This window comes from Nannobrachium achirus (assembly GCF_963921795.1).
Source record: "Nannobrachium achirus genome assembly, chromosome: 5".
In the NCBI taxonomy this organism is placed as follows: domain Eukaryota; kingdom Metazoa; phylum Chordata; class Actinopteri; order Myctophiformes; family Myctophidae; genus Nannobrachium; species Nannobrachium achirus.
Window position 1 is genome coordinate 53,369,482 of NC_137814.1, and position 126,469 is coordinate 53,495,950.

Below are 126,469 nucleotides of genomic sequence, written 5' to 3' on the forward strand. Positions count from 1 at the left end.
AAACACTTAGCCTATCAAGTAAAATTCTTTCTAATAGTTTAGACAGTACGCTGGCTAGGGCGATGGGTCTATAATTATCCATACTTCCTACCTTACCAGCCTTGTCCTTAATGACAGATAGGGTAACTGTGAGCATAGAGTCTGGCAAGATACCATGCGTCATCAGTCCTGTAAGGCAGATGGACAGCAGTGTAGCGACTCTTGGGCTGGCTAACTTAAGGTGCTCTGCTGTAATATTATCCAAGCCACATGCTTTGTTATCAGCTAATTGCCTTATAGCTTGATAAATCTCATTAGGTCTGAAAAGCACTCCTTCCTCATCAATATTGCCTATACAAAAGGGTTCACCTTTTACACAGTTAAATAGGGCATCATAATGCTTTCTCCATAATTCAGTTATATTGTCTCCACCAGACACACCATCACTGTTGCACGGCAGTACTGCTTTAGACCTGTTTATATTTTTGACCTCTTTCCAAAACCCATTGGCATTATTGCCTAGCAGTTTCCCAGCCATAGAATCAGCTCTCAGGGTTTGCTCATTCTTTCCCACAAATCGCACAGCATGTTTATATCTGGCATTCATTGACTTTTTGTACTCTAGATCAGGTCCTTGTCTCGGTTTCCCAGCCGTAACCCAGGCCCTATGGGCTTCCTTAGCTACTTCAAGGGCCTACACCATGCTTTTAAAACTATATTTTTTGTATAAATATATGCTCAAAATTGAGTCTTAGACAGGTTTTAACCCTCAACAAACACTCTGACCATTCTTTTTGTTTGTTTTAGCTCTACTATAATGAGGCTCTCCAGCTGCAATACCAAAACGGCCTCTGTTTGCTCAGGGGCGCATCTAGTGGGGTTTTTCCAGAAAAAAAAGACGTTTTTTGAAAAAGAAAAAGTTTTTTGAAAAAGAAAAAGTTTTTTGAAAAAAAAAAAAGTTTTTTGAAAAAAAAGTTTTTGAAAAAAAAGTTTTTTGAAAAAAGTTTTGAAAAAAGAAAGTTTTGAAAAAAAAAGTTTTTGAAAAAAAAAAGTTTTTTGAAAAAAAAAAATTTTTTTTTGAAAAAAAAGTTTTTTGAAAAAAAATGTTTTTTGAAAAAGATTTTTTTTTTAAGTTTTGAAAAAAAATCTTTTTTTTTTACTCTGCATTGCATTTTTTTTGAAAAAAAAAAGTTTTGAAAAAAAAATTTTTTTTTGATTTTTTTTTTTTTTTTACTCTGAAAAAAAAACGGGAAACGAGAGTGACGTCACTCTCGTCAACTCTCAGAACAGCACTGTTCTGAGAACCCGTGGAAAGCTTTTCATCTCTGTCTGCCCAAAACCAGAGAAAGACACAACGGTCAGAAATAGGACTTTGTGAGGATAGAAGGTGCCAGTGGGACCCCAAAAAAAGGTTTTAAAATAGAAAAAGTGAAAATTCATGGTGTAGGTCCTTTCATGGTGACCAGCTACATACTTATTCCAGCCCGGCTTGACTTTATTTGGCCCTCTAAATTGAGTGAACAGAGGTTTGCTGGCCACAGAAAGAGCATCCACTATGCCCCTATACATAGCACAACGTTCATTTCTGTGATTGGCATTTTCACAATTGACACCACATACTAAGGCATCAATAGGCAATTGAACTTCACTTAAAAGAGTGTCTGTTCTCCCACTGTACAGTAAAACATCCTCAGCGGAGAGCTTTGCCCAGTCTATCTTGGCCACACCCTCCCCACCATTATCTTTAGCCAACTCTGGTATCTTGCCAGTAACAATAGTCATCTCCACAGGAAAATGATCAGTAGTAGTAGCCTCATAATTTATTTTCATAGACCCAAGCGCAGCATGTGCGTCTGCAGTACAAACTAGAAGCAGTGCTCTTCCGAGCACAGGTCTCCACCAGGCCAGGCGTCCTGGTGGTGCTACTGTATAATAGGCCAATGTAAAAAGGCTAGCATATGTTCTTCACCTTAGACCTTTCATGGCAATCGGACGCTGCATGCATGATTTGAGGCATTGTGTTCCAAAAATGTGTTTTGCTAAAGTCTACCTGCTGGAGGCGCTATAACAGGCCAACGTGAAAAGGCTAGCATTTGTTCCTTGACATAGTGGGAATATCTGTGGCAAATTTCACGGTAATCGCAAGCTGCGTTGATGATTTGAAGCATTTTGTTCAAAAACTGAGCAATCCTGCAAACTTTGGAAGCCAATATTAGACAATTAGGATGGAATATGAAATATCAGATGGATCGGACTTGATCACCTGACTATAGAGATACTGTGTACCGATTTGCATGATTTTTGGATAAAATCTCAAGGAATAATCGGAAAAATTGTGTTTTACATAAGTCAGCCTCCTGGTGGCGCTATAAAAGGCTTTTGTGAAAAATGCAGAGAAAGGGTTTTTCCTTCGCCTCTAGGGAGTGCGCTTACAAAGTTTGAAACTGATCGGTGGAGTTATAGGTAAAACTACAAATCGGCCTGTTATAGCGCCACCATGAGGCTGATTTCAAAAATTTGAAGTGGCATTTCTTCCTCGACCTAATGGGAACGTGTGATTTCATGATAATTGCACTTTGCGTTTGGGATTTGAGGTATTTTGTTCAAAACGGCTCAATCCTACAAACTTTGGAAGCCAATCTTAGCCAATCAGGATGGAATATGCAAAAACGGACAGATCCGTGTCGATCACATGACTGTCGAGATATTGCTTACCGATTTGTAGGATTTTTGGACAAAATCTGTAAGAGTAGTGCACAGAAATGTGTTTTGCGAACATCGGCCACTAGGTGGCGCTAGAAAAGGCCCATTTGAAAAATTTAGGGCAGAGGTTCTAGATTGGCATCCAGGGAATGTGTGTGCTCACTTTGGCAGCGACCGGGCGAACGGCGACTGAGATTAGGTGCACACAAACTGCGAGGACACACGCACGCACGGACGGACGGACGGACGGACGGACGGACACACGGACGGACGAAGGGGAAAACATACTCTCCCCCATGCCTTCGGCTGGTGGAGACAATAACATGATCCAGCCAGCTAGTAGTGCTGTGGGCTTCACTATAATATGTATAGCTGACAGCTGGCAGAAGCTAGCTCTTGACTGGATAACACAAGATTATTATCATTACAAAACCTAACCAAATGCTTTGCAAAATGGGAATCGTTATCAGAAATGCAAATGTCAGAATTCATGTCCCCCATAACATAGATGCAGGCACACTGGTGATCAGAAATAAAGGAGCTAATAAAAGCAAGTCTATTCACATATTCATCATCATTTTGTCTTGACTCATAGGTGTATACATGTTGGAAGAACCTCTCTCCAAACGAGAAGAACAAGGCTCGAGGCCCGAGCCTCTCTACTCCGCCTAAGTTGCACTAAAACTTCAGAAGGTGAGGTTATGCGTAGAACAGAAATGAGTATGAATGTGCCAGTAAAATCAATACTAAAAACAGGAGACTTTTATTTAAAATAATAGCAGTTAACTTTATTATATCAATACCGTTTGCACAAATGGGCTATTCTAAGTTCTAAGTAAAATCTATGTAAGGAGACAAAAGAGAAAATAATCCAAGTACCGGTACCAAGAGGTTCGTTCAGTAAAGTACACAACAGCAAGCTGTAGTGTTCTCGTAGAGACGGACGCAAAATGAAAGTAACAAGAGTCTTTATAGTATTTCGCAGGTCTTCAGCAGGGGAGGTGAGACTTTCTGATTGGTTCGTGGGAGGAGTCCCGGGCTGGACTCTATTGGCTGTTTCTTCAGCTGAGCAGGCATGATTGGGCCACACACTCAGAGGGGCAAGGCTGTCTGCCTCCGCCCCATCACCACGTGATCTTCACTCCTCCTTCCCCCGCCCCTGGGCTGTGCCAGGAATCGTTAGGTTTCTCTTTACAGATAACAGAGAAATGTAGCTTTTCCAAGGCGGCTGAGACCCCGCAAGTGCGTGGGTGCGAGTATCTGCACGTACAGGCTGACTTGTACAAAACAGGTGCAAAACATCATTCACAGAAGATAACAGAGAAATGTAGCTTTTTCAAGGCGGCTGAGGAGTATCGGTGCGCACAAGCTAACTCATGCAAAACAACATTCACAGAGCATGCACTACTATATCATTGGTGACATGAGGTGAGCATGAGCTGACCATGCTCTAGGTGCATGCTGGCGTGCGTGTGAGACAGGTCTGTGCGTGAGTGGATGAACTTTAAAATGAACTCTAGTAACCTGACTGTGGGACAATACTGTAAAACATTGGCTTTTGGTACTTAGATATAATATAAAAATATAGATTTACTTAAATCAGCTTAGATCAGATATTTAGCAAACGTTTTGGCACAAAAAGCATTTACAATGTCATCACATCATATCATCAAACAATGTCATCACATCATATCATCAAATCCCCCTTTGATCTGCCTCCAGGGCAGATCACTAACTAGTGATGTGATACTTGGCACATTTTCAGAAAAGTTTAAACTCCCCCTTTGGACTTCTTTTAAGAAGTCCACCTAAACTGGGTAACGTTTCTGAAAAATATGGTGAGCGGGGGTCAACAGAATCAACACTTGTTTTTAATAACTTAGAAACAATAAATGGCACCCCCTTTGGGATGCAACTAACACATAAACAATGGCACAGGATTCTATGTTTCTGATGACATCTATTTCATACTTGTCCGTTTCTATCTTTTGACCATAAGGTCAACTTGGTCCCTGAATCCAGAGTTTTCACTTGGTTGGACAGACCACAGTTTTTAGCCACTGACTTGTCAGTCTATAGTGGGGTATTGTTGATCAGATTCCCTAACTTTTTCTGTTACAATTGTGATCAACGTACCCCTGTCATTCCTGTGTGACTGTCCAACTTCACTTTTTTTGGTTGTAAGACAACATCCATAAGATGACATCAGAAAACATGAATTGATATGAGACCCCCTTCGGGGTAAAACCGAAATCAGTGCAGAAAATACCTAAAACTATATCACCTAGTCCTTTGGGGATGCTAGGGATTCACACAAGCAGGGAAAAACAATTTCTTATAGAAAACAACGGGTTCAATGTGTAAGTAGACTGGAGGCTGGTCTATGCGTGGGTGGATTAAACCATCAGTATGTATAAAAACAAAAGCTCACTCAAATGCCTCCTCGTAAACAGGAGGTGGACGGACCTGGTCCGTAACAAGATCCAGGAGAGGTTGGTGGACCTCTCCTTCGGTCAGTTGGGCTAGTTGGAAGTCAGTAGAAGGGTAAACAGTGCGGACAGCTTTGTTAATCATGCATTTCAACATTGGTATGGCTACGAAAATGATGAGCCCTACGATCAACAGGACTGGGAGAATGGTGGTGACAAACCAGTTGCTAAAGCCCCCTAGTAAGCTAAAGTCAAACCAAGTGTTTGGAATCTGGGGCTGTGGGATGGTAGCTATGGCATCACGAGAATGGGAGATGAGGGAAGAAATGTTAGCATGATTATTAGGGATTAAGAAACAACATTTTCCACCTAGCATTTTGCACACACCACCTTCCTTAGCCGTCATCCAGTCCAGGGCAGCACGATTTCTGAGGACTACTGTCCTGATTTGGGACTGTTCGTTGGTTAGGAGCTGACCTGCCAGCTGGAGGTCAGAGAGGGAGTCATGTAACATTAGCAGCTCGGCAGCTAGAGTGTTAATCTTTTTCAGGGTGAACTCTTCAGTCACACCAGAGGTGATAAAGGTGGTGGCACCTAGGCCATAGGCCATTTGGGAGTCTGAGTCAGTCCATGGGTCCTTGAATGTGTAACCTGGGTACTTGGCCCTAATGTATTCTAAGTTAGTCTGAGTCTGGTCTGGAGTGGCCCAGGCAGTGGTGGGTGTTAGGCTCCTCTTAACTCTATTGTGGGCATTGTCATCTTCTGGGGGAACAACAGGGTAAATTATAACACTGGTAAAAATATAACCCGGGTGGCAGCAGCCGTTCCATTTGGGTGGGAGAAAATGTCTTGCGGCTCTGCCGCAAGTCCACACAGCTGCATAGCTGAGGTGAGAAACGGATACATTAAACCATGGACATGAGACATTTAGCAGGGTGCCATCTAGAGCCACAGAGGTGCAATAACCGTCATTAAGATGGATATTGCGTTCGCACAGAGATATACCTAACGCTACAGTGCCTGGGGAGGTGTCGTGGGAACACAAACATACGGGGGCCTTGATGGGTTTGACAGGTAGAACGTGAGTACGTTGGGTCATTGATTGGGCTGGTTCAATACACTTCAGGGTACCATCTAGGGAGGAGTTGGTAATGGTTATGTTCCTGTCTATTAAATGGGACATTGCTAGTAGCTGGAGCATGTCACGGGGAGAGGTGCAGTTTTCAGTGGAGCTATCATGGTCAGTGAGAGAAATGGGGGTTACCCTAAGATCAGGACGGTGATGGACACAGACCCAACAGTCAGCGTCCTGCATTGCATGGTGGGCGGCAATCGCTGCCTTAACACATGCAGTATTACCTTCGCACCTCTCCAGGTATCCGTGGACACGATGTTTGGTGATGTCTGGCAGTTCAGAGTTGAGGTCTCTAGTAAGCCATTCATCGAGCTCCTCCTCATCATTGATTTCTTCTTCATAAATGATGCGTTCAGGAAGTTTAGCTGTGGCGTTAGGTTTGGGAGAAACGTCAATAAATAGTTTGGCATAAGAGTCTCGTCCTGACAGAGACACACTTAACCATATTTGACCTGTGTCGCTGAGTTGCGGGTTTCTTATTTTTACGATCACGTAAGGACCAGCTGTGGCCAGAGTTAACCTTCCGTTAGCTCTCCCAGTTGAGTCACCTTCAAAGGATCCCCATTGTTCCCTTTGGGCTCTGCAGTCTCCGTCATGGCGAATTGGGAGTCTGCCGGCTGAGTTTGCAATAATCTGGCAATTTCTCTGACAGTTCCCTATGCATGCGTCTACATGGTAACCAGCGCCGTAGTAAGTATACCAATCCCCTCTCACGTGGGTGAAACAATCCACCCCTTCAGTACAGAACATGTGATGATGATAATAATCTGATGCTTGATAACCTCCGGATATGCGGTTTGCACTTTGGACAGGAGTTAGCAAGTGTACAAACACCCATATTTTAAGGAGTGTAAGTACAGTCAAGAGCATGGCATACTTCCTACGGCTGGGCATAGTGTTCCTATATATCCTAATATCACTCTCTGACTTACTATATGTTTTCAGATCTTTCTTTTAAATCTGGGCGTAGTCAACTTCTAATTTATGTGTAAGTGTAGATACTTATCTAAACGCCCAGATTTTTCAGTTATCCTTTCTGGTGTCAGAGGTGGTGTTCATGTAGTTATCAATAGATGATTTCTGTGGAGACATAGAACAACAGACATCAGTACATGACATTACAACAATTAACGGACTTACTATCATTCGAGAGCTACATAGAGCAATATGGTACTCTAGAGAAGGACAAGGAACGCTAAGTCTAACGTTTGTCCTCAACAACCTTGGTCTTGCTCCCATTCCATATCTACTGGTAAGGGGCACTGCTTATTTCTTTTTGCTGCCTGTTCCTCTTCTTGGTTAAGCTGAGTTAGATCTTCCTGAATCTGATCTACACTCCTAGTGCTATCTCCTTCTGGCATTACCTTAACGTGCACTTTGTGGTACCAAACATGTTGACCTTCAACCTTGACTGCAAATTCTGTTGCGTCTGTTACCTTGAATGGACCTGACCATCTTACCATGTTCCACTTTCTCTTGAACCTTTTGACATAGACCATCTGGCCTATGGGGATGTACTTGGGCTTGAAAGTTTTAGGATCTCCTGATTTGTCCTGACTCAACCTATGGGCATGCATTTCACTTATTAGAGAGGTTAGCTCTCGGTGCCAGGTGGCTCTCTGCCTGTCTGTGTAGGCAGGTGGAGTGGAAGAATGGTTCAGGTTAAGACTAGCTGGGCCCTGCATCTCATACCCATGTACCATACGGTATGGGGAGATTGTTAGAGTGCTGTTGGTATTACACCTAAGGGCATAAAGGGCGATTGGTAATGCCTGGATCCAGTTTAGTTTTTTCTTGGGATCTGAGTCTTCCATGATTTTGCTTATTTTAGCCTTAATCTGCTTGTTGGCATTTTCACAAGAACCTTGACTTTCTGGCCTATAGACGCTTCCAAACTTATGTTGTAGTCCCATAGCAGACTCTACCTCAGCTAGGTGTTTGTTGCTGAAATGGCTGCCGTTGTCACTACGGATAAAACGTGGTGGACCATGAAGTGGGAGGTGATGGTTGATTAGCCATTTGACCACTGACTTCGCATCTTCTTTCTTACAGGGAATGGCATCTATCCATTTGGAGAATTCACAGACTGCAACTAAAAGGTACCTAAAACCATTTACTTGATCTATCATGTCTGTGAAATCTATGGTTATGGTTTCAAACGGAGCTGAAGGCAGGGGACGAGCCCCTGTGGGCATTCTGAGTCCCCCTTGGCTATTCATTTTAAGACAGATTGGACAAGCTTTACAGTAGAGATTTACCAAGGCATTAAGTTCAGGATGGTACCAATTGATTTTGATACGTTCTAAGACTGCTCTGGCATGGAGATGAGAAGGACCATGAGTTTCTATGATTAGGAGTTGCATGAGATTCTGAGAGCAGCATATGCCTTCTTCTTTTGAACGCCACACGCCTGTGTCGTCCTTTTTGCAGCCCTTCGCTAACCATTGAGTTTTTTCTTCTGGGCTACATTGCTCCTGGTCCTTTTTAAGCCATGCTAGGTTGTACTCTGGTTTGTACGTGGGTGGGTCAGGTGGGACTAGAGAGACAGATACTTGTCTGGTTACCATTTCAAGAGTGGGTTCTACATAGCCACAGGCCTTTTTAGCTGCTTGATCAGCTTGAGCGTTGCCTCTTGCAGTGAAGGTTTTAGCTAGACTATGGCCTTGAACTTTTAGTACAGCTATTCTTTTTGGTTCCATAAGGGCTAAGGCTAACCTTTCCATTAGGGCCTTGTGTAGCACATATTTGCCTGTGGAGTTTATCCATTGGTTTCTAATCCAGCTGGCTAGGTTATAATGGACAGCCTGGTGTGCATAGGCCGAGTCAGTATAGATGTTAACTGATTGATCCTTAGCTAGTTCACATGCTCTTATTAGGGCCATCATTTCTGCCTTCTGAGCTGATCGCGTACCTGTGGCTAATTCTTCTGCCTCTTTTAGTTCCCACATCTCTAATGGCACCCCCTTTACTCTGCCCTCTACCACTGAGTAACCTGCTCTGATCCCCTTAGTGGGATCTCTCCACGAGGAGCCGTCTACAAAGAAGTGTTTTACTAGTGGCTCATCGAACTCGTCTTCAATCTCCATGGTGGATAGATCCTGTCTAACTTTGGCATCTTGTGCTGCTCTTTCTTCACATATGTGTACCTCTTCTGGGGTGGTTGGAAGTGCGTGCAGTTTGTGGGCAATATTTGGAGTCTCGCTGATGTACGAGATGTGTGGTGCAGTCAGGCATTCAGTAACTTTATCTCTTCGATCTAGGGTGACTGCAAAAGTTTGGCTCCTAAGGAAGGCTCTGATGCTATGGTTGGTGTTGACAACAAGTGGATGGAACATAATGATGTGTGACAGACTCTCCACCGCTAGTTTTAAGCCTAAAACATAACGGGCACATGGGAGTTGGGCTTTCTCATAAGGTGGCAAAGTTTTCGAATAGTATGCTATGACACTACGTTCCCCTCCATCCCCCTTATGTTTCTGATATAGGACTGCATTAAAAATGCCGTCTTTCTCAGAAACATCTAAGATAAAAGGTTTGTTGGCCTCTTGGGTGTAGTCCGGCACAGCCCTGGTGGTTGCCTGCCTACAGAACACTTTCATCTGGTGAAATTGGGCTCTAGCCTCTCGGGTCCAGTCGAACTTAAGGTGACCGTTTAAGGAGCCATATTGCTTGACAATTGCTCGCAGCGCAGAGATGTTAGTCTCATAGTTGGGGATAAAGGACCTGCTATAACTGGTCAGACCAATGAAAGACATGAGGTCTGCTATGGTCATGGGCAGCCTGTGCTCTAGAATGGAAGACTGGTGGGAGTGGCTGATGTTGAGGGAGCCTTCTTTAAGGATCCTACCTAGGAAGTTAACCTGAGCCCTTGCTATCTGGAGTTTTTTCCTGGACACTTTGTATCCTTCCTCTGCAAGCAGGAGGAGGAGGTCCTTAGTGGCCTGGAGACAGTCCTGGGCGTTCTCTGACGCCACCAGGATGTCGTCTACGTAATGGAGGATGACAGTACCCTTGGGAGGAATGAGACGGTTGAGCTGACTTTTCAGTGCTTTGTTAAACAACCCTGGACTAAGTTTCATCCCTTGGGGCAAAACTGTGTACTGCCATTTCTGATCACTTCCTGGTGGAAAAGTGAACGCAAAGTATTCCCTAGATGCCTCAGCTAAAGCTATGCTAAAGAAAGCGTTTTTCAAGTCCACGCAGCTGAAATAGCAGTGTGCTGGTGTAAGGCAGTTGAGCAAGACAGATGGGTCTGGGACTGTTATGTCTGCTGTGGACAAGTGATTATTAACTTCCCTAAAGTCTTGAACCATACGATAGTTCGAGGAACCTGGTTTCCTGACAGCCATAATGGCTGTGTTCCAAGGTGAGGTGGAGGGCTCTATGACACCTTTAGACTGGTGGCTCCTAATGGTGGCATCTATATCTGGATAAGCTTCTGTTTTAATAGGGTACTGCCTTTTATTCACGACTGGTGCATCTTTAGTGAAGGAGACAGTCTGGGGTGGGATGTTATGGCAATGGCCCACATCCTGGTCGTCGTCAGGCCACAGGGTGGGTGGCAAAGAGTCCAGCAACTGAGGTGCTGCTTCATGGTCAGTTTGTTCCCGACCGTGGAACCTAGTCATAACAGTATGTTCCCATCTAACTGTTTCTGAGGTGTTAATTGGGCCTATCCTCACAGCACTAGATTGAGGATGCACAACATATTGGGAATGCTCGGTCCTTTCCCATTCATTTTCAGGCAGTGCTGCCAACCTTTTACACATGGGCCCGAGAGCTCTTGCTTCTTGTCCTGCGGTCAGAAATAATGAGATGTGAGGCACAGCTGTTCTCCCTAGCATATACAGGTTGGAGGTGTCATCTGAGAGCTGGACAGAAACTGCCACTCCCTCTTCCCCTGCATATACATAAAGGGCCTGAATGGTCGTAGTCTTATCTTCAGTGTGCTCTGACCATGCTTCCTGATAAGCAGTGTCAGTTTCAGTCTGGGTCCTGGTATAATTTAAAGTGACATGAGGTGGGTCTTTCAAGTCATGATAAGGTCTGAGGTCAAGGATAGTGGTCTTCCATTCACTGAGAAACTGCATGAGTGAGTTGAGTGGGTGAAGGTTGGGCTGAAGCAGGCCCCAAAAGATGTCAGCTTGCCCCTTAATGGGTTCTAGATGGTGAAACAGAGTGGGTACTTGTCCTATTTGAGCCATTACTCTAGTGATTTCTTTGTCATCAAAACCTGACATATTGTACATCAGACCTGAGCCTGGTAGGGTCATTAACATGCCTGACTGCGTGCAGTGTATGGTAGGATTTATTTTGATGAGAATGTCTCTTCCTAACAGATTGACTGGACATTTTGGAGCGAACAGGAATTTGTGGTTAAACACTTGTCTACCCATTTGAGTGCGTAGTGGCTGAGTAAATGGTTGGCTTTCTAATTTCCCAGAGAATCCTATTACACTAATTCTGCTGCTTGAGAGGAGAGGTTTGCCTTCGTTAAGTGTAGAATAACGTGCTCCCGTGTCACACATGAACATGTATGTTTTGTCATTGATTATGAGTGGGATCATTGGTTCCTCTGCTGCAGCTAAGGTTTCTCTTGGGCAGCCCTAGTAGCCTTCCTGGTTGTAGTCCTGATTTTGGGTGTGATAATCTGATATCACAGCTTGAACTGCTGGATGATCTTGTGGGGCTGTGTTGGGGACTGGATATGGGTACTGGGATGGGGCACGGTCGTGGTTGCCGTTAGGGGGTGGGTGGAACTGCTGCTGGGCCTGTCCCCTTGGTGCAAAGTTACCTCTTCCCCCTCTGTATCCCCCTCCCCTGTTACCCCTGTATCCTCCCCCTTGGTTCTGCCCATATCCCTGTTGCTGCTGCTGTTGGTTTTGTGGGTGTGGACAATCTCTGGCCCAGTGATCAGGTGCCCCACAGTTGAAGCACTGGAACCCATTAACTCCTGGCCCATATCCTGTTCCTCCTCCCCTGTTATATCCTCCCCCTCTATTGTACCCTCCCCTGTTACCCCTATACCCTCCCCATTGTTGCTGTCCTCTGTATGGGGTGTTAGGGTAGGAAGCGGCTGGGGTGTACATGCCATTGATTGGGACTGGTGCGTATGTCAGGACATTTGGATTGGGACTGTCTACATCTGGGAGGCAGGACATTTGATACTGCATGAGGGGCAGTATGGGAGTGGGAGTGACTGGTTTAGCCTCGGTCTGAGTCATGTTTTTGGCTGCAGTAGCCTTGTCTTTTGTTGCTTTGGTTAGCTCTTTGAGGTTGGCTTCAGCTATTTTAAGCTGTGTTTTGAGCAGGTCATTGGTCATTTGCTGTTGTTGTTGTTTGGAAACATCAGTGGTGCTTTTGTGTGCATTTATGTAATGTGCTATGGTGTCGGACCAAGCATCGAATGGCATGTTCATGGGGTTGACAACCATTTTGAGTGACTCTTTTACCGGGGCTGGTAGTGCTTCGACTACTTGTCCCCTGAACAGAACCTGTAAGGCTGCATCTCGGCTGGGATGGGTGGCTGTGATGTCAGTCCATGCTTTGCATGCCTGTGTGAGAAACTGGACACCTGTTTGGTCTGGGGAGTAGGAGATGAGTTTACCTTCTGGGATTTTTAGGGGCCATTTGCGTGCAGCCTCAGTATTAAAAGCACGGGAGATTAAACGCCATTCCTCGTTGTGAGGTTGGCCGACTGAGTTAATGGCTGTTTCTATTTGGTTGAGCTCGTACTCTGAGGTGGCCATAGCTACTAGAGCTCTGATGTCACCAATGGCTATGGTGCGTCCTGAAAAGTGGGGTCTGAGTTCGTCATAGAACTTTCTCCAGCCAACATCAGATGGCTTTGGGAGCTTGGCAAGAACGCCCTCCATCTCTCCTGTTGAGAGTGGGTTGTACATGGGCAGGGGTGCACCGCCATTAGGCTGAGGTTTGTACAGAAGTGGGGCCTGGAAAACAGGGGCTTGAGTAAAGGTTTTCTCTTTACATTCAGCCGTGTGGCGCCTATCTGGTTCTGGTATGCCACAGTGGGGACAGTAATTAAGGATGTTAGCTGCAGACACACCAGCTCCCCATGGAGCGGTGGCGGGATTTGTTCTCGGCGGGAAGGTGGATGTATACCCTGTGCCTAGTGGGGAGGTGGGCGTATATCCCGTGGCTTCAGCTTGCTGCTGGCCTAGTGGGGCGGACATAGAGGTGGAGATTGTGAAGGTCTGTATGCCCTGTGAAAGACCTTCTATTCCTGGGGAAGGGTGACCCGGATAGGGTGGTGGGCCATTTGGACCGGTCGGAGGTGGCCCCTGTTCATTTGGCTGAGATGGAGGAAAACCATAACCTTCTCTTCTCCTTTCCTCAGCCCTCTCTGCTTGCTCCCGCCATTCTGACAACTTTTCCCTTTCCAACTCTAACTTCCTCATCTCTTCCTGTATCTCACTGTTTGTCATGAGTGTACTGTCCCCTGCTGGGTACCTGTCTCTGGCCCTTGCTCTAGCCTCATCTATCCGATCCCGCTCTGAGCCCTCAGATGAGTGAGCATTTTCACTCATCCTTGGCCTCGTCTCGAAGCTTCTCTTTTGCTTACTTCTCCTGTCTCTGCTCTCATCCTCACTGGAGGATGTACTACTATCCATACTTACAGTTCTCCTTCTTCTCGCATGCTTTTCCCTTTTCTTACTTCTACCTTGTCTCCTATACTCTCCAGTCTCAGTATTATGAGCAGGGGATCCCCCAGCAAGTGGGGTGGAATGGGATGGGTCGCCTGGGAGTGCACGTTGGAGTTGTTCTATTTTTTCCATTTCTCTTTCTATCTCATCCTTAGCAATGAGATCGGCTACCATGATTTCAGTGGAGTTAGTGCAGGGCTGCAATTGGAGGAAGCCAGTGACTTTGAGGACTTCTCCTTCATCCCCACTGCCTCCTACTAGTGGCATTTGCATGGGTGGTCTTTCTTTGGGTTTTGTGGACGGGGCTGTGGACGAGCCTCCAGTGGCAGGTGTGTATGGTGGAGGCTGTGTTTGTGTTTGTTGTGCTGGAGGGGCACTAGCTAGGGCCCTGGGTGGTTCTAAAGTGGACTCATACTCGCCAGGGTCTGGATACAAGTCAGAGTCAGGTTGTGGTGAAATCACCATTTGTTTTGCGTCAGAATATCTGCTTTTGAAATGAGCCCTACCAGACGTGTCCAGTTGGAGGTGCCTGGATCGGACTCTGATGATTTCTTTGAGAATCTCTAGCCTACTTTGATAACCAGCTATTTTTCTGGCTTTTGCATCTGCCCCCCATAGGGTGGTAGATTTTTGAGTGGCTTCTTCGAACTTCTTTTCCAGCTTGTGGATTAATGCATGGATTCTGGTGACATATTCTGGCTGGAGAATGCCTTTGGGGTCTACTACTATTGGCTCATTATTTTGTGGGAGTGATTTGTCCTTTTGCCACTCCACTAAGTAGTGTGCGGCGTCCGCTAACAAGGACTGCCTAGAGAAGGCATTCTGGGGAAAGAGGCGGGATGCTGTCTTCTCCACCAAGAAGGCCCAAGCGGCCTCGAACTTCTGGGGTGGTTCTGTGCTCATATCTGACTCTAAAGGATCTCTATATATCAGTGGTGTGTGTTTGTGTCACTTACCTTGACTTAAACTAAATACACAGAGAGTGTACCAAAATGACAGCAATACTCCAAAATGCAATGAATATCACAATAATATGTTCAACTTTTATTTGAGTAATGCTATTTGATCTGCACGGATTTCTCCGTTGTTTTACTTCTAGGGTTTAGTCCTGGTGCTACCTTTTTTATAGTTTTAATACATCTCATCCAGTTATTTATTCACTTAAAAATTGTTCTATTTGCTTTAAAAGGTGTTTAGCCTAGTTATTTTATCTCAAGATGTATTTTATTTACTTTTATTAGGTTTATTCTAATGATTTAAACCTATTTTAGGATTTTCATCTAACCCGTCTAATGCTCAGGAGCTCCTTGAGTCTTTCTAATTTTTGTACTCTTCGAGTCCGTCAAAATTGGTTTTTATTCTAAAATGTGTAAAAATGATTTTAATTCAAAAATGTTATGCTCAGAAGGAACGCTGGGATGTATTCTATCTACTAAAATTATTTAGAGAGCTTACAAAATTGTTTAACTATTTTTAAAACAGTCCGTTATACATTGAGTTCATTCAAATCATCAATCATTCACTTTATTCCATTCGCTCTCACAATTTCTCACAGTCCCTCTTGTCCTCCAGAGACACTGTTTAAACATTCACAACACGGCGGAGACACCGTAACAGCCCCCCTTGTACTCCAGAGACACTGTTATTATTTACAATACGGCGGATACACCGTTGTGTTATTGGGAAATGCACTCCCCTCACACTTTTACACATAGGCAACTTCTTTATACTGCGCTCCTTACAGTAGGCAACTTCTTTATACTGCGCTCCTTACAGTAGGCAACTTCTTTATACTGCGCTCCTTACAGTAGGCAACTACTTTATACTGCGTTCCTTACAGTAGGCAACTACTTTATACTGCGTTCCTTACAGTAGGCAACTACTTTATACTGCGTTCCTTACAGTAGGCAACTACTTTATACTGCGCTCCTTACAGTGTTTGTCCCACAGATTTTACTGTAATATTCCTATCGAACTAGAATGTTTGACAGTTCATACAACAGCACAACTAAATTTAGAACCTATGCCAATGTGCACAATTTCAGTGTAAGAGGTTTGTGCTTACCTTGTTAGATGTTGTAGGTGGCCACCTGTTGTACTGGTTGGAACTGGAACACTCAGGGAAAGCAACAACGCGTTTTTTCCGAAAATGTTGAATCTCGAAAATTGTTAAAAAGGCACAAAACTCATCACGTCGGGGTCACCAGGATTTTGGAAGAACCTCTCTCCAAACGAGAAGAACAAGGCTCGAGGCCCGAGCCTCTCTACTCCGCCTAAGTTGCACTAAAACTTCAGAAGGTGAGGTTATGCGTAGAACAGAAATGAGTATGAATGTGCCAGTAAAATCAATACTAAAAACAGGAGACTTTTATTTAAAATAATAGCAGTTAACTTTATTATATCAATACCGTTTGCACAAATGGGCTATTCTAAGTTCTAAGTAAAATCTATGTAAGGAGACAAAAGAGAAAATAATCCAAGTACCGGTACCAAGAGGTTCGTTCAGTAAAGTACACAACAGCAAGCTGTAGTGTTCTCGTAGAGACGGACGCAAAATGAAAGTAACAAGAGTCTTTATAGTATTTCGCAGGTCTTCAGCAGGGGAGGTGAGACTTTCTGATTGGTTCGTGGGAGGAGTCCCGGGCTGGACTCTATTGGCTGTTTCTTCAGCTGAGCAGGCATGATTGGGCCACACACTCAGAGGGGCAAGGCTGTCTGCCTCCGCCCCATCACCACGTGATCTTCACTCCTCCTTCCCCCGCCCCTGGGCTGTGCCAGGAATCGTTAGGTTTCTCTTTACAGATAACAGAGAAATGTAGCTTTTCCAAGGCGGCTGAGACCCCGCAAGTGCGTGGGTGCGAGTATCTGCACGTACAGGCTGACTTGTACAAAACAGGTGCAAAACATCATTCACAGAAGATAACAGAGAAATGTAGCTTTTTCAAGGCGGCTGAGGAGTATCGGTGCGCACAAGCTAACTCATGCAAAACAACATTCACAGAGCATGCACTACTATATCATTGGTGACATGAGGTGAGCATGAGCTGACCATGCTCTAGGTGCATGCTGGCGTGCGTGTGAGACAGGTCTGTGCGTGAGTGGATGAACTTTAAAATGAACTCTAGTAACCTGACTGTGGGACAATACTGTAAAACATTGGCTTTTGGTACTTAGATATAATATAAAAATATAGATTTACTTAAATCAGCTTAGATCAGATATTTAGCAAACGTTTTGGCACAAAAAGCATTTACAATGTCATCACATCATATCATCAAACAATGTCATCACATCAATGTTCAGAATAATAAACTCCCTGTTATTCATTTGTAACTGTACCCCAATACACCAGTCTACTTCAAGACGGATAATACTGATTACAGAGTCAAGCTTTTTGTGCCACAGGATGGCCACGCCCCCCGGAATTCTCCCTCTCACAATGCCATGAGAGAGATCAGTTGTAGACTCTCCCGTGCCGTGAAAGTTTTCGTGCACAGAGTTTAACCCCCCCAGATCCTGTCTGGAGAGGAATGTCTCCTGCAGACATAAGACATCACATGTTTTTAACAGGTTATCCACCTTGCTACGTCGGGCTCTGTCCCCCATGCTGTTACCTAGGCGCAGTCCTCGACAGTTGTCACCAGCATTATAGATCGGCATTATTCTCTGCGTGTATCAGCTGTCAGCTCCTCACTCCCCACTAGTACATTGCTAGGAGAGGCTCTGTGAGCACGGGGCTCGTAGTAACGCCGCACAAAAACACCCTCTGGCCATATCTGTGGACTGAACATGTCAGCCACTTCTTTGCAGTCCCCCGTGACATGAAAGGAACTAAATCGACTGCTGGTCGTTTCGATCTTTCTACATGTCACCGAAGCATTGTCCAACTTGTCAGTCAGATAGTTCTGCAGAGTAGCAGCATCCACATCAGGGGAGAACATTTCACCATGTTAAACATGTAACCGTAACTCATAAGGAACCATGCATTACATAACATTGTGCTCTGCCCTCCAAGAGGTAAAGAGAAGGAACCACTTTCTGTGTGTTTTAAGTCCACAGGCCATGACAAGGGTTTTACGATCTCATATCAGCAAAGTTACAGTACATCCATAAAAGTTAATAAAGGATATACAGTCTATCTACTGCTGTACCAACACCTTTGCCAGTGAAGGAGCACACACTTTAAACACACTTCTCTCAGGTAGTTTCTTCTCTGTGGCTTGGTAGAGAAGTGTAGGCCTAGTCAGTCTTCATAATGACAAAACTAATTATACATACTGTGCAATATCATAACTATATTATAGTAAAGCCAGAGAGCTACGTCCCTGTTTTCAGGTATTTGCTGTTCTTTAGCTTGCAGGGCAGCGATATCGGTCTGTTGTATGAATATTATTAAATTATATCTTGCCCAATCCTGTACCACTGACACTAGGATAGTATTATCCTCAGAATTACAATAGCATTATAGATAGATAGATAAGATAGATACCTTTATTATCCCAAGGGGGAAATTTAGTTGTCCAGTAGTAGCACAGCAGTATACAGTTATTTACAAAGTTACAGAGACGTAAGAAAGATAGATAAGAGGGAAAAATTATGGAAAAATTATTATGGATTTTTCTATTATGGATTTTCAATAATGTCCTGAATATTACAATAACCATAATCATTAATCTGTCAATCATGAATCAATGTATTGGTCCATTAATTAAGCAGTTATACTACTCTATAGCTATAGCTCTATAACCTGAATTCATCTTCCTGTACTTATGTTATGTTATGTTATGTTATGTTATGTTATGTTATGTTATGTTATGTTATGTTTTTATTTATTTGACATGGACATCACAATCACATTGGACGAACCAGATGCATTGATGTAAGTGATTATAACACAAATGCTAATTCTCATCACCTGTCCACAGGAGGCTTTTCTATTTTACACCCAATCAAGTACAATAAACATTAATACTAATCTAAAACCCATCAAGTACAAAAAACAATAATACTATTCTAAAACCCTGTCAGGTACAAACAATTATAATATGTGTTTACTAATAAGAACTAACAACAACGAACCACAATCTGACCCATCAGCTTGTGGGACATACAACATCATAAATAGCCATAATCAATCAATTCACACAGCAGGTAAATAACAGAAACTATATTCATGTGAACACAGTTGATTTGATTTCAACCATAACTTGAGTCCTCTGTAAAAGACATTACCATCCGTGTCTAGTTTTAAAACGGTAGGCCAGGAGTTCCAAAGGTCTACCCCCTTAACTGAGAAGGCAGAACGTCCAAATGAGTTACTGCAGGTGGGAACAATACAGTCACCATTTGTTGAAGCTTGTGTTGCTCTACCAGAGCTTGGACGTCTCTGTATCAGTCCAGAGAACAGAGAACTTTGCAGTATGTTTTGCATGTAAACATACTATAGTGAGCGATCCCATCCAGAACATGTATGTAACACGACCACCAAACCTTACAATGTACAGATGATCTTTATTTATGTAAGGAATGATTATCACTGTTTAAAATGCAAACATTTAAATGATATTTTAGCAATTAAAATCAAATGTTTGATGTGTGGTGTTTGGATCTTTTTGTTTAACTTACAAATGTATTATTGTAGTTTATTACACTAATCTGTATATTAACCTACATAGGCTACTGTAACCTTATTGTAAGGACACACAGACCGACACAGAATAATATGATGACGCTTGCGCACGTGGTTGCACGCGTGCTTGCGTGCGTGGCAGCAGGTGTGGCTAGAAACCTTTGACCACACAACACCAGTTATGGGTGCACTGGTCCAACCTTTTCATAACCGAGTAGACCCACAATGGAAAGTCCCCAGGACTGTTATCCTTTTCAGCTTCAGTGTCTGTTTACATTTTTGACTAAAAAAAGTATTCAATGAATGAACATTTTCTTTTATCCCTTCTTTTAGGTTTTATCGCTTGCATCGTTTACATTTTAGTTATGAAGTTATGAAGTAGCATAAACATATCCTAAAATTACACTAATCCTCATATTCCATATGGTCTAGCAGTTAACAACGAAGCAGCCAATTATGCTCCCGTCCCTCTGGGTTATGTGCATGATGTTCTTTGAAAGTTGTTTTTACTGGTGAAAGTGGCAACATGCTACAGTACATGTACTGTACAGTGCATAAATAACCAACATTTTAGACACAAATAGGGAAAAGATGGTAGTATTTTAGCCTGGTAACGGCTCCAGTCTAAGTTTGGGCTCCCTGAATCATCCAGGGTTTCCTCCCACCTTTCCACCCTGCCTCTAATTTAGGCCTACTTCAGGAATATGACTTGATACACCGAGACTTAATAACCATTGACACCAAACACACTGATCCTTAGAAGGCGTAGACTTGTTTTAGTTTGTGTGGTTTCATTTAACCAGAAACGAAACCGACACCTCTGTGTGTTTTAGAAAAAATGTACAGTGGATAGAAAGACATTCTCACTTTAGGCCATTATTCAAATATTATGTGATGCTCTTGCGGCTGCTGAGTAAACATTTTCATATCAGATCAATGGTGGAAATTCAGCGCACTTTAACCTGCTGTTTATACATTATTTATCGATGTGTGTGTAAAGTGGACTGGGACACGGTAGATCAGTCAGTGGTTCTCAACCTGTAGGTCGAGACCCCCATTAGTTTTTTTGTGGGGTTCCCACCCAGTTGAAGTGACTTTTAAGACCTTTTTAATACCTAAAAAAGAGAGAGAGGAAGAAAAGATTAAGACCAATACTGCATCAAAAGTAATCAACAAACTATTCTATGTATAACTATGCATTGGCCAAATTGTCAGTTAGTATAATAAAACATTTTGTGAGATTGTAGATCTTGCTATTTTACAATATTATACAATATTTATCTGTGGAACTAAGTCAACAAAATATAATGCCTCAACTCCTACGATTTCGAAGTGCTCACGGGGTCAGTTCAAATAATTATTTTGAGGGGTCACAGCATATAAAGGTTGAGAACCCCTGCTGTAGAGTGTACAGTGAGTAAAAGAGGGTTTATGATGAACTAAGGATTTTAAGTTAATCTGATATTTCAATATTGTTATCACAGTTAAAATAATAGCAATTAAAACAACAACTACACGTTTGACATTGATTGGGGTTTTAAGTGAAGTGTATTTGATCCATTCAACACCACTGACTCCAACAAGGTGAATACAGTATATTTCCTACCAATGAATATAGTGAATAGACTCAATAAATATAGTGAACAGACACTTTCACTTTAAATACACTCCTCCTATAACCTACACACACACACACACACACACACACACACACACACACACACACACACACACACACACACACACACACACACACACACACGCAGGCAGAGAAGCAGGCAGGCACGAACGCACACACAATTTTCAGTCAATTCGAAGGGTTTTATTGGCATGAGAAAACACGTTTACATTGCCAAAGCAGAAGTGTTCAGTCTGTTCACAATACAGTTTTCATGTATCAAGGTTACATGCAGGCAGTGCAGGGATATCATGATTAATAATCTTTAAGGTGGTTGTGTTCCTTTTCATATCCTTCTCCTATCACAGCAGCTCACAAATCTTGCTGCTGTATTTGCACATTGTTGTACTTCACCCAGCAGATAAGGGATTTTGTTTTTTGTTAATCATTGTTAACATTGTTTTTTAACCATGTTATCAAACTCTCCTTGGGTGGTTATGATCTGTGGGATCTGTGTCTCTGATGTCACACACACACTCCCATGTCATGTGATTTCTGGGTAAATTACGCCACACTGCACTCTGTTTTTCAGTCAGTCAGTCAGTCAGTCAGTCAGTCATCGGGCAGTCATGGCACAGCAAGCAGTTCAACTGGACCAGGAACAGTTGTTCTATCTGTCTGGATCTACTGAAGGATCCAGTGAGTGTTCCCTGTGGACACAGCTACTGTATGGGCTGTATTAAAGGCTTCTGGGATCAGGATGAGCAGAAGGGACTCTACAGCTGTCCACAGTGCAGGGAAACCTTTAACCCAAGACCTGTTCTGAAGAAAAACAACATGTTGGCTGAGGTGGTGGAGAGCATGAAGAAGACAGGACTCCAAGCTATTCCTCCTGATCATGGCTATGCTGGACCTGGAGATGTGGTCTGTGATGTCTGCACAGGGGAAAAACTGAAAGCTGTGAAGACCTGTCTTCAGTGTATGGTGTCTTACTGTGACACTCACCTCCAGCCTCACTATGAATTTCCTGCTTTCAAGAAACACAAGCTGGTCAAAGCCTCCAACAAGCTTCAGGAAAACATCTGCTCTCTTCACGACGAGGTGAAGAAGGTTTTCTGTCGTACTGATCAGCAGTGTATCTGTTATCTGTGCTGCATGGAAGAACACAAAGGTCACGATACGATCTCAGCTGCAGTAGAAAGAACTGAGAGACAGAAAGATGTTGAAACGAATCAGCAGAACATCCAGCAAAGAATCCATGAGAGAGAGAAAGACGTGAAGGTGCTTCACCAACAGGTGGAGTCCATCAATCACTGTGCTGATAGAGCAGTGGAGGACAGTGACACCATCTTTATTGAGCTCATCTCCTCCATTGAGAGAAAACGATCTGAGGTCAGAGAGCAGATCAGAGACCAGCAGAAACATGAAGTGAGTCGTGTTGAAGAACAGAGGCAGAGTGTGGAGCAGGAGGTTTCTGAACTGAGGAGCAGACAGGCTGAGCTGGAGCAGATCTCACACACAGAGGATCACATCCAGTTTCTACACAGTTACACTTCCCTCTCAAAGATCAGTGAATCTACACACCCAGTCAGCAGCAGTGTCTGTCACTTTGAAGATGTGACTGTGTCTGTGTCAAAGATGCGGGACAATCTAGAGGACATTCTTAAAGAGGAAGGGACAAACGTCTCAGAGACAGAGAATACAGTGGATGTTTTACTATCAACACCAGAACCTGAATCTAAATCAGAATTAGAACCAGAACCAGCACCCAAGACATTGGCTGATTTCTTAAAATATTCATGTCCAATCACACTGGATCCAAACACAGCTCATGAACGTCTGTCTCTGTCTAAAGGAAACAGAAAAGTAACAAGGATGAACAACCAACGCCCAAAGAGATTCACTGACTGTTATCAGGTTCTGAGTGTAGAGGGTCTGACTGGACGCAGTTACTGGGAGGTAGAGTGGAATGGAAACAAGGTTGATATAGGAGTCGCAGAGGAAGATTGCAGCAGAACAGGGACCTATAAGGAAAGTGGATTTGGAATGAATGCTGAATCTTTTTCTTTACAGTGTCAGGCAGGAGGTTATAACATAAAATACAAAGGTGAAGTAGTAAAAGAATACCCAGGTCCTGTGTCCTCCAGAGTAGGAGTGTACCTGGATCCCAGTCCAGGTGATGTGTCTGTGATCTTCTTCAGCATCACTGCCACCATGATGACTCAAATCTGCTCGTACAGGATCCGTAACGCATTCACCAAGACCCTCTATACCGGGTTTTGGACTGCTGCTGAAAGCACTGCTGAGTTGTGTGACCCCAAGTAGACCTGACGTGTTTGTCTCTCAAATCATGTTTATTGAAAATGATGTTGTATAATGTGTTAATAATCTGTCTATCTTGCATTCATACAGTAGGCCTACAATGTATCTCATATACTGTAGGACTTTGGGCTTTTTAAATGTTATTGTCTAATTGTTTTGTGGGTTGATATGAAATAACAAAATAACCATGGCAAATTAATCCAAAGATATGTTGTAATTAAATGATGATATTGAATGTAATAAAAAAGTAACCAAAAATAATAAATACTAGTATTATTATTCTTTTATGACTTTAACCTTCTATCCTATGTTTTTTATAGCGTTCAGTGTCAAGTGGACTGGGAGTTTAAAATACAGTATACACATTTAAAAGAGAGATTAGCCTTTTTTCCTGAGTGTGAAATATATTGAATTTCATATTGTATTTTCGACAAGAGCCTTTGAACAACACACTTTATCTGATTGTGTAAAAAGAGTACTGTCCTCTGGGCCTACAGGGCCCTTTTGGTGGTCATGAACAATAATTGTGTTGCGACAAAACATTTGTGCAACTCCCAAGCCACACCTTATATCTAATCTGAATGAACACACACATACACTATCAACAAACTGCCTGGCATGAGTATTTGTGCCAAGCCTACCAGATGTTCTTGTTTTATCATGACAAATACAGTAAAATGTATTCATATCATCGTTATAACAGAGATGTATCAAAGAAGATTGCATTGGTAGTACACTGATACTGATCATGTTGCTCTATCATCACTAGAGGCCTACTGTATATGTTAAGCATGTAACCATTACTATAGCCCTACAGTATATGTTAAGCTTGTAACCATAACTCATAATGAAGTAAATTAACCAACCGCATTACATGCTTGTGCTCTGCCATCAGACAGAAGGTAAATAGCGGGAACCATTTATCATGTTGGTTACTTTTTATTGCGCTAAATTGAATAGTTTTAGAATCAGTCAGGTATGCAATTTTAAACTAGTCCTTACCCGTTTGGACATATACCTGTATGGTTGCCTTATTTTTTGCTGGATAGCCAAAATGTCATGTGAGATTTTTAAAATATCTTTGATTGCAAAATGTACATATTTAACATTTCATGTTGACTTTTTACATCTTTGCAATTGTTTTTTTTACACACCCAGTGTGAAACAAAGATACGCATTTTCACAAACAGAACAAAACAAAACAAAACAAAACAAATGATTCTAATACTAACAATATTATACTATTGATACTACAAATAATCGAAACATTAACACAATAAAAGAGAAAAAAACGTGAGGCTTGACCAATCTTCAAGCTTGCATATGGGCGCTCACTTCACACTGCAGACAGTCAGATATATGGTAGATTAATAGTTAAGATGTGTATTCAAATCTGTGAACGCATGAAGGATAATGTTTATTCTGATTTATCGGGAATAATCTTTTGTTGATCTAACCCCCAAGTGCCACGCAGAGAGGGAGGCATGAAATAGTCGTGTTTTTACAGTCTTTGGTAAACTATATGACCCGGCTGGGGATTGAACCCCGACCTCTCAGTCCCAGGGCGGACGCTGTCTAACCACAAGGCCACTGTGCAGGCTGTGAAGGAGACGGTAAAGAAAACTGTCCAGAGTAAAAATTTACTCTGCCCAGAAGGGGGCGCTAAATCATTTCTAACAAATGGACATGGTGGGGCTACAGCTACCCAGCTAACAAGGCTCCGCCGCTGATGACATGACGCTGGTATTTTAAGAGCGGGTCCACGCCGTGCGGGAAACGCCGACGCTCAGCTCTCCTCACGCCGATCAATCCCGCTATCTAGAATTCCTTAGCGTGACGATTTTGAGTGGCGTATAGCAATAGTGTAACGACGACCTCACGTCCTCACGCAACGCCACCCTTAAAGCCATAGGATATTCTCTCTCTCTATCTCTCTCATTGTACAGCACTTTTGTAATTTCTTTATTTTTTGCCATTATTATGCCAATATTATTATATTGGTGTTATTTACTGTTTCAAACAAAACAAGATGACTTCGGTAATAATACTGATTCAATTCCAATGAAAACTGTCTTCTAAATAAAGTTATTTTATTTTTATTTATTTATGTTTTTCCTTATTTATTTATTTTTTCATTATTGTGCTGTTGCTATTTTATTTATTCATTAGGCTTGCATTGTCAAATTGTATTTTGTAGGGTTTTAATGTTTACAACTTTTTTATTCATCACGGAATCCACAGACCGGAAGTGGTCACCGTGCTATCGGTGCCTTTCCGTGTCGTATCTTTTCTTCTCGGTCAAAGAGAAAACGCGAGTATGGGACCACAGGACCATGCATTGGAGAGATACATGTTGAATTTTATACTTAATTCTTCTACTCCTGGAAATGTAATTCATTTGAAACGGTGAGTGTATATGTGGGGAAGTGTGGTCTGTGTAGTAAAGTCTAAATGTCTGTGTGTGAGACCTTCCTTTGTTTGCCTATTTGTAGCTTGTTAGCTACATAGCATGGTAGCCTCGTCGTAAACATTCTCTTATTTTCATTTGCGGTATTATTGCGTCGTGGTGCAGTGCTTGAAATCATACCCATTCAGTCATAACATACTAATGTTTGTTTGATAGATTGGTAAACAGATCTACGTTTTGTATATATATATATATTTTGTGAGAGAGAGAGAGAGTGTGTGTGTGTGTGTGTGTGTGTGTGTGTGTGTGGCTAATGGGCTAATGTTAGCAATGTTTGCGTCAAGCACTAGGAGCCATCCCTTTGTTGTTGTTTTGTTTTTGTTTTTTTGTCAGCAGACAAAAAGGCTGCTTATTTTATTAATGATTCCCTATTTATGTGTGTATTCATATCTGACCTGCACATGTAAAGATAGCCAGTGGTTCTCAAAGCAGATTACAGGGACCCTTAGGGTTCATTTGGTTCCATTTACACTGGCAGACCACAAATCATCTCTGTGTGTAGGTAAACCTCTATCTGTAGCCTTAAAATGTCTTGTCTAATGTTCCCCATCTGGCTATTTTTGCTTTTCAATTTATTTTTTAAATGTGTTGAGTATGAGAGTGTAAAATTCCACCACCAAGCCCAAATACTCTATTTTTATTAAATCATTTACCCAAACAGAAGACCTACAAGCTCTGCAGATGGGCTATTTTCACTACTTATGGATGGACCCTAACATGTCTGTAACTCTGAGAGTGTACAAATGGAACCAAATTGACCCTTACAAGTCTGTAACTCAGAGTGTACTTATGAAACCAAATGTACCTTTACAGGTCTGTAACAATGAAAACTATAGAAATCATGAAATAGAATCTTTAAAAAGTGTATAGCCTACTGTACTGTACCATGTTCATCATCATCATAAGAGTGCTTGATTACACCATAGACAGACACAGTGCGTGTGGAAATATATAGTGGTCCTCTCATCAAAGTTGCCCACCCCTAACTAATAGCGTAGCGGGCCGGCAGAGGGGGCACAGAGACAAATAGAGAGAGAAGGGGAAGAGATTCACTGCCCTTTGTCTTTATTATATGTTCATCAAGATATATTTGATCATTTCAGCAGAAGAGGAAAACTGGGGACTCATATTTCAATATATTTCATTTCAATAAATCACAGTGAAGAAGGGGTAGGTTCTTTATTGTCTAATATTGTTTTAGAGAAGTAGTTCTCAAACATTTTCATGCCAAGAGCAAGGACCCCCAACTTTTACAAAATATGTTAAAGAATGGATCAGTGCAGTCACACTAAAATAGGACTATTCTTGATTCTGCTTCTACAGAAATGTGCTATTAACCAAGTAAACAGAAAGTTATTCACACAATTTTAATCATAATTCAAATAATATAGCTATGTCCTTTTACTTTATTTCTTTTTTATGTTATGATATATTCTATATTAGGCTATATGTTTTTTACAGGGTAGGCCTGGCCCGCCTACATTGAAGTAGACACAACCTCTGCAAGACATCACAGGACAGCTCCCAGTGTGTGGGTGAGACCACAGGGGAACTCAGTGACAAATCACAAAGTCAAGGCCAGTTTGATAGCAACATCAGCTATGTTATGTCGAAGTAAGAAGCTCCACCAAGCCAAGTTAAACACTCCTCCTATGTCATGTGATCTCTGAGGTAATGTAACCAAAGAAGTAGGTTAACTCTGGTTAACTGCTAGACCATACAGAATATATATGAGGATTCGTATCATTTACGATATGTTTATGCTACTTAACTGATACAACTAAAATGAAAGTGATAAAACCCAAAATAAGTGACACATGGTACAGTCACTGTCAGTCAGACAGACACTGAAGCTTAAAGGATAACAATGGAAAGTCTCATGCAGGACTTTCCATTGTGGTTCTACTCAGTTATGAAAAGGTTGGACCAGTGCACCCATAACTGGTTTCTATGCGCACCTGCAGCCACGCACGCAAGCACACATGCACAATCATGCATGCAATCGCACGCGTGCGCGCAAGCATCATCATATTATTGTGAGTTCTTACAATACATTTATTGTATAACACAATACAGACTGATTCTTTAGGGAGTATTTTAGTTTGTGTGGTTTCATTTACTCAGAAATGAAACCAACACCTCTGGCTGTTTTTGAAGAGGCTGGACAGTGAATAGAAAGTCATTCTCACTTTATAACCTATGTGATGCACTTCGTTGCTGTGTAAAACATTTTCATATCAGGTCAAAGGTGGAAAATCAATGGAAACTGAATTGTAATTTCTATTTTTTATACTTTTATGACTGCACTTTAACCTGCTCTTTTATACATTCTTTATTGATATCTGTGTAAAGTTGACTGGGACACTGTAGATCAGTGGTTCTCAACCTGTGGGTCGGGACCCCCAGGGTGTCCCCACATTAGTTATTTTTTATGGTCCAAAAGAATTGGACCATAACTGCATCAAAAGCAACTTAAGCCCCTTTTCGACTGACATGGCCCAACACCACACCACTCCACACCGCCCACTTGTGCCAGGGGGCTTTAGTTTAATAGTAACTAAACTAAACTAAACAAAAATGTATATGCTACAAACTTGTCAAACCTTGGACAAATTGTCTGGAACTTAGTCAAACTAATGCCTCAACTCCTACGATTTCAACTGCTCGTGGGGGGTCCCCAGTTCATGGGGGGGGGGGCATGGGGGGGGGGGGGGGGGGTCGCAGCCTGAAAAAGATTGAGACCACTGTGTAAGTTAAGGAGTGTTTATGATGATCTAAGGATGAGAAGTTAAACTGAAGTACACATTTGATATTGATCGGGGTTTTAATTGAACTGTACACTGTTACACTGTAAGGTTTTTGTTGTTTTGGGTTGTCTTGGGTGACTTGTTGTTGTCTTGTTGTTTTGGGTTGTCTCGTGTGTGTAATAAGGCTGAGAGTGCTCCTGGCACAAGCATTTCATTGTATATCTGTACCTGTATGGATATGCGTGTGACAAATAAACCTGAACCTGAACCTGAAGTTTATTTGATCCATTCAACATAAGAGCAACATCACTGACTCATATTTCAATAAGGAGAATATATTTCCTACCAATGAATAGGGCTATAGTGAATAGACACTACCAGACACACACACACACACACACACACACACACACACACACACACACACACACACACACACACACACACAGAGAGAGAGAGAGAGAGAGAGAGAGAGAGAGAGAGAGAGAGAGAGAGAGAGAGAGAGAGAGAGAGAGAGAGAGAGAGAGAGCCAGGAAGAACCTCCCATGATTGCTGATTAAATAAAACTGCACTGTTTCTCAGCCTGTCAGTCAGACAGTCAGTTGGAAAATGGCACAGCAAGGAGTTCAACTGGACCAGGAACAGTTGTGCTGTTCTATCTGTCTGGATCTACTGAAGGATCCAGTGAGTGTTCCCTGTGGACACAGCTACTGTATGGGCTGTATTACAGGCTTCTGGGATCAGGATGACCAGAAGGGACTCTACAGCTGTCCACAGTGCAGGGAAACCTTTAACCCAAGACCTGTTCTGAAGAAAAACAACATACTGGCTGAGGTGGTGGAGAGCATGAAGAAGACAGGACTCCAAGCTGTTCCTCCTGATCTCTGCTATGCTGGACCTGGAGATGTGACCTGTGATGTCTGCACTGGGAAGAGACTGAAAGCTGTGAAGACCTGTCTTCAGTGTCTGGTGTCTTACTGTGACACTCACCTCCAGCCTCACTATGAATCTCCTGCTTTTAAGAAACACAAGCTGGTCAAAGCCTCCAACAAGCTTCAGGAGAACATCTGCTCTCTTCACGACGAGTTGAAGAAGGTTTTCTGCCGTACTGATCAGCAGTGTATCTGTTATCTGTGCTGCATGGAAGAACACAAAGGTCACGATACGATCTCAGCTGCAGTAGAAAGAACTGAGAGACAGAAAGAGCTTGATACGAGTCAGCAGAACAGAGAATCCACAAGAGAGAGAAAGACGTGAAGGTTCTTCACCAGATGGTTAAGTCCATCAATCACTGTGCTGATAGAGCAGCGGAGGACAGTGACACCATCTTTACTGATCTCATCTCTTCCATTGAGAGAAAACGATCTGAGGTCAGAGAGCAGATCAGAGACCAGCAGAAATGTGAAGTGAGTCGTGTTGAAGAACAGAGGCAGAGTGTGGAGCAGGAGGTTTCTGAACTGAGGAGCAGACATGCTGAGCTGGAGCAGATCTCACACACAGAGGATCACATCCAGTTTCTGCACAGTTACACCTCACTCTCAAAGATCAGTGAATCTACACACCCAGTCAGTAGAAATGTCCGTTCTCTGGGATACTTTGAAGATGTAACTATGGCTGTGTCAAAGATAAGGGACAAACTAGGTCACATTCTTAAAGAGAAGCTGACAAATGTCTCAGAGACAGTGAATAGAGTGCATGGTTTAATGCCAATACCACCAGAACCCAAGACCAGAGCTGAGTTCTTACATTATTTATGTCCATCAATAACACTGGATCCAAACACAGCGCATGAACGCTTGTCTCTGTCTAAAGGGAACAGAAAGGTTACGAACATGATACAACGATCTTGTCCTCGTCACCCAGAGAGATTCACCGAATGCTGGCAAGTTCTGAGTAGGGAGGTTCTGAGTAGGGAGGCTCTATCTGGACGTAGTTACTGCGAGGTAGAGTGGGGTGGACTCAGTGTTTATATAGCAGTCTCATATAAAGACATCAGCAGGACAGGGATAAGTAATAAAAGTGGATTTGGGTACAATGTAAAATCTTGGTGTTTACAGTGTTGGATAGGGGGTTATATTTTCAGACACAGAAACATTGAAACTCATATCCCAGGTCGTGTGTCGTCCAGAATAGGCGTGTACCTGGATCACAGTGCAGGTTCTCTGTCCTTTTACAGCATCTCTGATGCCATGACTCTCCTCCACAGAGTCAAGACCACGTTCACCCAGCCTCTCTATGCTGGGTTTTGGCTTTCTGATGGAGCCACTGTTGAGATGGGTCTTTGACCCCTCAGAAAACAATTGTGTTAATTCTAAGTGTTGTTGTCCCTTGAACCACATCTTTATTTTATTTGTCGACTGAGTATATTCACAATTTGTTAATCGTGTATTTTACTATTTTGTTCTTCTATTTTATTAATATAATTTATATTATTGGTGAATTGGGGTTTTCTCTTTAGATGTTTTTTCTTTTAATCTACTGTAGTTATGAAGTCATCATTATTTTGTGGGTTTCATATTCCAATTAAGTTCATATAACTGACTGATTTTAAATTATTCCGTTTAATGTAACCAACATGATGAATAGTATTAGTTGAATAAATGTTTGCGTATTGCATTTGTAGTATTTTGCATTATTTATGACTGTACTGTACTTTAACCTATAGTTCAGTATTGTTGTCATTGTTGGACACTGTTAATCTACAATTATCTACACAACACTAATCTACACTACATTATGTAATAAACAAGTCCACCCACATTGAGGTAGCATAGACATATCTAAAATTATACTGCTCAATCATTATGGTTTTTGCCCTATAAGCAAACTTAGACCCAAACTGAAAGCTTGTACACAGTATGTTTTATCAGGTTATCATAAGGTTTTGTACAATTGCTGTCAACAATTGTACAAAATAAAAGCTGTATACTAGAAAAAACAAGCTTATTTCGCTAGTCATGATAACTAAAGTGTAGTCATGATAACTAATAACTAATAACTATCATAAATTTTAAATGTCCATCTATATCCATCTTCTCAGGTATTTGATGTTCTTTGGCTTACAGGGCAGCGGTATCTGTCTGTTGTATGAACATTGTAAAATTATATCCTGTCCAATCCTGTACCACTGACACTAGGATAGGACATCAACTATGAGGACAAGACAATATCCTCACTCAGTATTACAATAACATTATGGATTTTCAACAATATCCTGAATATTACGATAACATACCGGTAGGCGTTCAATCATGAATCTGTCAATCATGAATCAATGTATTGGTCCATTCATTAAGCAGTTACTACTCTATAGCTATAGCTCTAGCCTGAATTCATCTTCCTGTACTTTGCAGTATGTTTTGCTTGTAAACATACTGTAGTGAGTTTAGTGTGTAAACATGACCACTAAACCTTATGTACAGATTAACTTTTTTTTATGTAAGGGATGATTATCGCTGTTTAAAATTCAAACATTAAAATGATATTTAGTAATTAAAAGAATTGGATTTTTTAGTTTAACTTACAAATGTGTTATACCTACATACTGTAAACGTATTTTAAGGACACACAATAATATGTTGATGCTTGCGCGCATGATTGCATGATTGCATGATTGCATGCGTGCATGCGTGCTTGCATGTGTGGCTGCAGGTGCCGCTAGAAACCTTTGGTTACACAAAACCAGTTATGGGTACAACAACTTTATCACGCGCGCAAGCATCATCATATTATTGTGTCCTTACAATAAGTTTACAGTATGTAGGTATAACACATTTGTAAGTTAAACAAAAAGATCCAGAGTGACTTTGTGCTCTTTACATTTTTGAATAAAAAAGTATTAAATGAACGAACATTTTATCTTTTTCTTTTATCACTTCTTTTAGGTTTTATTACTTGCATCGTTTGCAATTTAGTTTTATACAGTTATGAAGCAGCATATAACATCTTACAATAAATGCGAGAAATCTCTGTGAGTATGTGAGTATGTGCGCAGCATATCTCGAGAACCGTTCATCTCACCGTTTTCAAATTCTGCACGCACGTTCCCCTGCCGCAGTGCGGAGTGCAGTGCCCGGCCTTGACCCGACCCGATACGCTGTTTTCCGGAACCGATCTCGACCCGACCCGAACCGGTGCGAAAGGTTCAGAATCTCCGTATGCGGAGCTGATGTCTGACATCAGGGTTTTCCGATACAGAGATCTCGATATATGGGCATAAAATGGACACAGACAGACAGATATCTCCATAGGTAGGCTATATGGGCATACATGGACACAGGCAAACAGATGGTCAAAACGGGTCCTATGACAACAGGTATAATGGGGTTTGCATTAAAGGGCGGGACATTCATTCCCTATTTACATCGTTCCCGGGTAGTCCGGTCCCCAACTAGACGCTCAGCCAAGCTTCTAGTATCCTGCAATTATACCACTCATCATATTCCATATGGTCTATAGTTAACAACAAAGCAGCCAATTACAATGCACCCGTCCCTCTGGGTCATGGGCACGATGTTCTTTGAATGTGGTGAATGCTACAGTACATACAGTACAACCAACATTTTAGACACAAATAGGGAAAAAAGTAGGTACCCTAAATGTGTGTAGATGGTAATATGCTAGAGCCTGGTATATGTACATGTACAGTAGGCCTCCGGTCCAGGTCTGGGCTCCGTGAATCATTCAGGGTTTCTTCCTGCCTTCCCACCCTGCCTTTAATGTACTTCAGGAATCTGCCTGATACACTGTTAGACTGAGTGACTTAATAATAACCATGAACACCAAACAGACTGATCCTTAGTAGACTTACTGGTATTTTAGTTTGTGTGGTTTCATTTACTCAGAAACGAAACCAACACCTCTGACTGTTTTAGAAGAGGCTGGACAGTGGATAGAAAGTCATTCTCACTTTATAACCTATATGTGATGTGCTTCGCTGTTGTGTAAAAAAAATCATATCAGGTCCAAGGTGGAAATGGAAACTGAAATGTATTTTTTATTTTTTTATAATTTTATGACTGCACTTTAACCTGCTGTTGTATACATTCTGTGGACTGGGACACTGTAGATCAGTGGTTCTCAACCTGTGGGTCGGGAGCCCCAGGGGGTACCCGCATTTTTTTGGTCCAAAATAATTGGACCATAACTGCATCAAAAGTAACTTAGTTTAGTAGTAACTAAACTAAACAAACACAAATATACTAAAAACTTGGAGCCTGAAAAGGTTGAGAACCACTGCTGTAAGTGAAGGAGTGTTTATGATGAACTAAGGATGAGAAGTTAAACTGATGTTTCAATATTCCTAAAATAGTAGCAATTAAAACAATAACTACACATTTGATATTGATCAGGGTTTTAATTGAAGTTTATTTGATCCATTCAACATAAGAGGAACATCACTGACTCATATTTCAACAAACCAATGAATATCCTACCAATGAATAGACACTACCACTTTAAATACACTCCTCCTATAAACACACACACACACACACACACACACACACACACACACACACACACACACACACACACACACACACACACACACACACACACACACACACACACACACACACACAGAGAGAGAGAGTGAGAGAGTGAGAGAGAGAGAGAGAGAGAGAGAGAGAGAGAGAGAGAGAGAGAGAGAGAGAGAGAGAGAGCCAGGAGGAACCTCCAATGTCATGTGATTTCTGAGTAAATGAAACTACACTGCATTCAGTCTGTTCCCCAAAGCCGGTCAGACAGTCGGTTGAGTGTAGAGTGCCTGAATTTCATATAATTTGTGAAGGAGGGCTTATGATTATCTAAAGGCAGAGAAGTTGTACGGTAAATAGAAGAGTAAATATTCCCCTGAAACTGTCACAATTAAAAGAATCGGGTTGTGTTCCAGTTTATCTTGTTATTAAATATTGATCAGGGTTTAAATGTATGTTTATTTGATCAATTCAACAAAATGACAAAATTACCCAGCAAGCCAAATGACGTCATGATGACGTTATGATGGCGTCCTCCGGTGACTCTGGTGACGTTCAGAACTAGGCCAGATCACAGCCCATATGGGGATGATCTTGATGTCATTACCAGAACGTCATATTATGGACTTTTTGTTTGACAGGATTATTGTTAGTGTTTGTAATGTTAGTTGAAATATGAGCACATAAGGTTATATTGTGGGACATAGCCTATATGACTAGTTATGATATTTATCTGGCCTCTATCGGACCCTCTCTGATTAATCCAGGATGTCTGTTTTTGTGGGCAGGATTTATGTTAAACACACACGCACGCACGCACACACACACGCATGCACGCACACACAGAGGAAGAACCTCCCATGTCATGTGATTTCTGAGTAAATGAAACTGCACTGCACTCAGTCTGTTTCTCAGCCTGTGAGGCAGCCAGTTGTAAAATGGCACAGCAAGGAGTTCAACTGGACCAGGAACAGTTGTGCTGTTCTATCTGTCTGGATCTACTGAAGGATCCAGTGAGTGTTCCCTGTGGACACAGCTACTGTATGGGCTGTATTAAAGGCTTCTGGGATCAGGATGACCAGAAGGGACTCTACAGCTGTCCACAGTGCAGGGAAACCTTTAACCCAAGACCTGTTCTGAAGAAAAACAACATCCTGGCTGAGGTGGTGGAGAGCATGAAGAAGACAGGACTCCAAGCTGTTCCTCCTGATCTCTGCTATGCTGGACCTGGAGATGTGGCCTGTGATGTCTGCACTGGGAGAAAACTGAAAGCTGTGAAGACGTGTCTTCAGTGTCTGGTGTCTTACTGCGACACTCACCTCCAGCCTCACTATGAATCTCCTGCCTTTAAGAAACACAAGCTGGTCAAAGCCTCCAGCGAGCTTCAGGAGAACATCTGCTCTCTTCATGACGAAGTGAAGAAGGTTTTTTGCCGCACTGATCAGCAGTGTATCTGTTACCTGTGCTGCATGGAAGAACACAAAGGTCACGATACGATCTCAGCTGCAGTAGAAAGAACTGAGAGACAGAAAGATCTTGATATGAATCAGCAGAACATCCAGCAGAGAATCCAGGACAGAGAGAAAGACGTGAAGGTTCTTCACCAACAGGTGGAGTCCATCAATCACTGTGCTGATAGAGCAGTGGAGGACAGTGACACCATCTTTACTGAGCTCATTTCTTCCATTGAGAGAAAACGATCTGAGGTGAGAGAGAAGATCAGAGACCAGCAGAAACGTGAAGTGAGTCGTGTTGAAGAACAGAGGCAGTATGTGGAGCAGGAGGTTTCTGAACTGAGGAGCAGAAATGCTGAACTGGAGCAGATCTCACATACAGAGGATAACATCCAGTTTCTACAAAGTTACACCTCACTCTCAAAGATCAGTGAATCTACACACCCAGTCAGCAGCAGTGTCTGTCACTTTGAAGATGTGACAGTGTCTGTGTCAAAGATGAGGGACAAACTAGAGGACATTCTTAGAGAGGAAGGGACAAACGTCTCAGAGACAGAGAATACAATGGATGTTTTAGTGTCAACACCAGAACCTGAATCTAAATCAGAATTAGAACCAGAACCACAACCCAAGACAAGGGCTGAGTTCTTAAAATATTCATGTCCAATCACACTGGATCCAAACACAGCTCATGAACGCCTGTCTCTGTCTAAAGGAAACAGAAAAGTAACAAGGATGAATAAAGAACGCCCAAAGAGGTTCACTGACTGCTATCAGGTTCTGAGTGTAGAGGGTCTGACTGGACGACGTTACTGGGAGGTAGAGTGGAGTGGGAACAAGGTTGATATAGCAGTCGCAGAGGAAGATTGCAGCAGAACAGGGACCTATGAGGAAAGTGGATTTGGAATGAATGCTGAATCTTTTTCTTTACATTGTCAGGCAGGAGGTTATAACATAAAATACAAAGGTGAAGTAGTAAAAGAATACCCAGGTCCTGTGTCCTCCAGAGTAGGAGTGTACCTGGATCCCAGTGCAAGTATTCTGTCCTTCTACAGCATCACTGACACCATGACTCAAATCTGCTCGTACAGTATCCTTAAAGTATTCACCAAGAACCTCTATGCTGGGTTTTGGACTGCTGCTGAAAGCACTGCTGAGTTGTGTGACCCCAAGTAGACCTGACTTTGTTTGTCTCTCAAATCATGTTTATTTTGTTTATAGAAAGTTATGTTGTATAATCTGTTTTACAATTTTGTTATCTTGCATTCATACAGTAGAATTACAATGTATCTCATAGAGGACTTTGGGCTTTTTAAACTTTATTGTCTAATTGTTTTGTGGGTTGATATTAAATATGAAATAACATGAATAAGCATGGCAAATTAATCAGCATATATGTTGTAATTAAATGATCATATTGAATGTAATAAAAAAAGTAACCAAAAATAATAAATACTAGTATTATTATTATTTTATGACTGTACTTAAACCTTCTATGATATGTTCTTTATAGCGCTTAGTGTCAAGTGGACTGGTAGTTTAAAATACATATATTATATAAAATACATATACATTTAAAAGAGAGATTAGCCTTTTTTCCTGAGTGTGAAATATATTGAATTTCATGTTCTATTTTGGACAAGAGCCTTCGAACAATAAACGTTGTCTGATTGTGTAAAGGTACAGTACTGTCCTCTGGGCTTATAGGGCTCTTTTGATGGTCATGAACAATAATTTAGTTGTGGCAAAACATTTGCAACTCCCAAGCCACACCTTCTTCAATCTGAATGAACACACACATGCACTATCAACAAACTGCCAGGCGTGAATATTTGTGCCCAGCCTATCAGATCTTCCTATTTTATCATGACAATACAGTAAAATGTATTCATATCATCGTTATAACAGAGATGTATCAAAGAAGATTGCATTGGTAGTTCACTGATACTGTACAGTATGTCATGAAATCTCCAATGTTGCTCTATCAGAACTAAACTGTACATGTTACAAGCATGTAACCATAACTCATAATGAACCAACTGTATTACATGTTTGTGCTCTGCCATCTGAAGGTAAATAGCAGGAACCATTTATCATGTTCGTTACTTTTTATTGCGCTAAATCAAATAGTTTTAGGTTCATTCAGGTATGCAAAGTAAATTTAAACTAGTCCTTACCCATTCGGACATATACCTGTATGGTTGCCTATTTTTAGCTGGATAGCCAAAATGTCATGTGACGCTTTTTTTTTTTAAATAGTTTTCTTTTCTATTTGATTTTTATATACACCCAGTGTGTTCACACTTCAGACAGTCAGATATACGGTAGATTAATAGTTAAGATGTTTATTAAAATCTGTGAACCCATGAAGGATAATGTTTATTCTGATTTATTGGGAATCATTTTTTGTTGATCTAACCCCCAAGTGCCAAGCAGGGAGGCATGAATTGGTCCCATTTTTACAGTCTTTGGTAGCCTATGACCCGGCCGGCCGGGGATTGAACACCGACCTCCCAGTCCCAGGGCTGAGCAGGTGAGGGCTGTGAAGGAGCTGCTGACACTGACACAGGACATAGTAAACAAAACTGTCCAGTAAAACTTTACTGTACCCAGAAGGGGGCGCTAAAACATTTCTAACAAATGGACATGGTGGGGCTACAGCTACAATGAAACTATACAAATCATGAAATACAATCTTTAGTGCAGTCACACTAAAATAGGACTATTCTTGATTCTGCTTCTACAGAAATGTGTGCTATTAACCAAGTAAACAGAAAGTAATTCACACAATTTTAATCTTAATATTTCATAAAATAATATAGCTATAGGCCTATGCTTTTTCTTTCATTTTTTCCCCCATTTCTTTTACACGTTATATTCTATTATATGTTTTTTTTTTACAGGGTAGGCCCTACATTGAAGTAGACACAACCTTTACAAGACATCACAGGACAGCTCCCAGTGCGTGGGTGAGACCAAGGGGGAACTCAGTCACAAATCACAAAGTCAAGGTCGACGGCCAGTTTGATAGCAACATCAGCTATGTTATATGATGATCTCTGAGGTAATGTAACCAAAGAAGTACGCTGGTTGTTAACTGCTATATGAGCCAGGATTCGTATAATTTAGGATATGTTCATGCTACTTAACTGAAACAACTAAAATACAAAAGATGCAAGTGATAAAACCTAAAAGAAGTGATAAAAGAAAAAAACATAATTTAAAATGTTTGTTCATTTAATAGCCTACTTGTTTTGTCAAAAATGTAAACAGCACATGGTACAGTCACTGTCAGTCAGACACTAAAGCTAAAATGATAACAATGGAAAGTCCCATGCAGGACTTTCGCAAGCACACGTGCAATCATGCAATCATGCATGCAATCACGCGCTCAAGCATCATCATATTATTGTGTCCTTACCATAAGTTTACAGTACTAGTAAGACACCTCAGGGTGACTTGCGACCTCAGGGTGACATGCCAATTCTTGGCCATCTGGCCAGTGATGTATATGGGACCAGTTAATCATAATATGGAGACCCCTTCATGATAGTTATGTTATGTCAAAACATGCCCATATATGGACATTACCAAATATGGGCATTCCCATATATGTCCTTAATATTGATAACATAATATCCTTAATAATGTCCTTAATATTGACAATATAGGAATCTCCATATATGGGCATAAAACGTATGTTAATTAGTAATGCCAAGCAGGGCCTTGGTGAGTTAGGGCCTTGGTTTGATGCCTGTGGATCTCCATATATGGGCGTAATGGGGTACCCTAACATTCTCATTTCCAGCCTGGGATTTATGACATCAGAAATCTCCATGTATGGGCATAAAATGTTTTTTCTTTTTCTGGGAATGACCATATATGGACTTTTATAACCTGAGATATCTCATAGCTTGTCTGACTGTCAGTACAGGAAGTGACGTCACGTGACTTTTTGTGACCGAAAGCTTGTCTGACTGTCAGTACAGGAAGTGATGTGACATGACATCCTTTTTATGCCCATATATGAGTTATTCTGTACAACATCACTGTGACTCACTGACATCACATACCATCACTTCCTGTACAGACAGCAAGTCAGACAGACAAGCTACGAGATTTCTCAGGGCAAATGCGACCTTACAGACTGATCCTTTATATTAGGGAGTAGCCTATTAGTTTGTGTGGTTTCATTTACTCAGAAACGAACACAACAGGTGTTTTAGAATAGGCTGGACAGTGGATAGAAAGACATTCTCACTTTGACTTCTACCATCTGTTCCCTCCCCACCAAGTAAGAGTGCATCCATCTCACTGCTGTGCTGTCAAGACCGATAGCTTTAAGTTTATCAATCAGAATAGAGTGATCGACGGTGTCAAATACCTTCTGGAGGTCCAGCATGACCATGCCGCAATATTTGCCAACGCGAATTGCACATTTGATGTAATCAATCAAATAGATGAGGCATGTGTCTGTCTCTGAAGCCAGATTGGAACTCGTAAATCATTTGTTCTCTTCAAGATATCTAGCCACCTGTTTGAAGACAATTTTTTCCATTACCTTAGAGATGGAACTCTGAATGATCTAAGGATGATAAGTTAAACTGATGTTTCAATATTCCTATTATGAAACTGTCACAGTAAAGTACAGGAAGTGACGTCACGTGACTTTTTGTGACCGAAAGCTTGTCTGACTGTCAGTACAGGAAGTGATGTCACATGACATCCTTTTTATGCCCATATATGAGTTATTCTGTACAACATCACTGTGACTCACTGACATCACATGACATCACTTCCTGTACAGACAGCAAGTCAGACAGACAAGCTACGAGATTTCTCAGGGCAAATGCGACCTTACAGACTGATCCTTTATATTAGGGAGTAGCCTATTAGTTTGTGTGGTTTCATTTACTCAGAAACGAACACAACAGGTGTTTTAGAATAGGCTGGACAGTGGATAGAAAGACATTCTCACTTTGACTTCTACCATCTGTTCCCTCCCCACCAAGTAAGAGTGCATCCATCTCACTGCTGTGCTGTCAAGACCGATAGCTTTAAGTTTATCAATCAGAATAGAGTGATCGACGGTGTCAAATACCTTCTGGAGGTCCAGCATGACCATGCCGCAATATTTGCCATCGCGAATTGCACATTTGATGTAATCAATCAAATAGATGAGGCATGTGTCTGTCTCTGAAGCCAGATTGGAACTCGTAAATCTTTTTTTCTCTTCAAGATATCTAGCCACCTGTTTGAAGACAATTCTTTCCATTACCTTAGAGATGGAACTCTGAATGATCTAAGGATGATAAGTTAAACTGATGTTTCAATATTCCTATTATGAAACTGTCACAGTAAAGTACAGGAAGTGACGTCACGTGACTTTTTGTGACCGAAAGCTTGTCTGACTGTCAGTACAGGAAGTGATGTCACATGACATCCTTTTTATGCCCATATATGAGTTATTCTGTACAACATCACTGTGACTCACTGACATCACATGACATCACTTCCTGTACAGACAGCAAGTCAGACAGACAAGCTACGAGATTTCTCAGGGCAAATGCGACCTTACAGACTGATCCTTTATATTAGGGAGTAGCCTATTAGTTTGTGTGGTTTCATTTACTCAGAAACGAACACAACAGGTGTTTTAGAATAGGCTGGACAGTGGATAGAAAGACATTCTCACTTTGACTTCTACCATCTGTTCCCTCCCCACCAAGTAAGAGTGCATCCATCTCACTGCTGTGCTGTCAAGACCGATAGCTTTAAGTTTATCAATCAGAATAGAGTGATCGACGGTGTCAAATACCTTCTGGAGGTCCAGCATGACCATGCCGCAATATTTGCCATCGCGAATTGCACATTTGATGTAATCAATCAAATAGATGAGGCATGTGTCTGTCTCTGAAGCCAGATTGGAACTCGTAAATCATTTTTTCTCTTCAAGATATCTAGCCACCTGTTTGAAGACATTTTTTTCCATTACCTTAGAGATGGAACTCTGAATGATCTAAGGATGATAAGTTAAACTGATGTTTCAATATTCCTATTATGAAACTGTCACAGTAAAGTACAGGAAGTGACGTCATGTGACTTTTTGTGACCGAAAGCTTGTCTGACTGTCAGTACAGGAAGTGATGTCACATGACATCCTTTTTATGCCCATATATGAGTTATTCTGTACAACATCACTGTGACTCACTGACATCACATGACATCACTTCCTGCACAGACAGCAAGTCAAACAGACAAGCTACGAGATTTCTCAGGGCAAATGCGACCTTACAGACTGATCCTTTATATTAGGGAGTAGCCTATTAGTTTGTGTGGTTTCATTTACTCAGAAACGAACACAACAGGTGTTTTAGAATAGGCTGGACAGTGGATAGAAAGACATTCTCACTTTGACTTCTACCATCTGTTCCCTCCCCACCAAGTAAGAGTGCATCCATCTCACTGCTGTGCTGTCAAGACCGATAGCTTTAAGTTTATCAATCAGAATAGAGTGATCGACGGTGTCAAATACCTTCTGGAGGTCCAGCATGACCATGCCGCAATATTTGCCATCGCGAATTGCACATTTGATGTAATCAATCAAATAGATGAGGCATGTGTCTGTCTCTGAAGCCAGATTGGAACTCGTAAATCTTTTTTTCTCTTCAAGATATCTAGCCACCTGTTTGAAGACAATTTTTTCCATTACCTTAGAGATGGAACTCTGAATGATCTAAGGATGATAAGTTAAACTGATGTTTCAATATTCCTATTATGAAACTGTCACAGTAAAGTACAGGAAGTGACGTCACGTGACTTTTTGTGACCGAAAGCTTGTCTGACTGTCAGTACAGGAAGTGATGTCACATGACATCCTTTTTATGCCCATATATGAGTTATTCTGTACAACATCACTGTGACTCACTGACATCACATGACATCACTTCCTGTACAGACAGCAAGTCAGACAGACAAGCTACGAGATTTCTCAGGGCAAATGCGACCTTACAGACTGATCCTTTATATTAGGGAGTAGCCTATTAGTTTGTGTGGTTTCATTTACTCAGAAACGAACACAACAGGTGTTTTAGAATAGGCTGGACAGTGGATAGAAAGACATTCTCACTTTGACTTCTACCATCTGTTCCCTCCCCACCAAGTAAGAGTGCATCCATCTCACTGCTGTGCTGTCAAGACCGATAGCTTTAAGTTTATCAATCAGAATAGAGTGATCGACGGTGTCAAATACCTTCTGGAGGTCCAGCATGACCATGCCGCAATATTTGCCATCGCGAATTGCACATTTGATGTAATCAATCAAATAGATGAGGCATGTGTCTGTCTCTGAAGCCAGATTTGAACTCGTAAATCATTTTTTCTCTTCAAGATATCTAGCCACCTGTTTGAAGACATTTTTTTCCATTACCTTAGAGATGGAACTCTGAATGATCTAAGGATGATAAGTTAAACTGATGTTTCAATATTCCTATTATGAAACTGTCACAGTAAAGTACAGGAAGTGACGTCATGTGACTTTTTGTGACCGAAAGCTTGTCTGACTGTCAGTACAGGAAGTGATGTCACATGACATCCTTTTTATGCCCATATATGAGTTATTCTGTACAACATCACTGTGACTCACTGACATCACATGACATCACTTCCTGCACAGACAGCAAGGCAAACAGACAAGCTACGAGATTTCTCAGGGCAAATGCGACCTTACAGACTGATCCTTTATATTAGGGAGTAGCCTTTTAGTTTGTGTGGTTTCATTTACTCAGAAACGAACACAACAGGTGTTTTAGAATAGGCTGGACAGTGGATAGAAAGACATTCTCACTTTGACTTCTACCATCTGTTCCCTCCCCACAGTAAGAGTGCATCCATCTCACTGCTGTGCTGTCAAGACCGATAGCTTTAAGTTTATCAATCAGAATAGAGTGATCGACGGTGTCAAATACCTTCTGGAGGTCCAGCATGACCATGCCGCAATATTTGCCATCGCGAATTGCACATTTGATGTAATCAATGAAATAGATGAGGCATGTGTCTGTCTCTGAAGCCAGATTGGAACTCGTAAATCATTTTTTTCTCTTCAAGATATCTAGCCACCTGTTTGAAGACAATTTTTTCCATTACCTTAGAGATGGAACTCTGAATGATCTAAGGATGATAAGTTAAACTGATGTTTCAATATTCCTATTATGAAACTGTCACAGTAAAAATAGTAGCAATTAAAACAATACTACACATTGGATATTGATCAGGGTTTTTTAATTTAAGTTTATTTGATCCATTCAACATAAGACTGAGGAACATCACTGACTCATATTTCAACAAGAAGAATATATTTCCTACCGATGAATAAAGTGAATAGACACTAGCACTTTAAATACGCTCCTCCTATAAACACACACACACACGCACGAACGCACGCACGCACGCACGCGCGCACACACGCACACGCACGCACGCACGCACAGGCAGGCATGGGCAGGCATGTACTACAGTAGGTGAAGGGAAAATCTTGATATTCCGAGGTCCCATTAGTCCGAGTAAGGTTAGGGTTAGGTTTAGGTTTAGGGTTAGGTTTAGATTCAGGGTTAGGGTGAGGGTTAGGTTTAGGGGTAGCATTCACCAGGTTAGCATTCACCAGCGTCAGCAGGTTAGCATTCACCAGCGTCGGCAAATTTGCATTCACCAGCGTCGGCAGGTTAGCCTCAGACTACTGGGACCTCAGAGCAGCGCTAAGCGCCCACAATAGGAATGTGGGCAAACAGGACTGTTCTGAACCACCCACGTCATGTGATTTTTGAGTAAATGAAACCATGCACACAAGATAAAGTCAGTCAGTCAGTCATCAGACAGTCAGTTGTAAAATGGCACAGCAAGCAGTTCAACTGGACCAGGAACAGTTGTGCTGTTCTATCTGTCTGGATCTACTGAAGGAACCGGTGAGTGTTCCCTGTGGACACAGCTACTGCAGTAGGTGTATTGAGGGATACTGGGATCAAGATGATCAAAGAGGGAGATTCAGCTGTCCAAAGTGCAGAGAGACGTTCAACCCAAGACCTGTTCTGAAGAAAAACACCATGCTGGCTGAGGTGGTGGAGAGCATGAAGAAGACAGGACTCCAAGCTGTTCCTCCTGATCTCTGCTATGCTGGACCTGGAGATGTGGTCTGTGATGTCTGCACTGGGAGAAAACTGAAAGCTGTGAAGACGTGTCTTCAGTGTCTGGTGTCTTACTGCGACACTCACCTCCAGCCTCACTATGAATCTCTTGCCTTTAAGAAACACAAGCTGGTCAAAGCCTCCAACAAGCTTCAGGAAAACATCTGCTCTCTTCACGACGAGGTGAAGAAGGTTTTCTGCCGTACTGATCAGCAGTGTATCTGTTATCTGTGCTGCATGGAAGAACACAAAGGTCACGATACGATCTCAGCTACAGTAGAAAGAACTGAGAGACAGAAAGATCTTGAAACGAATCAGCAGAACATCCAGCAGAAAATCCAGGAGAGAGAGGAAAACGTGAAGGTTCTTCACCAACAGGTGGAGTCCATCAATCACTGTGCTGACAGAGCAGTGGAGGACAGTGACACCATCTTTACTGAGCTCATCTCTTCCATTGAGAGAAAACGATCTGAGGTCAGAGAGCAGATCAGAGACCGACAGAAACGTGAAGTTGGTCCTGTTGAAGAACAGAAGAAGTGTGAGGAGCAGGAGGTTTCTGAACTGATGAGCAGACAGGCTGAGCTGGAGCAAATCTCACATACAGAGGATCACATCCAGTTTCTACACAGTTACACTTCACTCTCAAAGATCAGTGAATCTACACACCCAGTCATCAGCAGTGTCTGTCACTTTGAAGATGTGACTGTGTCTGTGTCAAAGATGAGGGACAAACTAGAGGACATTCTTAAAGAGGAAGGGACAAACATCTCAGAGACAGAGAATACAATGGATGTTTTAGTGTCAACACCAGAACCTGAATCTAAATCAGAATTAGAACCAGAACCACAACCCAAGACAAGGGCTGAGTTCTTAAAATATTCATGTCCAATCACACTGGATCCAAACACAGCGCATGAACGCCTGTCTCTGTCTAAAGGAAACAGAAAAGTAACAAGGATGAACAACCAACGCCCAAAGAGATTCACTGACTGCTATCAGGTTCTGAGTGTAGAGGGTCTGACTGGACGCAGTTACTGGGAGGTAGAGTGGAATGGAAACAAGGTTGATATAGCAGTCGCAGAGGATGATTGCAGCAGAACAGGGACCTATAAGGAAAGTGGATTTGGAATGAATGCTGAATCTTTCTCTTTACAGTGTCAGGCAGGAGGTTATAACATAAAATACAAAGGTGAAGTAGTAAAAGAATACCCAGGTCCTGTGTCCTCCAGAGTAGGAGTGTACCTGGATCCCAGTGCAAGTATTCTGTCCTTCTACAGCATCACTGACACCATGACTCAAATCTGCTCGTACAGTATCCTTAAAGTATTCACCAAGAACCTCTATGCTGGGTTTTGGACTGCTGCTGAAAGCACTGCTGAGTTGTGTGACCCCAAGTAGACCTGACTTTGTTTGTCTCTCAAATCATGTTTATTTTGTTTATAGAAAGTTATGTTGTATAATCTGTTTTACAATTTTGTTATCTTGCATTCATACAGTAGAATTACAATGTATCTCATAGAGGACTTTGGGCTTTTTAAACTTTATTGTCTAATTGTTTTGTGGGTTGATATTAAATATGAAATAACATGAATAAGCATGGCAAATTAATCAGCATATATGTTGTAATTAAATGATCATATTGAATGTAATAAAAAAGTAACCAAAAATAATAAATACTAGTATTATTATTATTTTATGACTGTACTTAACCTATATCTATGATATGTTCTTTATAGCGCTTAGTGTCAAGTGGACTGGGAGTTTAAAATACATATATTATATAAAATACATATACATTTAACAGAGAGATTAGCCTTTTTTCTTGAGTGTGAAATATATTGAATTTCATGTTCTATTTTGGACAAGAGCCTTCGAACAATAAACGTTATCTGATTGTGTAAAGGTACAGTACTGTCCTCTGGGCCTATAGGGCCCTTTTGATGGACATGAACAATAATTTAGTTGTGGCAAAACATTTGCAACTCCCAAGCCACACCTTCTTAAATCTGAATGAACACACACATGCACTATCAACAAACTGCCTGGCGTGAATATTTGTGCCCAGCCCAGCCTATCAGATCTTCCTATTTTATCATGACAAATAGAGTAAAATGTATTCATATCATCGTTATAACAGAGATGTATCAAAGAAGATTGCATTGGTAGTTCACTGATACTGTACAGTATGTCATGAAATCTCCAATGTTGCTCTATCAGAACTAAACTGTACATGTTACAAGCATGTAACCATAACTCATAATGAACCAACTGTATTACATGTTTGTGCTCTGCCATCTGAAGGTAAATAGCGGGAACCATTTATCATGTTTGTTACTTTTTATTGCGCTAAATCAAATAGTTTTAGGTTCATTCAGGTATGCAAAGTAATTTTAAACTAGTCCACTCCTTACCCATTCGGACATATACCTGTATGGTTGCCTATTTTTAGCTGGATAGCCAAAATGTCATGTGACGCTTTTTTTAAAATAGTTTTCTTTTCTATTTGATTTTTATATACACCCAGTGTGTTCACACTTCAGACAGTCAGATATACGGTAGATTCATAGTTAAGATGTTTATTAAAATCTGTGAACCCATGAAGGATAATGATTATTCTGATTTATTGGGAATCATTTTTTGTTGATCTAACCCCCAAGTGCCAAGCAGGGAGGCATGAATTGGTCCCATTTTTACAGTCTTTGGTAGCCTATGACCCGGCCGGCCGGGGATTGAACACCGACCTCCCAGTCCCAGGGCTGAGCAGGTGAAGGCTGTGAAGGAGCTGCTGACACTGACACAGGACATAGTAAACAAAACTGTCCAGTAAAACTTTACTGTATCCAGAAGGGGGCGCTAAAACATTTCTAACAAATGGACATGGTGGGGCTACAGCTACAATGAAACTATACAAATCATGAAATACAATCTTTAAAAAGTGTATACTGTACTGTACCATGTTCATCATCATCATCAGAGTGCTTGATTACACCATAGACAGACAGACACAGTGCGTGTGGAAATATATATATAGTGGCCCTCTATATCATCAAAGTTGCCCACCCCTAACCTATAGTGCGGAGGGCGGCAGGCAGAGGGGGCACAGAGACAAATAGAGAGAGAAGGGGACGAGATTCACTGCCCTTTGTCTTTATATGTTCATCAAGGTTTATTTGATCATTTCAAAAGAAGAGGAAAACTGGGGACTCATATTTCAATATATTTCATTTCAATAAATCATTCACCATGCAGCCCTGTAACCTGCTACGGAATTGCTGTGTCACAGTGAAGGGGTAGGTTCTTTATTGTCTAATATTGTTTTAGAGCAGTGGTTCTCAAACATTTTCATGCCAAGAGCAAGGACCCCCAATTTTTACAAAATCTGTTTAGAAAACAAAATACACTTATAATACGGTAAACTGATTTGGCAACACTGGCCAGAATGGATCAGTCAGTCACACTAAAATAGGACTATTCTTGATTCTGCTTCCACAGAAATGTGTGCTATTAACCAAGTAAACAGAAAGTAATTCACGCAATTTTAATCTTAATATTTCATAAAATAATATAGCTATATAGGCCTATGCTTTTTCTTTCATTTTTTCCCCCATTTTTTTTACACGTTATATTCTATTATATGTTTTTTACAGGATAGGCCCTACATTGAAGTAGACACAACCTTTACAAGACATCACAGGACAGCTCCCAGTGCGTGGGTGAGACAGGGGAACTCAGTTACAAATCACAAAGTCAAGGTCGACGGCCTGTTTGATAGCAACATCAGCTATGTTATGTGATGATCTCTGAGGTAATGTAACCAAAGACGTACGCTGGTTGTTAACTGCTATATATGAGGATTCGTATAATTTAGGATATGTTTATGCTACTTAAAGGGGCACTCCACCACTTTTCAACCTATCTTCACATATTAGGTCCTCACTAATGTTCATGATAAAATATCACCATTTTTTTCTACTCAGTTTGGGTCTCATAGGAGAGCTGTGGGTGGGTCAAATCCTTCCTACCGGTGACATCATCAATGGGAAATGCAAGCTAATAGAAACTGCAGGCTTTCTATTCCTGAAAAAGTTGCAATGTTAAAGTGGAAGCCATTGTTCTCGTGATAATAAAAATCTTTTTTTTTTTCAAAAATATATATATTTTTTTTTGTCAAACGACGATGTCACCGGTAGGAAAGATTTGACAGCTCTCCTATGAGACCCAGACTGAATAGAAAAAAAATTGTGCTATTTTATTATGAACATTAGTGAGGACCTATTATATGAAGACAGGTTGAAAAGTGGTGAACTACTCCTTTAACTGAAACAACTTACAGTTTTTTTCGATTGCTAAAACACATTTTTCAAAACTGTACGTTTGTTTCAAAACTGCACACACAAAACTCCAAACATCAAACACAAATTGCTAAACCCTGGCATCCCTTTGCAAAACAACTCTTTGCCATCAAATCTCTTAACATGTTCACAAAATGGAACTCGTGTTTTCATTTGGTAAACACAGCCATATTTTCACATGACACACACATGCATTCATTGAATAAACACAACTAGCTTTTGGCTGAACACTACCAAGCATGATCAGAACACTGAAGAGCAAAATTGAAAACACAATTGTCGAAATGGAACACACTGAATGAATGTCAATTACTCTGGTAAATGAACCAATTCCCTTTTTGTAAAATGACCCAGTGTATGCCCACTAATCTCATAGACAAACATAAAACAGCACACAAATATGCAGACAAAACATTTTATTGACTGTAGGTCCAAACGTTTACCCCCAAACACTCCAAACACACAACGCCTCGCATCGCGAGGCGTTGTGTGCTTGTAGATCGGCTGTTTTCAATAGTTTTGTGGGACAGTCTTGTATGATGTAGCAGGGCTTTGCTTTACCAAAAGACGTACACATTTGAAACTTGGAGATACAAGTTTTCTGCCCGAGAGTGACAATATTTTAGTGATTACAGTATGTTGCGAGGAAAACGTTGAGATAATAGCCATTTTGGTTAGAACTGACTGAAAATAACTTTGTACTTCAAGTTTAAAATTATACTAAATAATATTTTTTCAAGTGTCCAAATAAATTCCAAATATTATCAAATGATCTCGCGGCACCCCTGGACTGCCGTTGTGGCACCCCAGCCCACATCTCCACAAGCCTCCTCCATGGCCTGAAGCAGTGGGACCTGGCTCTGAATTGCTCGCCTGACCTGAAAGTTTAGAGATTTGAATATTTGTGTGTTGTGGATTGATGCTTTGAGATTTTATGTGAGAAGTGTGTGCAAACCTGAAAAGTGTGTCTTGTGTTTTGACAACAAGGTGATGTGAAATTTACATCAGAGTGTAAAGAAGGATAGTCAGAGTCTAATATGATAAAGAAATCTAAAGTAGTAACAAATTGAGTCAAGCGATTGGGGACAGAAGTAAAGGTTGTGAAAATTGTGCCAAATTTTTGAAAAATGTGTTTTAGCAATCGAAAAAAACTGTAAATGCAAAAGATGCAAGTGATAAAACCTAAAAGAAGTGATAAAAGAAGGGGAAAAAAACATAATTTTAAATGTTTGTTCATTTAATAGCCTACTTGTTTAGTCAAAAATGTAAACAGCACTATTTTGTCCAATATTGTCCAACAAGCTTCAGGAAAACATCTGCTCTCTTCACGACGAGGTGAAGAAGGTTTTCTGTCGTACTGATCAGCAGTGTATCTGTTATCTGTGCTGCATGGAAGAACACAAAGGTCACGATACGATCTCAGCTACAGTAGAAAGAACTGAGAGACAGAAAGATCTTGATACGAGTCAACAAAACATCCAGCAGAGAATCCATGAGAGAGAGAAAGACGTGAAGGTTCTTCACCAACAGGTGGAGTCCATCAATCAATGTGCTGATAGAGCAGTGGAGAACAGTGACACCATCTTTACTGAGCTCATTTCCTCCATTGAGAGAAAACGATCTGAGGTCAGAGAGCAGATCAGAGACCAGCAGAAACATGAAGTGAGTCGTGTTGAAGAACAGAGGCAGAGTGTGGAGCAGGAGGTTTCTGAAATGAGGAGCAGACATGCTGAACTGGAGCAGATCTCACATACAGAGGATCACATCCAGTTTCTACACAGTTACACCTCACTCTCAAAGATCAATGAATCTAAACAACCAGACATCAGCAGTGTCCGTCACTTTGAAGATGTGACTGTGTCTGTGTCAAAGATGAGGGACAAACTAGAGGACATTCTTAAAGAGGAAGGGACAAACGTCTCAGAGACAGAGAATACAGTGGATGTTTTACTGTCAACACCCAAGACAAGGGCTGAGTTCTTAAAATTTTCATGTCCAATCACACTGGATCCAAACACAGCACACCAACGCCTGTCTCTGTCTAAAGGAAACAGGAAAGTAACCAGGATGTACAACCAACGCCCAGAGAGATTCACTGACTGCTATCAGGTTCTGAGCGCAGAGGGTCTGACTGGACGCCGTTATTGGGAGGTAGAGTGGAGTGGAAACAAGGTTGATATAGCAGTAGTGTTTAATGATTTCTGCAGAACAGGGACCCAGAATGAAAGTGGATTTGGAATGAATGATACATCTTTTTCCCTACAGTGTCAGGCAGGTGGTTTTAATTTCAGATATAACGGCAAAGTACAAAAATGCAAAGATCAAGTTCCTGTTTCCTCCAGAGTAGGGGTGTACCTGGATCACAGTGCAGGTAAATTGACTTTCTACAGTATCTCTGACACCATGACTGCCATCGTCACAACCGCAACCACAACCACATTCACCCAGCCCCTATATGCTGGATTTTGGACTGCTGCTGAAAGCACTGCTGAGTTTTGTGACCTCAAGCAGATCTGACTTTGTTTGTTTGTCTCTCAGGACTCTACAAGAAGCTCTGTCACTGAAATCATGTTTATTTGATCTATTGTAAAGATTATTTGCTAATAAACTGTTTTACAATTTTGTTCTCTCACATTCATACAGCACAACTTATATTGTAGAGGAATCTAAGCAATGTCTTGTGTCATTATGTAGTGGGTTTGATATGTGAAATAACATTCAACGATATTTTCTATGTGAATAGACATTTCAAATTAATTCACCAATGTTAGAATTAAAAGATTATATTATTTCTTAATTGTGTTCGGTGTCAGGTGGACTGGAAGACCGCGATATTGAATTTTATTTTGCATTTTGGACAAGAGCCTTACAATACACTTTATCTGACTGTGTACCTACCTGTTTTGTTAAATTGTTATTTTATTTTTTATCTTTTATTTTATTTTTTCAAAACAGCTATATTCTATTTATAAAAAATACAACAACCCAACTTCTCTCAGGTAGTTTCTGCTCTGTGGCTTGTTAGGTTGTCATCATAATGACAAAACTAACTAACTGACTGACTGACTGACTGACTGACTGACTGACTGACTGACTGACTGACTGACTGATTGATTGATTGAAGACTGTATTAGAAGTTTGCATAGGAAAAAGTACAGTTTCATGACGGCACAGTTCACTGGTACAAGGTCAACTAAAAGGAGATCCTAGAAAGCACTTGGCTTATTTGTACAGGAAACCATTAAAGTATTTCATATAACAATTGTTGTCAAAAATTGTACAAAAAAAGCTGTGTACAACTGTAGAAAAAACACACTTCTCTCAGGTAGTTGTTCTGTGACTTAGTAGGGAAGAGTAGTCATGATAATGACTAACTAATAACCATAACATGCAATATAATAACTTTGGTTATAATTTAAACTGTCCAGATATCTCCAACTACTCGGTTATTAAGTAGCATAAACATATCCTAAAATTACACTAATCCTCATATTCCATATGGTCTAGCAGTTAACAACCAAGCAGCCAATTACAATGCTCCCGTCCCTCTGGGTTATGTGCATGATGTTCTTTGAAAGTTGTTTTTACTGGTGAAAGTGGCAACATGCTACAGTACATGTACTGTACATACAGTGCATAAATAACCAACATTTTAGACACAAATAGGGAAAAGATGGTAGTATTTTAGCCTGGTAATACATGTACAGTACGGCTCCGGTCTAGGTTTGAGCTCCCTGAATCATCCAGGGTTTCCTCCCACCTTTCCACCCTGCCTCTAATTTAGGCCTACTTCAGGAATATGACTTGATACACAGAGACTTAATAACCATTGATACCAAACAGACTGATCCTTAGAGGGTGTAGACTTGTTTTAGTTTGTGTGGTTTCATTTAACCAGAAACGAAACCGACACCTCTGTGTGTTTTAGAAAAAATGTACAGTGGATAGAAAGACATTCTCACTTTAGGCCATTATTCAAATATTATGTAATGCTCTTGCGGCTGCTGAGTAAACATTTTCATATCAGATCAATGGTGGAAATTCAGCACACTTTAACCTGCTGTTTATACATTCTTTATCGATGTGTGTGTAAAGTGGACTGGGACACGGTAGATCAGTCAGTGGTTCTCAACCTGTAGGTCGAGACCCCCATTCGTTTTTTTGTGGGGTTCCCAGTTGTGACTTTTAAGTGACTTTTAAGACCTTTTTAATACCTAAAAAAGACAGAGAGGAAGAAAAGATTAAGACCAATACTGCATCAAAAGTAATCAACAAACTATTCTATGTATAACTATGCATTGGCCAAATTGTCAGTTAGTATAATAAAACATTTTGTGAGATTGTAGATCTTGCTATTTTTACAATATTTATCTGTGGAACTAAGTCAAACTAAATATAATGCCTCAACACCTACGATTTCAAAGTGCTCGCGGGGTGGTCCCCAGTTCAAATAATTATTTTTAGGGGGGTCACAGCATATAAAGGTTTAGAACCCCTGCTGTAGAGTGTACAGTAAGTAAAAGAGAGTTTATGATGAACTAAGGATGTTAAGTTAATCTGATATTTCAATATTGTTATCACAGTTAAAATAATAGCAATTAAAACAACAACTACACATTTGACATTGATTGGGGTTTTAAGTGAAGTGTATTTGATCCATTCAACACCACTGACTCCAACAAGGTGAATACAGTATATTTCCTACCAATGAATATAGTGAATAGACTCAATAAATATAGTGAACAGACACTGTCACTTTAAATACACTCCTCCTATAACCTACCCACACACACACACACACACACACACACACACACACACACACACACACACACACACACACACACACACACACACACACACACACACACAGAGAGAGAGAGAGAGAGAGAGAGAGAGAGAGAGAGAGAGAGAGAGAGAGAGAGCGCGAGAGAGAGAGCGCGAGAGAGAGAGCCAATGTCATGTGATTTCTGAGTAAATGAAACTACACTGCATTCAGTCTGTTCCCCAGAGCCTGTCAGACAGTCGGTTGAGTGTAGAGTGGCTGAATTTCATATAATTTGTGAAGGAGGGCTTATGATTATCTAAAGGCAGAGAAGTTGTACGGTAAATAGAAGAGTAAATATTTCCCTGAAACTGTCACAATTAAAAGAATCGGGTTGTGTTCCAGTTTTTCTTGTCATTAAATATTGATCAGGATTTCAATTTATGTTTATTTGATCAATTCAACACAATGACAAAATTACCCAGCAAGCCAAATGACGTCATGATGACGTTATGATGGCGTCCTCCGGTGACTCCGGTGACGTTCAGAACTAGGCCAGATCACAGCCCATATGGGGATGATCTTGATGTCATTACCAGAACGTCATATTATGGACTTTTTGTTTGACAGGATTATTGTTATTGTTTGTAATGTTAGTTGAAATATGAGCACATAAGGTTATATTGTGGGACATAGCCTATATGACTAGTTATGATATTTATCTGGCCTCTATCGGACCCTCTCTGATTAATCCAGGATGTCTGTTTTTGTGGGCAGGATTTATGTTAAACACACACGCACGCACGCACGCACGCACGCACACACGCACGCACGCACGCACACACAGAGGAAGAACCTCCCATGTCATGTGATTTCTGAGTAAATGAAACTGCACTGCACTCAGTCTGTTTCTCAGCCTGTGAGGCAGTCAGTTGTAAAATGGCACAGCAAGGAGTTCAACTGGACCAGGAACAGTTATGCTGTTCTATCTGTCTGGATCTACTGAAGGATCCAGTGAGTGTTCCCTGTGGACACAGCTACTGTATGGGCTGTATCAAAGGCTTCTGGGATCAGGATGACAAGAAGGGACTCTACAGCTGTCCACAGTGCAGGGAAACCTTTAACCCAAGACCTGTTCTGAAGAAAAACAACATCCTGGCTGAGGTTGTGGAGAGCATGAAGAAGACAGGACTCCAAGCTGTTCCTCCTGATCTCTGCTATGCTGGACCTGGAGATGTGGCCTGTGATGTCTGCTATGCTGGACCTGGAGATGTGGCCTGTGATGTCTGCACTGGGGAAAAACTGAAAGCTGTGAAGACCTGTCTTCAGTGTCTGGTGTCTTACTGTGACACTCACCTCCAGCCTCACTATCAGTCTCCAGCCTTCAAGAAACACAAGCTGGTCAAAGCCTCCAACAAGCTTCAGGAAAACATCTGCTCTCTTCACGACGAGGTGAAGAAGGTTTTCTGTCGTACTGATCAGCAGTGTATCTGTTATCTGTGTTGCATGGAAGAACACAAAGGTCACGATACGATCTCAGCTGCAGTAGAAAGAACTGAGAGACAGAAAGATCTTGATACGAGTCAACAAAACATCCAGCAGAGAATCCATGAGAGAGAGAAAGACGTGAAGGTTCTTCACCAACAGGTGGAGTCCATCAATCAATGTGCTGATAGAGCAGTGGAGGACAGTGACACCATCTTTACTGAGCTCATCTCTTCCATTGAGAGAAAACGATCTGAGGTGAGAGAGCAGATCAGAGACCAGCAGAAACATGAAGTGAGTCGTGTTGAAGAACAGAGGCAGTGTGTGGAGCAGGAGGTTTCTGAACTGAGGAGCAGACAGGCTGAGCTGGAGCAAATCTCACATACAGAGGATAACATCCATTTTCTACAGGGTTACACTTCACTCTCAAAGATCAGTGAATCTACACATCCAGTCAGCAGCAGTGTCTGTCACTTTGAAGATGTGACTGTGTCTGTGTCAAAGATGAGGGACAAACTAGAGGACATTCTTAAAGAGGGAGGGACAAACGTCCCAGAGACAGAGAATACAGTGGATGTTTTACCGTCAACACCAGAACCTGAATCTAAATCAGAATTAGAACCAGAACCCAAGACAAGGGCTGAGTTCTTAAAATATTCATGTCCACTCACACTGGATCCAAACACCGCACACCAACGTCTCTCTCTGTCTAAAGGGAACAGGAACGTAACCAGGATGAATAAAGAACGCCCAAAGAGATTCACTGACTGTTATCAGGTTCTGAGTGTAGAGGGTCTGACTGGAGGCAGTTATTGGGAGGTAGAGTGGAGTGGAAACAAGGTTGACATAGCAGTCGCAGGCGATGATTGCAGCAGAACAGGGACCTATAAGGAAAGTGGATTTGGAATGAATGATGAATCTTTTTCTTTGCAGTGTCAGGCAGAAGGTTATAGCTTAAGACACGACGGGGAAGAAACAAAATACCCAGGTTCTGTGTCCTCCAGAGTAGGAGTGTACTGTGATCTGGATCACAGTAGAGTTACCTTCTTCAGCATCACTGACACTGACACCATGACTCGCATCTGCAAAGCCTATACCAGATACTTAAGAAAGCCCCTCTATGCTGGATTTAGGACTGCTGCTGAAAGCACTGCTGAGTTGTGTGACCTCAAGTAGACCTGACTTCATTTGTATCTCAAATCAATTAAATCATATTAAGTTTATTCTGTCTATAGAAAAGATATTTTTTAGAATTTGTTCATAATCTGTTTTACTATGTTGTTATCTTGCATTCATACAGTTCAGCTTATCCCAAGGAGGAATTTAGGCCTCTTCATTAAATTTTCTTGTGTACCGTAATTGTTTTGTTGTTTACATTCAATGATATTGATAACAATAGGTTTGTGAATAATAATTAATAAACATGAATTCAATTTAATGTAATATAAAAGTAACAAACATATTAATAAATACTATTAGTTGAAAAAATGTTTTTGTTTACTTTACTGTCTTACTCTATTGTTATTTTTTATGGCTTGCTCTTTAACTTGCTGTCTTTATAGTTCTCAAAATTCTGTAGACTGTATAAGGGCAGCAGTATCTGTCTGGTTTATGAATATTACTAAATTCTAATATGTTGGAAATAGAGTCTACCCAAAGACATGAAGAAAATATGTTGTATAGTTTGGAACCCGATAAAAGTTATTTCTACGAGGTGGTAAAGGATTTCTCTTGCAAACAATGGAATGGCAGGGCATTAGCCTATATCCCAGCATGATATCAGATGTTACTTACAATGCATCACATAGGCAGGGCAGGCCCAGTATATTCACCGGCCCCAGTGACCAATTACAAGACAAGGGATAACAGTTGATTAGATCGTCTCCGGGTCCAGTAGGTTGTAAGCCTTTACTGGATCTCTTCTCCACTAGTCCTTAACATTTTAGTCTAGTTTGTATTTGTGGACGGAATTGACAATAGTCATCGTTTTAGTCATCATAGCTTAGTTTTTATTTTGTTTTCATCAGTGAAAATAGGTAGTCGACAAACATTTTTCGTTAAATAGTTGACGAAATCACCACTGGTTTGACATGATGAAGTAAAAAATACTTCAATAGGCCTACATGATTCACTTTTAATATACGAACATTGTGGACACAAAGAGAGAAAAAGTAGGTAAATGTGTATGTATGGTAGTATTTTAGCCTGGTACTGTATATAGGACTCACGTCCATCTCTGGACCCCCATGGATTATTCAGGGTTTACTCCCCCTCCCACCCTGTTCAACTATACATATTCTGCTGTATTACTGATGTGATACACTGTTAGACTGACTGTTATTACCACCTTGTGGACATAAAGATCAATAGCACCAAACAGACCAAAGGGTTCTCTGGGTGTTGTAGAACTATCCTCCTCAGAGACAGAGAATACAGTGGATGGTTTACTGTCGACACCAGAACCTGAATCTAAATCAGAATTAGAACCAAGACCCAAGGGCTGAGTTCTTAAAATATTCATGTCCAATCACACTGGATCCAAACACAGCTCATGAACGTCTGTCTCTGTCTAAAGGAAACAGAAAAGTAACAAGGATGAACAACCAACGCCCAAAGAGATTCACTGACTGACAGGTTCTGAGTGTAGAGGGTCTGACTGGACGCAGTTACTGGGAGGTAGAGTGGAGTGGGAACAAGGTTGATATAGGAGTTGCAGAGGAAGATTGCAGCAGAACAGGGTCCTATAAGGAAAGTGGATTTGGAATGAATGCTGAATCTTTTTCTTTACAGTGTCAGGCAGGAGGTTATAACATCAAATACAACGGTGAAGTAGTAAAAGAATACCCAGGTCCTGTGTCCTCCAGAGTAGGAGTGTACCTGGATGATTGGATCCCGGTCCAGGTGATATGTCTGTGTCCTTCTACAGCATCACTGACACCATGATGACTCTCATCTGCTCGTACAGGATCCTTAAAGTATTCACCTCTATACCGGGTTTTAGACTGCTGCTGAAAGCACTGCTGAGTTGTGTGACCCCAAGTTGACCTGACTTGTTTGTCTCTCAAATCATGTTTATTGAAAATGATGTTGTATAATGTGTTAATAATCTGTCAGTGTTTTACAATTTTGTTATCTTGCATTCATTCAGTAGGCCTACAATGTATCTCATATACTGTAGGACTTTGGGCTTTTTAAATGTTATTCTCTAATTGTTTTGTGGGTTGATATTTAATATGATATAACATGAATAACCATGGCAAATTCATCCAAAAATATGTTGTAATTAAATGATCATATTGAATGTAATAAAAAAGTAACCAAAAATAATAAATACTAGTATTATTATTTTTAGGACTGTACTTTAACCTTATATCCTCAGCTCAGTGTCAAGTGGACCGACTGGGAGTTTAAAATAGAGTATACACATTTAAAAGAGAGATTAGCCTTTTTTCCTGAGTGTGAAATATATTGAATTTCATATTCTATTTTCGACAAGAGCCTTTGAACAACACACTTTAAGGATAATGTTTATTCTGATTAATCGGGAATCATTTTTTGTGGATCTAACCCCCAAGTGCCAAGCAGTGAGGCATGAATTGGTCGCATTTTTACAGTCTTTGGTAGCCTATGACCAGGCTGGGGATTGAACCCCAACCTCTCAGTCCCAGGGCGGACACTGTCTAACCACAAGGCCACTGAGCAGGTAAAGGCTGTGAAGGAGCTGGTGACACTCACTCAGGACACAGTAAACAAAACTGTCCAGAGTAAAAATTAACTGTGCCCAGAAGGGGGTGCTAAATCATTTCTAACAGCCACAATGAAACTATAGAAATCATGAAATAGAATCAGAATCTTTAAAAAAGTGTATAGCCTACTATACTGTACCATGTTCATCATCATCATCATAAGAGTGCTTGATTACACCATAGACATGCAGACAGTGCGTTTGGAAATATATTGTGGCCCTCTATATCATCCCACCTCTAACCTAATAGTGTGGAGGGCAGGCAGAGACAGATGAAGAGAGAAGGGGACGAGATTCACTGCCCTTTGTCTTTATATGTTCATCAAGATATATTTGATCATTTCAGCAGAAAAGGAAAACTGGGTACTCATATTTCAAAATATTTCATTCCAATAAATCATAAGGAGGAAATACATTCACTGGCTTCTACAGAAATGTGCTATTAACCAAGTAAACAGAAAGTTTTTCACACAATTTTAATCATAATTCAAATAATATAGCTATGTCCTTTTTCTTTCTTTCTTTTTTTATGTTATGTTATATTCTATTATAAGCTTTTTACAGGGTAGGCCCTACATTGAAGTAGACACAACCTCTGCAAGACATCACTGGACAGCTCCCAGTGCGTGGGTGAGACAGGGGAACTCAGTGACAAATCACAAAGTCAAGGTCGACGGCCTGTTTGATAGCTCCATCAAGCCAAGCCTCCTATGTCATGTGATCTCTGAGGTAATGTAACCAAAGAAGTAGGTTAACTCTGGTTAACTGCTAGACCATACAGAATATATGAGGATTTGTATGATTTAGGATATGTTTATGCTACTTAACTGATACAACTAAAATGCAAGTGATAAAACCCAAAATAAGTGATTAAAAAAAACACAATTTAAAATGTAAACAGCACATGGTACAGTCACTGTCAGTCAGACACTAAAGCTAAAAGGATAACAATGGAAAGTCCCATGCAGGACTTTCCATTGTGGTTCTACTCAGTTATGAAAAGGTTGGACCAGTGCACTCATAACTGGTTTCTATCCGCACCAGCGCACCTGCAGCCACGCACGCAAGCACACATGCAATCATGCATGCAATCGCGGGCGCGCAAGCATCATCATATTATTGTGAGTTCTTACAATACATTTAGAGTATAACACAATACAGACTGATCCTTTAGGGAGTATTTTAGTTTGTGTGGTTTCATTTACTCAGAAATGAAACCAACACCTCTGGCTGTTTTAGAAGAGGCTGGACAGTGAATAGAAAGTCATTCTCACTTTATAACCTATGTGATGCACTTCGCTGCTGCGTAAACATTTTCATATCAGGTCAAAGGTGGAAAATAAATGGAAACTGAATTGTAATTTCTATTTTTTATACTTTTATGACTGCACTTCAACCTGTTTTATACATTCTTTATTGATATCTGAGTAAAGTTGACTGGGACACTGTAGATCAGTGGTTCTCAACCTGTGGGTCGGGACCCCCAGGGTGTCCCCACATTAGTTAATTTTTATGTTCCAAAAGAATTGGACCATAACTGCATCAAAAGCAACTTAAGCCCCTTTTTCACTGACATGGCCCAACACCACACCACTCCACACCGCCCACTTGTGCCAGGGGGCTTTAGTGTAACTAAACTAAACAAACAAAAATGTATATACTACAAACTTGCCTCAACTCCTACGATTTCAACTGCTCGTGGGGGGTCCCCAGTTCAAAGATTATTTGGGGGGGGTCGCAGCCTGAAAAAGATTGAGAACCACTGCTGTAAGTGAAGGAGTGTTTATGATGATCTAAGGATGAGAAGTTAAACTGAGTACACATTTGATATTGATCGGGGTTTATTTGACCCATTTAGAGGAACATCACTGACTCATATTTCAACAAGGAGAATATATTTCCTACCAATGAATACATCACTGACTCATATTTAAACAAGGAGAATATATTTCCTACCAATGAATAGGGCTATAGTGAATAGACACTACCACTTTAAATACACTCCTCCTATAAACACACACACACACACACACACACACACACACACACACACACACACACACACACACACACACACACACACACACACACACACACACAGAGAGAGAGAGAGAGAGAGAGAGAGAGAGAGAGAGAGAGAGAGAGAGAGAGAGAGAGAGAGAGAGAGAGAGAGAGAGAGAAGAGAGAGAGCCAATGTCATGTGATTTCTGAGTAAATGAAACTGCACTGCATTCAGTCTGTTCCCCAGAGCCTGTCAGACAGTCGGTTGAGTGTAGAGTGGCTGAATTTCATATAATTTGTGAAGGAGGGCTTATGATTATCTAAAGGCAGAGAAGTTGTACGGTAAATAGAAGAGTAAATATTCCCCTGAAACTGTCACAATTAAAAGAATCGGGTTGTGTTCCAGTTTTTCTTGTCATTAAATATTGATCAGGATTTCAATTTATGTTTATTTGATCAATTCAACACAATGACAAAATTACCCAGCAAGTGACGTCAATTACCCAGCAAGTGACGTCATGATGACGTTATGATAACGTCCTCCGGTGACTCCGGTGACGTTCAGAACTAGGCCAGATCACAGCCCATATGGGGATGATCTTGATGTCATTACCAGAACGTCATATTATGGACTTTTTGTTTGACAGGATTATTGTTATTGTTTGTAATGTTAGTTGAAATATGAGCACATAAGGTTATATTGTGGGACATAGCCTATATGACTAGTTATGATATTTATCTGGCCTCTATCGGACCCTCTCTGATTAATCCAGGATGTCTGTTTTTGTGGGCAGGATTTATGTTAAACACACACACACGCACGCACGCACGCACACACAGAGGAAGAACCTCCCATGTCATGTGATTTCTGAGTAAATGAAACTGCACTGCACTCAGTCTGTTTCTCAGCCTGTGAGGCAGTCAGTTGTAAAATGGCACAGCAAGGAGTTCAACTGGACCAGGAACAGTTGTGCTGTTCTATCTGTTTGGATCTACTGAAGGATCCAGTGAGTGTTCCCTGTGGACACAGCTACTGTATGGGCTGTATTAAAGGCTTCTGGGATCAGGATGACCAGAAGGGACTCTACAGCTGTCCACAGTGCAGGGAAACCTTTAACCCAAGACCTGTTCTGAAGAAAAACAACATCCTGGCTGAGGTGGTGGAGAGCATGAAGAAGACAGGACTTCAAGCTGTTCCTCCTGATCTCTGCTATGCTGGACCTGAAGATGTGGCCTGTGATGTCTGCTATGCTGGACCTGGAGATGTGGCCTGTGATGTCTGCACTGGGAGAAAACTGAAAGCTGTGAAGACCTGTCTTCAGTGTCTGGTGTCTTTCTGTGACGCTCACCTCCAGCCTCACTATGAATCTCCTGCTTTTAAGAAACACAAGCTGCTCAAAGCCACCTCCAAGCTTGAGGAGAACATCTGCTCTCTTCACGACGAAGTGAAGAAGGTTTTCTGTCGTACTGATCAGCAGTGTATCTGTTATCTGTGCTGCATGGAAGAACACAAAGGTCACGATACGATCTCAGCTGCAGTAGAAAGAACTGAGAGACAGAAAGAGCTTGATGCAAATCAACAAAACATCCTGCAGAGAATCCAGGAGAGAGAGAAAGATGAGAAGGTGCTTCACCAACAGGTGGAGTCCATCAATCACTGTGCTGATAGAGCAGTGGAGGACAGTGACACCATCTTTACTGAGCTCATCTCCTCCATTGAGAAAAAACAATCTGAGGTGAGAGAGCAGATCAGAGACCAGCAGAAACATGAAGTGAGTTGTGTTGAAGAACAGAGGCAGAGTGTGGAGCAGGAGGTTTCTGAACTGAGGAGCAGACATGCTGAGCTGGAGCAGATCTCACACACTGAGGATAACATCCAGTTTCTGCAGAGTTACACCTCACTCTCAAAGATCAGTGAATCTACACATCCAGTCAGCAGCAGTGTCCACCACTTTGAAGATGTGATTGCAACTGTATCAAAGATAAGGGACAAACTAAAAGACATTCTTAAAGAGAAATCAAAAAATGTCTTACGGTCAACACCACCAGAACCCAAGACCAGACACGAGTTCTTACACTATTCATGTCCACTCACACTGGATCCAAACACAGCACATGAACACCTGTCTCTGTCTAAAGGAAACAGGAAAGTAACAGGGATGAACAAACAACGCCCAGAGAGATTCACCGACTGCTATCAGGTTCTGAGTGTAGAGGGTCTGACTGGAAGCAGTTACTGGGAGGTAAAGTGGAGTGGGAAAAGTGTTTATATAGCAGTAGCATATAAAAATATCAGCAGAACGGGCCCCCCCCAAGAAAGTGGATTTGGGCACAATAATAAATCTTGGTCTTTACAGTGTAGGACTGAGGGTTATAATTTCAGACACAAAGGCATTGATACAGAAATCCCAGGTCCTGTGTCCTCCAGAGTAGGAGTGTACCTGGATCACAGTGCAGGTACTCTGTCTTTTTACAGAATCTCTAGCACACTGACTCTCCTCCATAGAGTCCAGGCCACATTCACACAGACCCTCTATGCTGGGTTTTGTACTGATGTTGAAAGCGCCGCTGAGTTGTGTGAGCTCAAGGCCTGACTTTGTTTGTCTCTCATGACTCCAGAATAAGCTTTGTCAACCACTCATGCATGTTTATTTTGTCTAGTGAAAATATAGCCTTTTATAATTTGTTTATAATCCTTTTTGTTCTCTTGCATTCAAACAGTACAATTTATTTCATTGCTAAATCTGGGCCTTTTCATACCATTTTCTTGTGTGGCTATTTTGTGGTTTTGATGTGAAATAACATTCATGACCTCAGGTAGATCTAGATTGACTTTGTTTGTCGTTCAAATCATGTTTATTTTGTCTATAGAAAATATAAAGTATAATTTGCTAATAATCTGTTTCACTATTTTGTTATCTTGCATTCATACAGTAGGCCCACAATTTATATAGGAATGAGCTTTTTCATACAATTTTGTTGTGTAATTGTTTTGTAGTTTTCAAGAATGTGTTGGAAATAACATTATGTTGATAAGTAGGCCCATATCTAATTAAACATTGCAAATGTATTCACAGACATATTGGAATGAAGTTATACTATTCTTATTTAATGTAATAAAAAAGTGACCAACATACAGTAAAAATGAATACATGTTTGTGTGTTTTTCCATTATTATTTTATGTCTGTACTTTAATCTTCATTATGCTCATTGTTAAGTGGACTGGGCAGACTGTTACTGTATTTAAAAAAATATATAGAGATCAGCCTATTTTTCAAGTGAGAAACATATTACATTTCATATTGTATTTTGGCACAAGAGCCTTACAATACACTTTATCTGACTGTGTACATTTACCATTCTCTGGGCCCTAGGGTCCTTTTGGTGGTCATGAACGAGAATTTGATTGTGGCAAAACACGCAACTCAACAATGCACACCTACTTATATCAGAAACACAAACATAGAAACATGCACTATATCAACAAACAGCTTGGCATGAGTGTTTGTGCCCAGCTCTACCAGCTGTTCCTGTTTGATCAGTTTCTCAAAGGACATGCAAACTTCTTCTAAAGACAAATTGAGAGAGGAGCTACCTACCGGTATTTTTAACGTTATACATAAGCTTTAACTATCTGTAACCTAATGCCTAAAACACCTTGAAGCTAAACCCATCTCTGAGACAATGCCTAAACTTGACCAATTTTAACCTTATACATAAACGTAAACCATGTGTAACCTAATGTCTAAATGGATTAAATTATTAAGCGCATAACTAATTACTTACTGTAACCTCTCTACTGTAAAAAGATTTTAAATTATACATTCACTTAGGTTGGCACCGCTTGGCTCAGGCTGTTCTTGCAATGAATCATGGGTTTGTTACTACCAGTTCAGGAGCCACAATCTTCCTTTGTTGTGAAAGTTAACGTTTGATCTGGATATTGTAACTTTGAGTTCATGCTTTTTTTCCTCTTTCTTAAACATTGTCCATTAACATTTCTCACTACAGGTACATTATATATCATTATGTCATGTCTCTAATGGCTTTCATCAATGTTCTTTTTATATTTCAGGGAAACAGCTTCAAAAGGCAAATTACTAAAACTAGCCCTTACCCGTTCAAAGATATGAGCTCCGAAATGATGTGCAGTGTGTAGGTTATGGGATGTGCACTGTGCACGAAGTATATGAGGGATGAAAAGTAACTTTAACTGGTGCTTGCATGATGTAGGAGCATCAATGTAAGAAACCCGTTTCGTTTAATGGCTACCCCCCCCCCCCCCCCCCAGCCCGCCCGCCCACCCGCCCACCCGCCTGCGCACACACCCGCCTGCCTGCACACACACACACACACACACACACACACACACACACACACACACACACACACACACACACACACACACACACAGAGAGAGAGCTGGTTAAACATGTTGCCTCATGCTAGATGCAGAATAGATTAGCCTCAAGCTAGATGCAGAATAGATAGTAGTGTGTGTGTGTGTGTGTGTGTGTGGGTTTGTGTGTGATTGTGCATGGCCTGAACAACAGCGCCCCTCCCTTAACATGTGTGGTCACAAAAGGTACTGTAGGCTAAATAGATATAGATACACCATAAAAATGCTATTATACAGCATACGATTTGTGAAAGTGACAAACGGGCTTCACAGTTATGTCAGGTGTGTTCATATGCTGATGGTGATGCGATTTCAGATCAATTGCTCCAGCCACCGAGGAGAAACGCTGTTTCATACAGACAGACAGACACAGACAGACACTTCGGATGCTCTATTCAACTGTGTTAAAAGTGAACCCTTTTGTATTGGCAATATAGAGGAGGAAGGTGTACTCTTCAGACCTAACGAGATCTATCAAGCCATAAGGCAACTAGCTGATAACAAAGCCAGTGGCATGGATAATATTACAGCAGGGCACCTTAAGTTAGCCAGCCCTAGAGTCGCAACACTGCTGTCCATCTGCCTTACAGGACTGATGTCGCATGGTATCTTGCCAGACTCCATGCTCACAGTTACCCTAGTGCCCGTCATTAAGGACAAGGCTGGTAAGGTAGGGAGTATGGTCAATTATAGACCCATTGCCTTAGCCAGCATACTGTCCAAATTACTTGAAAGGGTTCTACTTGATAGGATAGGTGTTTTTATCCGCACCACAGACAATCAATTTGGATTTAAGGCGAAACATAGTACAGACTTATGTATATATGCCTTAAAAGAAGCAGTAGAAACGTATAGAAGACATGGCTCTACTATGCTGGTAGGTTTTATTGACGCTTCCCAGGCTTTCGACAGAATTAATCATCACAAGCTCTTCGTTAAACTTAAGCAGAGGGGTGTGCCAGGATGCATCATACGCATCCTGGCTTACTGGTATGCTAACCAGAATATGAGGGTGAAATGGGGGAACAGTTTCTCCTCGCCCTTTAGTGTAGGTAATGGGGTCCGGCAGGGGGGGCTTTTGTCCCCAGCCCTCTTCAATCTCTATATGGACGACCTGTCTAAGCAGCTGGGAGGGTGTAGGACTGGCTGTGTGATAGGAAACACTTTGATTAACCATTTTATGTACGCAGATGATTTGGCCATCGTTTCTCCTAGTAGTGCAGGGTTTCAGCAGCTACTGAACATATGCTCTGAATATGGGGTTAAGTTTGATGTCAAATACAATGCCAAAAAGAGTGTGGTTATGATATGCAGGACCAAGGAGGACCTGAAACTCAATTTTCCTTTTCCTGTATTTTATTTGTCTGGTCATACCCTTGCTGTGTGTAACAGTTGTAAATATCTGGGGCACATTATTAATGACAAGATGGAAGATGATTTGGACATGCACAGACAGAGACGTATGTTGTATGTGCAGGCTAACATGTTAGTCAGGAAATTTTTCTACTGCTCAGATGAGGTCAAGGTGAATTTGTTCAGAGCTTACTGTACTCCTTTATATACAGCTCCCTTATGGGTGAACTATAAAACAGAGAGTATGCGCAAGCTTAGGGTAGCGTATAACGATGCACTCAGGATCCTCCTGAAGAGGCCTAGGGGTGGCAGTGCTAGTCAGCTGTTTTGTGACTCGGGTCTCACCACCTTCCAGGCTCTCCTGCGAAACCTGATGTATAGCTTTAAAAGTAGACTTGATGGGTCTCAAAATGAGGTGATTAACATGTTGATCAATCCGAAGTACAGCTCTGTAAGATATCGCTCACATATGTGGAAACATTGGTATGGGTGTCTTTTATAGATGTTTTTATTTGTTCTTTTTAGATCTTTATTGTCTTAACGAATTTATATTGTTTTTTAACTGTTTGTTTGTCTACCTTTGGCTTCGGCTGTAATAAAGTTTTGATTGACTCACTCACTCACTCAGACAGACATTCGCAAAATTATAGTATAGATGTATCTTCGTTATAACAGATGTAGGCTATCAAGCTGGAAGTACACTGATTAGGAGTAAGTCATGAAATATTGCTCTATCATGATGACCATACATTTCACCATGTTAAACATGTAACCGTAACTCATAAGGAACCATGCATTACATAACATCGTGCTCTGCCCTCCAAGAGGTAAATAGAAGGAACCACTTTCTGTGTGTTTTAAAAGTCCACATGCAGGCCATGACAAGGGTTTTACGATCTCATATCAGCAAAGTTACAGTACATCCATAAAAGTTAAAGGTGATACACCATGAAATTTCACTTTTCCTATTTTAAAACCTTTTTTTGGGGTCCCACTAGCACCTTATATCCTCACAAAGTCCCATTTCTGACCGTTGTGTCTTTCTCTGGTTTTGGGAAGGCGGAAGTTAAAAGCATCCTACGGGTTCTCAAAACAGGCTGTCCAGATGTGCTGCCGTCGCTGACGTCATCGACGGCCGTTTTTGAAGAAAAAAACTTTTTTTTTTTTTTTTTTTCAAAAACTTTTTTTTTTCAAAAGAATTTTTCCAAAAGGATTTTTTTTGGGGGGGGGGGGGGGGGGGGGGGTGGCGCAGTTCAGGCCAAAGGTGGTACTGCAGCTGAAAATGCTCTGAGAGCCATTAAAATGAGAGAGGCTCTCTATTCAGGAGTGGTAATTTAGCCTCAAACCTTTTGAAAAACGTTTTTGAGACATAAACAATATGACATAAATACTTTTTAAATGCATGGTGTATCACCTTTAATAAAGGATATACAGTCTATCCACTTCTGGACCAACAACATACCTTTGCCAGTGAAGGAGCACACACTTTAAACACACTTCTCTCAGGTAGTTTCTTCTCTGTGGCTTGGTAGAGAAGTGTAGTCAGTCATCATAAAGACAAAACTAATTACACATACTGTGCAATATCATAACTATATTAAAGTAAAGCCAGAGCGCTAAGTCCCTGTTTTCAGGTATTTACTGTTCTTTAGCTTGCAGGGCAGCGATATCGGTCTGTTGTATGAATATTATTAAATTATATCTTGCCCAATCCTGTACCACTGACACTAGGATAGCATTATCCTCAGAATTACAATAGCATTATGGATTTTCAACAATGTCCTGAATATTACAATAACCATAATCATGAATCGGTCAATCATGAATCAATGTATTGGTCCATTAATTAAGCAGTTACTACTCTATAGCTATAGCTCTATAGCCTGAATTCATCTTCCTGTCAATCAATTCACACAGCAGGTAAATAACAGAAACTATATTCATGTGAACACAGTTGATTTGATTTCAACCATAACTTGAGTCCTCTGTAAAAGACATTACCATCCGTGTCTAGTTTTAAAACGGTAGGCCAGGAGTTCCAAAGGTCTACCCCCTTAACTGAGAAGGCAGAACCTCCAAATGAGTTACTGCAGGTGGGAACAATACAGTCACCATTTGTTGAAGCTCGTGTTGCTCTACCAGAGCTTGGACGTCTCTGTATCAGTCCAGAGAACAGAGAACTTTGCAGTATGTTTTGCATGTAAACATACTGTAGTGAGCGATCCCATCCGGAACATGTATGTAACACGGCCACCAAACCTTACAATGTACAGATGATCTTTATTTATGTAAGGAATGATTATCACTGTTTAAAATGCAAACATTAAAATGATATTTTAGCAATTAAAATCAAATGTGTGATGTGTGGTGTTTGGATCTTTTTGTTTAACTTACAAATGTATTATTGTAGTTTATTACACTAATCTGTATATTAACCTACATATGCTACTGTAACCTTATTGTAAGGACACACAATAATATGATGATGCTTGCGCACATGGTTGCATGCGTGCTTGCGTGCGTGGCAGCAGGTGCGGCTAGAAACCTTTGACCACACAACACCAGTTATGGGTGCACTGGTCCAACCTTTTCATAACCGAGTAGAACCACAATGGAAAGTCCCCAGGACTGTTATCCTTTTCAGCTTCAGTGTCTGATTGTCTCCACCAGCCGAAGGCATGGGGGAGAGTATGTTTTCCTCTCCGTCCGTCCGTGCGTCCGTCCGTCCGTCCGTCCGTCCGTCCGTCCGTCCGTGCGTGCGTGCGTGCGTGCGTGCGTCCTCGCAGTTTGTGAGCACCTAATCTCAGTCGCCGTTGGCCCGGTCGCTGCCAAAGTGAGCACACACATTCCCTGGATGCCAATCTAGAATCTCTGACCTAAATTTTTCAAATGGGCCTTTTCTAGCGCCACCTAGTGGCCGATGTTTGCAAAACACATTTCTGTGCACTACTCTTACAGATTTTGTCCAAAAATCCTACAAATCGATAGGCAATATCTCGACAGTCATGTGATCGACACGGATCTGTCCGATTTTGTATATTCCATCCTGATTGGCTAAGATTGGCTTCCAAAGTTTGTAGGATTGAGCTTTTTTGAACAAAATGCCTCAAATCCCAAACGCAAAGTGCAAATATCATGAAATCGCGCACACACGTTCCCACTAGGCCGAGGAAGAAATGTCACTTAATTTTTTTTAAATCAGCCTCATGGTGGCGCTATAACAGCCCGATTTGTGGTTTTACCTATAACTCCTCCGATCAGTTTCAAACTTTATAAGCGCACTCCCTAAAGGCTAAGGATAAACCTTTGCCCTGCATTTTTCACATCAGCCTTTTATAGCGCCACCTTTGGGCTGACTTAAGTAAAACACATTTTTGGATATTACTCCTTGAGATTTTATCCAAAAATCATGCAAATCGGTACACAGTATCTCTATAGTCATGTGATCAAGTCCGATCCGTCTGATATTTCATATTCCATCCTGATTGGCTAATATTAGCTTCCAAAGTTTGCAGGATTGCTCCGTTTTTGAACAAAATGCCTCAAATCATCAACGCAGCTTGCGATTACCGTGACATTTGCCACACATATTCCCACTAGGTCAAGGAACAAATGCTACCTTTTTAACATTGTCCTGTTATAGCGCCACCAGCAGGTAGACTTTAGCAAAACACATTTTTGGAACACAATGCTTGAAATCATGCATGGAGCGTCCGATTGCCATGAAAGATCTAAGGTGAAGAACATATGCCACCCTTTTTACATTGGCCTATTATACAGTAGCACCACCAGGACGCACGGCCTGGTGGAGACCTGTGCTCGGAAGAGCACTGCTTCTAGTTTTTACTGGTGAAAGTGGCAACAATCAACATGCTACAGTACATGTACTGTACATACATAAATAACCAACATTTTAGACACAAATAGGGAAAAGATGGTAGTATTTTAGCCTGGTATATACATGTACAGTACGGCTCCGGTCTAGGTTTGAGCTCCCTGAATCATCCAGGGTTTCCTCCCACCTTTCCACCCTGCCTCTAATTTAGGCCTACTTCAGGAATGTGTAACTTGATACACAGAGACTTAATAACCATTGATACCAAACAGACTGATCCTTAGAGGGTGTAGACTTGTTTTAGTTTGTGTGGTTTCATTTCACCAGAAACGAAACCGACACCTCTGTGTGTTTTAGAAAAAATGTACAGTGGATAGAAAGACATTCTCACTTTAGGCCATTATTCAAATATTATGTAATGCTCTTGCGGCTGCTGAGTAAACATTTTCATATCAGATCAATGGTGGCAATTCAGTGCACTTTAACCTGCTGTTTATAAATTCTTTATTGACGTGCGTGCGTGTGTGTGTGTGTGGTTCTCAACCTGTAGGTCGAGACCCCCATTAGTTTTGTTGTGGGGTTCCCAGTTGAAGTGACTTTTAACTCTTTGAGTGCCAGCGCCCTCTAGGGGCCAAAGAATGCCAGCGCATCTCTCATAGGCAAGCGCTTTAGCTTCCAGGACTTCAGCTTCCAGGACCTCACGTGCTCACGTTCATGCACGGCATGGAAATGTCCCGGATGAAGATGCTAACAGAATGAAAAGATAAATAAACCTCGCGCCGCTTTCCTAAAACACAAAAAAGAGATATAAGCCTTTAAAGATGCGGTCTTTCATTGGATTAGGCGGAGATTGGCGATTGCGTTCGCAAATTACGGCCGGCCGGGACGTTGTTAGCTTTCGGCTAGTAGCTACAAAAATCAGGCCAGGCTTCAGAAGGCCTCTTATCATTTTATTCATTTAATTAAATAAAGCCGAACTACTTCGGGATCGGCACACTCGTGTACTCATCGGAAGCGGCGCCGAACATCGGGTGAACATTGGGGAGCTCAAAAATGTATTTTAAACCATTTTTAATGGAATATATCGTCGTACAGAGTAGAACGGCTAGCTGGCTAAAAAAAAGATTGTATTGGATTGAAATAAAGCCGAACTAGTTCGGGATCGGCACCAGATGAGTTAAGAGTTAAGGGGCATTTTGTTCAAAAACGGAGCAATCCTGCAAACTTTGGAAGCCAATGTTAGCCAATCAGGATGGAATATGAAATATCAGACGGATCGGACTTGATCACATGACTATAGAGATACTGTGTACCGATTTGCATGATTTTTGGATAAAATCTCAAGGAGTAATATCCAAAAATGTGTTTTACATAAGTCGGCCCAAAGGTGGCGCTATAAGAGGCTGATGTGAAAAATGCAGGGCAATGGTTTATCCTTAGCCTCTAGGGAGTGCGTTTACAAAGTTTGAAACTGATCGGTGGAGTTATAGGTAAAACCACAAATCGGCCTGTTATAGCGCCACCATGAGGCTGATTTAAAAAAAAATTAAGTGGCATTTCTTCCTCGGCCTAGTGGGAACGTGTGTGCGCGATTTCATGATAATTGCACTTTGCGTTTGTGATTTGAGGCATTTTGTTCAAAACGGCCAAATCCTGCAAACTTTGGAAGCCAACCTTAGCCAATCAGGATGAAATATGCAAAATCGGACAGATCCGTGTCGATCACATGACTGTCGAGATACTGCCTAACGATTTGTAGGATTTTTGGACAAAATCTGTAAGAGTAGTGCACAGAAATGTGTTTTGCGAACCTCGGCCACTAGGTGGCGCTAGAAAAGGCCCATTTGAAAGATTTAGGGCAGAGGTTCTAGATTGACATCCAGGGAGTGTGTGTGCTCACTTTGGCAGCGTCCGGGCCAACGGCGACTGAGATTAGGTGCTCACAAACTGCGAGGACGCACGCACGCCTGCAAACTTTGGAAGCCAACCTTAGCCAATCAGGATGGAATATGCAAAATCGGACAGATCCGTGTCGATCACATGACTGTCGAGATACTGCCTACCGATTTGTAGGATTTTTGGACAAAATCTGTAAGAGTAGTGCACAGAAATGTGTTTTGCGAACATCGGCCACTAGGTGGCGCTAGAAAAGGCCCATTTGAAAAATTTAGGGCAGAGGTTCTAGATTGACATCCAGGGGGTGTGTGTGCTCACTTTGGCAGCGTCCGGGCCAACGGCGACTGAGATTAGGTGCTCACAAACTGCGAGGACGCACGCACGGACGTACGGGGCCACTAGGTGGCGCTAGAAAAGGCCCATTTGAAAAATTTAGGGCAGAGGTTCTAGATTGACATCCAGGGAGTGTGTGTGCTCACTTTGGCAGCGTCCGGGCCAACGGCGACTGAGATTAGGTGCTCACAAACTGCGAGGACGCACGCACGCACGGACGGACGGAAGCACGGACGGACGGAGGGGAAAACATACTCTCCCTCAGCCTTCGGCTGGTGGAGACAATAATAGCAATTAAAACAACAACTACACATTTGACATTGATTGGGGTTTTAAGTGAAGTGTATTTGATCCATTCAACACCACTGACTCCAACAAGGTGAATACAGTATATTTCCTACCAATGAATATAGTGAACAGACACTGCCACTTTAAATACACTCCTCCTATAACACACACACACACACACACACACACACACACACACACACACACACACACACACACACACACACACACACACACACACACACACACACACACACACACACAGCCAGGAAGAACCTCCCATGTCATGATGTGATTTCTGAGTAAATGAAACTGCACTGCACTCAGTCTGTTTCTCAGCCTGTCGGGCAGTCAGTTGTAAAATGGCACAGCAAGGAGTTCAACTGGACCAGGAACAGTTGTGCTGTTCTATCTGTCTGGATCTACTGAAGGATCCAGTGAGTGTTCCCTGTGGACACAGCTACTGTATGGGCTGTATTAAAGACTGCTGGGATCAGGATGACCAGAAGGGACTCTACAGCTGTCCACAGTGCAGGGAAACCTTTAACCCAAGACCTGTTCTGAAGAAAAACAACATCCTGGCTGAGGTGGTGGAGAGCATGAAGAAGACAGGACTCCAAGATGTTCCTCCTGATCTCTGCTATGCTGGACCTGGAGATGTGGTATGTGATGTCTGCACTGGGAGAAAACTGAAAGCTGTGAAGACGTGTCTTCAGTGTATGGTGTCTTACTGCGACACTCACCTCCAGCCTCACTATGAATCTCCTGCCTTTAAGAAACACAAGCTGGTCAAAGCCTCCAACAAGCTTCAGGAGAACATCTGCTCTCTTCACGACGAAGTGAAGAAGGTTTTCTGCCGCACTGATCAGCAGTGTATCTGTTACCTGTGCTGCATGGAAGAACACAAAGGTCACGATACGATCTCAGCTGCAGTAGAAAGAACTGAGAGACAGAAAGATCTTGATACGAGTCAGCAGAACATCCAGCAGAGAATCCACAAGAGAGAGAAAGACGTGAAGGTTCTTCACCAGATGGTTAAGTCCATCAATCACTGTGCTGATAGAGCAGCGGAGGACAGTGATGCCATCTTTACTGAGCTACTCTCCTCCATTGAGAGAAAACGATCTGAGGTGAGAGAGCAGATCAGAGACCAGCAGAAACATGAAGTGAGTCGTGTTGAAGAACAGAGGCAGCGTGTGGAGCAGGAGGTTTCTGAACTGAGGAGCAGACAGGCTGAGCTGGAGCAGATCTCACACACAGAGGATCACATCCAGTTTCTGCACAGTTACACTTCACTCTCAAAGATCAGTGAATCTGCACACCCAGTCAGCAGAAATGTCCGTTCTCTGGGATACTTTGAAGATATAACTATGGCTGTGTCAAAGATAAGGGACAAACTAGATCACATTCTTAAAGAGAAGCTGACAAATGTCTCAGAGACAGTGAATAGAGTGCATGGTTTAATGCCAATACCACCAGAACCCAAGACCAGAGCTGAGTTCTTACATTATTTATGTCCAACAATGACACTGGATCCAAACACAGCGCATGAACGCCTGTCTCTGTCTAAAGGAAACAGAAAGGTTACGAACATGATTCAACAACAATCATGTCCACGTCACCCAGAGAGATTCACTGAATGCTGGCAAGTTCTGAGTAGGGAGGCTCTATCTGGACGTAGTTACTGCGAGGTAGAGTGGGGTGGACCCAGTGTTTATATAGCAGTCTCATATAAAGACATCAGCAGGACAGGGATAAGTAATACAATTGGATTTGGGCACAATGAAAAATCTTGGTGTTTACAGTGTTGGACAGGGGGTTATATTTTCAGACACAGAAACATTGAAACTCCTATCCCAGGTCGTGTGTCGTCCAGAATAGGCGTGTACCTGGATCACAGTGCAGGTTCTCTGTCCTTTTACAGCATCTCTGACGCCATGACTCTCCTCCACAGAGTCAAGACCACGTTCACCCAGCCTCTCTACGCTGGGTTTTGGCTTTCTGATGGAGCCACTGTTGAGACTTGTGAGCTCAAGTAGATCAGACTTTGTGTTGGTTGGCTTTCTTAATTTTTTGTTTCTTCAAGATCAACATTTTCAGCCTCCAAAAAACAAACTGTTGATGTAAAAAAAGGGGGAAAAAAATATTTCTTTGACCTCAGAAAACAATTGTGTTAATTCTAAGTGCTGTTGTCCCTTGGACCACATCTTTATTTTATTTGTCGACTGAGTATATTCACAATTTGTTAATCGTGTATTTTACTATTTTGTTCTTCTATTTTATTCATATAATTTATATTATTGGTGAATTTGGGTTTTCTCTTTAGATTTTAAATGTATTTGAATTTTTCGTTTTCTTTTAATCTACTGTAGTTATGAAGTCTGTAGTCCATTATTTTGTGGGTTTCATATTCCATGTGAAATAACATTTAATAATGTATTATGTTTAATCAGAAGAAATTATATATCTCAAGACAGATTGGAATAAACACTGCAATTAAGTTTATATAACTGACTGATTTTAAATTATTCAGTTTAATAACCAACATGATGAATAGTATTTAGTTGAATAAATGTTTTCGTATTGCATTTGTAGTATTTTGTATTATTTATGACTGTACTGTACTTTATAGTTCAGTATTGTTGTTATTGTTGGACACTTTAATCTACACTTATCTACACTACACTAATCTACACTACACTACATTATGTAATAAACAAGTCCACCCACATTGAGGTAGCATTAGGGTGACCAGATCCAAACTGGTTATTCGAGGGACAGAAGTATTGTTTGTGTGGGACAATGTGGGACGGGCAGGCAGGGTGGTTAATAGCAACTTAGGCTACTTAAGTTATTAAATGCTTTGAGGTCATTTATTATTACCTATCGTTTTGTTAGTAACCTGCTGTAGCCTAGGGGATATTTCTCAAGTTATTTTAACAGGCTTAAAGCATCCAATTATTAGGAGGATACCCAACCCTATAATTTATTCGTGAGAGAGCAATGCTGTACGTGTCTAGCTCTAGCTTGCTCACCTATGAACACCTGCGCATTGATTATTACTGGAGCCTGCCAGTCTCAATGTGGGACAGGGCCTACATTTTTGGGACGCCTGAAAAGTCATGAAAATGTGGGACTGTCCCACGCAAAGGGGGACATCTGGTCACCCTAGGTAGCATAAACATATCCTAAAATTATACTTCTCAATCATTATGGTCTTGCAGTTATTTAAGGTCCCTCCAGATTATAACTCCAAAAAAGTTAACATAACTACAGTAGATTAAAAGAAAACAAAAGAATAAAATTAAAAAGGACAACTCGTTTCTTATTCCCATATGAGACAGTACTCACAGCAGTTGGGTCATCCTTCCAATATCCTCCGTCCTCTAACAAGATGGAGATCTAACAATGGTACTAGTAAGACCCCTCAGGGTGACATGATAGTCAACAATGTTATGTCAAAACATGCCCATATATGGGCATTACCAAATATGGACATTCCCAGATATGTCCTTAATATTGATAACATAATATCCTTAATAATGTCATTAATATTGATAATATAGGAATCTCCATATGGGCATGAAACGTATGTTAATTAGTAAAGCCAAGCAGGGCCTTGGCGAGATAGGGCCTGGTTTGATGCCTGCAGGGATCTCCATATATGGACATAATGGGGTACCCTAACAGGGCATCATCTGGGAAATACTGTATATGGACATTTTATTTATTTTATCCTTTATTAATATACGTATATACATGTACATATATGGACTTAATATTAACGTTTTCTGCCTGGGATTGATGACATCAGAAATCTCCATATATGGGCATAAAAGGGATTTTGTTTCTGGGAATGACCATATATGGACTTTTATATTATTTTATCCTTTATTATTAATAATAATATGTATCCATATACATAATATATTTTATGCCCACACATGGAGATCTCTATCTGAACCAGCCACACAGATATGGGCCATGCCTTTGCCATCTGGTCCGTGATATTGATATCAGGGATCTTCATATATGGGCATAAAAGGGATACCCATATATGGTCTGTCACTGTGATATCACCTGTGATGTCACAGTGACAGTATGAATATCCAGGGTTTGATCTTTGATGAGGTGATGTCACGTGACATCACTTCCTGTACGGAAGGACGGAAGGAAGGACGGACAAGCTACGACATTTCTCATGGTATACTGCGACCTTTGGTCGCAATAAAGGATCATACATTAGAGTCGTGGCGACATTTGATTGGTTCCCAAGAATGTGACAAGACAGAAACACGTAGGGTCGATTCTTGTTATTTTCACAAGCGCAGACCCAAGCTATCTCTGTAGCTATTGTAGGCCTTATAACCCAAACATGATCCCGTAGTCATGGTAACCAGAGTTACAGTGACCTGTAAGTCAGATGAACCTCATACATTCCAAAATACCTAGCATCTCTGACGCCATGACTCTCCTCCTCACAGTTGATACAGCAAGGTTCATGGTGGGTCTTCCGGGTGTAGGTGGCAAGGCACAATATATTTACGTTTTTGACTAAAAAAGTATTAAATGAACGAACATTTTATCTTTTTCTTTTATCACTTCTTTTAGGTTTTATTACTTGCATCGTTTGCATTTTAGTTGTACACAGTTATGACGTAGCATTAAACATATCCTAAAATTATACTACTCATCATATTCCATATGGTCTAGCAGCTAACAACCAAGCACCCAATTACAATGCACCTGTCCCTCTGGTTTATGGGCACGATGTTCTTTGAAAGTTGTTTTTACTGGTGAAAGTGGCAACATACTACAGTTTACTGTACATACAGTACATAAATAACCAACATTTTAGACACAAATATGGAAAAAAGTAGGTATCCTAAATGTGTGTAGATGGTAATATTTTAGCCTGGTATATACATGTACAGTAGGCCTCTGGTCCAGGTCTGGGCTCCCTGAATCATTCAGGGTTTCTTACAACCTTCCCACCCTGCCTTTAATGTACTTCAGGAATTTGACTGATACACTGTTAGACTGACTCTTAATAATAACCATGAACACCAAACACTGATCCTTAGTAGACTTACTGGTATTTTAGTTTGTGTGGTTTCATTTACTCAGAAACGAAACCAACACCTCTGACTGTTTTAGAAGAGGCTGGACAGAAAGTCATTCTCACTTTATAGCCTGTGTGATGCGCTTCACTGCTGTGTAAAAAAAATCATATCAGGTCAAAGGTGGAAATTCAGTGGAAACTGAATTGTATGTTTTATTATTTTATAATTTTATGACTGCACTTTAACCTGCTGTTTTATACATGTCTGTGTAAAGTGGACTGGGACACTGTAGATCAGTGGTTCTCAACCTGTGGGTGAGGACCCCCAGGGTGTCCCCACATTAGTTATTTTTTATGGTCCAAAAGAATTGGACCATAACTGCATCAAAAGTAACTTAGTTTAGTAGTAACTAAACTAAAAAAACGCAAATGTATATACTAAAAACTTGTCAAACATTGGACAAATTCTCAGCCAGTGTGGAACTTGGTCAAACAGAATGTAATGCCTCAACTCCTACGATTTCAAGGGGGGGGGGGGGGGGATGATCTAAGGATGAGAAGTTAAAGGGATATTTCACTTTCCAAAAACCGTTTGGTAATTTTATCGTCTAATCAGGCTTTTATGAACACCCTGAACAGTTTTTAATTTGCTTGAGTCGATATTTAGATATTTGATGTAAATGTTACCAGCTAGGCCCTCCAGGCCCAGGGCCTCTCCCCACACACACCCATTGTAACTTCAAACTTAATTTTAACCATGATAGATTCATTAAAAACACCCATTATTTTTTCTGGTGACTCATATTACTCTCCTAATACGTGAGCAGGCCATGTTTTTTCGATAACTTTTTTCATTTATTTTTAATAATTATTTTTTGTGTTTCATTTTTTCCATTTTCCCAAATAATTATTAAAAATAAATGATAAAAGTTATCGAAAAAACACGGCCTGCTCACGTATTAGGAGGGTAGTCACCAGAAAAATAATGGGTGTTTTTAATGAATCTATCATGGTTAAAATGGAGTTTGAAGTTACAATGGGTGTTTATGTGGAGAAAAGCCCATAAGCCGTTTCCCTGTTGAAAGTGGAATATACTGATGTTTCAATATTCCTATTATGAAACTGTCACAGTTAAAATAGTAGCAATTAAAACAATAACTACACATTTGATATTGATCAGGGTTTTAATTGAAGTTTATTTGATCCATTCAACATAAGAGGAACATCACTGACTCTTATTTAAACAAGGAGAATATATTTCCTACCAATATAGTGAATAGACACTACCACTTTAAAATACCGGTACACTCCTCCTATAAACACACACACACACACACACACACACACACACACACACACACACACACACACACACACACACACACACACAGCCAGGAAGAACCTCCCATGTAATGATGTGATTTCTGAGTAAATGAAACTGCACTGCACTCAGTCTGTTTCTCAGCCTGTGAGGCAGTCAGTTGTAAAATGGAACAGCAAGGAGTTCAACTGGACCAGGAACAGTTGTGCTGTTCTATCTGTCTGGATCTACTGAAGGATCCAGTGAGTGTTCCCTGTGGACACAGCTACTGCAGTAGGTGTATTGAGGGATACTGGGATCAAGATGATCAAAGAGGGAGATTCAGCTGTCCACAGTGCAGAGAGACGTTCAACCCAAGACCTGTTCTGAAGAAAAACAACATACTGGCTGAGGTGGTGGAGAGCATGAAGAAGACAGGACTCCAAGCTGTTCCTCCTGATCTCTGCTATGCTGGACCTGGAGATGTGGTCTGTGATGTCTGCTATGCTGGACCTGGAGATGTGGTCTGTGATGTCTGCACAGGGAGAAAACTGAAAGCTGTGAAGACCTGTCTTCAGTGTCTGGTGTCTTACTGTGACACTCACCTCCAGCCTCACTATCAGTCTCCTGCCTTTAAGAAACACAAGCTGGTCAAAGCCTCCAACAAGCTTCAGGAAAACATCTGCTCTCTTCACGACGAGGTGAAGAAGGTTTTCTGTCGTACTGATCAGCAGTGTATCTGTTATCTGTGCTGCATGGAAGAACACAAAGGTCACGATACGATCTCAGCTGCAGTAGAAAGAACTGAGAGACAGAAAGATGTTGAAACGAATCAGCAAAACATCCAGCAGAGAATCCAGGAGAGAGAGGAAAACGTGAAGGTTCTTCACCAACAGGTGGAGTCCATCAATCACTGTGCTGATGGAGCAGTGGAGGACAGTGACACCATCTTTACTGAGCTCATCTCCTCCATTGAGAGAAAACGATCTGAGGTCAGAGAGCAGATCAGAGACCGACAGAAACGTGAAGTTGATCCTGTTGAAGAACAGAAGAAGTGTGAGGAGCAGGAGGTTTCTGAACTGAGGAGCAGACAGGCTGAGCTGGAGCAGATCTCACATACAGAGGATCACATCCAGTTTCTACACAGTTACACTTCACTCTCAAAGATCAGTGAATCTACACACCCAGTCATCAGCAGTGTCTGTCACTTTGAAGATGTGACTGTGTCTGTGTCAAAGATGAGGGACAAACTAGAGGACATTCTTAAAGAGGAAGGGACAAACATCTCAGAGACAGAGAATACAATGGATGTTTTAGTGTCAACACCAGAACCTGAATCTAAATCAGAATTAGAACCAGAACCACAACCCAAGACAAGGGCTGAGTTCTTAAAATATTCATGTCCAATCACACTGGATCCAAACACAGCGCATGAACGCCTGTCTCTGTCTAAAGGAAACAGAAAAGTAACAAGGATGAACAACCAACGCCCAAAGAGATTCACTGACTGCTATCAGGTTCTGAGTGTAGAGGGTCTGACTGGACGCAGTTACTGGGAGGTAGAGTGGAATGGAAACAAGGTTGATATAGCAGTCGCAGAGGATGATTGCAGCAGAACAGGGACCTATAAGGAAAGTGGATTTGGAATGAATGCTGAATCTTTCTCTTTACAGTGTCAGGCAGGAGGTTATAACATAAAATACAAAGGTGAAGTAGTAAAAGAATACCCAGGTCCTGTGTCCTCCAGAGTAGGAGTGTACCTGGATCACAGTGCAAGTATTCTGTCCTTCTACAGCATCACTGACACCATGACTCAAATCTGCTCGTACAGTATCCTTAAAGTATTCACCAAGAACCTCTATGCTGGGTTTTGGACTGCTGCTGAAAGCACTGCTGAGTTGTGTGACCCCAAGTAGACCTGACTTTGTTTGTCTCTCAAATCATGTTTATTTTGTTTATAGAAAGTTATGTTGTATAATCTGTTTTACAATTTTGTTATCTTGCATTCATACAGTAGAATTACAATGTATCTCATAGAGGACTTTGGGCTTTTTAAACTTTATTGTCTAATTGTTTTGTGGGTTGATATTAAATATGAAATAACATGAATAAGCATGGCAAATTAATCAGCATATATGTTGTAATTAAATGATCATATTGAATGTAATAAAATAGTAACCAAAAATAATAAATACTAGTATTATTATTATTTTATGACTGTACTTTAACCTATATCTATGATATGTTCTTTATAGCGCTTAGTGTCAAGTGGACTGGGAGTTTAAAATACATATATTATATAAAATACATATACATTTAAAAGAGAGATTAGCCTTTTTTCCTGAGTGTGAAATATATTGAATTTCATGTTCTATTTTGGACAAGAGCCTTCGAACAATAAACGTTATCTGATTGTGTAAAGGTACAGTACTGTCCTCTGGGCCTATAGGGCCCTTTTGATGGTCATGAACAATAATTTAGTTGTGGCAAAACATTTGCAACTCCCAAGCCACACCTTCTTAAATCTGAATGAACACACACATGCACTATCAACAAACTGCCTGGCGTGAATATTTGTGCCCAGCCCAGCCTATCAGATCTTCCTATTTTATCATGACAAATAGAGTAAAATGTATTCATATCATCGTTATAACAGAGATGTATCAAAGAAGATTGCATTGGTAGTTCACTGATACTGTACAGTATGTCATGAAATATCCAATGTTGCTCTATCAGAACTAAACTGTACATGTTACAAGCATGTAACCATAACTCATAATGAACCAACTGTATTACATGTTTGTGCTCTGCCATCTGAAGGTAAATAGCAGGAACCATTTATCATGTTCGTTACTTTTTATTGCGCTAAATCAAATAGTTTTAGGTTCATTCAGGTATGCAAAGTAAATTTAAACTAGTCCTTACCCATTCGGACATATACCTGTATGGTTGCTTATTTTTAGCTGGATAGCCAAAATGTCATGTGACGCTTTTTTTTTAAAAATAGTTTTCTTTTCTATTTGATTTTTATATACACCCAGTGTGTTCACACTTCAGACAGTCAGATATACGGTAGATTAATAGTTAAGATGTTTATTAAAATCTGTGAACCCATGAAGGATAATGATTATTCTGATTTATTGGGAATCATTTTTTGTTGATCTAACCCCCAAGTGCCAAGCAGGGAGGCATGAATTGGTCCCATTTTTACAGTCTTTGGTAGCCTATGACCCGGCCGGCCGGGGATTTAACACCCACCTCCCAGTCCCATGGGCTGAGCAGGTGAGGGCTGTGAAGGAGCTGCTGACACTGATACAGGACATAGTAAACAAAACTGTCCAGTAAAACTTTACTGTATCCAGAAGGGGGCGCTAAAACATTTCTAACAAATGGACATGGTGGGGCTACAGCTACAATGAAACTATACAAATCATGAAATACAATCTTTAAAAAGTGTATACTGTACTGTACCATGTTCATCATCATCATCAGAGTGCTTGATTACACCATAGACAGACAGACACAGTGCGTGTGGAAATATATATATAGTGGGCCTCTATATCATCAAAGTTGCCCACCCCTAACCTATAGTGCGGAGGGCGGCAGGCAGAGGGGGCACAGAGACAAATAGAGAGAGAAGGGGACGAGATTCACTGCCCTTTGTCTTTATATGTTCATCAAGGTTTATTTGATCATTTCAAAAGAAGAGGAAAACTGGGGACTCATATTTCAATATATTTCATTTCAATAAATCATTCACCATGCAGCCCTGTAACCTGCTACGGAATTGCTGTGTCACAGTGAAGGGGTAGGTTCTTTATTGTCTAATATTGTTTTAGAGCAGTGGTTCTCAAACATTTTCATGCCAAGAGCAAGGACCCCCAATTTTTACAAAATCTGTTTACAAAACAAAAAACACTTATAATACGGTAAAATGATTTGGCAACACTGGCCAGAATGGATCAGTGCAGTCACACTAAAATAGGACTATTCTTGATTCTGCTTCTACAGAAATGTGTGCTATTAACCAAGTAAACAGAAAGTAATTCACGCAATTTTAATCTTAATATTTCATAAAATAATATAGGCCTATGCTTTTTCTTTCATTTTTCCCCCCATTTTTTTTACACGTTATATTCTATTATATGTTTTTTTACAGGGTAGGCCCTACATTGAAGTAGACACAACCTTTACAAGACATCACAGGACAGCTCCCAGTGCGTGGGTGAGACAGGGGAACTCAGTTACAAATCATAAAGTCAAGGTCGACGGCCCGTTTGATAGCAACATCAGCTATGTTATGTGATGATCTCTGAGGTAATGTAACCAAAGACGTACGCTGGTTGTTAACTGGCTGCTATATATGAGGATTCGTATAATTTAGGATATGTTTATGCTACTTAAAGGGGCACTCCACCACTTTTCAACCTATCTTCACATAATAGGTCCTCACTAATGTTCATGATAAAATATCACCATTTTTTTAAGCGGTGGAAACCGCTTCCAATGAATGGCTTTGTGTGTATCACGCCCATATATGGTCATTTCAGTCCAGAATGAACAGGCTTTTTCAAAAACAGAATGTCCGTTTAATTACCATATATGGTGATCTCAGTCCAGAATGAACAGGGTTTTTCAAAAACAGAATGTCCGTTACCTTATGTCCATATCACTCCAGGCCAGAATGAACAGGTTTTTCCTGTCCCGTACGTGTAAAATATCAGTCCAGAATGAATAGGCTTTTTCAAAAAGCAAAATGTGTGTCCCATGTCCATATATGGTCATTTCAGTTCAGAATGAATAGGCTTTATATGTCCTGTACATCTAGAATATGTGTGCGGTGTCCCTCCCGGTCAGATGAATGGATACTTTGAGGATTGGTCAAGCTTCACATGATAATTTGGCCTTCAGGGTGTCTTATTTAAACACTTTATATTTATTTATGTATTTATTTAATTACAAATTCTTATTTTAATGTATGTGTTTTAATCTATTTTATTTTTTAAACCTATTATACCAACTGTCATACCAGCTCTCCAAATACATTCAGAATAGAAGTTTTATCTGTCCACCGCTTCAATTCGAACCGAGGTTTGATTTTTTCTACTCAGTTTGGGTCTCATAGGAGAGCTGTGGGTGGGTCAAATCCTTCCTACCGGTGACATCATCAATGGGAAATGCAAGCTAATAGAAACTGCATGCTTTCTATTCCTGAAAAAGTTGCAATGTTAAAGTGGAAGCCATTGTTCTCGTGATAATAAAAATCTTTTTTTTTTTTCAAAAATATATATATTTTTTTGTCAAACGACAATGTCACCGGTAGGAAAGATTTGACAGCTCTCCTATGAGACCCAGACTGAATAGAAAAAAAATTGTGCTATTTTATTATGAACATTAGTGAGGACCTATTATATGAAGACAGGTTGAAAAGTGGTGAACTACTCCTTTAACTGAAACAACTTAAATGCAAAAGATGCAAGTGATAAAACCTAAAAGAAGTGATAAAAGAAGGGGAAAAAAACATAATTTTAAATGTTTGTTCATTTAATAGCCTACTTGTTTAGTCAAAAATGTAAACAGCACTATTTTGTCCAATATTGTCCAACAAGCTTCAGGAAAACATCTGCTCTCTTCACGACGAGGTGAAGAAGGTTTTCTGTCGTACTGATCAGCAGTGTATCTGTTATCTGTGCTGCATGGAAGAACACAAAGGTCACGATACGATCTCAGCTACAGTAGAAAGAACTGAGAGACAGAAAGATCTTGATACGAGTCAACAAAACATCCAGCAGAGAATCCAGGAGAGAGAGAAAGACGTGAAGGTTCTTCACCAACAGGTGGAGTCCATCAATCAATGTGCTGATAGAGCAGTGGAGGACAGTGACACCATCTTTACTGAGCTCATCTCTTCCATTGAGAGAAAACGATCTGAGGTCAGAGAGCAGATCAGAGACCAGCAGAAACATGAAGTGAGTAGTGTTGAAGAACAGAGGCAGAGTGTGGAGCAGGAGGTTTCTGAAATGAGGAGCAGACAGGCTGAGCTGGAGCAGATCTCACATACAGAGGATCACATCCAGTTTCTACACAGTTACACCTCACTCTCAAAGATCAATGAATCTAAACAACCAGACATCAGCAGTGTCCGTCACTTTGAAGATGTGACTGTGTCTGTGTCAAAGATGAGGGACAAACTAGAGGACATTCTTAAAGAGGAAGGGACAAACGTCTCAGAGACAGAGAATACAGTGGATGTTTTACTGTCAACACCCAAGACAAGGGCTGAGTTCTTAAAATGTTCATGTCCAATCACACTGGATCCAAACACAGCACACCAACGCCTGTCTCTGTCTAAAGGAAACAGGAAAGTAACCAGGATGTACAACCAACGCCCAGAGAGATTCACTGACTGCTATCAGGTTCTGAGCGCAGAGGGTCTGACTGGACGCCGTTATTGGGAGGTAGAGTGGAGTGGAAACAAGGTTGATATAGCAGTAGTGTTTAATGATTTCTGCAGAACAGGGACCCAGAATGAAAGTGGATTCTACAGTGTCAGGCAGGCGGTTTTAATTTCAGATATAACGGCAAAGTACAAAAATGCAAAGATCAAGTTCCTGTTTCCTCCAGAGTAGGGGTGTACCTGGATCACAGTGCAGGTAAATTGACTTTCTACAGTATCTCTGACACCATGACTGCCATCGTCACAACCGCAACCGCAACCACAACCACATTCACCCAGCCCCTATATGCTGGATTTTGGACTGCTGCTGAAAGCACTGCTGAGTTTTGTGACCTCAAGCAGATCTGACTTTGTTTGTTTGTCTCTCAGGACTCTACAAGAAGCTCTGTCACTGAAATCATGTTTATTTGATCTATTGTAAAGATTATTTGCTAATAAACTGTTTTACAATTGTGTTCTCTCGCATTCATACAGCACAACTTATCTTGTAGAGGAATCTGAGCAATTTCTATTATGTAGTGGGTTTGATATGTGAAATAACATTCAACGATATTTTCTATGTGAATAGACATTGCAAATTAATTCACCAATGTTAGAATTAAAAGATTATATTATTTCTTAATTGTGTTCGGTGTCAAGTGGACTGGAAGACCGCGATATTGAATTTTATTTTGCATTTTGGACAAGAGCCTTACAATACACTTTATCTGACTGTGTACCTACCTCTTTTGTTAAATTGTTATTTTTTTTATTTTTATTTTTTTTCCCAAAACAGCTATATTATTTAGAAAAATACAACAACCCAACTTCTCTCAGGTAGTTTCTGCTCTGTGGCTTGTTAGAGAAGCGTTGTCATCATAATGACAAAAGTAATTGATTGATTGATTGATTGATTGATTGAAGACTTTATTAGAAGTTTGCTTAGGAAAAAGTACAGTTTCATGACAGCACAGTTCACTGGTACAAGGTCAACTAAAAGGAGAGCCTAGAAAGCACTTGGCTTATTTGCACAGGAAACAATTAAAGTATCTCATATAACATGGAATGGCAGACAGATAGGACACAGTACTATGCAGTAGATATAGTACTGTGTTAGAGACAATTACAGACAATAATTACATTTTCAAAGCAAAGCCAGAGAGAAAATGTACATTTTACAGGTATAGTCCTTGCCTCAGGTATTTGCAATATCTTGAGTATTACATAACATTATGAATTGTGTTATGTAGGCATTCAATTGTTAATTGCTCAATTGTGAATCAATTATTTGTCTGTTAATTAACCAGTTAATACTCTATAGCTTACGCAATGCAGAACTACTGTATGCATCTGGAGTGCCTGAATTCATCTTCATGTAATTTTAGTTTTATGACAACAATACTGAACTAATATCCTTAATAATGTGAATCAACACAGACAAACTAGCAGCCCCACGGGTTAAAAAGATGCAAGATTAGTAGTACAGTACTTAGCTTTATAACATCCAAGTCCACTGCGCTGATTGTTGTCACAGAGTAGCACAGGCTGAGTGATAATCAACAGCCGTTTCTTAGCGAATCTCCGACGGACAATTGATTGAGATCATCTTCTGCGCTATATTAACTGCATGCACACACGAATACCAGTAGCGTCGCCGAAATGAAGCTCGCCGAGAAACGGGGGGTGCGTTCGGAAATGCACACCGGGTGGGGCAACGGTGCGCTTTTTCAGTCTGAACTCTGAAGGTAAACTTTCTGAAAAGCAGCAGTTGCTAACCTAACGTTGCTATTGATGTTTATAAACTAGGGTAAATTATAATAGAATATTAGAATATTACTACATGTTGATACTGAAGAAGGCATACTGTGATTGTGTGTCCTACTTTACATGTTTGTTGTTGCTAGCATTAACATTTATGATACTGTGAGATTAAGACTATAACCATAATTTACCCTAGTTTATAAACATCAATAGCAACATTAGGTTAGCAACTGCTGCTTTTCAGAAAGTTTACCTTCAGAGTTCAGGCTGAAAAAGCGCACCGTTGCCACACCCGGTGTGCATTTCCGAACGCACCCCCCGTTTCTCGGCGAGCTTCATTTCGGCGACTCTTCCTGTTACCGCGCACACACACACACACAACAACAATGTTGCTGGGTGTTGTAGGACTACTGCTTGCGTTTAAAACAAAGTATTTGTCACTGTTCTACAACTTTCCTGTTGATGCAATGATGCAAGCAACTCTCTCACTCTCTCTGCTGCTAGTTCTGCTCTGGGAAAGAAGCCTAATTTATACATCGCAGTACAATGGTGTCGCACCTAAAATAGCAGACCTACAAGCTCACAATGCAATGCGTCGTGGATGCGACGCGCTGTGAGCTTGTAGGTCTGTTTTAAAACATTTTGGCTATAAAAATGGCATAATCCTGGATTAAATATAATATAATATAATATAATATAATATACAAACCAGGGAGGGACTTTATTGTTTTTCAGGTCAAGGACCCCTTAGCTCAGACAGAGATCAAGCAGGGACCCTCGCTGTAGGCTAGGTATTATAGCCTACTGTATCACACAAATATTTGGCAGGCCCCCTGTAATAACCCTGGATTGGGGTCCCTGACCCCCAGTTGAAGACATACTAATAATGACATAGGTCAGTGATATATCAATGACATCAGGGATCTTCATATATGGGCATAAAAGGGATACCCATATGTCACTGTGATATCACCTGTGATGTCACAGTGACAGTATGAATATCCAGGGTTTGATCTTTGATGAGGTGATGTCACGTGACATCACTTCCTGTACGGAAGGATGGAAGGAAGGACGGACAAGCTGCGACATTTCTCATGGTATACTGCGACCTTCGGTCGCAATAAAGGATCATACATTAGAGTCGTGGGGACATTTGATTGGTTCCCAAGAATGTGACAAGACAGAAACACGTAGGGTCGATTCTTGTTATTTTCACAAGCGCAGACCCAAGCTATCTATGTACAGTAGCTATTGTAGGCCTTATAACCCAAACATGATGCCGTAGTCATGGTAACCAGAGTTACAGAGACCTGTAAGTCAGATGAACCCCATACATTCCAAAATACCTAGCATCTCTGACGCCATGACTCTCCTCCTCACAGTTGATACAGCAAGGTTCATGGTGGGCCTGCCGGGTGTAGGTGGCAAGGCACAATATATTTATCGATAAAACGATATGATATTAACTACAAACAAATGAAATTTACCTATCACACCCGTCCCTCTGGGTTATGGACTCTAAACAGCTGACACATCGTTCTGGGTTATGTTCATCTCATGTCCATCTCTGGGCGTCCAGTGTCATATGTACACAACGCCCGGCCCTATAAGCAAACTTGGACCCAAACTGAAAGCTTGCATACAGTATGTTTTATCAGTTTCCTAAAGGTTTTGTACAATTGTTGTCAACAATAAGTTTACAGTATGTAGGTATAACACATTAGTAAGTTAAACAAAAAGATCCAGAGTGACATTTTTAACAAAAAAAGGATTAAATGAACGAACATTTTATCTTTTCTTTTATCACTTCTTTTAGGTTTTATTACTTGCATCGTTTGCATTTTAGTTTTATACAGTTATGAAGCAGCATATAACATCTTACAATAAATGCGAGAAATCTCTGTGAGTATGTGAGTATGTGCGCAGCATATCTCGAGAACCGTTCATCTCACCGTTTTCAAATTCTGCACGCACGTTCCCCTGCCGCAGCGCGGAGTGCAGTGCCCGGTCTTGACCCGACCCGATACGCTGTTTTCCGGAACCGATCTCGACCCGACCCGAACCGGTGCGAAAGGTTCAGAATCTCCGTATGCGGAGCTGATGTCTGACATCAGGGTTTTCCGATACAGAGATCTCGATATATGGGCATAAAATGGACACAGACAGACAGATATCTCCATAGGTAGGCTATATGGGCATGGACACAGGCAAACAGATGGTCAAAACGGGTCTTATGACAACAGGTATAATGGGGTTTGCATTAAAGGGCGGGACATTCATTCCCTATTTACATCGTTCCCGAGTAGTCCGGTCCCCAACTAGATGCTCAGCCAAGCTTCTAGTATCCTACAATTATACCACTCATCATATTCCATATGGTCTATAATTAACAACAAAGCAGCCAATTACAATGCACCCGTCCCTCTGGGTTATGGGCACGATGTTCTTTGAATGTGGTGAATGCTACAGTACATACAGTATAACCAACATTTTAGACACAAATAGGGAAAAAAGTAGGTACCCTAAATGTGTGTAGATGGTAATATGCTAGAGCCTGGTATATGTACATGTACAGTAGGCCTCCGGTCCAGGTCTGGGCTCCGTGAATCATTCAGGGTTTCTTCCTACCTTCCCACCCTGCCTTTAATGTACTTCAGGAATCCGCCTGATACACTGTAGACTGAGTGACTCTTAATAATAACCATGAACACCAAACAGACTGTTCCTTAGTAGACTTACTGGTATTTTAGTTTGTATGGTTTAATTTACTCAGAAACGAAACCAACACCTCTGACTGTTTTAGAAGAGGCTGGACAGTGGATAGAAAGTCATTCTCACTTTATAACCTATGTGATGTGCTTCTCTGCTGTGTAAAAAAATATCATATCAGGTCAAAGGTGGAAATTAAATGGAAACTGAATTGTATTTTTTATTTTTTTATAATTTTATGACTGCACTTTAACCTGCTGTTTTATACATTCTATGTGTAAAGTGGACTGGGACGCTGTAGATCAGTGGTTCTCAACCTGTGGGTCGGGAGCCCCAGGGGGTACCCACATTTTTATGGTCCAAAAGAATTGGACCATAACTGCATCAAAAGTAACTTAGTTTAGTAGTAAATAAACTAAAAAAACACAAATATACTAAAAACTTGGCAAACATTGGACAAATGGTCTCAGCCTGAAAAGGTTGAGAACCACTGCTGTTAGTGAAGGAGTGTTCATGATGATCTAAGGATGAAAAGTTAAACTGATGTTTCAATATTCCTAAAATAGTAGCAATTAAAACAATAACTACACATTTGATATTGATCAGGGTTTTAATTGAAGTTTATTTGATCCATTCAACATAAGAGGAACATCACTGACCCTTATTTCAACAAAGAGAATATTTCCTACCAATGAATAGACCACTTTAAATACACTTCTCCTACATACACACACACACACACACACACACACACACACACACACACACACACACACACACACACACACACACACACACACACACACACACACACACACACAAACAGATACCACAGATACCACTATGATACCCAAGTACCTGTCAAAATACTTTATAAACGTTAAGGATGTCCATAATTACAACACCAGAGGCAGTGCCACAGATCACGTTCAACCCAGAGTCAACTCAAAGAAAGGGTCGAACTCGTTCTTCTGCTATACCACAAAAATGTGGAATGCCTTACCGAAGGCCATAAAGGAGTGTGGATCACTAGCATCCTTTAAAATTGCCCTGAAAAACCACTTACAGGCAGCAGCCGTTCGCAACTGGTAAAAAACCTAGCCCAACCCTACCCTCCCTGCCCCTTCCTTGTATATACTTGTATACTTGTATATTCCTTGTACATACTTACTGTCTGTTTAGATTTACTGTATATTCCTTGTATATACTTACTGTATGTTTAGATTTACTGTTTTCTTTTCTTTTTTTCCCCCTTTTTCTTTACATATCTACTGCATAGTACTGTGTTCTATTTGTCTGTCATTCAATGTTATATGAGATACTTAAATGGTTTCCTGTTGAAATAAGCTTAGTCTTTTCATGGATCTCCTTTTAGTAGACCTTGTACCAGTGACCTGTACCGTCATGAATCTGTACATTTTCCTATGCAAACTTCTAATAAAGCCTTCAATCAATCAATCAAGAGAGAGAGAGAGAGAGAGAGAGAGAGAGAGAGAGAGAGAGAGAGAGAGAGAGAGAGAGAGGGAGAGAGAGAGGGAGAGAGAGAGCCGGGAGGAACCTCCAATGTCATGTGATTTCTGAGTAAATGAAACTACACTGCATTCAGTCTGTTCCCCAGAGCCTGTCAGACAGTCGGTTGGTAGAGTGCCTGAAATTCATATAATTTGTGAAGGAGGGCTTATGATTATCTAAAGGCAGAGAAGTTGTACGGTAAATAGAAGAGTAAATATTCCCCTGAAACTGTCACAATTAACACATTGACCGCCATTTTAACATTCACTGTAGGCTCCCCTGCCATTTTGTTTAAGCATTTTCTTCATATTTAGACATTTTTCCTAAATTCCCTGTTTGCACGAAAATGTCATACAGTGCATGGATTAAAAGAGGACATCCTCTAGTCTCTCCAAAAAATATTTTTTTGTATGTACGATGTAGCAATCTAGAGTTTTGGCCATTTCAAACCCCTTGTTTTTTCAAAATCCAGGTGGAAATTCAAAATAATTGGAGTTATTGACCTTTTTGTGAATGATCTGTTTTCAAGTGGATAACTCACTTGAGATGTGTCTTTATGGCTTCAGGCATTATCAGATAAGTGTACTAATGTAATTATGTAATAGGATTTATTTTTAGAATTTTCTGTTTAGAAAAATGCAGAGAAAAATATTTTTATTGGCTATATCTGACCAAAAAACTCACATACTATATTGCAGTATTTCTGTGAGTATTTCTGTGAGCCCCCACTTGGGGGCGCTTTCTCTCTGTCTCTGTGTGTCTGCTGGTTGTCTTTTGCTCTGTACAGGTGCACACACACAAATAGACATAAAAGGGGGCATGAGTCTTTTTTCTAACATGTCCTAGAATGTGAAAATAGCAGATCTACAAGCTCTACAAGCTCAACACATCGCTCTGAGACTGTGACACATTGAGAGCTTGTCATTCAATTTTATATGAGATACTTCAATGGTTTCCAGTGGAAATAAGCTTAGTCTTTTCATGGATCTCCTTTTAGTAGACCTTGTACCAGTGAACTGTACCGTCATGAAACTGTACCTTTTCCTATGCAAACTTCTAATAAAGTCTTCAATCAATCAATCAAAGTCGAGCTTGTAGATCTGCTATTTTCACATTCTAGGACATGTTGGAAAAATGTCTCCCCCTGCCCCTAAAAAAATCCTCTGCACTGCCCTGCTAAACAGCTCCTCTGCGTCTTTGCTCGTTAGTAACGACACTAGTTGATCTCTTGCTTTTTGGGAGGAGCGTGGTGGGGGAGCGTGGGAGTTTTGGTGGTGGTCCGTGAGAAGTGTTGGCTGGAGACCAGGCAGGGTAATGAGAGGACGGACCCCCTTCCAGGGACCACTTCACTTGTCTCTGACTCAACTGGATCGCGTCGTGAACTTTATGTAATCGGGCAGTTTTATTGATTGATTTTGTAAGAGTTGATTATCGTGTTCCCACTGCTCTGCGGAGCGAAGCGTTGGGCCCGCGGACCCCCTGTTAGAAAGCCGACCAGGGACCCCCCTTTGCAAAGGACCGCCTGGCGCCAATGGCCTGCTTGGCTGCTTGTGGACCATTACAAAACAATATATTATAGCCTGGATATATGGATTATAACCTGTGGATTCTAATCAACCATCATCATTCTCAGGTATGTTTTAGAAGCATTTATATGGCGAATTGGCGATAATTATTTTGTATCTAGAGAGAGAGAGAGAGAGAGAGAGAGAGAGAGAGACAGATCTCTGAATCAGAGACTCTGATAGCACTGTGCTGATCAGGACAGGGGGACCACTGAAACAGACAGTGGTCCGTGGACCACCAGCCAGCTAAGAGATGTTCACACACACACACACACACACACACACACACACACACACACACACACACACACACACACACACAGCTGTTCTCACACTTTTTTTTTCTTCTCTTTTTTTCCGCCAGCCTTGTGTGCGCAAAATGCGTCACTGTGCCAGTTCACTGTGGGTTATGGGGAGATTTATATGCATTTGTATTGCAATTTATACATTATTACAGTCTTTTTTTCAAACACACTTACTTTGATGTGTGATATTTTAGGTTCTCTGTAAGATAAAAGGATAAAAATTTGTCACGAGCTGGGGGAGAGTGTAATTAAACATTACATTATATAAAAGCAAATTCTCTGGACTATCGGGCCTGGCGGGGAACGACATTGGGATTTTCTCGGGACTATCGGGGGAGGCGGGGAATGAGTTAAAAGAATCGGGTTGTGTTCCAGTTTTTCTTGTCATTAAATATTGACCAGGATTTAAATTTATGTTTATTTGATCAATTCAACACAATGACAAAATTACCCAGCAAGCCAAATGACGTCATGATGACGTTATGATGGCGGTGACTCCGGTGACGTTCAGAACTAGGCCAGATCACAGCCCATATGGGGATGATCTTGATGTCATTACCAGGACGTCATATGGACTTTTTGTTTGACAGGATTATTGTTATTGTTTGTAATGTTAGTTGAAATATGAGCACATACGGTTATATTGTGGGACATATGACTAGTTATTAATCCAGGATGTCTGTTTTCGTGGGCAGGATTTATGTTGGTTGAAATCAGGTCATATATTCTACGCCAGATCTGGCTAGTCATGGTTTGACTTGATCCGGCCCCAATCGAGACCTGACCGTGCTTGCTGGGTACTGACTCATATTTCAACAGGATGAATAAACACACACGCACGCACGCACGCACGCACGCACGCACGCACGCACGCACGCACGCACGCACGCACGCACGCACACACACACACACACACACACACACACACACACACACACACACACACACACACACAGAGAGGACGAACCTCCCATGTCATGTGATTTCTGAGTAACTGAAACTGCACTGCACTCAGTCTGTTTCTCAGCCTGTGAGGCAGTCAGTTGTAAAATGGCACAGCAAGGAGTTCAACTGGACCAGGAACAGTTGTGCTGTTCTATCTGTCTGGATCTACTGAAGGATCCAGTGAGTGTTCCCTGTGGACACAGCTACTGTATGGGCTGTATTAAAGGCTTCTGGGATCAGGATGACCAGAAGGGACTCTACAGCTGTCCACAGTGCAGGGAAACCTTTAACCCAAGACCTGTTCTGAAGAAAAACAACATCCTGGCTGAGGTGGTGGAGAGCATGAAGAAGACGGGACTTCAAGCTGTTCCTCCTGATCTCTGCTATGCTGGACCTGGAGATGTGGCCTGTGATGTCTGCTATGCTGGACCTGGAGATGTGGCCTGTGATGTCTGCACTGGGGAAAAACTGAAAGCTGTGAAGACCTGTCTTCAGTGTCTGGTGTCTTTCTCACCTCCAGCCTCACTATGAATCTCCTGCCTTTAAGAAACACAAGCTGCTCAAAGCCACCTCCAAGCTTGAGGAGAACATCTGCTCTCTTCACGACGAGGTGAAGAAGGTTTTCTGTCGTACTGATCAGCAGTGTATCTGTTATCTGTGTTGCATGGAAGAACACAAAGGTCACGATACAATCTCAGCTGCAGTAGAAAGAACTGAGAGACAGAAAGAGCTTGATGCAAATCAACAAAACATCCTGCAGAGAATCCAGGAGAGAGAGAAAGATGAGAAGGTGCTTCACCAACAGGTGGAGTCCATCAATCACTGTGCTGATAGAGCAGTGGAGGACAGTGACACCATCTTTACTGAGCTCATCTCCTCCATTGAGAGAAAACAATCTGAGGTGAGAGAACAGATCAGAGACCAGCAGAAACATGAAGTGAGTCGTGTTGAAGAACAGAGGCAGTGTGTGGAGCAGGAGGTTTCTGAACTGAGGAGCAGACATGCTGAGCTGGAGCAGATCTCACACACTGAGGATAACATCCATTTTCTGCAGAGTTACACCTCACTCTCAAAGATCAGTGAATCTACACATCCAGTCAGCAGCAGCTGCAGTGTCCACCACTTTGAAGATGTGATTGCAACTGTATCAAAGATAAGGGACAAACTAAAAGACATTCTTAAAGAGAAATCAAAAAATGTCTTACGGTCAACACCACCAGAACCCAAGACCAGATACGAGTTCTTACAATATTCATGTCCACTCACACTGGATCCAAACACAGCACATGAACACCTGTCTCTGTCTAAAGGAAACAGGAAAGTAACAAGGATGAACAGACAACGCCCAGAGAGATTCACCGACTGCTATCAGGTTCTGAGTGTAGAGGGTCTGTCTGGAAGCTGTTACTGGGAGGTAAAGTGGAGTGGGAAAAGTGTTTATGTAGCAGTAGCATATAAAAATATCAGCAGAACGGGCCCCCCCCAAAAAAGTGGATTTGGGCACAATAATATATCTTGGTCTTTACAGTGTAGGACTGAGGGTTATAATTTCAGACACAAAGACATTGATACAGAAATCCCAGGTCCTGTGTCCTCCAGAGTAGGAGTGTACATGGATCACAGTGCAGGTACTCTGTCTTTTTACAGAGTCACTAGCACACTGACTCTCCTCCACAGAGTCCAGACCACATTCACACAGGCCCTCTATGCTGGGTTTTGTACTGATGTTGAAAGCGCCGCTGAGTTGTGTGAGCTCAAGGCCTGACTTTGTTTGTCTCTCATGACTCCAGAATAAGCTTTGTCAACCACTCATGCATGTTTATTTTGTCTAGTGAAAATATAGCCTTTTATAATTTGTTTATAATCCTTTTTGTTCTCTTGCAGTCAAACAGTACAATTTATTTCATGGCTAAATCTGGGCCTTTTCATACCATTTTCTTGTGTTGATATTTTGTGGTTTTGATATGAAATAACATTCATGATATTGATCATTCATTCTTCTGTGAATAAACATTCAAAATGTATTCACAGGCACGTTGGAATTAAATGATTCTATTATATTTCATGTAATATGAACATTTGAAAATATGCTTGGTTATGGACTGAGTTGTGTGACCTCAGGTAGATCTAGATTGACTTTGTTTGTCGTTCAAATCATGTTTATTTTGTCTATAGAAAATATAATGTATAATTTGTTAATAATCTGTTTCACTATTTTGTTATCTTGCATTCATACAGTAGGCCCATAATTTATATAGGAATGAGCTTTTTCATACAATTTTGTTTGTTTTGTAGTTTTCAAGAATGTGTTGGAAATAACATTATGTTTGTTGGGTTAAAAACATTTTAACATCTATTATATTTAAAACACCAACTTCAGTGTTACAAGTGACAAGGTTATTTTGTTTTGATCTGATAACTAATGCATGTGACGAGAATCTGCCCACTACAGGGACAGAGAGATTGACCAGTGAAATGTCAAAGTGTCCAGGACACTGGATAATGAGAAGCCAAAACATTCTACATCCTTGGCTTCTGAGTTCACGAGACTCAGTCACAACACCATCTCATGATCCATTGTTATGTTTAACTGTCCAATGAATGCTTGACAAATCTATTTTCCCTGTACCTACTGAAGTATATTTGTGAACTGATGTTACATTGTATTGAGATTCAGATTGAGAAAGAAAAGAGAAACATGTTTATTGTACTGTACTGGACATCTATTTTGTATGCTCATTGATTTAATATACAGTAAGAGAAAAACCGGACTTACACTGTGTGGTCTCATTTATTGTGTGGGAGTGAATTCAATCATTTTGGGGGAAACTGTCTATTCATATGGAATATAAGATTCATCCTTCCATCAATTGGTCACTTCTTGCGGATTTCTACTGAGTTGACGTTTATGGATTCGATAAACTGCTGGACAGTTTGTTTTGGAGTCTTCGTTCATCTCTGCTAGAGAAACAACCAGCCGAGGATATTATCAGACATTTCCCCTGACTCCCACGGATTATCACGGAAAGGATTCTCTCCCACATGTTTTTTTCCTCCTGCGCGCGGAGAAATTACCATGGGACTTGAGAAGTGTGTATAAAGCACACAGTGTAAGTTTTGATTTTATTCATGCCTTTTTGGACTGAAAATCACAGATGGGTCAAGTACTTAAAGATTTGTACCGGCTAAGTTAGAGAATTGCTACCTCTAGCCCAAGCTGCGTTTTGATTGTTTAATGTTTAATGTTTTTTTTGTCTATTGTTTTGTCGCTTTTTGTTGCACGTTTGAGTAACAGAATAGGGACTGCGGTTTCCTGTTCTGAGGACATAGCAGACTGTTGGTCACAGATTCATGCTTGTCCATATTATTAGTTGGTGTTATTAAGCACGAGACTTCAGTTTAGCCAGGACAGAAGTTATTTCTGTCCTGAAGGAAATCTTTACAAGATTTCGTTAAGTTTAGCCAGGACAAAAGCAATTGTTCTGAAGGGAGATCTCTTGGCCAGTGCAATAACCCAGCCACTTAATCACATAACAAATCGCGTGGTTATTTTAATTGGTAGATTTCCTTTATGTTCCAGAACAGAACGTTCTGACGGAAATCTTCATGCTTTACGCTTACATGTTGTGTCTTATCTGGTGTGTTTCGTCTTTTTAGTCTTATTTTTTTTTTTTATTCCGTCTATTCCGCCAGCTGAGGTGACAAGCAAACTAGCTTTGATTTCATCCTCCTCCTAACCGACCAGCTTCAAAAATGGGAAATGCACAGGGAGGCAGAAAACACCTGCCGAAATCTAAACAACCTTTTTACAAACGGAACAACACCTTTGAGTTTGAAGCCTCTCTCCAAAGCTTGGAGAATGAACTGATAACAGCTTTAACGGCTAAGATAGACGATGAGGAAATGAAACAGGTTGTTTCTAGTTGCCCCACAATTGCACCATTTTTGCCCATATGGAGAAAGGAATTCGGATACGATGACTCCCTCACAACTGAGGACTTGACAAGATTTTCTGGAGTACTGTATCAACATATCGATAAGATCTCACTACGGAGAGGTCCGAAGAAAGCCCAAAAAGAGGGTGCCAGGCTTGGCATTCTAACTTTGGCACAGCTGCGCTGGGCGGCTGCAGAAAGAGAGGCAGCGAGGGAGAGAAAAGAAAAGGAGAGGCCTTCAGAATCGGACAGCCAGCCTCTGCCTTCCTCACACCGTGCCAGAACAGGGGCGAACGACAGCGAGCTCGGCCCGGCTGGACGACACCGTGCCACACCAGAGGTGAAGGACAACAGTGAGGTCGGCCCGGCTGGACGACATCGTGCCACACCAGAGGTGAAGGACAACAGTGAGGTCGGCCCGGCTGGACGAACACCATCACCACAACCTCCCCCACCTGTGGCTGTGACTCACGGGCCTCCACGCCAGGGGGGTATCAATGCACGACATCACATTGACATGCAAACCTCATTACCTACACTTCTATCTGATAGGAAGGGGGTAGAGAGAGGGGGGAGGCAACATGAAGGAGAAAGATGTGACAATGATTTAAATAACTCAGTTGTTTTTTCTCCTCCTTGTAATCAGGTCGAGCTGGGAGATCCCGCTGACCACACGAATCCGCCCCTCCCCGGCGTTCCACGCAAACCACCAAAACCAACACCCACTAAGAATGGCCATACACTCACTAAGGAAAAGGTTTACACAGGTGAGCGTCGGGAACAGTTTCACACACCCACACCTAGTCAAATTAACGATTCTCTTTTGGCGTACCCAGAGGATGGCAAAATTACATTTGTGTACCGTAATTGGTACCCAGTGGATGCTCGAGACACGGCTGAACGTTTACCCGATATCCACAGCAACCCTGATGAGTGGGAAAAATCTGTAAAGGCAGAAATTGTGGAGCTAAGACTAGACACCTGGGAAGTTAGAAAACTAATTACTATGTGTTGCCCACCTAAAACTTTTCCTTATCAGATTTCTTCGGGATTAGATTGGCTACAGGCAGACGGTGACCCATACCAGTGTATGCGGCCCGTGCCTGCCCAAGGTAATAACCCTGCAGGTGAGGTCAGGAACGCCCTACATGAAGCCGCAGTACAGGTTATGATTAATCAGGCTAAGGCCCTAGTTAGGGGTAACATTGACCTTTCCTTAATCACTAACATTAAGATGAGGCAGGGTGAGGACGTCTCTGATTTCGTCCATCACTTCACCACTCAGTTTGACCGCCACTCGGGTTTCACAAAAGGGCTGCCAGGATATGCTAGTGTGCTTAATCAGCTTTTGATTGACGCTTTACGCCCCCATTTGAGACAGGCGATCATTATGCATGACCCGCTATGGAGAGTGAGAACGACAGATAAGATCACAATACTAGCCAGGTATTACAACGACATCGTTCCAGAGCCCAAGCCACTAGTTAAGTTGCGAGCCGTAATGTCGGATGATGGACAAGTGACACTCCACCGAACACATAACCCGAAGAGGGGTCCCAGTGGTGATCAGCGGGATCCCCCAGCCGGGAATGGACCTGAAGGACAGAGTCAAGGTAACAACATCAACACAAACACTAACAGGGCCCAGAACAATACACACACAATCACCTGTTTCAGCTGTGGAAAGAAGTGGCAGGCCCAACAGCAGCAGAACCCTGCTACACAGGGTCCCCCAACTGAGTCAGGTCAGGTACAAACACAATCATGACTAGATAAAGGCCCATTGGGCCACCCACTTATGCCACCCATGCCAGATAACTTGGCTATTGTTGATGATTATGATAATGACTACTCTTTCCCACCACCACCAGACTACTTACTACTGACACTTCAGATGTGTGGCACCCCGTTGATCGGCTGATCACGGTGCCAACCCTAGTAGTTGTATTTCATGCCTAATTTAGTATTGTTGTCAGTTCTCCACTCATAGAGCCTGCAGTTGTTGGAGTCCAGGGCGGAGCAGAACCATGGCTGCCTTTCCCTGGCCTTTCTAACCCTGATGGAACTCTATGGTGACACGCCCGCTGCAACCAGACCACATCGCTGCAGCCACAAAGTTTCTAAGGGCGGTAACCTTCATTCTAATAGTATTATATTGACTACTCTCTTTGAATAGTATTAATTATTGTTAATAAAAATAAAAATGAATGGGCTGGTTTAGTATAGTTTTGGCGTTTAATTTGTCAGTTTACCTTCTTTGATTTATTTTGGTAGGGTATGCTGTCTGCGGGGACGACGGGCACATAGTGTTTGGCCCTAGTAGACAGCCCACTTTTGATTATTTTAGCCAGCCCATCTTAGGCCATGTTAGGATTATACAGTACAGTAGTTGGATTCATTATTAAAAAAAAAAAAAAAAAAAAGAAAAATGTTATTATTAAAGATTATTAATTTATTGTATGATTATTGATTATTGAAAACCGAAAAAAAAGGGAAAAAAAGTTCATTTATGCTTTAATGTTTTCACACACAATGGACATTGTGTGTTCAAGGGGGGAGTTTATCTGATTGCCTATTATCTGTTTGTCTGATTTTACAGTGATTTTACATTGATTTTGATTTTACATTGATTTTCTATTACTTAAGATTTTACATTAATTGATTTTAACGCAAACTTGCGTGTGCGTACGTGTGCGTATGTGTGGCTATGAGACATGTGTAGCCTTCAAGGACAGATGGTCTGTGTGTGAGAGATTATTTAGACCTGCTCTCTTCCAGTTAATAACAACATTCCCTTGTTTAATGTTTGATACGGTCTAAAGTATTTTGTAAAGTATTTTGTTTAATTTCTGTTCTGGGAATTATTATGATGTTAAACATTAAAAAAAAACTCTATTACCCACAACCTACTACTTACAGTATTGATTGATTGTTTCCTGTCTTTTCTTTTCCTTTGTCTTACAGATTTTGATGATAATTGAGAATGATTTGACAGACACCCTTCATTGTCTGTCCAAAGGAGAAATGTCAAAAGGAGGTTGAAATTCTATATGGTATTTCGTGAGTATCAAAAGACATTACACACGTTTTTCCCGCTGTAAAGTGTTTTCTTACAGAAATTGACTCGGACAAAAGCAGCCAATAACTAACCTTAAGGGTAAAAAGGAAGGAACACTTGGCTTAAGGAGGTTCCGGTTTCCGACATCTCCACATGGGACGAACACCTTACATAAGGTAATCGGGGATGGGCAGGAAATTATGGCCCCCACGGCTGGTTCTGCGTCAAACCTAGCCTCGTAGACAGAGGAGTCTAGTTTACTAGGGTAGGCAAAACCAGAATGCATGTCTCCTTTAACCCAAATTCTTTTGTCTTGTTAAAGTAAATAAATGATGAAGAGTCAAGTTCGTCTTGTTTTGACTGTAAAGCCCTAAATTATAATTATGACTTGGGAACGTGTTGATGTGTTTTGACTCGCCTGATGGCATGGGGAATTTTTCAACAAACCTTGGGACATTGAACCTTTGTAAAAAAAATATATATATAAAAATAATTAATAATAATTAATAATTAAGAAAATACAGCTATATTTTTCTTTTAGCTCTACTTTTAAAAGTTATGAAAATATTTGTACCTATTGTGATTCAATTATTAGATGTTCTGATTTAAATACCTTTGGAAATATACAGTTCTTTGACTCTGCTATCGAAAAGAGTTTAATTAAATATTTGGCTGATAGTGAACCATAAGTTCAAGTCTACATCTGTCCCTTTGGCAGCATTTGTTTGGGGTTCTAGGGTCGACACTTTAACTCCTTCAGCTGTTGTTTTAGGGCGGAATTGTTGGGTTAAAAACATTTTAACATCTATTATATTTAAAACACCAACTTCAGTGTTACAAGTGACAAGGTTATTTTGTTTTGATCTGATAACTAATGCATGTGACGAGAATCTGCCCACTACAGGGACAGAGAGATTGACCAGCGAAATGTCAAAGTGTCCAGGACACTGGATAATGAGAAGCCAAAACATTCTACATCCTTGGCTTCTGAGTTCACGAGACTCAGTCACAACACCATCTCATGATCCATTGTTATGTTTAACTGTCCAATGAATGCTTGACAAATCTATTTTCCCTGTACCTACTGAAGTATATTTGTGAACTGATGTTACATTGTATTGAGATTCAGATTGAGAAAGAAAAGAGAAACATGTTTATTGTACTGTACTGGACATCTATTTTGTATGCTCATTGATTTAATATACAGTAAGAGAAAAACCGGACTTACACTGTGTGGTCTCATTTATTGTGTGGGAGTGAATTCAATCATTTTGGGGGAAACTGTCTATTCATATGGAATATAAGATTCATCCTTCCATCAATGTTGATAAGTAGGCCTATATCTAATTAAACATTGCAAATCTATTCAAAGACACGTTGGAATGAAATTATACTATTCTTAATTAATGTAATAAAAAAGTGACCAACATACAGTAAAAATGAATACATGTTTGTGTGTTTTTCCATTATTATTTATGTCTGTACTTTAATCTTCATTATGCTTATTGTTAAGTGGACTGGGCAGACTGTTACTGTATTTAAAAAAATATATAGAGATCAGCCTATTTTTCAAGTGAGAAACATATTACATTTCATATTGCATTTTGGCACAAGAGCCTTACAATACACTTTATCTGACTGTGTACATTTACCATTCTCTGGGCCCTAGGGTCCTTTTGGTGGTCATGAACGAGAATTTGATTGTGGCAAAACACGCAACTCAACAATGCACACCTACTTATATCAGAAACACAAACATAGAAACATGCACTATCAACAAACAGCTTGGCATGAGTGTTTGTGCCCTGCTCTACCAGCTGTTCCTGTTTGATCAGTTTCTCAAAGGACATGCACACTTCTTCTAAAGACAAATTGAGAGAGGAGCTACCTATTTTTAACGTTATACATAAGCTTTAACTATCTGTACCCTAATGCCTAAAACACCTTGAAGCTAAACCATCTCTGAGACAATGCCTAAACTTGACCAATTTTAACCTTATATATAAATGTAAACCATGTGTAACCTAATGTCTAAATGGATTAAATTATTAAGCGCATAACTCCTTACTGTAACCTCTCTACTGTAAAAAGATTTTAAATTATACATTCACTTGGGTTGGCACCGCTTGGCTCAGGCTGTTCTTGCAATGCATCATGGGTTTGTTTAGGAGCCACAATCTTCCTTCATTGTGAAAGTTAACGTTTGATCTGGATATTGTAACTTTGAGTTCATGCTTTTTTTCCTCTTTCTTAAACATTGTCCATTAACATTTCTCACTACAGGTACATTATATATCACTATGTCATGTCTCTAATGGCTTTCATCAATGTTCTTTTTATATTTCAGGGAAACAGCTTCAAAAGGCAAATGACTAAAATGTATTCATATCTTCGTTATAACAGATGTAGGCTATCAAGCTGGTAGTACACTGATTAGGAGTAAGTCATGAAATATTGCTCTATCATGATGACCACACATTTCACCATGTTAAACATGTAACGCAACGGTTCTACTCAGTTATGAAAAGGTTGGACCAGTGCGCTCATAACTGGTTTCTATCCGCACCAGCGCACCTGCAGCCACGCACGCAAGCACACATGCAATCATGCATGCAATCGCGGGCGCGCAAGCATCATCATATTATTGTGTGTCCTTACAATACATTTAGAGTATAACACAATACAGACTGATCCTTTAGGGAGTATTTTAGTTTGTGTGGTTTCATTTACTCAGAAATGAAACCAACACCTCTGGCTGTTTTAGAAGAGGCTGGACAGTGAATAGAAAGTCATTCTCACTTTATAACCTATGTGATGCACTTCGCTGCTGTGTAAAACATTTTCATATCAGGTCAAAGGTGGAAAATCAATGGAAACTGAATTGTAATTTCTATTTTTTATACTTTTATGGCGGCACTTTAACTTGCTGTTTTATACATTCTTTATTGATATCTGTGTAAAGTTGACTGGGACACTGTAGATCAGTGGTTCTCAACCTGTGGGTCAGGACCCCCAGGGTGTCCCCACATTAGTTATTTTTTATGGTCCAAAAGAATTGGACCATAACTGCATCAAAAGCAACTTAAGCCCCTTTTCGACTGACATGGCCCAACACCACACCACCAGAGAGAGAGAGAGAGAGAGAGAGAGAGAGAGAGAGAGAGAGAGAGAGAGAGAGAGAGAGCCAGGAAGAACCTCCCATGATTGCTGATTAAATAAAACTGCACTGTTTCTCAGCCTGTGAGGCAGTCAGTTGTAAAATGGCACAGCAAGGAGTTCAACTGGACCAGGAACAGTTGTGCTGTTCTATCTGTTTGGATCTACTGAAGGATCCAGTGAGTGTTCCCTGTGGACACAGCTACTGTATGGGCTGCATTAAAGGCTTCTGGGATCAGGATGACCAGAAGGGACTCTACAGCTGTCCACAGTGCAGGGAAACCTTTAACCCAAGACCTGTTCTGAAGAAAAACAACATCCTGGCTGAGGTGGTGGAGAGCATGAAGAAGACAGGACTCCAAGGTATTCTTCCTGATCACTGCTATGCTGGACCTGGAGATGTGGCCTGTGATGTCTGCACAGGGGAAAAACTGAAAGCTGTGAAGACTTGTCTTCAGTGTATGGTGTCTTACTGCGACACTCACCTCCAGCCTCACTATGAATCTCCTGCCTTTAAGAAACACAAGCTGGTCAAAGCCTCCAACAAGCTTCAGGAGAACATCTGCTGTCTTCACGACGAGGTGAAGAAGATTTTCTGCCGCACCGATCAGCAGTGTATCTGTTATCTGTGTTGCATGGAAGAACACAAAGGTCACGATACGATCTCAGCTGCAGTAGAAAGAACTGAGAGACAGAAAGATCTTGATACGAATCAGCAGAACATCCAGCAGAGAATCCAGGAGAGAGAGAAAGATGTGAAGGTTCTTCACCAACAGGTGGAGTCCATCAATCAATGTGCTGATAGAGCAGTGGAGGACAGTGACACCATCTTTACTGAGCTCATCTCCTCCATTGAGAGAAAACGATCTGAGATGAGAGAGCAGATCAGAGACCAGCAGAAACATGAAGTGAGTCGTGTTGAAGAACAGAGGCAGAGTGTGGAGCAGGATGTTTCTGAACTGAGGCGCAGACAGGCTGAGCTGGAGCAGATCTCACATACAGAGGATCACATCCAGTTTCTACACAGTTACACTTCACGCTCAAAGATCAGTGAATCTACACACCCAGTCATCAGCAGTGTCCGTCACTTTGAAGATGTGACTGTGTCTGTGTCAAAGATGAGGGACAAACTAGAGGACATTCTTAAAGCGGAAGGGACAAACGTCTCAGAAACAGAGAATACAGTGGATGTTTTACTATCAACACCAGAACCTGAATCTAAATCAGAATTAGAACCAGAACCAGCACCCATGACAAGGGCTGAGTTCTTAAAATATTCATGTTCAATCACACTGGACCCAAACACAGCTCATGAACGTCTGTCTCTGTCTAAAGGAAACAGAAAAGTAACAAGGATGAACAACCAACGCCCAGAGAGATTCACTGACTGCTATCAGGTTCTGAGTCTAGAGGGTCTGACTGGACGCAGTTACTGGGAGGTAGAGTGGAGTGGAAACAAGGTTGATATAGCAGTCGCAGAGGATGATTACAGCAGAACAGGGACCTATAAGGAAAGTGGATTTGGAATGAATGGTGAATCTTTTTCTTTACAGTGTCAGGCAGGAGGTTATAACTTCAAATACAAAGGTGTAGTAAACAAATACCCAGGTCCTGTGTCCTCCAGAGTAGGAGTGTACCTGGATCAAACTGGAGGTGATCTGTTCTTCTCCTTCTACAGCATCACTGATACCATGACTCCCATCTGCTCATACAGGATCGTCAAAGCATTCACCAAGACCCTCTATGCCGGGTTTTGGACTGCTGCTGAAAGCACTGGTGAGTTGTGTGACCCCAAGTTGATCTGACTTGTTTGTCTCTCAAATCATGTTTATTGAAAATTATGTTGTATATTAATTTGTTAATAATCTGTCAGTGTTTTACAATTTTGTTATCTTGCATTCATTCAGTAGGCCTACAATGTATCTCATATACTGTGGGACTTTAGGCTTTTTAAATGTTATTCTCTAATTGTTTTGAGGGTTGATATTAAATATGATATAACATGAATAACCATGGCAAATTAATCCAAAGATATGTTGTAATTAAATGATCATATTGAATGTAATAAAAAAGTAACCAAAAATAATAAATACTAGTATTATTATTTTTAGGACTGTACTTTAACCTTATATCCTCAGCTCAGTGTCAAGTGGACTGGGAGTTTAAAATAGAGTATACACATTTAAAAGAGAGATTAGCCTTTTTTCCTGAGTGTGAAATATATTGAATTTCATATTCTATTTTCGACAATAGCCTTTGAACAACACACTTTAAGGATAATGTTTATTCTGATTAATCGGGAATCATTTTTTGTTGATCTAACCCCCAAGTGCCAAGCAGTGAGGCATGAATTGGTAGCATTTTTACAGTCTTTGGTAGCCTATGACCAGGCTGGGGATTGAACCCCATGCAACCTCTCAGTCCCAGGGCGGACACTGTCTAACCACAAGGCCACTGAGGAGGTAACGGCTGTGAAGGAGCTGGTGACACTCACACAGGACACAGTAAACAAAACTGTCCAGAGTAAAAATTAACTGTGCCCAGAAGGGGGTGCTAAATCATTTCTAACAGCTACATTGAAACTATAGAAATCATGAAATAGAATCAGAATCTTTAAAAAAGTGTATAGCCTACTATACTGTACCATGTTCATCATCATCATCATAAGAGTGCTTGATTACACCATAGACATGCAGACAGTGCGTTTGGAAATATAGTGTGGCCCTCTATATCATCCCACCTCTAACCTATAGCGTGGAGGGCAGGCAGAGACAGATAAAGAGAGAAGGGGACGAGATTCACTGCCCTTTGTCTTTATATGTTCATCAAGATATATTTCATCATTTCAGCAGAAAAGGAAAACTGGGTACTCATATTTCAAAATATTTCATTCCAATAAATCATAAGGAGCAAATACATTCACTGGCTTCTACAGAAATGTGCTATTAACCAAGTAAACAGAAAGTTTTTCACACAATTTTAATCATAATTCAAATAATATAGCTAAGTCGTTTTTCTTTCTTTCTTTTTTTATGTTATGTTATATTCTATTATAAGCTTTTTACAGGGTAGGCCCTACATTGAAGTAGACCCAACCTCTGCAAGACATGACTGGACAGCTCCCAGTGCGTGGGTGAGACAGGGGAACTCAGTGACAAATCACAAAGTCAAGGTCGACGGCCTGTTTGATAGCTCCATCAAGCCAAGTTAAACACTCCTCCTATGTCATGTGATCTCTGAGGTAATGTAACCAAAGAAGTAGGTTAACTCTGGTTAACTGCTAAGACCATACAGAATATATGAGGATTCATATGATTTAGGATATGTTTATGCTACTTAACTGGTACAACTAAAATGCAAAAGATGCAAGTGATAAAACCCAAAAGAAGTGATAAAAAAAGGAACACAATTTAAAATATTTGTTCATTTAATACTTGTTTAGTCAAAAATGTAAACAGCACATGGTACAGTCACTGTCAGTCAGACAGACACTGAAGCTAAAAGGATAACAATGGAAAGTCTCATGCAGGACTTTCCATTGTGGTTCTACTCAGTTATGAAAAGGTTGGACCAGTGCACCCATAACTGGTTTCTATCCGCACCTGCAGCCACGCACGCAAGCACACATGCACACATGCAATCATGAATGCAATCACGCGCGCGCAAGCATCATCATATTATTGTGAGTCCTTACAATACATTTAGAGTATAACACAATACAGACTGATCCTTTAGGGAGTATTGTAGTTTGTGTGGTTTCATTTACTCAGAAATGAAACCAACACCTCTGGCTGTTTTAGAAGAGGCTGGACAGTGGATAGAAAGTCATTCTCACTTTATAACCTATGTGATGCACTTTGCTGCTGCGTAAACATTTTCATATCAGGTCAAAGGTGGAAAATAAATGGAAACTGAATTGTAATTTCTATTTTTTATACTTTTATGACTGCACTTCAACCTGTTTTATACATTCTTTATTGATATCTGAGTAAAGTTGACTGGGACACTGTAGATCAGTGGTTCTCAACCTGTGGGTCGGGACCCCCAGGGTGTCCCCACATTAGTTAATTTTTATGTTCCAAAAGAATTGGACCATAACTGCATCAAAAGCAACTTAAGCCCCTTTTTCACTGACATGGCCCAACACCACACCACTCCACACCGCCCACTTGTGCCAGGGGGCTTTAGTGTAACTAAACTAAACAAACAAAAATGTATATACTACAAACTTGCCTCAACTCCTACGATTTCAACTGCTCGTGGGGGGTCCCCAGTTCAAAGATTATTTGGGGGGGGTCGCAGCCTGAAAAAGATTGAGAACCACTGCTGTAAGTGAAGGAGTGTTTATGATGATCTAAGGATGAGAAGTTAAACTGAGTACACATTTGATATTGATCGGGGTTTATTTGACCCATTTAGAGGAACATCACTGACTCATATTTCAACAAGGAGAATACATTTCCTACCAATGAATACATCACTGACTCATATTTCAACAAGGAGAATATATTTCCTACCAATGAATAGGGCTATAGTGAATAGACACTACCACTTTAAATACACTCCTCCTATAAACACACACACACACACACACACACACACACACACACACACACACACACACACACACACACACACACACACACACACACACACACACACACACAGAGAGAGAGAGAGAGAGAGAGAGAGAGAGAGAGAGAGAGAGAGAGAGAGAGAGAGAGAAGAGAGAGAGCCAATGTCATGTGATTTCTGAGTAAATGAAACTGCACTGCATTCAGTCTGTTCCCCAGAGCCTGTCAGACAGTCGGTTGAGTGTAGAGTGGCTGAATTTCATATAATTTGTGAAGGAGGGCTTATGATTATCTAAAGGCAGAGAAGTTGTACGGTAAATAGAAGAGTAAATATTCCCCTGAAACTGTCACAATTAAAAGAATCGGGTTGTGTTCCAGTTTTTCTTGTCATTAAGGGCACGTTCTCACCCAAAGTCCGCTTAAAAGGTCCGGATCAGGGACCAAATGTTACATTGTTGCATTTTGAATTTGGTCCGGGTAGCGTTCACACGGGACTTTTGTTAAAAGAACCAAATATGTAAACAAAATGACACGTGGACATGGTCATACAGGCTGCTGTTGATCTATTGACAGAATAGGCTATTCCTATGGAAAATTACTTCACTGCCTATTCTAATTCATTTTGTGTTATTAATCACAGCCGCTTCTTTTTTTTAAAGAAGCGAAACTCACACATTTCAGGCAGTAATTAGCGATGGATGGAGGAATCTCTCTCTTTCTCTCTCTCTCAAAAAAATATAGCCTAATATAAAGCCTTCTTCTTGATTCATTTAACAATAAATAGCGCAAGAACGCGTGGCCAAATAAAAACATAATAAGCGTCACCGTTTCCACATCAAATAATCTCTCTCTGTCTCTTTTTTCTTTACAAGCAACGGGTCCATAAAGATATTTCCTATCCTTATCATGTTGGAAATATGAAGCTACATGAATAAATAACCTAAATAAATACAATACAATAATAGCAAATCCCTATTGTCCCAAATGTTGAATATAGCATATGCGTGGGAGCCATAACTTTATATGCGGTGGCGCATGCTTAAAAATAACATATCTAACAGGTTGCTAGCTTGCAGATCTGTTCTTTAGACCACAGGATTCATTTAGCTCTGAAACAGCCGTGTAAGCTTGCAAATCAGTTATTTTTACGCACAGCACACGATGACTGGAGTAGGCTATGGACATCTTACTGCCGTCCCAACAACAATGTGAAAAGTTTGACTCGTGAACGCCTGTCTTAAGGGGAACAGTGAGAGAGCGAAAAGAGAGCGAAATCCTAATAATGCCTTGAAAAAAAAGCCAAGTTTGACATTTCCTTGTTGGATGGAAGTTATGTGCGCATCGAGGCTGTCTCCGTCTACTCCCGTGTTACACACAAGATGGTGACCTTACTTTTATTTGTGACAGTATTTGCGTCAAAACAAACAATGATCACCGTGTTCGGAGAGCGACCCCTGGAGTCACCGCACACGATGGGTCACCAGTTTCCATGTAGGCTGTAGCTTACAAGACACCGTACCGGAGCGACGGCTCACAGGGAGAGGAGATGATACAATTATTAACGTGTAGCCTACTGCATCTAATGAAGAAATATCAGCGGTCGGGTCATATCAATAGTGATTCCCGTAAGAAATTCATGCTTTTAGAACTAATTATTAATCCAGCTTCACAACTGCAAAACATAAAGATTGATGAGTGTAGGCTAAGCTGTAGGTAGCTGAAGTTAGAATTGATTCACGAGTTGTCGTTTATTCTTTTTTTCCATAGCCTATTGTTTTTCAATGAACAACACACAGTGCAGAATGTACTGTAGGCTGATCAGACCTACGTTTGGTCCTCTATAAAGTCCGGCTCCGTTCACACCAGCAGAGGACCGGACCATGGTCCTTTTGGAAGAGGACCGAGTCCTGCCTTTTCAAGAGGACCATGGTCCGGACCAAACAAAGGGACCATGGTCCCTTTGCACGTTCACACCAGCGGACCAAAGGAGAAAGAGGACCATGGTCCCTTTTAAGCGGACCAAATAACCCTGGTGTGAACGCGCCCTAAATATTGATCAGGATTTCAATTTATGTTTATTTGATCAATTCAACACAATGACAAAATTACCCAGCAAGTGACGTCAATTACCCAGCAAGTGACGTCATGATGACGTTATGATAACGTCCTCCGGTGACTCCGGTGACGTTCAGAACTAGGCCAGATCACAGCCCATATGGGGATGATCTTGATGTCATTACCAGAACGTCATATTATGGACTTTTTGTTTGACAGGATTATTGTTATATTGTTTGTAATGTTAGTTGAAATATGAGCACATAAGGTTATATTGTGGGACATAGCCTATATGACTAGTTATGATATTTATCTGGCCTCTATCGGACCCTCTCTGATTAATCCAGGATGTCACAAGAGCCTTACAATACACTTTATCTGACTGTGTACATTTACCATTCTCTGGGCCCTAGGGTCCTTTTGGTGGTCATGAACGAGAATTTGATTGTGGCAAAACACGCAACTCAACAATGCACACCTACTTATATCAGAAACACAAACATAGAAACATGCACTATATCAACAAACAGCTTGGCATGAGTGTTTGTGCCCAGCTCTACCAGCTGTTCCTGTTTGATCAGTTTCTCAAAGGACATGCACACTTCTTCTAAAGACAAATTGAGAGAGGAGCTACCTATTTTTAACGTTATACATAAGCTTTAACTATCTGTACCCTAATGCCTAAAACACCTTGAAGCTAAACCCATCTCTGAGACAATGCCTAAACTTGACCAATTTTAACCTTATATATAAACGTAAACCATGTGTAACCTAATGTCTAAATGGATTAAATTATTAAGCGCATAACTAACTACTTACTGTAACCTCTCTACTGTAAAAAGATTTTAAATTATACATTCACTTGGGTTGGCACCGCTTGGCTCAGGCTGTTCTTGCAATGCATCATGGGTTTGTTCAGGAGCCACAAGCCTATATGACTAGTTATGATATTTATCTGGCCTCTATCGGACCCTCTCTGATTAATCCAGGATGTCTGTTTTTGTGGGCAGGATTTATGTTAAACACACGCATGCACGCACACACAGAGGAAGAACCTCCCATGTCATGTGATTTCTGAGTAAATGAAACTGCACTGCACTCAGTCTGTTTCTCAGCCTGTGAGGCAGTCAGTTGTAAAATGGCACAGCAAGGAGTTCAACTGGACCAGGAACAGTTGTGCTGTTCTATCTGTCTGGATCTACTGAAGGATCCAGTGAGTGTTCCCTGTGGACACAGCTACTGTATGGGCTGTATTAAAGGCTTCTGGGATCAGGATGACCAGAAGGGACTCTACAGCTGTCCACAGTGCAGGGAAACCTTTAACCCAAGACCTGTTCTGAAGAAAAACAACATCCTGGCTGAGGTGGTGGAGATGTGGCCTGTGATGTCTGCACTGGGAGGAGACTGAAAGCTGTGAAGACCTGTCTTCAGTGTCTGGTGTCTTTCTGTGACGCTCACCTCCAGCCTCACTATGAATCTCCTGCCTTTAAGAAACACAAGCTGCTCAAAGCCACCTCCAAGCTTGAGGAGAACATCTGCTCTCTTCACGACGAAGTGAAGAAGGTTTTCTGTCGTACTGATCAGCAGTGTATCTGTTATCTGTGCTGCATGGAAGAACACAAAGGTCACGATACGATCTCAGCTGCAGTAGAAAGAACTGAGAGACAGAAAGAGCTTGATGCAAATCAACAAAACATCCTGCAGAGAATCCAGGAGAGAGAGAAAGATGAGAAGGTGCTTCACCAACAGGTGGAGTCCATCAATCACTGTGCTGATAGAGCAGTGGAGGACAGTGACACCATCTTTACTGAGCTCATCTCCTCCATTGAGAAAAAACAATCTGAGGTGAGAGAGCAGATCAGAGACCAGCAGAAACATGAAGTGAGTCGTGTTGAAGAACAGAGGCAGAGTGTGGAGCAGGAGGTTTCTGAACTGAGGAGCAGACATGCTGAGCTGGAGCAGATCTCACACACTGAGGATAACATCCAGTTTCTGCAGAGTTACACCTCACTCTCAAAGATCAGTGAATCTACACATCCAGTCAGCAGCAGTGTCCACCACTTTGAAGATGTGATTGCAACTGTATCAAAGATAAGGGACAAACTAAAAGACATTCTTAAAGAGAAATCAAAACATTTCTTACGGTCAACACCACCAGAACCCAAGACCAGACACGAGTTCTTACACTATTCATGTCCACTCACACTGGATCCAAACACAGCACATGAACACCTGTCTCTGTCTAAAGGAAACAGGAAAGTAACAGGGATGAACAAACAACGCCCAGAGATATTCACCGACTGCTATCAGGTTCTGAGTGTAGAGGGTCTGTCTGGAAGCAGTTACTGGGAGGTAAAGTGGAGTGGGAAAAGTGTTTATGTAGCGGTAGCATATAAAAATATCAGCAGAACGGGCCCCCCCCAAAAAAGTGGATTTGGGCACAATAATGAATCTTGGTCTTTACAGTGTAGGACTGAGGGTTATAATTTCAGACACAAAGGCATTGATACAGAAATCCCAGGTCCTGTGTCCTCCAGAGTAGGAGTGTACCTGGATCACAGTGCAAGTACTCTGTCTTTTTACAGAGTCACTAGCACACTGTCTCTCCTCCATAGAGTCCAGACCACATTCACACAGGCCCTCTATGCTGGGTTTTGTACTGATGTTGAAAGCGCCGCTGAGTTGTGTGAGCTCAAGGCCTGACTTTGTTTGTCTCTCATGACTCCAGAATAAGCTTTGTCAACCACTCATGCATGTTTATTTTGTCTAGTGAAAATATAGCCTTTTATAATTTGTTTATAATCCTTTTTGTTCTCTTGCAGTCAAACAGTACAATTTATTTCATGGCTAAATCTGGGCCTTTTCATACAATTTTCTTGTGTTGATATTTTGTGGTTTTGATATGAAATAACATTCATGATATTGATCATTCATTCTTCTGTGAATAAACATTCAAAATGTATTCACAGGCACGTTGGAATTAAATGATTCTATTATATTTCATGCAATATGAACATTTGAAAATATGCTTGGTTATGGACTGAGTTGTGTGACCTCAGGTAGATCTAGATTTACTTTGTTTGTCGTTCAAATCATGTTTATTTTGTCTATAGAAAATATAATGTATAATTTGTTAATAATCTGTTTCACTATTTTGTTATCTTGCATTCATACAGTAGGCCCACAATTTATATAGGAATGAGCTTTTTCATACAATTTTGTTGTGTAATTGTTTTGTAGTTTTCAAGAATGTGTTGGAAATAACATTATGTTGATAAGTAGGCCTATATCTAATTAAACATTGCAAATGTATTCACAGACACGTTGGAATGAAATTATACTATTCTTATTTAATGTAATAAAAAAGTGACCAACATACAGTAAAAATACTAGTTGAATAAATGTTTGTGTGTTTTTCCATTATTATTCTATGTCTGTACTTTAATCTTCATTATGCTCATTGTTAAGTGGACTGGGCAGACTGTTACTGTATTTAAAAAAATATATAGAGATCAGCCTATTTTTCAAGTGAGAAACATATACATTTCATATTGCATTTTGGCACAAGAGCCTTACAATACACTTTATCTGACTGTGTACATTTACCATTCTCTGGGCCCTAGGGTCCTTTTGGTGGTCATGAACGAGAATTTGATTGTGGCAAAACACGCAACTCAACAATGCACACCTACTTATATCAGAAACACAAACATAGAAACATGCACTATCAACAAACAGCTTGGCATGAGTGTTTGTGCCCAGCTCTACCAGCTGTTCCTGTTTGATCAGTTTCTCAAAGGACATGCACACTTCTAAAGACAAATTGAGAGAGGAGCTACCTATTTTTAACGTTATACATAAGCTTTAACTATCTGTAACCTAATGCCTAAAACACCTTGAAGCTAAACCCATCTCTGAGACAATGCCTAAACTTGACCAATTTTAACCTTATATATACCGGTAAGGTTAAAATTGTTCTTGCAATGCATCATGGGTTTGTTCAGGAGCCACAATCTTCCTTCGTTGTGAAAGTTAACGTTTGATCTGGATATTGTAACTTTGAGTTCATGCTTTTTTTCCTCTTTCTTAAACATTGTCCATTAACATTTCTCACTACAGGTACATTATATATCACTATGTCATGTCTCTAATGGCTTTCATCAATGTTCTTTTTATATTTCAGGGAAACAGCTTCAAAAGGCAAATGACTAAAATGTATTCATATCTTCGTTATAACAGATGTAGGCTATCAAGCTGGTAGTACACTGATTAGGAGTAAGTCATGAAATATTGCTCTATCATGATGACCATACATTTCACAATGTTAAACATGTAACCGTAACTCATAAGGAACCATGCATTACATAACATTGTGCTCTGCCCTCCAAGAGGTAAAGAGAAGGAACCACTTTCTGTGTGTTTTAAAAGTCCACATGCAGGCCATGACAAGGGTTTTACGATCTCATATCAGCAAAGTTACAGTACATCCATAAAAGTTAATAAAGGATATACAGTCTATCTACTGTACTTCTGTACCAACAACACCTTTGCCAGTGAAGGAGCACACACTTTAAACACACTTCTCTCAGGTAGTTTCTTCTCTGTGGCTTGGTAGAGAAGTGTAGTCAGTCACATACTGTGCAATATCATAACTATATTATAGTAAAGCCAGAGCGCTAAGTCCCTGTTTTCAGGTATTTGCTGTTCTTTAGCTTGCAGGGCAGCGATATCGGTCTGTATGAATATTATTAAATTATATCTAGCCCAATCCTGTACCACTGACACTAGGATAGCATTATCCTCAGAATTACAATAGCATTATGGATTTTCAACGATGTCCTGAATATTACAATAACCATAATCACGAATCGGTCAATCATGAATCAATGTATTGGTCCATTAATTAAGCAGTTACTACTCTATAGCTATAGCTCTATAGCCTGAATTCATCTTCCTGTACTTTGCAGTATGTTTTGCATGTAAACATACTGTAGTGAGCGATCCCATCAGGAACATGTACTGTATGTAACACGACCACCAAACCTTACAATGTACAGATGATCTTTATTTATGTAAGGGATGATTATCGCTGTTTAAAATGCAAACATTAAAATGATATTTCAGCAATTAAAATAATTGATAAAAAAAGCAAATGTTTGATGTGTGGTGTTTATGTTTTGGATATTTTTGTTTAACTTACAAATGTAACCTGTATTGTATCTGTAACCTTATTGTAAGGACACACAATTTATATGATGACGCTTGCGCACGTGGTTGCATGCATGCTTGCGTGTGTGGCAGCAGGTGCGGCTAGAAACCTTTGGCCATACACAAAACCAGTTGCACTGGTCCAACATTTTCATAACTGAGTAGATTAGAACCACGATAACAGTCCCCAGGACTGTTATCCTTTCAGCTTTAGTGTCTGATTGTACCATGTGGTTTCATTTACCCAGAAACGAAACCGACACCTCTGTGTGTTTTAGAAAAGGCTGGACAGTGGATAGAAAGACATTCTCACTTTAGGACATTATTCACATATTATTATGTGATGCTCTTGCGGCTGCTCTGTAAAAATGTTCATATCAGATCAATGGTGGAAATTCAGGGGATGAGTGCACTTTAACCTGCTTTTTATACATTCTTTATTGATGTGTGTGTAAAGCAGGGACGTGCTGGCCACTGGGAAAAGTGGGACAACTCCCGAACGGCCGGTAATTCCCGGCCGGCCATTAGAAAAAAAAATAAAAAATGTCGGCCTTTGTTCCATTTTGGGGGCTGGGCGGCCAACAAAGTGAATCGTCACTGTCGGGGCAGAAACCTTGTATCTCCAAGTTTCAAAATTATACATTTGTTCTCAAAGCAAAGCCCTGCTTCATCATACAAGGCTGTTGCACAAAAGTAGTGAAAACAGCAGATCTACAAGCACACAACGCCTCGCACCGCGAGGCGTTGTGTGCTTGTAGATCGGCTGTTTTCACTAGTTTAAATCATTTTTAAAATGATAAATACAAAAAAACGGTTTTGGACATAAGGTTTCCACCCGACAACGACAAAATATAACAAAAAAAAAAAAGAAAATGAGGGCCTCTCCAACTCTTTTTCCCGGGCTGAATCAGGGGCCCAGCACGTTCCTGGTGTTCCAACACAAGTGGACTGGGACACGGTAGATCAGTCAGTGGTTCTCAACCTGTAGGTCGAGACCCCCATTAGTTTTTTTGTGGGGTTCCCAGTTGAAGTGACTTTTAAGACCTTTTTAATACCTAAAAAAGAGAGAGAGGAAGAAAAGATTAAGACCAATACTGCATCAAAAGTAATCAACAAACTATTCTATGTATAACTATGCATTGGCCAAATTGTCAGTTAGTATAATAAAACATTTTGTGAGATTGTAGATCTTGCTATTTTTACAATATGTATCTGTGGAACTAAGTCAAACAAAATAATGCCTCAACTCCTACGATTTCGAAGTGCTCGCGGGGTGGTCCCCAGTTCAAATAATTATTTTGGGGGGTCACAGCATATAAAGGTTGAGAACCACTGCTGTAGAGTGTACAGTAAGTAAAATAGTGTTTATGATGAACTAAGGATGTTAGGTTAATCTGATATTTCACAATATTGTTATCACAGTTAAAATAATAGCAATTAAAACAACAACTACACATTTGACATAGATTGGGGTTTCAAGTGAAGTGTATTTGATCCATTCAACACCACTGACTCATATTTCAACAAGGTGAATACAGTATATTTCCTACCAATGAATATAGTGAATAGACTCAATAAATAATAGTGAACAGACACTGCCAACTTTAAATACACTCCTCCTATAACCTACCCCCCCCCCCCCCCCCCCCCCCCACACACACACACACACACACACACACACACACACACACACACACACACACACACACACACACACAAAGGCACACTCAGGGAGGTGTGTACCCATGTCATGTGATTTCCGAGTAAACGAAACCATTCATACAGGTTAAAACCCAGTCAGTCAGTCAGTCAGTCAGTCAGTCAGTCAGACAAAATGGCACAGCAAGCAGTTCACCTGGACCAGGAACAGTTGTGCTGTTCTATCTGTCTGGATCTACTGAAGGATCCAGTGAGTGTTCCCTGTGGACACAGCTACTGTATGGGCTGTATTAAAGGCTTCTGGGATCAAGATGAGCAGAAGGGACTCTACAGCTGTCCACAGTGCAGGGAAACCTTTAACCCAAGACCTGTTCTGAAGAAAAACAACATCCTGGCTGAGGTGGTGGAGAGCATGAAGAAGACAGGACTCCAAGCTATTCCTCCTGATCACGGCTATGCTGGACCTGGAGATGTGACCTGTGATGTCTGCACTGGGAGAAAACTGAAAGCTGTGAAAACCTGTCTTCAGTGTCTGGTGTCTTACTGTGACACTCACCTCCAGCCTCACTATGAATCTCCTGCCTTTAAGAAACACAAGCTGGTCAAAGCCACCTCCAAGCTTGAGGAGAACATTTGCTCTCTTCACGACGAGGTGAAGAAGGTTTTCTGCCGCACTGATCAGCAGTGTATCTGTTATCTGTGTTGCATGGAAGAACACAAAGGTCACAATACGATCTCAGCTGCAGTAGAAAGAACTGAGAGACAGAAAGAGCTTGATACGAGTCAGCAGAACATCCAGCAGAGAATCCACAAGAGAGAGAAAGACGTGAAGGTTCTTCACCAGATGGTTAAGTCCATCAATCACTGTGCTGATAGAGCAGCGGAGGACAGTGACACCATCTTTACTGAGCTCATCTCCTCCATTGAGAGAAAACGATCTGAGGTCAGAGTGCAGATCAGAGACCAGCAGAAATGTGAAGTGGGTCATGTTGAAGAACAGAGGCAGAGTGTGGAGCAGGAGGTTTCTGAACTGAGGAGAAGACATGCTGAACTGGAGCAGATCTCACACACAGAGGATCACATCCAGTTTCTGCACAGTTACACCTCACTCTCAAAGATCAGTGAATCTACACACCCAGTCAGTAGAAATGTCCGTTCTCTGGGATACTTTGAAGATGTAACTATGGCTGTGTCAAAGATAAGGGACAAACTAGGTCACCTTCTTGAAGAGAAGCTGACAAATGTCTCAGAGACAGTGAATAGAGTGCATGGTTTAATGCCAATACCACCAGAACCCAAGAGCAGTGCTGAGTTCTTACATTATTTATGTCCAACAATGACACTGGATCCAAACACAGCGCATGAACGTCTGTCTCTGTCTAAAGGGAACAGAAAGGTTACGAACATGATACAACAACGATCTTGTCCTCGTCACCCAGAGAGATTCACCGAATGCTGGCAAGTTCTGAGTAGGGAGGTTCTGTCTGGACGTAGTTACTGCGAGGTAGAGTGGGGTGGACCCAGTGTTTATATAGCAGTCTCATATAAAGACATCAGCAGGACAGGGATAAGTAATAAAAGTGGATTTGGGTACAATGAAAAATCTTGGTGTTTACAGTGTTGGACAGGGGGTTATATTTTCAGACACAGAAACATTGAAACTCATATCCCAGGTTGTGTGTCGTCCAGGATAGGAGTGTACCTGGATCACAGTGCAGGTTCTCTGTCCTTTTACAGCATCTGCATCTCTGACGCCATGACTCTCCTCCACAGAGTCCAGACCACGTTCACCCAGCCTCTCTATGCTGGGTTTTGGCTTTCTGATGGAGCCACTGTTGAGATGTGTGAGCTCAAGTAGATCAGACTTTGTGTTGGAAACTCATGGCTTTCTTAATTTTTCGTTTCTTCAAGATCAACATTTTCAGCCTCCAAAAAACAAACTGTTGATGTAAAAAAAAGGAAGAAAAAAAATCTTTGACCTCAGAAAACAATTGTGTTAATTCTAAGTGCTGTTGTCCCTTGAACCACATCTTTATTTTATTTGTCGACTGAGTATATTCACAATTTGTTAATCGTGTATTTTACTATTTTGTTCTTAGGGTTATTTTATTCATATAATTATTGGTGAATTTGGCTTTTCTCTTTAGATTTTAAATGTATTTGAATTTTTTGTTTTCTTTTAATCTACTGTAGTTATGAAGTCGGTAGTTATCATTATTTTGTGGGTTTCATATTCCATGTGAAATAACATTCAATAATGTATTATGTTTAATCAGAAGAAATTATATATCTCAAGACAGATTGGAATAAACACTGCAATTAAGTTTATATAACTGACTGATTTTAAATTATTCAGTTTAATGTAACCAACATGATGAATAGTATTAGTTGAATAAATGTTTCCGTATTGCATTTGTAGTATTATTTTGTATTATTTATGACTGTACTGTACTTTATAGTTCAGTATTGTTGTCATTGTTGGACACTGTTAATCTACACTTATCTACACTACACTAATCTACACTACATTATGTAATAAACAAGTCCACCCACATTGAGGTAAAATAAACATATCCTAAAATTATACTTCTCAATCATTATGGTCTTGCAGTTATTTAAGGTCCCTCCGGATTATAACTCCAAAAAGGTTAACATAACTACAGTAGATTAAAAGAAAACAAAAGAATAAAATTAAAAAGGACAACTCGTTTCTTATATATGAGACAGTACTCACAGCAGTTGGGTCATCCTTCCAATATCCTCCGTCCTCTAACAAGATGGAGATCTAACAATGGTACTAGTAAGACCCCTCAGGGTGACATGATAGTCAACAATGTTATGTCAAAACATGCCCATATATGGGCATTACCAAATATGGGCATTCCCAGATATGTCCTTAATATTGATAACATAATATCCTTAATAATGTCATTAATATTGATAATATAGGAATCTCCATATGGGCATAAAACGTATGTTAATTAGTAAAGCCAAGCAGGGCCTTGGCGAGATAGGGCCTGGTTTGATGCCTGGGGATCTCCATATAATATATGTCCATATATGGCATATATGGACAGAATGGGGTACCCTAACAGGGCATCATCTGGGAATGCCCATACTGTATATGGACATTTTATTTATTTTATCCTTTATTAATATATATTAGGGATGCGGAGATATACCGGTACGGATCGTAATCGCGATACAAACGTGCGCGATACGAGTGAATCGGTTCATTCAGTGTTTACCGGTACAATAGACGGGTGAAATCGTGATGGATCGTACCGTGAGTGTCTGGATCTGTAAATTCCGCGGTTGTATCGGTTCTTCCATATAGTATTTCATTGTATCCTCTGTTTCCGAGGCGCCATGAATGCACCATCATCAGCCGTTCAGCCCCCTCCCCAAAAGCCAGTCTTTAACGCCAGCTGCGACTCGGACAGACGGACAACATCTTCACTCTGTCTGCATAAAAGCAACCAGGGACAGACAGTGCAGCGAAATGCGAGTGAATCAACACAGACAAACTAGCAGCCCCACGGGATAAAAAGATGCAAGATTAGTAGTACAGTACTTAGCTTTATAACATCCAAGTCCACTGCGCTGATTGTTGTCACAGAGTAGCACAGGCTGAGTGATAATCAACAGCCGTTTCTTAGCGAATCTCCGACGGACAATTGATTGAGATCATCTTCTGCGCTATATTAACTGCACACACACAAGAACAATGTTGCTGGGTGTTGTAGGACTGCTGCTTGCGTTTAAAACAAAGTATTTGTCACTGTTCTACAACTTTCCTGTTGATGCAATGATGCAAGCAACTCTCTCACTTTCTCTGCTGCTAGTTCTGCTCTGGGAAAGAAGCCTAATTTATACATCGCAGTACAAGGGTGTCGCACCTAAAATAGCAGACCTACAAGCTCACAATGCGTCGTGGATGCGACGCGCTGTGAGCTTGTAGGTCTGTTTTAAAACATTTTGGCTATAAAAATGGCATAATCCAGGATTAAATATAATATAATATAATATAATATAATATAATATAATATAATATAATATACAAACCAGGGAGGGACTTTATTGTTTTTCAGGTCAAGGACCCCTTAGCTCAGACAGAGATCAAGCAGGGACCCTCGCTGTAGGCTAGGTATTATAGCCTACTGTATCACACAAATATTTGGCAGGCCCCCTGTAATAACCCTGGATTGGGGTCCCTGACCCCCAGTTGAAGACATACTAATAATGACATAGGTCAGTGATATATCAATGACATCAGGGATCTTCATATATGGGCATAAAAGGGATACCCATATATGGTCTGTCACTGTGATATCACCTGTGATGTCACAGTGACAGTATGAATATCCAGGGTTTGTCACGTGACATCACTTCCTGTACGGAAGGACGGAAGGAAGGAAGGACGGACAAGCTACGACATTTCTCATGGTATACTGCGACCTTCGGTCGCAATAAAGAATCATACATTAGAGTCGTGGGGACATTTGATTGGTTCCCAAGAATGTGACAAGACAGAAACACGTAGGGTCGATTCTTGTTATTTTCACAAGCGCAGACCCAAGCTATCTATGTACAGTAGCTATTGTAGGCCTTATAACCCAAACATGATCCCGTAGTCATGGTAACCAGAGTTCCAGTGACCTGTAAGTCAGATGAACCCCATACATTCCAAAATACCTAGCATCTCTGACGCCATGACTCTCCTCCTCACAGTTGATACAGCAAGGTTCATGGTGGGTGGGCCTGCCGGGTGTAGGTGGCAAGGCACAATATATTTATCGATAAAACGATATGATATTAACTACAAACAAATGAAATTTACCTATCACACCCGTCCCTCTGGGTTATGGACTCTAAACAGCTGACACATCGTTCTGGGTTATGTTCATCTCATGTCCATCTCTGGGCGTCCAATGTCTTGTACACTACGCCCGGCCCTATAAGCAAACTTAGACCCAAACTGAAAGCTTGCATACAGTATGTTTTATCAGGTTATCATAAGGTTTTGTACAATTATTGTCAACAATCGTACAAAACAAAAGCTGTATACTAGAAAAAACACGCTTATTTCGCTTAGTAGGGAAGTGTAGTCATGATAATGACTAACTAATAACTCATAAAATGCAATATAATAACTGTTGTTATCATATATATCCAACTTCTCAGGTATTTGCTGTTCTTTGGCTTACAGGGCAGCAGTATCGGTCTGGTGTATGAATATTGTAAAATGATATCCTGTCCAATCCTGTACCACTGACACTGGATAGGACATCAACTATGAGGACAATATCCTCGGTATTACAATAACGTTATGGATTTTCAACAATATCCTGAATATTACGATAACATAGGCATTCAATCATAAATCTGTCAATAATGAATCAATTTATTGGTCCATTAATTAAGCAGTTACTACTCTATAGCTATAGCTCTATAGCCTGAATTCATCTTCCTGCACTTGCAGTATGTTTTGCATGTAAACATACTGTACTGTGAGCGATCCCATCTGGAGCATGTTTGTAAAACGACCACCAAACCTTACAATGTACAGATTAACTTTTTTTTATGTAAGGGATGATTATCGCTGTTTAAAATGCAAACATTAAAATGATATTTAGTAATTAAAAGAATTGGATTTTTTAGTTTAACTTACAAATGTGTTATACCTACATACTGTAAACGTATTTTAAGGACACACAATAATATGTTGATGCTTGCGCGCATGATTGCATGATTGCATGCGTGCATGCGTGCTTGCATGTGTGGCTGCAGGTGCCGCTAGAAACCTTTGGTTACACAAAACCAGTTATGGGTACAAGAACTTTATCACGCGCGCAAGCATCATCATATTATTGTGTCCTTACAATAAGTTTACAGTATGTAGGTATAACACATTTTGTAAGTTAAACAAAAAGATCCAGAGTGACTTGTGCTCTTTACATTTTTTGACTAAAAAAGTATTAAATGAACGAACATTTTATCTTTTTCTTTTATCACTTCTTTTAGGTTTTATTACTTGCATCGTTTGCATTTTAGTTGTAAACAGTTATGAAGCAGCATATAACATCTTACAATAAATGCAAGAAATCTCTGTGAGTATGTGAGTATGTGAGTATGTGCGCAGCATATCTCGAGAACCGTTCATCTCACCGTTTTCAAATTCTGCACGCACGTTCCCCTGCCGCAGCGCGGAGTGCAGTGCCCGGCCTTGACCCGACCCGATACGCTGTTTTCCGGACCCGATCTCGACCCGACCCGAACCGGTGCGAAAGGTTCAGAATCTCCGTATGCGGAGCTGATGTCTGACATCAGGGTTTTCCGATACAGAGATCTCGATATATGGGCATAAAATGGACACAGACAGACAGATATCTCCATAGGTAGGCTATATGGGCATGGACACAGGCAAACAGATGGTCAAAACGGGTCTTATGACAACAGGTATAATGGGGTTTGCATTAAAGGGCGGGACATTCATTCCCTATTTACATCGTTCCCGAGTAGTCCGGTCCCCAACTAGACGCTCAGCCAAGCTTCTAGTATCCTACAATTATACCACTCATCATATTCCATATTATGGTCTATAGTTAACAACAAAGCAGCCAATTACAATGCACCTGTCCCTCTGGGTCATGGGCACGATGTTCTTTGAATGTGGTGAATGCTACAGTACATACAGTACAACCAACATTTTAGACACAAATAGGGAAAAACGTAGGTACCCTAAATGTGTGTAGATGGTAATATGCTAGAGCCTGGTATATGTACATGTACAGTAGGCCTCCGGTCCAGGTCTGGGCTCCCTGAATCATTCAGGGTTTCTTCCTGCCTTCCCACCCTGCCTTTAATGTACTTCAGCATACATGGGCAACTAGCGGCCCGGGGGCCACATGCGGCCCCCACCTTCACTTAATGCGGCCCGCAGGTTAATACTGGAATACCAAACATGACCTGCTTTAATTCCGTCAGTCTATGTTAGTAGATTAATGACTAGTATAGTAGTATTATAAATGTATTTTTTTTTCATGTCAAATGTTTTTGTATTTAACTTTTTCTCTGCCATTTTAAACATAGCTGTAGTAAGCAGCTGCCAAATTGTCCTTACCTTTTAACGTGGGCACGCGCACGCATCGTGCACAATCTGTGCGCGACTCTAGTATCTAGTAGACGTGTCTAGTAGACGTGTAGACTCGGTGACAAGCTTTCGAATACAAAAAACCCCATTGAAAAAGACATATCCGTTGCCACGCTGTATCTCTGCTTATCAGCCAGTGTTTACATGAAAAAGCATTGAAAAAAGCCAACTGTGCGCTATGGTAACACGTGGACACGTTCGCGCACAAAACGCACGATATGTGCGGGGATCATAATCCAGGCGTGTAGAGACTGGATCAAAGTTTCCAAACGCAAAAGTCCGATTGAAAAACGAGCGTTCCATCGCCCAGTAGCTTCCACTTCTGTTACACAGTAAACCAATGGAGGCGGGACTATGGCCCAGGCTCAGACTGGATACGGAAAGCTGGATCCGGTCCAGACCGGAAATGACCGGATACAGTTAGGGGGGCGGGCCTAAAGAGCCAGAATCAGCGAAAATCTGCGCTAATACTTTTAATCCTTTCATAATGATTAAAGCTAATTAAACTTTGCGGGCTCTACGGGCATGGCAGCGCGGTACAGCGGGAAATCTACGGTCTCTACGGGGATCGCGAGGTATGAGTTAAGTTCATAAAGTCAACATGAGTATAATTAAATGCGTTTGAAATTAAATCAAAATGTTACATTTCAGGATTCCAATTAAAATATATATTAAAAAAATCAGGATTCCAATTCAAAAGATGCAAAAATAGCCGATCTACAAGCTCAAAACGCATCGCAGCGCGATGCGTTTTGAGCTTGTAGATCTGCTAGTTTTGCTTCTTTTGTATGAGATACTTAGAATGACAAAGTAGGACATA

The 126,469-nt window shown here is 40.9% G+C and overlaps 5 protein-coding genes and 2 pseudogenes across 7 annotated transcripts; all 7 read left to right on the forward strand.

Moving 5' to 3' along the window:
- Positions 1–21,786: 21,786 nt before the first annotated feature.
- LOC308285170 lies at positions 21,787–30,978 on the forward strand (annotated as a pseudogene). Its single transcript has 3 exons — positions 21,787–23,478; positions 24,375–24,381; positions 29,276–30,978. The product of its transcript is annotated as an uncharacterized misc_RNA (transcript).
- Positions 30,979–35,108: 4,130 nt separating this feature from the next.
- On the forward strand, positions 35,109–51,773 carry LOC308285171 (uncharacterized protein; the record flags this gene model as incomplete). Its single annotated transcript, XM_080725888.1, has 3 exons — positions 35,109–36,796; positions 44,476–46,126; positions 50,458–51,773. 3 exons carry the CDS (start codon positions 35,109–35,111, stop codon positions 51,670–51,672), a joined length of 4,554 nt encoding a protein of 1,517 aa, XP_080582014.1. The 3' UTR covers positions 51,673–51,773.
- Positions 51,774–54,859: 3,086 nt separating this feature from the next.
- On the forward strand, positions 54,860–56,753 carry LOC308285401 (E3 ubiquitin/ISG15 ligase TRIM25-like; the record flags this gene model as incomplete). The annotated part of the gene is made up of 1 exon (XM_080726144.1): positions 54,860–56,753. One exon carries the CDS (start codon positions 54,860–54,862, stop codon positions 56,579–56,581), a length of 1,722 nt encoding a protein of 573 aa, XP_080582270.1. The 3' UTR covers positions 56,582–56,753.
- Positions 56,754–62,083: 5,330 nt separating this feature from the next.
- Positions 62,084–75,295, forward strand: LOC308285172 (uncharacterized protein; the record flags this gene model as incomplete). Its single annotated transcript, XM_080725889.1, has 2 exons — positions 62,084–63,698; positions 73,596–75,295. The coding sequence occupies 2 exons, from the start codon at positions 62,084–62,086 to the stop codon at positions 75,293–75,295; spliced, it is 3,315 nt and encodes a 1,104-aa protein (XP_080582015.1).
- A 4,511-nt stretch (positions 75,296–79,806) lies between these two features.
- Positions 79,807–97,069, forward strand: LOC308285174 (uncharacterized protein; the record flags this gene model as incomplete). The annotated part of the gene is given in 4 exon segments (XM_080725891.1): positions 79,807–81,530; positions 85,485–86,050; positions 94,934–95,351; positions 95,353–97,069. Coding segments are annotated over 4 exon segments (3,972 nt in total). The 3' UTR covers positions 96,617–97,069.
- Positions 97,070–105,104: 8,035 nt separating this feature from the next.
- On the forward strand, positions 105,105–114,473 carry LOC308285175 (annotated as a pseudogene). The gene is made up of 2 exons: positions 105,105–106,795; positions 112,761–114,473. The product of its transcript is annotated as an uncharacterized misc_RNA (transcript).
- Positions 114,474–118,671: 4,198 nt separating this feature from the next.
- On the forward strand, positions 118,672–120,354 carry LOC308285402 (tripartite motif-containing protein 16-like; the record flags this gene model as incomplete). Its single annotated transcript, XM_080726145.1, has 1 exon — positions 118,672–120,354. One exon carries the CDS (start codon positions 118,672–118,674, stop codon positions 120,352–120,354), a length of 1,683 nt encoding a protein of 560 aa, XP_080582271.1.
- Positions 120,355–126,469: the final 6,115 nt, after the last annotated feature.